Raw genomic sequence first — 139,475 nt, forward strand, 5'->3', positions numbered from 1 at the left:
CTGTGGAACTCCCTCCCTAGGGAACTCCGTCATGCCCCCTCTTTAATGAGCTTCCGTCATGCATTAAAAACGTGGTTGTTCAGGCAGGCATTTGGGGTGGGTTAGGGTATTTTAGAAAATGTTTTTATTGTAGAATTTTATTGTTTTAAACTGTTTTATTGTATGCTGTACATTGCCCAGAGTGGCTGGGTGACCAGCCAGATGGGCAATTAATAAATTTAATAATAAATGTTATAAGCGCCAAGTGATGGAATTCTCTTTTCTCTAAACATAGATAAAGAAGTTTCCTCCATGGGCTACATAAAAATTTGCACTGCCTGTTTGGCTGTTCCTCCATCCCATGCTGAACCTGTGGAACTCCCTGCCTTTGGAAGTCAGGCAGGTGCCAACATTGTGTTGCTTTTGGCGCCTCCTAAAGATATTATTTCAAGAGGCCTTCCTTGAGTGACCAGCTGCGGTTTATTAAATTCAGAATTTGTTTCTTTTAAAATGCTGTAATTGTTTTAATATGGTGTTTTATTCTTTTATCTTTGTTGTTCACCGCTCTGAAATCTTTTGTTACAGAATGGTATATGTTGTAAATAAAATAAATAAAATAAACATGTTTATTCATAAATATACACATATCACAACCAACCCTACCCCCCACCTCCTATCAGTCTCCAGTACACTCTCCTCAAAAGGAAAATGGCCAGCAGTCTCCTAGAAATACAAGGAAATGGGAAATATAAATTGCATGCATATGTACGTGCCTGTCTACTGGTGGCACCAGAAAAGATATGGAGGGGGGGCAGAGAAGGGGCAAAGTGATTTTCTGGGGTGCAAGCTTTGTCTCATATGACAGGAAAACAATAGTGGGTTGGATCTAGGATCTGCCTTCTGTGAGAGAAAGGGCTCCATTCGCAGAATGTGAATGTATATCATGATAGGAAAGGACCTTCCGCCTGAGGAGGGGCTGTGTTCATGGAAGGTTCCTCAACCCAATTTTGGAGGGATCCCCTTCCCCCCCTCACCACAGCTCACCCTACTCAGCGGGATCTCCTGGCTCTCTGGGTAGCATTTTCAGGTGGCTGGGGGGGCTGCCATGGGAAGAAGGGGTCAGGGGAGTCCTCTTAATAATAAATCTGGACCCAGGCCAGTATTTTTCACAATAATGTGCCCCTCCTGAACATATTCCCACCATGTGGCACGCATCTTTCTTTCTTTAAATTCGGGGTGGGGAGTCTCTGACCCAAAAGCTCTCTGCAGCCCTCAGTCCAGAGGAGCCCCATATTCTCCCCAGGCATGGTTCAAGGAGCAGTGACAGCTCCAGGTTTTGGTGAGTCCTTGGGCGAGACACCCTCAATGCCCCCCCTCCCTCAGCGAGTCTACCTTCTCATCTCAATGATGAGAGAGAGCTTCTCATCCTCTCTCTCATCATTGCTACAACCTGCTTCCTTGCCAGGCAGAGTGCCAGGGAGCAAGTCGGCAAGGAGACCAGCATCACTGTCTGGGCCAGAGCAAGAGGCAGGTGAACAAACAGGCTGTGTTGGTGAAGAGGAGGAGCAACTCCAGGGGGCTCTTGTCAGTGGGCCCCTGCTGGGGTGTGGGCCCTCGGCAGGTGGCCAACCATGCCGATCCTTGTGGGTGGCTCTGTCCCTAGGCCACGCCCCTTCCCCAGCCCCATTCTGGGTTATCAATATTATTAGTGTTGTGCCAAAAATTTCTCCTACATTTTTTGTACCCTTCTCATTCAATTTGATTAAACAAGAAATTGCTTTAAAAATGTTTGAAGGAGAATATTGTGGTGAATTTTTCATAGGTGGGGTGTGAGGTTCTTGTGCTTACTTTAGTTATGAGCTGGCCATGGGGGGGCGGGGGGTTGAGGGCCCAGTATTTCATTGTACAATCTCCAGTGACTGCAGCCTTCCCGGCTTCCCACAGTTTAATTAAAACCCAGGGAAAGATCTCATGAGGTAAATAATTCCCGAGGCTTTTTCAGATGAGGAAGCACAGGCAGACGCAGTGGCTGCAGAGAGATGGAGATATATGTACTAGAAAGACTGAAAAAAATACAGACAGCACCCTCTGCGCCCTTGAAATGAAAAGGTAACTCAAAAACACCACCAAGAGAAATTCTAAAGAAATTCTTAAGCGCTCTGAGAATGAGGCAGAAAAACAGAAGCCTCTTTCACAGGGGAAAAAGCCCTTTGGGAAATTGGAGGACAGATTTTTGGCACAGCACTAACTCCACCTTTTTCCATGAGCTGAACAACACTGCCCCCCTCACACCCTTGCAGGGAAGGAATGGTATTATAAGCATCTTCATTAGACACATATTCATAATCACCCCGCAGAAATATAAAATCTGAAGCCTGAAGAATGGCAGCTAAGGCTGAACCAAAATTTCTCAGAAGACATTTTTCTGAGAAAAGTGCTGAGATTTTTCTTTTTCTTACCACCTAGAAGTAGAAGGCCACTTTGCAGAATATTCTCCACCATTCTTTTGATAGCGTCCTTACACACACACACACACTCCACCAGAATGTCACTAGGTATGGGGCATTGTGGAGGATGTAAAATGGCGGTCAGGCTGCCAATATAATTGCTGCTGTTGCCACTTGCAGTAGCAGTGCAAAAAGGAAAAACCTTTATGAAAAAAGAAAGAAGCTCTGCTACAGCCACCGCTAAAGATGAGCCCCACTTCCAAGAAACTGTTGGAGAATTTCTCCTTGCTTTGGAGAAATTTGGTGAAATTATTTCCCTCACCACCACCAATTTCTCTGCCCACAAATAGGGTGAATAACTTCAAGAGACTATTTGTGCACAGCTATAGATATTGCGGCTGTTCACACAACACACTAACCTACACTTAGTGGTTGAGTGTCAGCTGTCATTGAACCGTGGATTAGCGTGTTGTCTGAACCCAGGACATTTTCCACAGAGTAGCTTATTAACCATGCAGTGTGGCTTGTTAACCACCCTGAACAACCCAACAACAAACATAGGTTCTCAAGGTGGCTATTTTGAGAAAAATAACCACACTGCATGGTTAACAAGCCATCCTGTGGAAAATGTCCTGTGTTCAGATAACATGCTAACTCACAGTTCAACAACCCATGGTTCAACAACAACCCACACTCAACCAGTGAATGTGGGTTAGCATGTTGTGTGAACCCCGTCATTATCTACTCCATTCTGTTCTGTCCCACAAGAACAAAGTCAATGAATGGAACTTTGCACAAGTTGGGGAAGGAGAAATTCTTCCCCTCCCCGCCGTTGCTGCCGCCCCAGTTACATACTGAATGAAGGTTAGAGCAACATCTGTAACACCAACCACTTTGAGCTCTGGCCACATCCACTGCTGAATGCAAAACCCAACTGCTTTTGACCAAGTTCACCTGACCCTCCATAGGAACATTTTTGCCACCCCTGATTTAAATATTTCTTCTCCATGTTTCCAAAAATTGCTCAAGGCAACTAAGAAAAGTCTTTTTAAAAAAAAAATCAGTATCTCAAAATACAAGAGATCATTCCTTAATAAAACTTCCAAGAAGCCAATCTAAAATAAATAAATTTATAACAAGGTGCCCCACATCTCAGCAGTACCACTGCCCCATCTTCTGCACACACTTACTCACAGGCTGGGTTGGCAACTACTGCACTGTGACATGCCAGGACACCTCCCTTGGCATTTACCAAGCCCCCCTTCCCCTCCTGAATAAATTAACTCCATATATACCTTGGGCAACGCTGGAAAGCAAAGCCCTAACAGAAGGCTGCGTTACTGGTAAGAGCTTCAAGCTATGATATACCAATATCCTTGTAATTTTTTGTATTGCTGGCCCTGCCCATTTTGTCTTCGGCCACACACCCTTTGCCGTAGGCCCCGCCCACCGCTGGAATGCGGCCCCAAAAGCTTCTCTGAAATTTCATTCAGCCCCCGAGCTGAAAGAGGCTCCCCACCCCTGGCCAATGGTGTGGGTGCTGTGTGTGACATAGAAATGCCTGGGTCAACTGGGAACTGAAACTCCCAGGGGCAGAATTTAGAGTACGTGTGTTCATGCTTGTTTTTACAGAGAATGCCCCAGTCTGCTGCTGGGGCACGGGGCACCGTAGAGCCTGGTTTAATAGCTATTCCCTTTCCTCTTGAGAACTCATCATGGCGATCACTCATGACCGAGTAAGATTGTCTTCCAAAGGTAGAGCCTATATAGATAACTCTTTAAAAGGATTAGCCAGATTCATAGAAGATAGGTCAATCGACACATTAATCTCTAGCAGTGGGTCTGTAGGTGGCTGTAAAGGCCGATTCTGGATCTACACAGCCTGCCACACGTCAGGACATAGGTTTCCAGGTGGAAGGTGGTCACGGTGAGGGCTTGCTTGACATAGTTCTTGAGAACTATGACTGGGCTAGCAAATCTCTAAACCAAGAATTCTCAGCATTATCCCCAAATTACCCAGAATTATTTGCAGGGAAATTACGGCAGTAAAATTTAAAAGTGTGGTGAAGACAGAACGTGTGTATCAGTGTCTGGACATACACACACCTCACTTGATTCTCATTCCACAAAAGCTATCAGTTGCCATCGCTAAGGCACTTATGCAGCAGAAAAAGTCAGGTGTTGTAGCTTCTTTTGCTCAAGAAAGACACAGCAAATAAGATTAAAATCACACACGTAAGTTCTCTCTCCCCCCCCCCCCCCGGTCCTCCTTCTCATCCTAATTGTTTTCCTGGAACTCCTTTACACAGCCTGTTTCTTCCTTTCCCTTTCTTCTCCAGCGGCTCCTCCCTTTCTGCATCAAAGCATCCTGGGAAATGTAGTCATCAGAGTCAGAGTACAGAAACGCTTAAGGGACAAACTTCCAAACACAAACAAGGGAATCTGGAATGAAGGGGTACGGGAAGCATGAACTGACAGGCACTGGGGCTGCAGCGAGGGGGATCATTTTTGCAGAGTCCCAGATATTTAGATGCAGGCTTTTTTGGTATATTATTGTTGGTCATTACCATAAAAACGTATGGTTCCAGGTTCTGCAGTACTTCACGCCCTCTCATTATTGTAGTCTTTTCTTGCAGTATAAGACTTGCACCAATCCTTTTCAGAGATGTTGTTAAAGTATGCCCCAGCAACATTTTAGCCTTTTCAAGATGGCCCCACATTGCGGGGTGGGGGGATGACAATGCCTTGATATACAATCCATAGCTAATGGATTAGAGGGAGAGGAGCTTTTTCTTCGATACCTTATATGATCTTGGGCCAGTGACCTTATACCTGAACCTCAGGTCCCAGTCTGTGAAATTGACAAGTAGTAACCGACTCCACAGGATTGTTGTGAAGGTGAAACACACACCGAAAAACTTTGTAAATAAAAAAGTGATAAAGAGGAATTTTAGATTGACCATAGGTGTGTGCGTTTCAAAGCTGTGCACGTTTCTACAGCGTTGAATTTGGCTGCAAAAGAAGAAGCCATTTATAAAACAGGTTGTTTATAAGGATTATGATTTGGAGGAAAAAGTAAGGCTATATGGGAAAACTTAATGGAGATATATGCATTATATTTTAAAATAGAAAGTCAGATCATGATGAGCCATCAAGTGTATACCAAGTTCCTTTTTCCCCTGTGTAGATATGAGTGTTTGATAGAATAGGAACCATTATTTCCAGAATTGAACAACATCTTATACATTTGTTTTATTATTTTATTTAAAATATTTCTTGGCCACCTTTCAGGACAGAAGTCCTCCCAAGGTAGCTTTCAGGCAGCCGTTGGCATGATCACATCACTCCGGTGCTGAAGGAGTTGCACTGGTTACCAGTTGTTTTCCGGGCCAAATTCAAGGTGTTGGGTTTGACCTTTAAAACCCTATATGGTTCCGGCCCAGCATATCTCAAGGAGCACCTCCAGCAACACCAGACAGGCCGCTTAACAAGATCAGCCTTGGATGGCCTTCTCTCTTTCCCGTCAGCCAGGACAGCTAGACTGGTGAGGACAAGGGAGAAGGCCTTCTCTGTGGTGGCCCCCACTCTGTGGAACTCCCTCCCTAGGGAACTCCACCATGCCCCCTCTTAATGAGCTTCTGCCACGCATCAAAAATGTGGTTGTTCCGGCAGGCATTTGGGGTGGGTTAGGGTATTTTTAGAAATATGATGTTTTTAAATGTAGAATGTTATTGTTTTAAATTGTTTTTATTATTGTACATCCCCCAGAGTGGCTGAGTGACCAGCCAGATGGGTGATTAATAAATTTAATTAATTAATTAATTAATACAGCAATAAAATACATAAAAACAGTTAAAATATTAAAAGCGATAAAAATATAAACACAGTAAAATAGCAATAAAAACAACAGTAAAGGCAAACAATAAAGCCAGCAGCAACATCACACATATCAAGAGAAGGCCACTGTAAAATAGTATGTTCTTTGTCACTTGTATTATAAGAATATATATTTAAGGGTTGATGCAAGTTTAATGAAGAATGTACATAAACATGGACAATTGTGCACACTTGCATGAAGCTATAGAAAATGTACACATATTCACAGGAAAAAGAGGGGATTTCACACATTCCCCAGTTAATATTGAGAATTGTCAACTGATGGCAGACATTGGGAAGATCACAGATTTTTCGTATGGTGTATAGCCAGTATGCATAGTACCCAAGCAGGGAATACATACAATGACTAGACAATGTAAACACTACCCAACTTATGTTGTTCACTAGTGCACATTCTCCAGCATCAGTTGGAAACTGTGCATGTTGATCAGAAAATGTGCAAAATCATCTACTCATGCTGTCCGTGTTTGTGCACATTCTCCGTTGAACTCTCATCAGTTACTCTGTGTGTGAGTGTGTGTGTGTGTGTGTGTAAATATTAGAGTGCTAATGGGGGCAGGAATATATCATGAAACAACAAACTGAAGGATGAATTTGTATTTACCCCAAGGAATATTTTCTGAACTTTCTCTGTTTACAAAAGAATCAATAAAATATAATTTTAAAATTGTTTATCATCAACTATGCACAAGATGTGCTGTGAGTAATTCAATGGGTTTCCTAATGTGCGATTACCAATTAAGCCTTCTGATAGTGTGAGGATAGGACAGAGATAGAGGGTGGGTGAAATACTGAGAGACAGACAGACAGACAGACAGACCAAGAAAGGTATAAAAGCTATTATTTTTAATAGATTTTAAATACGAGGAAGGACTGTAGATCAGCGGTAAAGCACCTGCTCGGCATGCAGAAGGTCCTGGCTTCAATCTCTGCATCTCCAAGTAGTTCTGAGAAAGACCTCTGCCTGAAAACCTAGAGACCCATCGCCTTTCACTGCAGACAGTATTCAACTTGGTGGACCAGTGGGTCTAACTTCGTATAAGGCAGCTTCTGGTGTTCCTATGGTTTTGTACCCACTTACCTGGGAGTAAGCCCATTTGAGCTCCATGCAACTTACTTCTGAGCAGACATGTAGAGGCTTGCACTGTACATCTGCATACATTTGCCTATGAAGGAACCAATACTACTGGTACTTGCTTTATTAATGTTGTAAGCTCTGTGCTCCTTGTGGAAGAACGGTAGGGTCTAAGAATTTTTTAAAAATATAAATAAATAAATGTTGCAGCCTGTGTGTGTGTGTGTATTACTGAATCCCTTCTTAACTCACCCTGAATGAAACCATGCCATTTCTTTTATCTTGACCCACAGCTCTCCCAAATAAGAAGCCTGTGATAATAGAAAGGCCTTTCCTAGGCCCGACCTGAAGGTGCTGACCTTTGCTTCCCTGTGCCCTGGGAGGAAGAGGGTGGGGGGGATGCAGGCTGCCTATAGATAAAGGCAACTCATTAGATCACATGAGAGATGCACCGTTGAGAGTGCAGCAAGACACATCCAGGATTTCCTAACACCAGCCTCTTCAAGGCAGAGCCCATTTGTATCCAGTGACAGTGGGGCCATCTCATAGAAAAGGTCAAACACAAGCAGGGCTCCCAAATGACCAGCAGCAGCAGCAGACATGGTGGGGAAACCTGCCTCTTGGGCCCATAAATGCAGAACATCGCAGGTGAATCTTTTTCACAGCATTGAGATAAGAATGGTCACCTATTAAAGTTCACCTCTCAAGCTGCTGTTGACGTCACAACGACAGTAGCGAGTAGCAAAGTTGGCAGTCCTTGAGTCTGATAGGACAGGGATGGGAGGTGGGGAAGAGGGAATGCACCACTTTGGCATTCCATAAAATGCACCATATTTAGAATGTGCTACACTAGCATGCCATAAAAATGTACGTGTGGATTAGAGCCAGCATGGTGTAGCGGCTAGAGTGCTGGACTGGGAGTCGGGAGATCCGGGTTCTAGTCCCCACTCGGCCATGGAAGCTCACTGGGTGACTTTGGGCCAGTCACAGACTCTCAGCCCAACCTACCTCACAGGGTTGTTGTTGTGAGGCTAAAATGGAGGAGGAGGAGGAGGATTATGTACGCCACCTTGAGTTCCTTGGAGGAAAAAAGGCGGGATATAAATGTAATAAATAAAATAAATAAATATACAAGATTATCATGATGTGCAGCTTTTGATGTGCAATTTCTTCCACTCCAGCATGAAGGATGTAGGAAAACTAATGTGGATCTGTCATCATTTCCTTCCCAAACCAGCTCCAGGAATTTATATGGAGGAGATCAGGAAAGTGTCTTTGCAAAAAGTGCTCTTTTCAGTACTTGAATGGATGTGCATGCGTGCGTGTGTGCATGTGTGTGTGTCTGATGGAAGGCTAGCTTGGTGTGTTTGGTTCATTAAGGGCACAATCCTATGCATGTTAAGACAGGGGAAAAAAAGTCCTACAACCCCCAGCATTCCCCAGCCAGCCATGGGAAATTGTAGGACTTTTTTCTGTCTAAACATGCAAAGGATTGTGCCTTAAGTTGATAGAAAAGAAACTGGATGTACAAAAAGAGGTGTTGGATAAATGGCAACAACATTCAGCATACATAACCACTTTTCAGCATACACAAAGCACATTTCAGTTGTTCAAATATTCCGCATATATTATTTTGGTAAACCTTACAACAGGCCTGTGAGGTGGGTCAGTATTGTAGGGATGTGCAGATTATGTTTAATCTGGTCCAGCTGTGTTTTGCTGTTTGCCAGGCATTGTCCACTGTGTCATTGCTCATTAACAGATTCAGATCCCCCCCACCACCACCCCCAACTTCAGGAAGGTACACACAAAAATTCACCACAATTTATGGAACTTTTGCTAGTACACAACATTTGGAGTATTTCTTCAGTTCACCATAAAATCAATGAGCAGAGCACACACAGAAATGATTGCTACAAAGCAAAGGCTGGAGATTCATCAGAGATGTATAAAACATTGTGGCTTTTTATTTTTAAAAAATGGCATATACATTAGTGTATTTTACAGCCACTTTCATATTCCCAACAGTTTTTTTTAAATGGTCCACAAGTCTGTGGAATCTGCATGACTTGGATAAGCCAGAATTCTACAGGTCAGATTCATAGAAATCCAATGTCATTTTGATCCGTTGTGGATTTCTCTGACATCCCTACAGTATTGTTGTCCAGATATTGCAGAGGAGGCCAAAGCTGAGATTTCTGACTGAGATTGTATATTGTGATGACCTGGTGTTATAACAGTAAAGTTGGATTGATTAATTCATTCCTTCATTCACTGGCAGGGACAATAGTTGAGGCAAGATCTTCCTGGTTCTCATAGCTCAAGCTCTTCACTACTATGACAGAGACAAACTGACTGTTTTGGAACATCATTTTTAGCCAAGGATCATGCCATATCTTAACAACAACAATAACAACAGCAACAATAACAATAACAATAACAATAACAACAACAACACCTTATCTAGTCAACAACTTAGTCCTGGTTTAGTCAAGGTCTTTTAATTTAAGAGTCAATTTTATATTTCTTATTTTCTTTCAACACACCAGTTACACATTTGCAACATATAACTAAAGGAAGAAAAAAAAAACAAAAAACCTTTTCACGGAGGTCAAGGTGAGCCCAAACCATTATCCACAGACTTTCCACGGAGGTCAAGGTGAGCCCAAACCATTATCCATTATCCACATTATCAAATGCAATGTTTTGGAGAACCCCAATAACTTGACTGCAGTCCAGTAAGCATTGGGATGTCTCTATGTATCTCCCTTTAACTCAGTTTATCTATATATTCAACACCTAATCTAGTTATGGTGCAATCCTATGCATGTTCAGACAGGAAAAAAGTCCTACAGCTCCCAGTATGGCCCAGCAAGCCATGCTGGGGCATGCTGGAGTTGTGGGACTTTTTTCTGTCTAAACATGCATAGGATTGGGCCCTTATATAACCTACACTGATAGACAAAGGGCGTAGAGATAGGGATATCTATAAAGCACTAATAAATATGTACACTGCAATCCTGCCACATTGAAGGGGGGAGATTGCACCCCGATCCTCTGCCTATTTACTTGGAAGGAAGTCCCTTTGACTTCAATGGAACTCACGCTGGTGAGTGCATCGGGATTGCAGATACGAGGCCTAATCCTAGTCGAGTTTACTCAGAAGTAAGTTCCAGTGAGCTCAGTTGGGCTTACTCCCGAGCACAGGATATCCGTACACAGGATAGCAGGGTTAATTATGGGGCGTGGGGGGCGGGCACTCCATTTTATTGTTAATCCACAACCTCCTACAGGGCCTGATCCTATTTCCAGAGACAATTAGCGTGATCTGGGAGGGTGGTCATTCCGCTTACCTTCCCAGGATTGGCCCAAGACTTTTTACGGCCTAAGGCACAGCAGCAAATGCCGCAGAACCACCCCCAAGTCAAGGTGGACAGCACTACCTAAAGCCAGCCAGAGACTGGTGCCGGAGACAGAAAATCCCACAAGCTCCTCTCTCCCCCCTTATTTATTCTGGCAATAAAAAATACACCAATAATAAATTCAGTAGCCATTTCCTGCCCCTTCCTGATATCCAAAATCATCTACCTGTCTCACTCCGTCTAATGGTAGAAGGCTCTGGACCTTCTAAACTACCTGCTGGATTATTTCTCCTTTCCCTGCTTCCCTTTAAAAGCTACTTTCTATTTCACGTTGCTTGTTCCAGCAGCAGACGATCGCTTCAGGAGGCACGCGTGGAAACTTCCCCTTTCCTCCGACAAGCAAAGACTTTAGCAATGGGGGGGGGGGGGTAGAGGGGATGCTCTCCATCCTTTCCATCTGGATGATTCCGTGCATCACAGTCTGTATTTTTAGCATTGCATCTAGGTGGGAGGTGAGGAACAGCCACAGAACCACAGCTCCCAGTTAACTGCTTCTTTTATTGACCCCCCCTTCTTTTCCCTTCCCCCCACTGCGCTCCGCTCCCTCCTGGTTTGTTTACTTTTTTTCAAATCTGAATTTTAGGACCCAGGTGGTGTCTCCTAAAACCATATTCAGGAAATGTTGGATCAGCCCTGTATCTTTTTGGCTACTCTTTTTTAAAAAAATAAGAAATTAAATTTAAAACGACATAGGAATAGGATATGTGCGTGGGCGTGTAGATATAAGTAGAAAAAAATACAGGCATGCAAATGTATATAGAATTTTTTTTCATATTCAAAGTATACACATGTACACACACAATATTGTTTATATTGTATTTTAATGTATTGTACACCTCCCAGAGAACTTGGGTGATTTGGGGGTTCAAAAGTATAATTAATAAATTTTATATATATAGTACTGCAACACAGCTTGACAGATTCAAATATATACATTATAATGCATGACGCCCACTACAAACTGTTCTTTTCTCAGTGTCTTTCTGCCCGCATATCCATATAAATTTCAGTTAGGTGTATCTTCAGATCTACCCATCTGAGGTCAGGGATAAACACCGTAATTTTAAATCTGAGCGCTAATCGCATCTAAAAATGTGGCTTCTTCCCCTCCCCCTCCCCCTCCCCGGCCTTCTATTTCCACATTGGTGTCAGATCAGCTGAACAGGTTTCAGTGGCTTGGATTTAGATGGAGCTGAGACCCGGTTTAAAATCCGCTCATGTGGTTTGTGGTTGGAGCTGAAAGAAGGTTCACTCCGAACCGTTTCAAAGGAAGAAGTCAGTCAGTCAGTCTCCCTCCCTCTCTCCTTCTCTCTCTCTCACACACACACACACACACACTCACCAGTCCGTTTCCAAACGCTTTGATTTGCCCGGTTAATTGGACTTTACTGGTTTCAACAAAAGTTAGTAGCACCAAGTAGTTGAGTGTGCTTTCGGATCTGGAGTGGGAGGAACAGAGACGTGGAAGCGGAGACCACGAAGAAATGTTGACGTTAGGAAAAGACATCTTTAATCAAGCCCTGGATTGGGCCCCCCAATACATATACATAGATAGATGTATATGTGTGTATATATACATCTACATTCACACCGATCACAGGATCTAACACCGGAGTATTTATTTCCATACCACCGAGAAAAATCTTTCTAAAGGTGATTAGAAATGAAGCACCTTCCACGGGAAAAGAGAGAGAGAGAGAGAGAATGGAGGAGGGAAGAAAATAATCTAATTTTTCATGTTAGTCTAAACAAAGTTTTGAAAGGTGTCAGACCAAAGCCGCCTTTCAGCGGCTCAGACCCAGGGAGAGGAAAACTTCTCTTTTTCACTCACTGTATTTCCAACAAGTGCAAAAACTTTTCCCTAAAGGAGTCAAGAAAGAATTGTTTGCGGCCCAATTTCTCGGGTTCCATCTTTAAAAAATGAAAAAGAAAAGAAAAAAGAGTTTAACATCCTTATTAGACCAGGGCCGTAAAACAGGGGAACCGGTTAAATTTCTGAACTTTTCAAAGCAGGCCAATGGGATATATTTCCTCTGCAAAGGAGTCTCCTCAAAGTGGCGATAAATTCAAAGCGAGGCCTGAGTTTCTCCTCTAAGGCCAACTTGCAAACACTTCCGCTTTCGGGGAGTTAAATTTGTCCCTTTCACAATCAACAGCAACTTTTGCCTCCCTTTTGAAAGGACAACAAAAAGATTTCACGCCTAACTTGACCGGAACAAAGAAGACCTCGCGCCTGTTTGCGTCACTCGCCCCACCGCCCCCATGTTGAACTGAGGGTGGATCGGACGAGATCAGAGAACTCAATTTTATACACACTTTTTTGGACGGGGTGGGGACTTTATTGAAATCAGAGGACATTACGGGGAGAAAATGTAGAGAACAAAATCTCTAGAAATGACATAAACCTCTGCGCTGTATAGAAGGAGATCATATAAAAGGAAGAAAGAAACAGAAAGAACTTGAATATGGGGTGCAAAATATATAAAGTAAGACATGTAGATAGATTAAAGTATGACAGTATAATTAAATTAATGTTCAAAAATAAAAATAAAATGCGGGCAATAGTATAGTCTCACAAAGAAGGCATGCATGTACTAAAATATTTATGATATATTTATGAAAAGTGCTGCATAAGTTATAAGACTACAACGGAGGTGATATACCTTGGATTAGGGTGGTCTATAAATTAAAATAACTAAAACGCCCAGGTACTGCATTTGGGTTGTAATGTAATGAAACCTGTCACCAACCTGTCTGCGTACGTGGATGTTGCATGGGAGTATCTAATGTGTTTTTGTCTGTGGATACATACATTGACATCAGCACACAGACACACCTGGCATAAGTAACATACACGCTCGCTATAGTGGAATCCATATCCCATTTAAGCCAAATGCCTTGGCTTTTAGGTGACATGAGTGCTGTTGAAGTCGCTTGGAAATATAAATTGGACCGAAATCTAATCAACAGGTCAAATATGACGATGCGATGCCACTTCGCCTAAATCCCAGGATGTCATCGGTTTAATGGAATGAGGAGCGGGGGGACTAAATATCTTCCTACTCTTTCTTTCTTCTTTCCTTCAAATTGGGAAGTTATTAAACATCGGCTGCTATGTTTCATATAGGGAAACTACTTTTTCCAAACGCTTTTCACTCCTGTTGCAAATTGCAGTCGCGTGAGCCCTTGACCGGCCAGTAGTGTAAAATCGCGTTGTCCGCTTTCAAAGTATATTTTCTTCTCTCCTCCACCGTAAAAGAAACCTGTGGCTTTGGGCACACACAAAAACAACATAGTGTAATTGAGCTATCTGATGCAGGGATGGAGGGCTGGATTTTTTCACTCTTTCTTTCTGTGAATGTGTGTGCCACCACCACCCACCACCCACCCGCATTAAGAATTTGAAAGTCTCCCTGGTGTCATCCTCGGTGGGTTAGAATAGAAACAGGATTAACTTTCTCTGACCTTAAGAGAAGGTGACATTTTCATCTAGCGATTCCCAGCAACAGCGGTAGCAACAAACAGATTCCTGGAAGGGGGGTCGGGGTGCTGGGGGGGGGGGACGAGTTGAAAAGATGGGGAGGAGAGCAGTTTTAACAAAACAAAAGATGGCCATCAGGCTGCAGAAGATAAGATTGCCCAACAAACAAGGACTGGGGAGTGGGGGAGAAAGAGAGTGGGACTTCTTTCAAAGTTGTTGCTTTAGAACTGGGAGGGGGAAATAAGAAAACCTCCCCCCTCCCCCCAATGCCTTTTTAAATTTGGGGTGAAAAGTTTAGTAAATTCGAGCTGGGTAGTTGGGTTAGTTAGTTTAATGCCACTAATGGTAATAATATAATCACCATCGTGCTCAGGTTGATTGTGGACTAGATCGTCAGAAGTCGTAGGCTCGCGTCCACGAAAGCCTGTTAAGTCTTTAAAGCGCCACAAGACTTTCGGCTGAGTTTGCTAAATTTGAATCCCGCCCCCACCGTTTGCCACCCTGCCTGGAAGGGACGGAAACGGAACCAGCCGCCTGAGACGAGATCCGACTTCGAAGCCTTCTCGCCTCTCGCTGTGTCCCCTCTTTTCCACTGCACCCCCTTGTTCCTTCCTTCCTTCCTTCCCCTCCCCTTCGCCATATCCACTCTCCCCAAGCTTTGGGGGAAAGACAGGGGGGAGGGAGGGAGGGGGAGATTATCGTATCCCCCCAAATCCTGACAGGTGGCCAGTTTTAGATCCACCCTTTTCAGAGCCACTCTTGCCTCGATCAGAGATGTGGCCAGTTTTGGAAACCTATTCCGCCCCCGCACACCCACCCTAATTCCTTTCAAATCGCCTTCCATAGAAGCGGCATTGCTCCCTTGTCCAACCGCCTTTTCTTTTTTCCTTTTTTGCTCTGGCATTTACAGCTACTGTTCTCGGCGGATCACACATAAATCTTGCGTTTCACGTTCAACCTCCCCTCCCCTCCCCTCGAGAAATGGTGGCACTGGGTAAAAACCCCACTAGCCAAAATCCTCCTTCCTCCAGGAAATGATTCAGGTTTGGGGTCCTTCCTTACCGATCATCTCCTAACTATGACCAACAGGAAATTAGGCCTGTTTTATTTTTGCTTTATTTTTGTACGCACAACCTCAACGCCTCTTTAATGAGAGTTGTTGTTTTGTTGCTGTTGTTGTTGTTTCCTAATTGTGCACGTTCATTCAGCCCTTGACGCCTGGCCTTATTTTCCTTTCCCGTTAACACTCCAGGCAATTTGAAATCACCGGACTTTCACTGGGATGCATGAGAGAAAAATATACACACGCATGCCCACACACACACACACACACACACACGAAGCACCTCCAGATGTTGGCTATAAGAAAGCTTCAGCGAGGCTCCTTTGCCCTACATTTGCTGTCTGATGAATCCCGAGTCTAGGCCTTTCAGCACATTCATTTCTCTGCCCTGATTGCTAGTATTACTGTTTTAATGGCCATTCCACAGAAACAGAGCACTTCCCACGTATACAAGCACGTTTCTCCCCCTCCCTCCCCCAGCACTTCCTAGCCACACAGCCGCCCCCCACCCCCAAGTTAATAAAAGAAAAAAAGAGTGACTTACCCTTCAGTGGAGGTTGAAGTTGGGGCAAAGGGGGACTTTAGGCAGGATAAGAGGTCTGTTTGGGAGCTCTACAGGGCAGACAGATGCATTTGATGGCCAGCAACGCTATAGATTAGCATGGGGTCACCACCACACACGGATTTGATCAATACCCCCGCACTCACGTGCCAGATGGTTTTAGGAGAGAGGAAAGGGTGGGTGGGAGAAACCTTCCCAAACTAAAAAGAGTTCGGATCCGCTCACCCCCGCCTTCCTGGTCTTCCACAGACCTGTGGAAGGGTTAAAATGGAGGTTTCACCTGCAAAAACAAAACAGAACCCCGGCTGGTGACACGTTTCTTTTCGCTCTGTTGCATCCTAGTAAATGACGACTTCTGCCCCCTGGGATTAAACTCTGTCGTGTATTTCTCTGACCTACGTATATTTGCACCCACACTCACACGACAGATGAGAGTACATATTTAAACACGTGTACAGCGAGTGCTGATTTTATATGAGGCGCTAAAGGGTTAAAACGTGGGGCTGGAAGCATCTTCAGAGATCGTAATCAAGCACGAGGCGCGCACCTCACCGGCAGGAGTACAGGCGGACTTGCAGGTGTCGCACTCCAGAGTAAAGCCACCTCCGGTGAGCCCAGGTTTATTGAAATGTTCACACGTATGTGTGTGTTTGTGTGTGTGCGCGCGAGAGCCCGTTCAGCCTGCAATCTTTTCATACATTTAACTCATCAGCCAACCCCCCCCCCAAAAAAAGGGCGGTTACTAGATATCTATCAAATCTATAATACCTGCTTACACGTTTATTAGATCTCAATAAATTAAACACCAAATGTTTAAATTATGTTTTAAGAACGTTTTCTCGCATAAAACGTATATGCCCCGTGTTTCCCAATATAGACAAAAGCAGATAGATAGCACACCTACAAAGAAGAGAGATTGAGGGGGGGGGGGGTCCATTTAGAAGTCTCCAATAGTTTAGTAGGACTTGGAGCCTGGTAAGGATATTTACTTGGAAGTAAGCCCCAGTGAGTTCAATGGAGCAAATGTGACGCTTGAATACATTCACCTAACGGTCTGCCCCATACAAACCATATACTTAAATATATTTTGGAATCCCATTAATTCAAATGGGGGAAGGGGATGAGCTTAAATCTCTCCCACTGAAATCAATGGAACTTCGAAGTGTTTACGTTAGTCTGATTCTATTGGGACTTGAATATTATATTTGTGCCATAATGTAACTTCTCTCTTCTTCAATCCCATATACAAAGACTACGTGTCTAACCTTATAGTAAATATAATATTAATAAGAATATGTTAATAACTAATATCCTATATATAGATACATAAATGCAGGCGCTTACAAGCCCAGTAATCGTTTGTATGTGTGTGTGTGTGTGTGTGTGTCTGTGTATCAAATATTACTGGGGGGGAGGAGAGATACAGACAACCTCTTCTCAACTTAATGGTCACACTTTTAAAAAATACATCGTATGGCAAAGAAGTACAGATCAGAGAGCAATGGTCTCTCCCCCCTCCCCAATAATGAAATATGAAGATCAATCTGACAGTGTTTATATAGCAGAGATTAACATTCCCCGTTTATCCCCTTGAAGAAGACGTTTGGGGTTCACACTGTAACGCATTGAGTAAGATGATCTAATTCAGAATCCTCTCGACGCGCGCCTCCTTTTTACAAAAGGGACACTGAAGATTTTAACACCCACACGCCCACGAAGACGCCCCCTCGTAGGCTCTGTCTTCGAGGCACCCAACGCGAAAACCTGCCGGAATTCAGAGCGCAGCCGCCTCACTCCTGATACACAAAGAGGCAGCCTGTCTGATGCCACAGAGAAACGGACTATCGATCAGGAGGTGGGAGCAGGCGACACCTCACCTTTAAACTCTCGCCCACGTGATCACGGAGCTCAGCAGACAGAAAACAGGTTTATTTTCCAACGCAACTCTCCCCCCCCCCCCCCCGCGCGCGCGCCGGCCCCAGCCGAAAATCCCCTTCCCTCGATCAAATTTAGAGGGTAAGAAACCAGCGTCCCTCTTTCTGTCGTTTTCTTACCCCAAACGTACGTGAGCAAAAGGCCAGCGAAGCTCCAAATCACGCAGCGTTTAGGGTCGCTGGATAATGCGTTTTGTTTCTGTTATGAACTCCAAAGAGGTCTTTCAAGCCGTCGTCTTCAAAACCGGGCGGATTCGGATTTGAAGAGATTCGGAGTTGTATCGCGCGAGGGTCCGTGAAACTGCCAACCCGATCCACAAACAACCGGTGGGCCAAACTGATAGGAAGGACTTCATCTGCTTTAATGTGGCACCTCCGTGCGTGGATACCCCTTTTCTTGGAAGTAAGTCCTACTGAGATCAGTTGGAGTTACTTTCCAGTAAACGGGTTTAGGATCCCAGATCCTCGCTAATCCTAGTTAATCGTTTGCAGTGTGGTGTGGCCCCCTGGTCCTAAGCCGAATCAATAGTCAGACTGCATTTCAGGCACGAATCGGTTTCACACCCATGAATGGCAACCGGCTCCTAATTCCCACTGCCACGTCCGTGCCTTTGCCGTCTCCTACCGCACAGGAGTTTTGTCAAAGGTCGAACCTGAGCATTTTCCAAAAAAGTTGGAAAATCTTGGGTGGAGGGTAGTTTTTGGTTCCCAGGATCATGCTTTTAATATGAAGGAGGTTTTGAATTTAATTTTAATGGATGTTAACGTGTTCTAAAAATTACAAGGCAATGGAATTTTTTCTGTATGGGTTTGGACAGAAATGTGAATGTTAATGTGGGACCATAATCGAAGGCACTCCTAACCTAAATATGTTTAGGCACTACTTAATTATCACATTTCTATTCTGCCCTTCTTCCAACAAGCTCGTAACAGGTGCATGCGGCTCTCCACCCCCCATATGAGATATCCTCATAACAACCCTGTGAGGTAGCATAGAGCTGAGAGACGATGACCCACCATAAGGTAATAAATGGAACGACGTGGCTGGGTGGGGACTTGAACTCACGTCCCCCTGATCCAAGTCAAACGGTCCACACATTGCTTCTCCAAGTGACTTTCGCCCATCTTAGCCGCAGGTGGTTGTTGTTGTTTTCCTCTTTAAGGAAAATGTAGAGGAGGAGATTATTATTCTCATTAGTATTAATTAGGATTATTAATAATAATTTATATCGAGGGGTAATTCTGATCGCATTTGATAATTTAATGCAACATAAGAAAAGGCGTATTGAGCTAGTCTAGGAACACTGTAGCTGTATATGACAGCCAAAACACTTGACTGGAAACTAAGTCCATTGATGTCTAAGCAACTTTATTCCAAGTAAAGTCTCTCCATCCTGAAAGCAGCTGAACAGTTATTCTGGAGATCCCCCACTAGACTCAGGAAGACTACTTGAAAAGTAAATGCTTGGAGGACTAAGCCACCTCTTAGCTACCATTAGGACCCCAAAGCTTAAATTGTGAATTTAAGGCTGCGATCTTTCCAGCCTGATCTTATATGCAGGTTTACTTAGAAGCAAATCTCATTGAGTTTGAGTGGGGGCTTACTCCCAAGTAATTGTGCGCAGGATTACAACCCAAGGCTTCCATATTTACTAGGAAGAAAGTCCCTTTCCACGCAACGGAATTTAATTCCCAGTAAATAGGATCGGGCCATGATTTTTCTTGAAAGTAAGCTCCCTTGAAATAGACTGCCTTTACTTCCGAGTAAGCCCCCTTCTCCCCCCACAAAGCCACAAGGCTTTCTTAGAAACAAGTCTCATTCAACTTGAAGTCTCATTCAAGCTAAACATATACTTCCCTGGAAGCAAGACCCATAGAATTCCACGGTAGTTACTTCCGAGTAAAGACGTCTGGACTTTGCACCGTGGGTTTCCAAGCCCTGTCTTTAAGAAGATGAATACGATGCATGTCATACATGGAGAAAACAGGTCTAAGTTGTGGGTCCTCGCAAGATTTATTTTGCAACCTTTTCTCTCCTCTCTCCCTTTCTAGTCCAAAAGCGGAGGCTTCTCCCCTCCCCAAACATTGTTTTCTGAGCCAAGTTTTCTCTAACAGCTGGAAGTGGTTGGAAAGGGGCTGTCTTAAGGAGACCCCCCGCTCTTCCTTTGACAGCTGATCAAAAGAAAATAGGTCACGCTTTTCAAACTTATGTCCCCCCTGCCCTTAATTACTGTCTCTTTAAACAAAGGCAACATCTGCGCAACCTCAGCCGGTTTCAGACCTTCAGCGAGCAACCTGCTCTCGTCCCCCCGCTCGGAGAAGTTGGGACTTCTGGAAGGGGCTGCGATCTGTTCGCCGCAGCGGAGCCCAGCTACTTATGGGGGGGAGGACGGTCCCTTCTTCAGCGGGGCTCGCAGAGAGTACGAGATCCGTGGCTCAGCTAGGAAAGGTTAAAGTCTGGGCATAAGGGCCTTTCGATTGTAATTGTGTGTGACTTCTCTACCTTCAAAATGTGGTTAGAGAGCGGAGGGGGGAGACCTCCGTTCATTCTGTGGACTGGGGTCCCGGACATCTGCCCCATATGCCTGCCCTGACGGCACCACTGCAGGAGAGAAGGGGGGGGGGGTGCTAAGTATCAGTGGAGGCTGGTAGCTCCGATTGCCGTGGGGCTGTGAATCCATTCTGGATTTCAGTCAGGACCAGCCAGGACTCTAAGGGACCGTCCCAGGGTGCTGAACCCTATCCCCCAAATAGGTTCAGCACCCTGGATAGCCCCTTTTGAGTTCTGGCTCGTTCTGGCTGAAACCCAGAATGGATTCACAGCCCCACTGAAATCGGAACCACCAGCCTCCACTGCAAGGAATATATTGGAGGGGCAGGGGAAAGAAGCTGGGAGCCCCCAGCCCCTCAAGGCTGTAATCTCATGCCCCTTGAGTGGGGCATAAGCCCCCTTTGCACTCAGTGGGGCGGCTTAGTTATTAATTTTTTTATTTACAGCATTTATATCCCAGACCACGTCTACACAGATTTGACTTCCGAGTACAACGGCAAAGGATCCGGCTTGTAAACCCACTTTCTAAAGAGCAAGCCTAACTGAGGCCAGTGAGGCTTAATTCGGAAGAAATGTGGTTTCAGCTGGATCCTAGGCACTTTTCCTATAGAAGTAAGCCTCCTTGTAATCAGCGTGGCTTTCTTCTGAGTAAATATGTTCACGATTGCGCGGTTAAATCCCCCACTGGCCCTCCAAGCTTGGTTAACAGTGCGATCCTGTCCATGTCTACTCAGGAGCAAGTCTCATGGTTATCAATAGAGCGCCCCGCCCCGCCCCCATTCCAGGCAAATGCGAAAAAGGATTAAGGCCTAAAGAACCAGGCAGACGTCAACTGAAAATGTGCAGCCTGATCCCAGATGTGTTTTAGTCTGAGGCAACGCCCCACCGAACTCAATGCGGCTTACTCCCAAGTAAGTGGGAAAGGATCGCACACTGAAAGGTGAAGCGGCCCAAAGGTGATTTCCGCTGCAGTCCTAGGCCAAGTGACTAGGGAGTAAGATTTGTCGAAACGCAAATGAATTTACTTCTGAGTAAACATACTGAGGTGGGGGGGTCAGTTTCTTGGAAATGGTGTGGGAGGCAAGGAAATTAGTTTCTGTACCCCACCGACCCACATCAAATGGGATGAATCCTCTGGAGTACTCGTATTACTGGTTATCAAGAGCTATTTCAAGGTAATCACGAAAATGCTTTTTAAAAGCACCGTTTTCTTAAATAATGTGTGTTCTATTGATGGTTGTTTGCGATTTAAAAGTGAAGATATTCAAAAGCCGCCGGCCTTTGACTTCTTCTGGGAATTCTCCTCTTCCAAGTCATCTTCAGCACTCTGGATAGCTCCTCTAGAGTTCTGACTGGTTCTGACTGAAACCCAGAGTGGATTCACCACCCCACTGACATCGGAGCCACCAGCCTCCACTGTCTAAAATTGCGCACCACCGCTTGGGAGACGTTGTTGATACAGCCCCATCCCCAAGCCAGTTAAGCGGAAGTTCTTCATAGTGAACCCAATGGATTGCACTAGGATTTCCGTCCACATACAGGCCATGGTGACTCTAGCCTGGATGAAGTTACATAAGATTTACTTCCGAGTAAATGTGCTTAGAAGCAGGGTGTTTATCAGCCTGCGATCCTACCGTACTTTCCCGAGGAGTGAATGCCACCAAAATTCAGGGGCTTCCTCCCAAGCACGTCTAAACATATTGGCCACGATCCAGCCGAAATTAATTATTTTAAAATTCAGTTGAGAGAACTGAGCACCTACTGAACTCCCCGCCGAAATGGGAATCTAAGTGGCACGTACCCACGGACGTCGGAAATTGGACCCCTGGACTTCCTCGCGAAGAGCTTCGAAGTAAGTGCGCTGAGGATAGCAGTTCAAATGTGTTTGGAATCTGGAAGGTGGGTATAGGTTTGCGATCCTCATACACACATAACCTGGAAGTAAATTCTTTTTTGCTTTGCTGATTCCCCGGGGCAGAGATCTCTCTTCGCTCTTCCTACTTAGGTTATTCTGTTTAAGCTCCATGCGCACCGATTGCTATTGTTATCATCACCTCGTTCATAATAATAGTGCCCATTGGGGGCTGATTTCCAAGGAAACCTATTTTTAAGAGGGGGGCGACGGAGGGAGGGAGCTGGTTGAAATCCTAATTCAGACCAGCCCCAAGGCGTCCACTCGTAACTGTCGTTCTGCTGGTTTGCAACTCACGTCTTCATAAAGGGACCTCCCCGCCCCGCCCCGCGCTCCATAAACAGCACATACATTATGCATATTCACCCCTAGTTGTTTGTTTGTTTGTTTGTTTGTTTGTTTGTAGCAGGCAAGCGCCGCCGTCTGCCAAGCAGGGCCCTGCAGGCTCGCGCGCTGCCTCTCAGCGGCGATTATAAACACCGCCGCTAATGAGCGCGGCTGCTGCAAAATGAGGCGAAGTTTTGCTAAGTTCGGTGGCGCGTCCGAAGGAGGGGGGGGCGCGCTGGAGGGGGCGGGGGGCTGGAATTTTATTTTATTTTTTTTTGTATTCGAGCGGGATCGGCAAGGCACTACTTCACAGCCTGCTCTACCACACACACACACACACACGTACGTCTCATTCCCCAAGAGGCGGTGGATTTACACTTTTATTTTTAAAAGCAGTTTGGGCGCAAAGGAAAAAGCTGCCCAAGATCTATCCAGGGGCGTCTGTCAGAACCAGAGCGTCGACTTCGACGGACTTTGATCCGCCGTAGGGGGGCGAGGCCTGTGTGTCCCTACGGCCCCGATCCCACGCGTTTGCTCGGACGTAAGCCCGCAGCGTTCCAAGGGGCTTCCTCCCAGGCAAGTGCCCATGGGGTTTGCAGCCTTAGAAGCCTACGGGGTAGGCTTCCAAGGGAGGCTTGCGGGGTACAGATTCCCCAGATCGAAGGTTCGGGCGGGGGGGACGCTACCTGTTCACCCCTTCCCCCAACCCTGGCTAGTGCGCGCGCGCGGGCGTGTGTGATGGGGACACAGAAGGCCACGCTTTCCACGTCTTGCGCCTAAAACGCCGGGGAGAATGGGCATTTTCCGCTTCCCCGTCGCCACCCACGAAGGTCTCATCTTGGTGCCCGGCGGAGTTCTGCTCCGGCTTCCCCTGCTTCTCCAAAAACAGGAGGCTCCCGGGAGCCGTTCGACTCCCCTCTTCACACAGGCCCCTTCTCCCGCGTTCCCTTCGCGCGCGGCGTGCGCTCCCGCTTGCGCCTGGGCGCGGGCGGGCTGCAGCTGCCCAAGAGCGGCAGGGCGCTGCACCTTTCCATTCGGCGCGGGTGCGCGCCCGCGCCCGCGCCCGCGCCTTCCCCGTCCCTCTCCTCGGCGCGCGATTCCAGCGCCTGGGCATCTGCAGGCGAGCTGGAAGCCGCCGAGGCGGGCTCCTCCCCCCGGCCTCTCCATTGGCCGAGCCCCCGCAAGGCCCGAGCCGGCCGGCCGCAGGGCGGCGCGTGAGTGGCCGCGCGGCCCGTCGCTCGCGCCGGCGCCGCCCCCCCCCGGCCCCCTGCTTTCTCTCCCGGCGTTTTCCCTCCGCCGGGGCCGGGCCAGGTCGATGGGGAGGCGCGGCGCGGCGCGGCGCGGGCGCTGACTCTGGACCGCTCCGGCAGCCGAGCAGAAGGCGCGAGAGCAGGCGCGGCGCGGGCATGGCGAGGAGGCTGCCGCGGCGCTGGCCGGGCTGACGGGAGCGGCTGGCGGCTCCCCGCCCCCGCCGCCCCTCCCGCCCGCGCACGCCGCGCACTCGGCCCCGCACGCACGCGACCGAGGGCCTTGCCGCGGCGCCCCGCGCCCCCAGAGCGCCAGCGAGCCGCGGCGGCGGCAGCAGCAGCAGCAGCACCGGCGCAGGAGCGGCGCAGCAGCCGCCGCCGCCGCCGCAGCCGCCTCTGGCAGCAGCTTCGCCCGCCGAGGAAGCAGCCTCCATCGCGTCGGCGCCCGGGAAGCCCAGCCTCGGAAGGAGCCTCGCCGCCGCCGCCCCATGGCCTGAATGAAGACCGCCTGCACCTCCTATCGATGCCTCGCCAAAGAGCTGGACAGCTGCGCCATGAACCCGGAGCTGAGCCTGGAGACGCTGGGCCCCTTGCACGGCGGGCCCTCGAGCCATGAGCAGGAGCTGATGGGCAGCCCCAGCCCGCACCACCACCCCTCGAGCCGGAGCGCCGGGGCGCTGCGGGTCCACCCGCCGCCGCCGCCGGGCCCGCCGCCGCCGCACCAGGAGCTGGCGCCCGCCGCGTCGCGCTCGGCCATGGTGAGCAGCATGGCCTCGCTGCTGGACGGGGCGGGGGACTACCGGCCCGAGCTGTCCATCCCGCTGCACCACGCCATGAGCATGCCCTGCGACTCGTCGCCGCCCGGCATGGGCATGAGCAGCACCTACACCACGCTGACGCCGCTCCAGCCGCTGCCGCCCATCTCCACCGTCTCGGACAAGTTCCACCACCCGCACGCCCACCACCACCACCACCACCACCACCCGCACGCCCACCCGCACCACCAGCGCCTCCCCGGCAACGTCAGCGGCAGCTTCACCCTCATGCGCGACGAGCGCGGGCTGCCGGCCATGAACAACCTCTACGGGCCCTACAAGGAGATGCCCGGCATGGGGCAGAGCCTCTCCCCGCTGGCCGGCAGCCCGCTGGGCAACGGCCTGGGCTCGCTCCACAACAGCCAGCAGGGCCTCCACGGCTACGGCCCCGCCGGCCACGACAAGATGCTGAGCCCCGGCTTCGACGCCCACGCTGCCATGCTGGCCCGCGGGGACCAGCACCTCTCCCGGGGGCTGGGCACCCCTCCCGCGCCCATGATGGCCCACCTCAACGGAATGCACCACCCCAGCCACCCCGGCGGCGGGGGCGGCGGGGGCGGCGGGCACCCCCCGCCCCACGGGCCCGTCCTGGCCTCGGGCCGGGAGCGGCCGCCGTCCTCTTCCTCGGGGCCCCCGGTCAACAGCTCGGGCCAGCTGGAAGAGATCAACACCAAAGAAGTGGCGCAGAGAATCACCGCAGAGCTGAAGCGATACAGCATCCCGCAGGCCATCTTCGCCCAGAGGGTGCTGTGCCGCTCTCAGGGGACCCTTTCAGACCTTCTAAGGAACCCTAAACCTTGGAGTAAACTGAAATCGGGCAGGGAGACCTTCAGGAGGATGTGGAAATGGCTGCAGGAACCCGAGTTCCAAAGGATGTCAGCCCTGAGACTCGCTGGTGAGTTTCTCTCCCAGTCTTGACTGCAAGGGGAGGTCGCGGTGGGGCACCCAACACTCCCTACCCCAGCGCGGCAGCGCGTGGTCCTGTTTGTTCCCGGGGGAGTCGGGGGGGGCAGTTGGTTGGCTGGGCTCCTGTGTGTGAATTAGACGACCTGGGCGCTTCCCTTCGGGTATGCCACACAAGGCTTTTGAACTTGGCTGTGTTGTCCACAGGACCAACAGCCTCGCTTTTCTGGCGGCGGCGGCGGCGATGCTAGCAAGACAATGCCTGAGTCAGGTTTTTCTCTCCCCTCTCCTGTGCGTGCGTGCGTGCGCGCGCTTTATACAAACCTGCCTCTGATCTCGGTTTGGATCTGTGCATCTGGTGTTTCTCGATGGCAACTCACACCTTCCCCCCCCCCACCCCGCAAAAAATAAAAACAAAAACTTCCTTGTGATTGAACCTCCGAACAGGAATGATCAAAATGAAAACACTTCTGGCGAAGCTTGTCTTGGTGATAGGTTATGGCGTGTGGAGAGGTTGTACTCATTTCCTCTCAGTAAACTTCCCTGGAGGAGGGGAGAGGTTTGCCCTTTTCAGTTTTTAGGGTATGGCTGGGGGGCGCTTTGTGCATGTGTGCCTGTGCTTTGGAAGGAAATTTCCCAGCTGTGATTCTCTACTCTTGGTGATGTGCTTTCACTATTGATGATGATTTTTTGAACATTTGCAATGTAACATAAAACCGCAGCTTTCATCTTTGCTCCGAAATCACGTGCTTTGCAAGATGAATCGAAAACGTTTGCGGGTGTGTGAAGGTGGAAATCCGAATTTCTTCCACCCCCTTTGTCCCAGCTATGTCTGTATCGTTTCAAAGTCGACATCGGTGGCAACAAGAAAATTAAAACCCGCATCTGGGCTGTGAAAAATGCGGAGATGAGAATTTAAGCTACCAGATGAATGCATCAGAAAGCTTCGAGGTTCTTTTGGAAAGGACGGAGGGAGGTGGGGGGAAACGGGCGCTATTTTCTGCAGAACAGATTGGATGTATTTGAAGCGAGGGAGGAGGGAGAGGGAAGAATCACTTTTTTTTTTTTTTTTTGTATATTGTTCTTTTGATGTGTGCCGAGTTGTTTGCGGGCGCCCTCTAGTGGCAGCAAGGGGAAGTCTCCTATCCTTCTATTGTTCTAAGGCTGGCAAGACATTTCGTCCATTAAGGTTTGCTGTGTGTAATGAAAAATATTACAGTACGGACTGTTGACAAATGAACTGTCTTGAGAAAAACAGACACGGGAAATATGTGTACTAGGTGATCGGCAATCTTGTTAGCATAATTATGCTGAACGGTCTCCAAAAGCTTGGAAACTCCGGAAGGGAATTATGTCTGTGTTGTTGCTGTTGTTAAACAGATCTATTTTATATGTATACATTACAAGGGGGAACATCATTAACTCGACAGCTGCTTGGCGATATACCTCATATGAAAAAGTGTGGATAAGACCGATGCGTCTATCATTCTTTCATCGCCACCCATCACAATGTAGTAGTAGATACCTATGGCTGTCAGACGGAGCGTGTTGGCTTCTGGTATAGGGCGATCTTTTGTTTCATACGTGTTCCGAGCTAGACATGTTTAGGCAGAGACTTCCATTCACACGCGCATAATAATGTCATCGTAGAATGTTTACAAATGCATTTAAGGAAAGGAATCCCGCCTCTTTCTGACAATTGCCTCATTCACCTGTAGTTTGATTGATTCTGTTCTGTAGCAATTAAGCGTTGTCTGGTATTGATTAGCAGAGGGGGAAACTACATAGGAATACCTTTCGAAGATATTACTTTTAGTTTCCAAATCCTATCCCCGCCGCCCCCATTAACCTTCCCTTTGAATATACATATACCAAGAATTGCTCTTTTCTGGCTATTTCAAATCCCCTGGGAGCGGGGGGGGGGGGAGAAGGGGTGCTTTATCTGCATGTCTAGGCTGATTTATTATTAATTAGCATCCCTGCTCGCTTAATTATGAGTCAGTCCACTCGCTCATGAAAAACTAACATAGGGAATAGATGGATAAATAGATCGTGTTTCCCTATGTTCTGGCGCTAGTGTTACTGTGTCTGTGGCTACCTATCCTTTGTGTGTGTGTGTGTGTGTGTGTGTAATTGCACTTGTCACCCTTTTCCTAACAAGACAGTTTGGAAACACCGTGTAGCTAAAGATGATCTCCACCCTCCACTCCCCCTTTCTCGTTCGGTCTTAGTGATGATAATTAACGTGAGAAACGTCTGATTTGGTCTATCGACCAGACTTTTGCATGGTGTTCCCCTTTTTAATAGCAAGATTGTTTGCACTAATAAAACAAAGCGTTGGGGACGTAAGGAGATTCTTCGGCTAGGGTTTTGTGTTTTCTTCTTGGTTTGACACATTGTAATTATCACGGTGGGGGAAACCAGATTCTTGCCTGATTTCTGAGAAAGAATGTAAACAGAGTAGTGGAAATTTCGGAATAGGGAGGGAAATATATACACGCACGCACACGTCTAGTATTCTTTTTCTACTCCTCGACACCATTACTTGGAAGTGAATCCCATTGATTCCAATAGGAATAGCCTCACATATTGTGTGTAGAAACCAGTATTTCGAAACTTTTTAAAACAATTCCGCTGATCTTCAAAGATGCCTCATCCTCAGGTCAAGGTGATGTCATAAACATTTATGTGGGTTGCAGTCTTATGTACCTGGGGGTAAGCCCCGTTGAACATAGGTTACACTTACTTCTGAGCAAACATGTATAAGGCTGCGCTCTTACCTTGCTGTCTTGCATCTCTCACCTAAATCCATTACACGAAAGTAGGACTATTGACATTCATGAGGTTTCCTTCTAGTAAATGCCTTAAAGGTTGGGCCACCGGCCAGTTAAGCCGAAAAAACGTGTTTATTTGAGCAACTGTCTGATTTAGCCATGGAGCCCTTATAATTTCTCCGCTACTTTCAGAGACGTGCGCTTTGCACCTTTTAAAACCCGCATAGAAGGTGGTGCGCCCTAACAGGGTTGAATAGATCCAAGTACTTCGGCTCGATTTGGGTTGCGGGTCCAGATCCGGTGCTGCATGCGAATTAGCCCTGGCACACTTGTTGCAAACCAGCCTAGGGCGTTCTCCTTGCTACACACAGACAATACGACCAAATTCACCACTGCAGTTCGTGTAGTGAAACTGTTCGGCTTCAGTAGGATCCTATTTAATAGCGCGGGTTTCATACAGTGGCTGCAATGACCAGCCAAAGAGGTGTGTGGGAGTTGCGGGGGGGGGGGGGACAGAGAACAAAAGCCCTCTTTTATGAATTATTAAAAGAAATATCGGTAGTTATGGAGAGATGGGGGTGCGGGAAATGGGGAATCATTAAGGCAGGGATTGTGTCAAGCAAACACACTTCTTGGATCGGCACAGACGAAGAGCTTGGCAGATAAGAGAAAATGGGGGGGGTACTTGATTAAATGTATCCTTGTGGCGTCTGCCTATTTCAAGATTTCAGTCCACCTTTTGGTTTAGTCAATTTCACGGCAGAGAGCTACGTTGAAAGGCTGTAGTGAGATGGTCTGGTCAATTTCAAGAGTCGCGTTTAGGTGATGAGAATGGTGGCTCGGTTTTTCTTTTTCTTCCCGCCGCCGCCGCCGCCGCCGCCCTCTCTCGGAGCTATTAAAAATTCATGTTCAACCCCCACAGGGCGAGATGGGCCGCTGTGCTGTGCTGATTTCTTTACATATTTAATGTCTATTTAAGCTGTGTGCTCGAGCAGAAACCCGTCTTTAATAATAATTAATTAATTAATAATAAGCAGAGAGCGTCGGTAGATGTCATTTTAAAGGTTTAAAAAAAATTAAAAGGGGGGAGGGAAAAAGCCCCGGCATAGACGCGAACACACACTCCTCTCTGCCTTTCTTTCTGGACTGTCCATGCTCAGGTCGCCCTGTTCTCGCTGGGGGAACACGCCAGTTAATTGCTTTCACCTTTGCGATAAATATCACTTATGCAAAATGAGCCCCTCTCCCCGCCACTCTCCCTCTCTCCCCGGTTCCTTTCTGCGCCCAACCCTAAATGGAACGATTTTCAATTAGAGGGAGAAACATCACAAGAGGAAAGAGGAGAGAGGAGGGGGGAGGGCCAGATAATCACTGTAACACATGCACAGATTACACATATATGCACAGAGAGTGAGATCACCAACAGGACAACAGAAGATATTCTGAAGGAAGCCCTTCATCTGCTCCATACATAATATAGTCCTTCCACTGCTGTGTGAGGCTGATTGTGAAGGAGTGGCAACATTTTCCCTGCAGTTTTCTATCATGGCTAATATTAGTGCTATTAGGAAGCTGTGGTTTCGATTAACACCCGGTGTTCCTTAATTACCACCCCCTCATTTTCTCCTCTGCGACTCCCCCAGGGAGGTTGGGTGGGGAGAGATCTCCAGCACAGGCTGACATTTCCTTCTTTTCTTCTGGTTAGCTCTGAATGTGCAATGGCCCTTGCGCAATTCCAGAGCATCCGATGTGCTGCTAATTGGCACAGGAGCACATGGCCAGGTTCCCACTTAGATCATGCAATTGCATCTCATTCACAAAGACGAGTCCCATCTCATCCCTGTCTCTCTTCCAGGCCTGCAAAAGAACATACACACCTCTTTTACACAATCTTTTTCTTTCCGTGTTTATTATATCATCTTTCTTTTTTGTTAGCAAGTGTTTGCCCCTTAATCCTAAAAGGACCCTTATGGAGTTGCTTGGGGGGTTACACTGTCGAGCTCAGATAGAGAGCACACTTGCGGGCAAGTGCCTTTTCTTAGAAAGAATGGGATTCTGACTCCTGCCTAAATTAGTCAAGGATCCATCCAGATGTTTAAAGTCACCCTAATGCCAAAGGCACAGAAAGATCAGGCAGAAGAATACTTAATTATGGAATGTACAGATCAGGCCTTGTAATAATATATGGCACAATTATAGCCACAATTAAGCACCTCTAAGCCCCATTGATTTCAATGGGAGGATTTAAAGATATGCTTCAGTCTCTCCTGTTGGAATCAATAGGTCTTGAAAGTGTTTAAACAGTGGCTGAATCTTGCCTGTATTTGTTTATAGTATTTGTTTCATTGAATAAATGCCCCCTCTTTGATGAGCGTCTGCCAAGCTTTGAAAACCTGGCTGTTCAGGGGGGCATTTTTGGTGGGTTAGGGTGTGTGTGTGTGTGGGGGGGGAGCAGTGGTGTTTTGTTCAGTTGATTGTGTGAATGTGTTGTATTTCATGTTATTTGTATTGTACGCCACCTCTAGTGGCTGGGTAGCCAGCCAGATGGGCAGCTTATAATTCTAATAAATAAATAAATAATCCCCCCCCCCTGTAATGGTCATGGGACTCATCCTTAACTATGGTTGCACACCTATGTACACTTACTTGGGAGCAAGCCCTATTTAACTCATTAGTACTTATTTCTTAGTAATCTTAATAGTGCCTAAACCTCTGTGTCAAGGGACACAATCCAGCAGTATGTTGCACATTCTTGAAATCAGTGGGCTGAAGGGTACTTAACGCCTACAGCTCAACCATGTGTCTAGAAGCAAAGTTCTACTATAGTTACTGAAAGAGAGAGAGAGAATAAATAAAATAGCAACAATAACCATCCAAGAATAATGGCAACATTTATAATATTGTTAATAGGATAACACTCATTTGGAGTAATATTTTAACATTGTATTTATTTTTAATAATATATTTGCATCTACACATGCACATGGTGTCATGATTTAACAAGAGTAATGCCCATATGGAAATAGGCATCTGTTTATGGATATGATCCTACGCATTAAAAAGTGAGCAGTGCAGAAGTGTGTGTGTGTGGGGGGGGGGATCTATCTAGAATTAAGCCAAAATGTCATTGCGAAATGGACAATCAGTGTACTCAACATGCTGATTCCCAGTTGCACCGGGGAATGGATTCCAGCGTTTGCCTAGATTTGTATATACATCAGCCTCTGCCTATTATTCATTACTTAACCTGAAATTGAAACATACAAATAATAAATACTGAAAATATTATGAGATAGATAACTCTTGGAGCACCTATTTATATTTCAGAGCCAGTGTGGCATAGTAGCTAGAGTGTTGGACCAGGAGTCAGAAGATCTGGGTTCTAGTCTCCACTCAGCTATGGAAGCTCACTGAGTGACTTTGGGCCAGTCACAGACTCTCAGCCCAGCCTACCTCACAGGGTTGTTGTTGAGAGGATAAAATGGAGAGGCGCATTATGTACACTGCTTTGGGTTCCATAAGGAGGAGAAAAGGCAGGATGTGATAAATAAATAAAATATTAAAGTCTACCTGTGCCCTTATAACAACATCATACATAACGTCTTTGGAATATTATACTCACACAGAGAGAGACAGCTCCCCCCGCCCTCTAACAAACCATCTTGCTATACCATAGCATTCAATAATATAGTATGTATTTTGGAGGTGTCAAATTCTCCTGATTATGTAGGTTGCTACACATAATGTATCAGAGATTAGCACTAGAACATGAAACTAAGAGATTGGATGGTTGGTTCAAATCAAGAGTGAAATTTCAAAAGCTGGGCAGGGACTGTAAACATTCTGACAGCTTAGCTCACACCACCTCAGCCAATCCATGTCCAGAAGATTCATTTCCACGTGCAATGTAATATTGATACTTGTAATGGGTACATAGTCTCTGCTGTTTTTCCATATATTCCAGTGAGAATAGAATTTTAGCTTATGAATCATCTGCTTTTTACCCATTTGATTCAATACATGTATTAGTTTGACTATTTCCAAAAAAACCTCAATTTATGGTTCTTCTGGAGACTTGGAGACCTTGAAATAATGTACAAGTTAATAAACAGAAGCTAAGGCCTATTTTTAAGAAGGAAGGGCAGGCCCAAGACATTGTGTTGCCGAAGCACAGTGACTCCCATGCCATTTACAGAAGCCAGCTGGACTGTTAGCTGAATCTTCAGTGCTGGTGAAAGAACAGCATCCTCCACCAGCTGAGGGCAGCAGGCTAGCTTGGGGATGCTGGGCAGGTTACATCTCACACATGCACACACAGCTCTGTCCTCCAATGCAGAGGTGGCTCTCTATCTGGGGCGATTGAGGGGACGGCGCTCTGCCTCTCCCCCACAAGCAGGTACATTTGCTCCAATGCACGGCATGCAGCTGCCGATCACCCTGTGTGATCTTCTGTTGTCCTCCTTTGACAATCTCGGTAGAATATTGAGCATCAGCCCTGCCCCCTGCCCCACCAGCCCCAATGAGCACCAGCCGCCACTGTGTATATCAGCCTTCCATATATTCCTGAATCAGGGCATGCTCTGACACAGTGGAGGCTGGGCTGTGAATCTATTCCAGGTTTTAGGCAGAACCAGGCAGAACTTTGAAGGAGCTATCCAAAGTGCTGAACCTATTTGGGGCTAGGATTCAGCACCTTGGATAGCCCCTTAGAGTTCTGGCTGGTTCTGGCTGAAACCCGGAATGGATTCACAGCCCCACCAGCCTCCACTGCTCTGGCATATTGTAAAATGTGCAAGTACTGCCATTGGGGGGGGGGGCATAGGTCAGTGGTAGAAAGCAATGAATGTCTGCTTTCATTCATTCCTTAGAATGAAAGAAATCTGAGGCACAAACCTCAGCATCTTAAATTGGATGATCTCTGGTAGCAGACTGCAGAATACTTCTGCCTGAGACTCTGCAGAGGCACAGGGTAGCCAGGGTAGACAAGAGTGAGCTTAGAGCAGGGATGCAGAACCAATTTCAGCCTGAGGAATTCCATTTTGGAGAAGATCTTGGGGGCTTGAAGTTTAGCCTGAAGTTCCTACTGACAATAACTAAGCCTTTGGAGAGGCAATTCAACCTTTTAGAATGGGGAAAAAACTGCACAGAAGCCAAGAAACCACCCAATGATTGGTGGCGTGGGGAAAGGGGATGGGGCCAAGGAAAGGGTGTGGCCTTCTGGGAATCCCAGAGGGCCAGATTTGGCCCCCTGGCCTGAAGTTCTGTACCCCTGACTTAGAAGAACAGTGGTCTAATTTGGTATATGGAAGCTTTGGATGTTACATCATAAGCCATGACACTTTGCCCCCTCATACTATGTACTTTACAAATAAAGCCACTGTAAACACAAGAGAGTCTAGACAAATCATACTTCAGGAGTGGATAAGTTGTTGTCTTGAATTACCCATCTGTAAAATGGGAATAGTACTGATCTACTTAAGAAGAGTGTTGTGTAGACCAAGAAAGGTTTTTTTTAGGGGGGGGGGGTTAATTTCACATTTCTTTCAATTAAACAAAGTTTTTCATCTTCTTCTAAATACATGCACTTATGGGATTATGATTCAGGCATGTGGAGCTTGATAGAGCCAAATTTAAGCACATTGATGCTTCCATTGTTTTAAATAAGAGAGATTTAAGCACAATGCATCCTACATGAGCACACAGAGCAACTAACACACATGTAATATCATCACAGGCATTGTTACTTACATGCAGAAGTATGCTTCGTACATGGAAGTATGAAATGGTCCTAACACCACAATTCCGTGGAAGGGCCATTGAACTCACTGGAGCTTCCTTCAGAGTCAATACGTGTACAATATGATTAGACTGCCCATGTATTTAATAGTTAGTCAAAAGAGTCTAAAGTACTTTCCATATTGGTCATTGATCCTGAAGTGAGAGACTGGAAAGCACATTACATTGATGCCAACTGAACTGGTTTCTAATAGGGCACAATCCTATGCATGTTTAGAAGGAAAAAAGGCCTACAATTGGCTGGGGCATGCTGGGAGTTGTAGGCCTTTTTTTCATCTAAACATGCATAGGATTGTGCCCTAACTGTGTGTGTACTTAGGATCAGAGTCTTAAAAAAAAAAAAAAAAAAAGTAGTATGTGCATAATTTTGAATAACAGTGCAAACACACTCAGGAGGTTCTCAGATCAATTCATTCCTGCTTTGACTGTAATGACTGCAGGGACAGCTGATTTGAACATAATTTTAAAGCTATCCCATGGCTTATGTTCTATGGGGAATGGTGGTAGCTCAGTGGCAGAGGACAAGTTTTGTCTGCAAAAAGTTCCAGATTCAGTCCCCAGGATCTCCAGGTAGAGCTAGAAAACATTCCTATCTGGAACCCTGGAAAGTTGCAGCCTGTCAGTGTAGAAGACAATACTGAGCTAAGTGGACCAATGGTCTGAGTCAGTATGACGCAGCAGTTTCTTATGTTCTCTGGTTTTCAGCGTGTGTTCCTGGTCCTGTTCTTTTGAATTTGCATCTATCGAATCTTTACTTGAGATCATTGCCAGAGCATATAAAATAGCATGGGGCTGGAATTCCATTTTTAGGCACTTTTACTTTCCTTTTTTTTCTGGGAAGGAAGTTGATTATTGGACTTACTTATGTCAGGGCATCCTTATTCCACAGAAAAGACATTTCCCTCAAGGTGTGAAGGGGCAGATAGTCGAATTCAGCCTTTCCCAGCCTGGCGCCCTCCCGTATGTGTTGGACTACGACTCCCATAATCCCCAAATCAGCACGTCTTGCTGGCTGGGGTTGGTGGGAGCTGCAGTCCAACACATCCGGGAGGGCCCCAGGTTTGCGAAGGCCAGTCTAATTCCTATGAACTAGGTGGAGGGAAGCGAGCCAAGACTTCACCACCGTTCTCCCAAGTAGGTTGCTGCAAGTCCCGTGGTCACAACCACAGCCCCCTCCATATATGTTCCTTGTCTCCGAGTTGGAAATTTGAGAGCCCGATAATAGCTCTTTGGTGTGGTGCTGATTTGGCCCAAAGGCTTCCAGTGCTGGTCCTTGTGCTATAAACGTGCACTTGCAGCTCTCACAGCATCGCTGCATTTCATTTTCATGGAAAATTCATACCCCTCTTTCAAGATTTCTCTGATTCACTGAGCCTATGCCCTCTATATAAATGTGCTGGGTTGAGACATCTGTCTACAATACTAAATTGCACTAAAAACAGTATCTAAAACAAATGATTAAAAAAAAAAAAACATTCCCCCAATCAGTTTCATTCTTGGCCTAATTGCCATTTCCATTCCCACAGTCTGAGTGGGTCTTGTAGGGGTGGGGACCCATGTGGATTGGCCCCCACAGCCATTCTAGCAGAGGGGGATGAGATGGGAAGCAGGACCATACGCCCAGTCCTGCTGAAAGGCCAGCTGCTTTATTTCCTCTTCCCACCCCATCCCTTTTTCCTTTTGTGTCATGTCTTTTTAGACTGTAAGCCTGAGGGCAGGGGCTGTCTTCTTTTATTGATTGTATGTAAGCTACACCAGGTTCCTTTTGGGGTGAGGAATGCTTTAAATAAACAAACAAACAAACAAAAGTGGAAACTGGAAAATGTGGCCCCAGTGAATTGCTGAATACATCTTTCTAGGGAAAGCCATTGTTTGAAGGAGGATCACACGTCAGTGTAGGGATGCTGGGGAAATCTGCTGTGGACTCCACTGAGGCCAGATTCCCAAGAATCTGACCTGTGGAGTTTGCAGTGGACCATCCCACCTTACCTGCAAGTCCTCCAGATTTACAAAAGCTGCCATTAGCCTATCATGGGAAAATTATGGCCATACTTGGCGTATTTTACGCCATTTGCAGCCATAAAGCATTTACTTTATGGCTGCAATTCAGGTAAAAGTAAGTACTTTACAGCTGCAAATGGCGTAAAATACACCAAGTACGGCTGTAATTTTCCCATGATTGGCTAACAGCAGCCACCAATAGCCTATCTCGCCTTTTATAAAGCCAGAGAGCTGCCATGCAAAATCCGGTGGATGCACCAGGGCTCCGGGGAAATCCATGGGGGCCCAAGCTGTCTGGATTTCCCTGCAGTGGACCAGACATCGAGCGGGGGGGGGGGGGTGTTCACCCATCCCTGGGTCAGTGGCATGGCATGTGCGTATGCAGAATGTCACTGGTACACACCTCCAAGGACCTTGGGAGCAATAGCATGGCTCGAAGAAGCCTCCCCTTGAGACCTTTCAGAGCTGCTGACACTTGGAGCAGACCAGGGGTGGGAAACCCCTTTTGGCCTGAGCCTGAATTCAAATTTAGAAAAGCGGGGAGAGGAGACATTCCAGTAGTGGGCAGGGCCAAAAGCAAAACGGGGGGGACCAAAAAATGCCAGCATCTTGTAACTGAAAGCTTTTCCTGCCAGTAACCACGCCTCAGGAGAGGCATTTCAGCCTTTTAGGGCACAATCCTATGCATGTTTAAACAGAGAAAAGGCCTACAACTCCCAGCATTCCCCAGCCAGCCATTCTGGCTGGGGAATCCTGGGAGTTGTAGGCCTTTTCTCTGTCTAAACATGCATAGAATTGCACCCTTAGAATGGGGTCAAAACTGTTCAAAAGCTGGGACACCACCACCACCACATTATAGGTGGTTGGCAGACAAGGGGGGTGAAGCAAGGTGTGTGGCCATCTGGGCAGCTGGATTTGGGCCCAAAGGGCTGGAGGTTCCACACCTCTGTGGAGTAGACAGTACTGGGCAAAAAGGAACAATGGTCTAAGGCAGCTGCCTTTGAATACAAATATTCTGTATTTGTGATAATTATATGTTTTTAACAATATGTTTTTCATCATTTACATGAAAATGAAAATTATTACCCTAACAGCAAATGTCTTACTTGAAGCACATCCAGCTGATTTCAATGGGAGTTTCCCTGATCCCGCAAGGGGAGTATGTTTTGGCGTCTTTGCTTGGATGTGGGGTGGTTGTTTTTCTGAATGAAGGTTACATGCCCAAATCACCTGCAATTCTGTGAACCAGCCAGTGTGGTGTAGTGGTTACAGTGTTGGACTGGGACTCAGAAGTTCTGGGTTCTAGTCCCCACTTGGCCATGAAACTCACTGGGTGACTTAACTGACTCTCAGTCCAACCTACCTCACAGGATTGTTTTGAGGATAAAATGGAGAGGAGGACCACGTAAGCCACCTTGGGTTCTTTGCAAGAGGACAAAAGGTGGGATATAAATATTACAATAAAAAAATAAATAAAAACACTAGCTGGACTTAGCCAAGTTAATATTTCTTAGTCTCACCCTGTCCCCACATCGTCGTCGTCGTCGCTTACCTTACAGAGTTCAGGGAAGAATGAATAGGAGGACCTTGGTGAAGTGCTCTGGGTACTCCATGAAAATGGTATAGAGGTGCTAAAGTTTACTGATGCCCTCCAAATGTTTGGACTTCATCTCCCAACAGCCAGGAATGCTGGGAGTTGTGGTCCAAACATCTAGAGGGCAGCAAGTTGGGAAAGGCTAATTTAGGTTGTTATTGGCCTTTAGACAGCTGGCAAAAACTATGCATTGAATGTCAGTCCTACTTGGAGATGACCCATTGAAGTGAATGGGACTTAAATTAGACTAACGTTGGATAGAATCCTGTATTGTTCCACCAAACTGTTACTGATTAATGCTGCTCTTTGATTTTAGAAGCCCCCTCCCCCCGTTTCATTGCAATATATGTACTTAATCTGTTATGTATTAGTTTTAGTTTGGAATTGTCGCATTTTTTTATGTTTTTATTGTAAATCATTCAGTGGAGGAGCGATTCAGGAATATATTCAATACATAAAGGCTGGAGTTAGCCAGAGTGAAGGACTTTTTGAAGCAGTAACCCTGTATCCAGGCATTTGCTAATAATTAAAAATAAGTAAACATGCCCAGGACTGGGTTGCATTTTTTATCTGTTTCACTGGCACATGCTTCACTCCCCATTTTTAGCTCTAGATTGCTTACAGGGCTTTAGATTGCTTAACTTTGGCTAATACATTGTGCCCCTTGTATTATTATGCATAACCTTGCCAAAGGTGAGGACACTAAAGCTGAAAACAAGCCTATATACACTTATGTGTGTATAGTTATGTGCCAGATCAGGCTGTACATCCCATTGCTTTTCACTGGGAGAGGTTTCTGAATGCATGTTATTAACAATCTCCTTAAAAGAAAGAAAACAGAGAGAGACTGAAATATGCTTGACTACGGTTGCATTGTGCCCATAATTTATTATGATTCTCCCACAGTGCTCCAGAATCCATAGATTGTGGGCCTGGCTAGCATTGTTGCAGAGAGATCATAGGTCTGTGGTAGAGCACATGCTTTGCAGGCAAAAAGTCTCTGCCCTTTCCAGTTGGAGAAAAAGGATCAGGTAGCAGGCAATGTGGAAGACTTCTGTCTGAGACCTTGGAGAGTCATCCACTGGGGGTCCTCCGCTTTTTGTGTGCCAGGCTTGGGTGATTTTGGGCTTTTATTCGAATACTGAGGCCCACTAAGTCAACCCAAGTGCACAATAGGAGCGGGGCGGGGGGGGGGGGAGTCCATTACCTGCTGTACTTCATGAGCCATACACAGTGGTTTGCACAATTGCTGCAGTCTGCTATGGCCTATGTAAGACACAGTGGGTTGTGGCACTTGCTGGCCGCCCTTTGAAATACTCAACCTGTGGCAGGCAGTCACCATGGCTTGCGAGAGTGGCTTATGCAAAGGTTAAACAACACTCACATAACCCTAAAATAGCCCATGGGTTACGTGAGGGTTGTTTAACCTTGCATAAGCCACCCTCACTGGTTTTGCATGACACAATAAGCCACAGCAACCACCCGCTTGAAAACTCAGAAGCATGGCCGGCACACACCACAACCCCCATTAAATAAGCCATGGTGGCTGTGGTGCTTGTGCAAACCCAGTCATTAAGTCTAAGTTACTATAGCCCAGGGATTTTAACACAAGCCTCTCGATGTGCCCAGTAGAGCCACACAAAGGCAACCAATTAATACTCGTATTTGTCAGACAAGGCTCAGAGAGATGCAATTATCACAAGGGCAGTCACAGCAGAGTTTTTTGGCTGGCTGGTTTTTTTTTAATCTTCCATTTTACTAGCAACTGTTTATTTATCATTACATTTATATCCTGCCTTTTCTTCTCTTGCAAGGAACCCAAGGTAGCTTACTTGGTTCTCCTTCTCTCCATTTTATGCTCACAACAACCCTGTGAGGTAGCTTAGGCTGAGAGTCAGTGAATGGCCCAAAGTCACACAGTGAGCTTCATGACCCAGTGGGGATTAGAACCCGGATCTCCTGAGTCCTGGTCCAGCACTCTAACCACTACACCACACTAGTATTTAACCATTGTTAAACAATTGGGAGTCAGGAACCCTTGCTGATCTCCTGCAAAGCACCCAGAGAGCTACTGATAGGTCAGGGACTATCTTCTGTCCATCCCTGGAGTGGACAATCCTGGGACTGGCTAGTTAAACAAATAGTTTGAACCTGCCTTCCCTGACCCAGGGCTCTCCAGATGTTTTGACTACAACTCCCATGATCCCTGGCCATGCTGGCTGAGACTGATGGGAGCTATAGTCCAAACCATCTGGAGGTCACCATGTTGGAGACAGCTGGTCTGCCCTGGTCTAAGGCAATATCCTAAGGTCCTATGCTTGGCCTCTGACAGCTGGGAGTTGTGGTCCAAAACATCTGGGGCTTTTTGTTTCCTCCTAGCCTGAGGAAGAGTTCTGGAGAACTCAGAAGCTTGCACATTTGGTCCTAATAAGAGGCCCAGTTATGGATTTTGGTTTTTTTCCCCTCGTGAACCAGCTCGGCTACCGTTGGCGAGGGGTGTTGCTTTTGGGTTTTTAAAAAATATGCAGGGAAACCGGCATTAGGAAGGCGCCGATTTGGCCCCGCTCCCTGGGGAGGCCCGTTCGCCCCCGCCCGCTCCCTTCTCGGCCTCCTCCTCCCGCTCGGCTGTTTGTTTCTATTTATTCCCGTCTGCTTCGGCGCCCCTGCGGTTGTGTCACTTTCTCAAGCCGATGTGTATGTGGAGGCGGATCGATGCTGATAATGTTGCGAAGATTAAAAGCGCATTAATGCTGGCAACAACAGAGAAACGCGCGCGCCCGAGCCCGCATTGATCGGCCAGCGGAACCCGAGAGCCGGCGCCTTCCAGGAAGAGCGAGCGGGGGGGTCGCCTTTCCCAGCAGCCAAGCCCCCCCGCGCCAAGCCCCCGCGCAGCACCTCGGGGAGCTCCGCGAGAGTTCCGGCTGGCCCGGGCGGAGGCCCCGCGCGGGTTCGCCGGCCCGCCGGCCTCGGAGCCGCCCGCCTCCACTGGCGATCCCCAGCCGGGGTGGGCTCTGGCCTGGCTGGCGTCGCAGCCCCGCGCTCTTCTCTCCTGGGGCGCCGGAGACTCTGTCCCCGAAGTCCCGGCTGAAGCCACTTGAGGCGACGGCTCGAGGGCTGAACGAGAGCGCGCGCGATACCCTCAGGCGCGGGGTCGCGTCCGCACCGGCGAAGCGCCCGGCCAGGATTCCAGCTGAGTGACCCTCCCGCACACACTCAGTTTAAAGCTCCGATCCCAGCCTAACCGGCTCACCTGGAAGGAAGTTCCGCCGAAAACCATGAGGCGCGTTTAGCGCCATTTAGGGCACAATCCTATGCATGTTTAGACGGGGAAGGTCCTACAACGCCCGGCATTCCCCAGCCAGAACGTTGCAGGACTTTTTTTCCCGTCTAAGCATGGATAGGCCTGTGCCTTTACTCAGAAGGAAGCCCCACTGAATTCAAGACTCTCTATTAAGTGTGCCCAGGATCTCGCCGTTAGTGTTTCCCAAGCTGGTGTGTTTAGGAGGCTTCAGTCGCACCTCCTTTCCTTTTTGACGGTCAGTTAAGCTAAGCCGCTAGTCCACCGGAAGCCGCGGGGATTTAAACTTCGCCTTAATTTGTTTTGGAAGTAAATGCCATTGTAATCGATGGAACTGATCTATGCGAGCGGTGCTGGGCTGTTTTAAAAATCTAACGCCTACATCCGAAACGCATTTCCTTGGAAGTAAGTCTCACTGATTTCAATGCAACTTATTTCCAACTTCATATGTCCCTCCCCCAGCGACAATTGGCTTAACTGCGTTCTGGATCACTCTGTAATGCAGAACAACTGAAATCTAACCTTTAAGGCTGCAATCCTATATACACCCTTACTTCCGAGTAAACATGCATAAGATCGGGCTGCTGGTGGTTTGTGAATAGTTAGGCCAACCAACATCGGCAACGAATGCGTTATATATTTCTGCACTCTGCTGTTTATCCCCCGTCCCGAACAGTGAAGTGAAGAAATATATGACAGCTGCAGTTCTGTTTTCTCCAAGCCATGCCTGTAAAGTGGGAGGCATACAATGCCGTTGTTTTGCACCCGTAATATGTGCTCAGCCTGATCCTACGCAGGTGTGTCTCGGAAGGAGGGCTCCAACGTTTCTTCGAATAATCGGATGCATTAATTAAAACCTCTTGGTCGATTAAAACAGTTGCTGACCACTTAATCGGCCAGATTTTTTTTTCTTTAAAATATTTTAAATTATTTTAAATAGTACTTATAAAAATGGCATATGACAAACACAGTCTTGTCTTTGAGGAGGCATACTCCCTCATTGGGGGAATCGGGCGGTCTCTAAAATGGAACTTGCTGTGATATAATGTATATGTGCATGACATTAACCCTGCTCTTTCCAGGGAGTAAGCCAACGTCAGTGAAGCTGTGAATCCGCTCTGGGTTTCAGTCAGAGCTCTAAAGGAGTTATCCAAAGTGCTGCGGCACCTTGGATGGCTCCTGTAGAGCTCTGACTGAAAGCCAAAGTGGATTCACAGCCCCACTGACTTCCCAGTTGAACTTGATGGAACTTACTTCTGAGCAGACATGTATAGGATCTTACCCTGTTGATCGACTGTGGCTGCGTCCAGTGCACACTAACCCAGGAGTAAGCTCTACTGAACTTCGTGAGACTCACTTCTGAGTAGACATGCCTAAGATCGATGGCTCTACTCAGATGTAAGTCCCACTAGATCACTAGGACTTACTTCCACAGAAAGACGCACAGCGCTGCAGTCTTTTCTGGAAATTAACTTAGGCTGCAATCCTCTATGCACTTACTTGGGAGTAAGTCCCATTGAACTCAATGGTATTTACTTCTGAGTAGACATGTATAGGATTGCACTGCAAATTGATTTAAGGCAAATACTGAGACACACCTCAACACACCTACGAGGGTGTAACGGGTTCCTTTCAGTCCGGAGGGCAAATTCCAAATCCACCAGCTGAACAGGTGGTTTACACTAGTAAGGCAGTCATCCGGCGGACACCTTTGTGGGTGGAAGCCCCGCTGAACTTCCGAGTAGGGCCGACACCCGCTTAACGAAAACGTGCAGCCCCAACAACGGCATGTCAAAAGAAGACTAGGTGAGGATGCTTAGACGTAGGAGTCGTTTCAGTTTAAGATAACACTCAATTCATGAGCCGCAGCTTTAATTAAACAAACTCCGAGGCGGCAATCTTATATTGGGAGCAGACTTAACTGAACTCAACTTACTTCCGAGTAGACACTGAACTATAAAAGAACAGAAGATTTCACCATCAAAAGCCCGAACTGGGATGCCGCGAGATTCGAGGGTTGCCCCGGGCGAGGCCTGCGGACGATTCGGGTTGTGGGCTACTTAAAGATTGGGCTTCCTAGAAACCATTCGTGTGTCACCCCCATTTAGCAGCAAGTCCCCGCCTCCGACTAATCTAAGGCTTCATTTATGCAGCGGGGCTCAGACAGCTAACTTTCTTCCGACGCCTTAGCATTACCCGGGACTTCCGCTCTTCTTATCCGTAGGCTGCCTGGAAGGGAGAGTGTCTCGGGGCACGTACAGAGCGTATTTCACAAGCCTGCGTTACCACAACCCCCCATAGCAAGCATTAAGGGACATGGTCTCCAGATGGATTTAATTTGGTCTCATTTTACTAAATAAGCGTAGCCGCTAGACAGAGTCCATCCTTTCTCCACTTTTGTACAAGGGATAAAAGAGGGGAATAGAGAAAGGCCCTTGCCACGTGCTTCCTACTCAAATATTCCGACAAAAAATTCCCCCGCTAAATTAATTCAAACCTCGTATGTCAATTGTTGAGAATTTAGGTGCGCTGCTTTACGCAGGAGGACGGTAGCAAACCGCCCCCACCCACCCTCCTTTTAGAAGGTCAAATAGGTTGAGAAAGAGCAGCAGAAGGAACGAGAGAGCTTTTGTAAATTTCAGCCTGCCCTTAGCAATTGATTTCTTTGCATCATGTGGTGTGACCCAATCCAGTTAAGCCAACGGCAGCCCGAACTACCCTTTCCTTTTTCTTTCTGCAGCCCGTATCCACAACCAAGTTAAATGGATGGGCTTTGGTTTAAAATCAGACCAGTTTCTAAGGCTGCAATCCTGGGTATATTTACCTGGGAGTAAGTGCCATTGAACACAGAGGAAATTACTTCTGAGTAAACATGCATAGGATGTAGACATTTGGGTAGAAATGCCTATCAAGAAACCTGTGTGTTCTCCTAATCAGTGGAGACAGATCTGGGGAAGAGCTGCATTTTATATTATTGAAAATGTGGTATTGTTTGTTTCTTCAACCCAGGACAGTCCTAGGTGCAACCAGAAACCATTACAGCACCTAGCAAAGCCTATTTGAATGTCTGCTACGAACTCCTGTCACTTTCTATCTTGTGACTAATGAGGGTGCAATGCTGTGTATGTTTGGACAGAAAAAAGTCCTACAACCCCCAGCATTCCCGAGCCAGCATTGCTCCAGAATGCTGGGAGTTCTAGGTCAACCCTTCCCCCTTTTAGGAGGGGGTTTTGTTTGCCCTCTAGCCTGCTGAAGAGTTCTGGAGAACTCAAAAGCTTGCACACACTTTCGTGAACTTTGAGCTGGCCTAATAAATACATTGGCCTAACATGAATTTTGGAATTCTTCTTATGTCCACCTTTCCTTTTTTTATAAAAGCAAGGAGAAACAGTCTAGCCCAACTATTTTCCTGCTGGCTAGTTTTCTGCTTGCAGCATGTGCATGGGGGGGGGGAGGGGGGTTAAACCTATAATTCAATACCCACTGCATAGACACTGAGCTGGGAGTAAGCCTCAATGAACGTAATGGGACTTGAGTCAACATCTATAGGATCACACTGTAGGTTGGGGAGCATTCAGGTGTCCCATTCTTCCACCTCAGGATTTCATGTGCAGCTGAACTGGATATCATCTTGGTTTCATCCAAGTTTAGGCATCAGTTCTAAATAGTCTCACTGGAAAGGCAATTTTCCTTTGAAAGCCAATCGAATTTATTTCTGAATAAACATTGTCAGGATTGAGGTGCCATTTAACTAAAAAAGGTGCAAGAGGAAAAGCCGATAAGGGGCAATTATTACTTAAAAGGTAATTCCTGATGCACATCAGCTATCTTCATCAGGGGGATTTATTCAGCATGATGGTCATGTTTAGAGAAACTGCTTTCTCTCTTGCATATGTTATGTGAGAAGGGTAGGCAGCTTTGTGTCTTCATAACTAGCTGCTGAATAAATTCCCCAGATGAAGACAGCAGAAACGCGTCGGGAATTAACCCTTCATTAATAATGGTGCTTTATCAGCTTTGCTGCCTGAATCTTCCTGTTATTGGTGCCCCTTCCCCTTTTTCTCTTTTCCTTTACCGCCAGCTCAACTGAGCAATGGATGGAGCTGGAGGTATTTGGGCTGAATGGATGGTGAATCCCAGGGGTAATGCCAGCTGCAGGTTTTGGAGGGCCCGTGGGCAAGACACCCTCAATGGCTCCCCTTCCTGGGGAGATCTACCTCACTGCCATTGTCACCAGCTGCCGCCGCTCCTCTTCCTCATCATTACCACCCCTTGCTTGCTTGACAGGCAGAGAGCAGGGAGCAAGCAGGCAGGGGCATCTCCTGCTCCTCCTCACCACCACCACCCTCATCTGGGCCAGAGCGAGAGGCAGCTGAACAAGCTGGTTGCAGTGCTGAAGAGGAGAAGCAACTCTGAAGGGCCCTGGTCAGTGGGCCCCTGCTTGGGTGTGGGACCTTGGCAGGTGCCCAACCTACCCTTGATGCCAGGCCTGGGCCCAGCTGTCCAAGAATTGTCACCCAGCATCCCCTTGCTAGGGCTCAGAGGATACTGGAGCACAAAGCTTGGGTGGTGCATACCAGGGCCAGCTCCAGTTGTGACCCACCCCTGGGAAAAGTGCCCTCAGAAGCTCCCCTCACATTGGTTATCCTCCCCCAAAAGAACCCTTACTCATGGGCAGCAGTGCCACAATCTCCAGGGGGTGGCTCTAAGCCCCCTCCATCATACCCCACAATCTCTGACAGCGCATCTCTCTAGGGCACTGTGAGCAATTAAAAATGGTAGCTCCCAAGCCTCCTGTCACTGCTTCTGTTTGGCAAGTCCAGCCCCTGGGGAGAAAGGGCCCCCCAGGACTGGGGGTGGACTTCGTTAAATCCGTTCTGTCTGTGTTTTGTGTGGTTACGTGTCTTTCGTTCCATCACAGTGGGTGGGGGATGTTACCAGAATTTCGTTCTACTTGTGCTAATGTGCACTAGTCCTGATGTGCACTTGTGTTAAAGTGCATTAGCTAATGTGAATTAGCACTAATACATATTAGCATTAATGCAAATAAGTGCAAATTCTCCCCACAACTGAAGAACCGGCCCACAAATCCACGGAATCCCCTGACTCAGAACAAGGCAGTCCACTGCAAAAACCACTGGTTGGATCCATTGAAATCCAAACCTATTTGAATCCATTGCAGATTTTTCCTACATCCTTACCCAGAAGGATGGTAAGGATCAGCCCCAGTGAGCCTTGCTGGGGCCTTAGTCTCCTGGCAGATGCCTAAGCCTGCTAGGTGCTGTTACTGGGCCTGGTGCACATATCGAATCTGAGAGGCACATCCCATCATGCCCTATGACATTGCAAAAGGTGGGGTGCAACTCTTGGTGTCCATCAACATATTAGAAAAAGAAGAGGCAACCGCTTCTGTTGCTTATGTACTCAAGCCAGTCTTTTAAATCAGGAGTGGGGAACCCGTGGCACTATAGATGTTGTTGGACTACAACTTCCCGACCATTGGCCATGCTAGCTGGAGCTGATGGGACTTGGATTCCAGTGACATCTGGAGGGCCAGAGGTTCCTTAATCCTGTTTTAAAAGCTGCAGTCTTCTTAAGTACATTTACTAGCGAGTTAAGTCCAAATGAACTCAGTAGGATTTTGTCTGAGTAAGGGTGCAATCCTATGGTGATGCCCATAAGTCCCCGAACTCGGAGACATGCGGGGATCCTATGCAGAGCAAGAGGCACACTGGAAGAAAACTTCCCCTCCCCACTACTCTTACTCTGTATTTTTCACTAGATGAGCTTTTTCACCCATCTAGCCAGGGCTCTGCAGAGCAGGACGGAAGGATATGTTGTATGGGATATGTTATATCCCAGCCTCCCCAGTCCTTCCCCCCCCCTGCCCACCAGCATGCCCCATTTACCCCCTCCCCAAGGTCGCCAGCATGGGTCTCTCTGTGCCAGCGGGGAGGGGCGGAGAGCATGAATTTCTGGATCCACAGTCGGAGCACTGTCTCCAACCTCGGATCCAGGATATCTGAATTATTCTATGGCAACTGAGGCCCTGTCTAGGGACCATAGGATTGCTCCCTAAAATTGCTTACCTTTGGGCTGTGCAAACTCTCTTTGAATGCTGTTATGAACGGCTGAAGCTGAAGGAATGAAAATCCCACAAGCAATGATATAAAATCTGTTTATTTCACCTATCTGAGTAGCATTTTGTTTCCACAAAACTATATGCAAAGTTTTCCATTTCTAATGGTCCTATAAGAAGCTCCCACAGTTACACTAGGGCTGGGACGTCAAAACTCTTTCAGCACAGGGCCAAATTCACTTTTGGAGAAGCCCTCAGGAGCTGCTTTCCAGTGGTGGGTGGGGCCATAGACAAAAACATTTTTGGGTGGAGCCAATGGCAAAAGGGGTGGGGCCAAAACTACCAGCAAATTGTAGCTTAAAGCTCTTAGTGCAGTAACTAACAGGGCTGTGCACGGACACCCCCCTTTGCTTTGGATGCTGCTTTGGACCCTCTGAATCAGCCTCGCTTTGACTCAGACTGATTCAGACCCCCTCCACTTCAACTCGGATCCCATCCAAAGCAAGATTTGGGTATCTGGATCGCTCAGTTTGGGTGTTTTCCCATTGACTTTCATGGGAAAACACAAATGGCCATACTTTTTTCAGCTTTCATGATAAATACATGAAACAAGGGGACCTCTCTGCCTCCATGGAGGGAATCCCACCTGCCAAATTTCAGAGTGTTTGGCCCAATGCTTTTTGTGCTGGGTGCAGCTGAATTTTGATTTTTTCTACAAAAACTCTCAGAGCAAAGAGCTATACCTCTTCGCCCCGTGCCTCCTCCTCCGCTTGCCTTCTTGGCTGTCAAGGAGCTTTAGCTGTCTCCTGCTCATGAGGAGAAGACAGCTAACTAGCAGCTGGGGAGTGCGTCTCACTGCTGATCAGCTGTCCTTGACAGCCGACCAGGTAGGAGGAGGAGAAAGCAAGGCGCACGCCCCCATCGCCAGCCGTCTACTGCTCACGAGGACGAGACAGCTAGCGGCTGGAGCGTGCGCCCCTCCTCCTCCTCCTCCTGCTTGGGCGATCCACAGCACTTTTTGCACATAAGTCTATGTGCACACATAGACTTATATGCAACAAGGGCTGTGAATCGCCCATATACTCAAGGTTCACAGTGCTTTTTGCATATAAGTCTATGCAAAACCAGTCAACGTGGGTTCTCACATCCCTCAGTAACACCACCAGAATGATCTCTGTCTCCGAAATGCAGCTGTTTTCCTCCCATTTTTCAGTCTCCCTCTCCTCCCCCACCACTGTCACTGATTGGAGATTGCTGGGTTATGTTCAGCCCTGATTTGGCGACTAGAGTTTCCATTCACCAAAGCTCCCTCCCTCCTCCTCCTCCTCCCTCCTTCCCCCTCCCTCCCCCTCAACCCCTCGCTGAACTTCCTCAAGTTGATACTTTTGGCACCAGGCTGTCTGGGCTGCTCAGAAGCCACTTCCCTTGGGGGCGCCTCGTTGCTGTTATGCTCCATCTCGCACCATGCGGAGGCACCTCTGAAGCAGCCCACTTCAACTCATTATTTGTAGGGATGTCAGAGAATTCCGCCATGGACTCCAGTGAGGCCGGATTCTTTAGAATCCACCCCCCCCTGGAATCCATGGCGGAATGGCCTCCCCCCCTGCCACCCCACGGAATCCCCCCAGGACAGAGCTTACCTGGCGGCGGATGCGGCAGCTCCGGCAGCTCCTGCGGCTCCGGCTGGTCTCCCCGCCGCTGCCGGGCTGCTGCAGCTGCAAATGGTGGCCATCGTAGCAGCTGCCATTTGTGTGCCTGGCTTTGTTCATGATAGGCTACATAAATACTTAGGTAGCCTATCACGGCAAAGAGCAGGGGCACAAATGGCAGCCGCCATGCCATCTGCGCCCCTGCTCTTTGCCGTGATAGGCTACGTAAGTATTTACGTAGCCTATCACGGCAAAAGGCAGCCACACAAATGGCGTAGCGGCCGCCATTTGCATCCCTGCCTTTTGCCGTGATAGGGTACATAAATACTTACGTACCCTATCACGGCTTACTGCAAGGACGCAAATGGCGGCTGCTATAACATCCACCATTTGCGGCCACAGCAGCCCGGCCGCAGCCAGAACTCTGGCTGCGGCCAGCCCCGGCTGGTGGCTCTGCGGAGCTGCCGCAGAGCGGAGCCAGCCGGGGATGATTCCAGGGGGAGGGACGGAGCACCTCCCCCCACCGCGGATTGCCCGGCACAGAGCCAGGTAAGGCTTTCGTACATCCCTAACTATTCGGGCTTCGGACTGAAAGAGCACACAGCCCTAGTAACTAAGACTTAGGAGAGGCAGTTCAACAATCTGCTCCAGTTAAGTGCCAAAGCCCCATTGGTTTTAATGAGGAGGTTCATCATGTGCTTAACTATAAATATATTTTGAAGCCCTGATGAAGGATGATGGAAGCTGCATCCAGCAACATGAGGTGGGCTACATGTTCCCTATCCCTATTCTAATCAGTGGTGCAGCTAGAGCTGGACCTTTGGGCCAAGGTCTGGGGCCCCATAGCCCAAGGGGACCCAAATGACCACCCAGAGAGTGGCAGACGAGGGGGGGCAGTGGCAAACAGGCCCAGCAACAGCACCTGGACCAGGCCTAGTGGGGCTGACACTGGTTGCTGGAGCATCCTTTCTTCTTCTTCTTAAAAACATTTTGTAGCCAGGGGGTAGCTAGCCAGGCAGGCGTGTGGGGAGGGATTGTGGCTCAGAGGTAGAGCACCTGCTTTGCGCACAGAAGGTCCTAGGTTCAATCCCCAGCTTCTCCAGGTAGGCCTAGGAAGGAATCCTGCCTGAAAACTCTGGAGAGTCATTGCTGCCAGTCAGTGTCGACAAGAAGAACAGAAGAAGAACTGTGCTGGATCAGACCAAGGGTCCATCTGGTCCAAGGGTCCATTCTGTTCACACGGTAGTCGACCAGCTGCCCATGGGAAATGCACAAGCAGGACTTGAGTGCAACAGCACCCTCCTGCCCATGTTCCCCAGCATATTGCCTCTGATACTTGAGGAAGCATACAGCCATCAGGACTAGTAGCCTTGATAGCCTTCTCCTGCATGAATTTGTGCAATCCCCTTTTAAAGCCATCCAAAATGGTGGCTATCAGCACATCTTGTGGAAGTGAATTCTATAGTTTATGTGCTGTGTAAATAAGTCCTTCCTTTTATCTGTCCTGAATCTCCCACTGATGAGCTTCATGGCATGACCCCTTTAGGTCCTAGAATTAGGAGAAAGGGACAAAAATTTCTTTTTTCCCTTTCCACTTTCTCCACACCATGCATAATTTTGCACACCTTTATCACGTCTCCTCTTACTCGCCTTTTCTTGAAGCTAAACAATCCCAGCTCTTGAGACAATACTGGGCTAGATGGACCAAAGGTCTGACTCAATATAAGACCGCTTCCTCTGTTCGTATGTACATAGTTACAGATGCTTGGTGTATTATTATTTCTTTACTTTTGAAACATACTATCTTTCTCGACAGCAAAATTGTGCTTATTCCCAAGACAATGTGTTTAGCATCGGGACAGCAAAAGCAAAGTCCATTTTATTCCCGTAGTCATGACGGTGCTATGATTTCAGTGAGTTTAAAATGCAAAAGTGCACATGCTTTTCTATATCAGGGTTGGCAAACAGTTTTTGATGCTTTTGCTTTCTTTGCTTGAACATGTCAGGAATGTAGAAGCAGTTGTAAAGCATGGAATAATGGTGGTGGTGAGAAGTGAAATTTTAGTTGTGTACTTCACAGGTAAAGTTTTGCACTTGGCTATCTAAAGCCCCACCCCCATAAGTCCAGGGTCTACAATTAACTAGCTGCATCACTGGTCCTAATGGAAGCCCAGCAAAATCTCTGATGCTTTATAAAATACAGCACACACAATCTGAGCCAAGTCCTACTGTATTCAGTAGTAGTGATTTCCCCAGGCACTGGAGACACAGGCCAAAATATTAACATGGGGAAAAATATTAGCATTCATGCCTTGGTGCACTATATCATTTTTAAGATGAATTATTCTCATGGAAACAGGCAGGCTTTGTCGGGGTTATAAGTATACCTCGACCATAATTTAATCACATTTGGACTTTGGCTCCAGTAATCGAATATACATACACATTCTCCTTCAGGAAGAGAATAATTTAAATGTATATAGCCAGTATTGACTTTGGAGCATGTCGTAAGCACTAATCATATGAAATCAGGATGGAGCAAAGTTACATTAAGAGGAAAGAATAATTGAAGACATTTTGTAGAGGACACACGGGCTTTGTTTAATAAGGCAGAAGTGGGCATTTCTTGGCACATCTCCTCCAAACAACCTGCACCGCAATCTCTGGCAGGCTTTGTTTTCTAGGGTTCAAAAATGAAAAGGACTGTACCTGACACCAACCACCTTTAATTGCAGTTTATTTTCCTTGGTTCAGCCAAGTCTCTGCTTCCCACTTGCAGCATATTCCCCCTCAGCATATTCTACAGCTAAAATAAGGTCTTGTAAGCAATGGAGGCCAGGGGCTCCGATCTCAGTGTGGCAGTGAAGCTGCTCCAGGTTTCTGTCAGAACCAGTCAGAACTCTAAAGGGGCTCTCTGGGGTGCTTTGCCACCCGACTGACATCAGACCCACCGGCCTCTACTGCTTGTAAGTTGCTGGGGGGAGGGGTTCTTCTGGTTCTGTGAGTAGAGCTATCTGTGTGGGTTGCCCTGAGGCAGCCTTCCCCATCCTGGTGCTTTCCAAATGTTTTGGACTACAACTCCCAGGATTCCTGACCATTGGCCATGCTAGCTGAGGCTGATGAGAACTGAAGTCCAAAACTTCTGGATGGCACCAGATCAAGAAAGGCTACCCTGAAGTAATACCTCTTAACACCCAGGGCATAGTCTGAAGGCACACGAGAGACAGCCGCCTTGCTGAAGCTAAGCAGGTCTGGGTCTGGCCAGTGCTTGGAGGGGAGACCACCTGGGAACCGTATGTAGCCACCTTGAGTTCTACAATGGAAGAAAGGTGGGATATAAATAATAATAATAATAATAATAATAATAATAATAATACTTGACAAAAGACTGTTGATAGCCCATAATATTCAGATGATGTGTCTCAGTAGGAGCTAAAATGGGCCAAGAAGGCATAGGTGATGGGTGGTGATCTCTCATCATTATTCCCCACACTAGGCAGATGAAGGGGCAAGCCAGTTTAGCTGGTCAATTTTGGCAGTGGAGGCTGGTGGCTCCTGTTTCAGTGGGGCAGTAAATCCACTCTGGGTTTCTGTCAGAACTCTAGGGTGCTGGATCCATTTTGGGGGCAAGGTTCAGCACCTTGGATAGCTTCTTTAGAGTTCTGACTGAAACCCAGAGTGGATTTACCGCCCCACTGAATTAGGAGCCACCAGCCTCCACTGAATTTTGGAGTGAGACTGGAAGAGACTCACAGAGAGCTGAGTCACTCTCTGCAAGAATCGTATGGCATTGGTGGTTCTCCTAGAAATCTGATTAGGTAGCAGTGTCTGTTGGAGTGGTTTAAGCTGTGAATCTCCACCTTGTTGTTGTTCAGTCGTTCAGTCGTGTCCGACTCTTCGTGACCCCATGGACCATAGCACGCCAGGCAAGGCAGTGATCCATGAAGGGGGAATCTCCACCTATGTTCAACCTATTTTTTGTAAATAAACCAAATATTACAAAATGCCAGTAACTCTCCAGTTACCTCCTTCAAAGGAAACAAAAACATTGAGTAGTCACATACATACCTGGAGTTCTCAGCGCTCAGAGAATTGAGGCATGAGGGCATAATAAGATGTACTGCTGCATTGTGGGAAATATCCCATGATGCACCAACATTGTATGCTGTTTAGTTTGCTGAGAAGCTCAGGAGAGATGTTCTTCTGGGAAGGAAATCAAACCAGGGAATGAACTCCTAGGCATGCCTTGGCAAAGTGCATGTTTATTTACCAAATAATTCCTTAATGGGTTTTCATGATGGCATATTCTTCTTTTAAGAAGACTTGGAAGATGTATGTACATATGTTTGAAACAAGTGCCAATTTCCATTTGCAGTACACTCTTAAGCATGAGATGCAGAAAGAATAAGGTCAAATCTCTGGTAATGAATAAGGGCAGAATCGCACAGTTGGGGACGGGAACAATGCATAGGAATGGGAAATGCAGCAAGGGGCAAAATAAAATGTAACAAAGAGCATTGATCTGCACACCACCTACAGTGAAACTAGGGATGTCAGAGGATTCCGCCACAGATCTCAGTGAGGCCGAATGCCAGTGCATTTGGCCCCCCGAAATCCATGGTGGAACAAAGCCCCCCCGCCCCACCACCCCGCAAAAGGCGCGCGAAACGGAGCACTTACCCGGTGACGTTCGCGCTGCCTTGCGAATGGCAGCCGTGTCTGCAGCTGCCATTCACTTCCCCATTTTTGCTGTGATAGGCTACGTAAATACTTACATAGCCTATCACAGCTAATGCAGGGACGCCATTTGTGTCCCTGCAGAGGCCGTGATAGGCTACGTAATTATTTATGTAGCCTATCACGGCAAAAAAAGGGAACGCAAATGGCGGCCGCCATAGCCGCCATTTGCGCCCCTGTTTTTTTGCCGTGATAGGTTACGTAAATATTTATGTAGCCTATCACGGCAAAAAAGCAGGACCGCAAATGGCAGCTGCTGTAGCTGCCGCCATTTGCATCCACAGGTTCCGCACGCCTGCGAATGCACCCGGCTGGCAGCTCCACAGAGTTGCCGCGGAGCAGAGCCAGCCGGGTTAGGATTTCGGGGGTGCAGAGCACCTCCCCCCCCCACGAATCACCCCTTCGAAAAGGTAAGTGACTTTTGCACATCCCTAAGTGAAACCCCCTCTCTGGCTGGGCCACAGGGAATCCTGCCCGACTAAACACACTAGGAGAAGATCTGCTTAATCGTTAAGGACCCATCTGTGTTGGGGAGCTCTTCCTGTAAAGCTGACTGGCGTGTGATCATGGACAGCCAAGGTGCTAGCTGCCCCTGATGGCTTGCATCCCCTCAGCTTCATTCTCTTTCTGTCGAGTTGGATTTTCTAGGCTTCAAAAGTCGGATGGCCACAACCAGATTAAGGGTGCAATCCTATGCATGTTTAGAGAGGAAAAAGTCCTACAACTCCCAGTATGCTGGCTGGGAATGCTGGGAGTTGTAGGACAGTTTTTTCTGTCTAAACATGCATAGGATTGTGTCCTAAACCTGGAACGGGGATCCTGGACCTTCACTGATGGAGGCCATACCACATTTGCCATAGGGATGCCACTAAAAAGTCCTCTCCATGACAGCGGATTCACTCAGCTGAAACGGCAAGGACAATGACTAGAGCACTGATGGCAGAAAACTCAACTTGAATCTGACAAGACATGTCATACGGATCATTTGAGGTGGCAATACGCACAACGAAGAGAGCTTTCTACTCTGCACATATTGCATCCGCAAACTCACACCCAGCTGAGCTGTTGGGTGTGGTTAGGGAACTGAGTCAGCCCCTCCCCCCAAATCCGAGCCAACTTGGATGCTGTCATGGGGACAGAAATCAACAGTGGGGTGTCCAGCAACTCTGCTTGCATGATTAAACTGAATCATTTTCAGCCTGTGACTCCTGATGATGTGGACAAGCTGCTTTGGTCAAAAAGACAACTGGCCCTCTTGATCCCTGCCCATCCTGGCTTGTAGTCCGGGGAGGGGAGATGGCCAAGCAACTTTTGCTGAATATTATTAATGCCTCCCTAAAGAGCAAGTTCATAGCTTGGGGGTGCTTCTTGACCCAACCCTGCTCCTGGCACCCCAGGTGGAGGCAAAGGAGGCCTGTTATTAACTTCGCCTGATACGCCCACTATGCCCATCCCTGGAACATGTGGACCTGATAATGGTGGTGCACACACTGGTAACCTCTAGGACTGATTTCTGTAATGCGCTGTACTTGTGGCTGCCTTTATATTTAGTTCGGAAACTTCAACTGGTACAAAATATGGCAGCCAGGTTGTTCTCTGGGACATCCCATGGAGACCATGTTGTGTTGTTGTTCAGTCGTTCAGTTGTGTCCGACTCTTCGTGACCCCATGGACCATAGCACGCCAGGCCTTCCTGTCCTGCGCTCTCTCCCGGAGTGTGCTCAAGTCCATATTCATTGCATCAGTGATGCTATCTAGCCATCTCATCCTCTGCCGTCCCCTTCTCCTTTTGCCTTCAGTCTTTCCCAGCATCAGGGTCTTTTCCAGGGAGTTTTCTCTTCGCATTAGGTGGCCAAAATATTTGAGCTTCAGCTTCAGTATCTGTCCTTCCAATGAGCAGTCAGGGTTGATTTCCTTTAGGATGGACTGATTTGACCTCCTTGCAGTCCAGGGGACTCGTAAGAGTCTTCTCCAGCACCACAGTTCGAAAGCATCGATTATTCGGCGCTCAGCCTTCCTTATAGTCCAGCTCTGACAGCCATACATTACTACTGGGAAAGGAGACCATATTACACAGGTTTTAAAATCTTTACACTGGCTGCCAATCTGTTTCCGAGCAAAATACAAAGTGCTGGTTCTTACCTTTAAAGCCTTGCATGGTCCAGGTCCAAGGTACCTTTGGGAGCGCCTTCTCCCGTGCGTCCCAGTCCTCCACCTAAGGTCCTCTGAGGGCTCTCTGCTGCAGCTACCTAATGTGAGACTGGCAGCCACACGCAAGGGGACCTTTTTCCTTTGCCACCCCGCAATTGTGGAATGATCTGCCAGTTGAAATGAACCTGCTGACCTCGCTGAAGGTTTTTAAGCAGGCATTAAAGATGCTATTATTTTGGCAGTCCTTCCATTTTTAGAACTCTTGTTCCTTTTGCTAACTTTTGTATACTGTTTTTAAGAGTGTTGTTTTAAGCTGTGTTTTATGGTTGGGTTTTTAAAAAATAGTTTTGGGTTCAAAGTCGTTTTTAGTTATATGTCGTTTGTTTTTATGTGAACGGGCTTTACACTTTTTATATTGTATTTTAATGTTTTAACTTTTGTAAACTGCCCAGAGAGCTTCAGCTATGGGGCAGTATAGAAATGTAATAAATAATAATAAATAATACTAATATAGCTACCTAGACCAGCATGGATTCCTAGGCTCTCGTGGTAGACTTATGAGAATACATGGGCAAGCGTTTCACCTCTACCCCCATCTTGGCTTGTTGTTCTGGGTTGAAAACTGGGCAGTCCTAGTGAGATGCAAAGTGGATTTATTGAAAGCAGTGGAATTAGAAAGCAATAAGAGATTAGCATGTGTTGTGCTATACGTCTATTTGGAAATTCAGTATTTCCTCCTATGTACTGATTGCACCTTGTTGGCAAACTACCAGTTCTATCCAAGAAGTGAAAGATGGTGTTTATCACTTATAAATGCTAATTTTCGAGTGGTGGTTTATTGGGAGATATTTTCTGTGAGTGCAAAGCCAAGGAAGATATGTGCCTGATCTTGTCTGATCTTGGCAGCTAAGCGGGGTCAGCCCTGGTTAGAACTTGGATGGGAGACCGCCTGGGAATCAGGCATCCTGCATTGAGCAGGGGGTTGGACTCGATGGTCTTGCAGGCCCCTTCCAACTATGATTCTATGGTTCTAAGAGTCTGGAGAGGGGAACACATATGTAAGGTGATAGGGCTCCATCCCTGACACTGGCTGTGTGGCTCAACGGTACAGCACCTGCATTGCATGCGGAAGGTCCTGGGTTTAATCCCTGGCATCTCCAATTAGGGCTAGGAAACCCTGAAGAACCACTGCCAGTCAGTGTTGATGGTACTGGGCTCGATGAACTGATAGTCTGATTCACTATAAGGCAGAGTTCTATGTTCCTATGATGGGTCATGTGGATGGAATAATGTGCCTGGTTTTCTTCTTCTTCTTACACTGCTGTGTAAAGTGTTGCATGTACATTGATGGCACTGTGTAAATTGTTGTTGTTGTTGTTGTTGTTTTTAATCTGGTTCAACCCCACTGCCTACCAAAGGCTTTGGAGATGGATTGGGAGGCCAGTGGAGCCTTTCGCTTCCATTCTTCCTTCTGAATCCCTAGAGCCCACTTCCATGTTAAACACTAGGACAGCACCCATGCTTTCCATTTTATGTAAATTGGCTGTGACCCAAAGACTTCTGGCAGATGCCCAGCACAATGGTCTTTGTTGGGTTTTCTTTCTTTCTTTCTTTCTCTTGTTCCAAGCTTTGGCTTAAGTGATGGCATTCTCCAAGTTGAGTCTGTTAGGGGGATCTCTTGTAAACACACATCCATTGATTTGCATTTGTTGGAGAGAGAAGTTAAACCAGCCTCTGTCTCTGTTTTTTATGCAGAGCTAGGGAAACCTTTTCTATTGATCCTATTGATCCAATCTTTCCCTTTAAGGAAACCGCATAGTTAAAAGGCACCCTTCCCCCATCACACACAAACATATACACACTCAATAGATTTATCCTTGATGCCTGCAATATTCTTTTAAGTGGTTTCATCTAGGTAACAACCGATGGTATTTAAAGAAGCAAACCAAGCTGAAAGCAAGCGCTACTTCCTCCAAGAGGTCTTGGAATTCATCAAAACAGCAACAAGGGTGTTAGGAAAGGAATGGAAAATAATCCCATTAAGAAGAGTATAATGCCTTTTAATATGGCTCTACGCCTTTTGCCTCAAGCTGCCTTGTAGCAGCCCAGTTTGGACATATTGCTAAATTAGCCTTCTCCAACTAGGTGCCCTCTATGTGTTTTCAACTACAACCCCCATCAGTCCCAACCAGCGTGCCCAATGGTAGATGTGATGGAAGTTGTAGTCTAAACCATCTGGAGAGCACCACCTTGGGGAATCCTGTGCTAAACCAGAGGTTAGTGCTACATGAACAGGCCTCAGGCTCACACGCGGCTTCCTGTTTTTAACTAACCACAGTTTATCATCACATGGAAAAAGGACAACATGTGGTTAGTTTAAACCTATGCCTTGCTGCTGTCCCCCACCATCTGCCACCTGAGGCGATTGTCTCACTCTGCCTAATGGTAGGGCTGGCCCTGGAAAAGTGCAGAACTCTAGCACTGTCACATTGCCACAGGCATCCAGTTGTTTGGATGTCTATGGCCATGGTGCCACTAATGCTACTCACCTTAAGTCAATCTGTGACCAGTTGTGGATCCTGACCGAGCAATTGCAAAACCAGTTAGTTAGACCAGCCTTCCCCAACCTGGTGCCCGCCAAACATTTTGGACTACAACTCCCATCAGTCCCAGCCAGCATGGCCAATGGCCAGAAATGCTAGGAGTTGTAGTCCAAAGCACCTGGAGGGCACCAGGTTGGAGAAGGCTGAGTTAAATGATAGCAAGGGTGATCAACTTGTGGCCCTCCAGCTGTTTCAGCCTACAACCCCCATGATCCCTCACCATCGGCTATGTTGGCTAGGGCTGTTGGGAGGTGTAGGCCACAATCTCTGGAAGGCCACAAGTTGCCCACCCCTGGAATATAGGAAGACTGTAGCTACTAAGGCTGCCAATTTTTGAACTGTCCCCTGTAGCTGGGCCTTTGACAGCCATTTGACCAGCAGTGATTAGCTTGTAAAGAACAGCAACAATAATAATAATTTATCACCATGCTGTGAAAATGCTTCACCTACTTACTCCTGCATGCCAAGTCACAAGATCAGGCCAGGCCATTTGTCATCTTGCCCACCCATACCTCGCGGCCTGACAATTGGCAACCGTACAAAAACTACTTCAGATCAACAGAGTGTTTTATTCCCATCCTCATTTCTTGCTGCCTGTATTTATTTACCTGAGAACATTATGCAGCATCAGAACAGCTAAATGAGGAAGAGAGGGGAATAAACTGGAAGCCCACTCCTAGATCTAAAGCTAGAAGCAAAAGATAAGGGAGCTGAACATTACACAGGACTTGTGCCTGGCTAATTTATATTAGGAATCTCTTCCAGAGAGCATGGTCAAACTGCATAGTGCATGGGCTAGGGCCAAGCCAGACATGACATTGGTCAGGGCTGGCCTCAAGGGTAGGCATGGTTGGCCACCTGCCGAGGGCCCACACCCCAGCAGGGGCCCACTGATAAGAGCCCCCTGGAGTAGCTCCTCCTCTTCAGCATTGCAGTCTGTTTGTTCACCTGCCTCTCACTCTGGCCCAGAGAACAGGGATGGTGAGAAGGAAGTGCAGTGGATGTCCCTGCCTGTTTGCTCACTGGCTCTCTGCCTGCCAAGCAAGCAAGGGGAAGCAATGATGAAACAGAAGATGAAGAGTAATAGCAGCTCGTGACAATGGCGGCGAGAAGGTCAACTCCCTGACGGAGGGGACCATTGAGGGTGCCTTGCCCAAGGGCCCTCAAAAGCCTGGAGCCGGCACAGACAGGGTTAGCCCCAGCCAGAGGTGTCAGAGAAATCCACAACAGAACCAAATGAGTTCAGATTTTCATGAATTTGACCTGCAGATTCTGCAGCAGACCAGCTTTTCCCCTATCAGGTGGATTCTGCAGACTTGTGGACCAATTGTCTCACCTTCAGGAATTTTCCGCAAATTTTGTCATAGAAAAATACACATTAAAAAAAAAAGGTTGAAAATGCACATTTTCCCCATAGACTAAAGCATGAACATGCACATTTGGGGGGTGGGGATTCACGCATTTGGTGGGAATGTATGCATTTTTGCACATGTGAATTTGCGCAAATTTGGAAACAAAGCAAAAATCCAATTCTGTTGACTGGTGGATGACAGAACAAAAGGTGCCTGGCAGCCCATGAAACACAGACAGAATGGATTTTATACAATCTGTACATCCCTAGCCCCAGCTTTTTAACCATGAAACTGTCCCATCATATGTAAAGCAAAAGCTCTGTGTGTGTTTGGGTGTGTGTGAGAGAGAGAGAGAGAGAGAGAGAGCACTAAACTATACACTACATTATGTGTGTAGCATGTAGCTGATCCTAATTTTTTTTGCCTCATTAAGTTTTTGTTAATAAGTTACCTTTACTATGATGCTTTAAAAAAATGCCTCATTAAAGATGCAATCCTATCCAAGTTGAGACAGAAAAAGGCCTACAATGCTCAGTATAGCTGACTGGGGCATCATGGGAGTTGTAGGCCTTTTGATGATCAAGGGACTGGAATCAAAGCCCTATGAGGAGAGACTGAAAGAACTGGGCATGTTTAGCCTTGAGAAGAGAAGACTGAGGGGAGATATGATAGCACTCTTCAAGTACTTGAAAGGTTGTCATAGAAAGGAAAGCCAGGATCTCTTCTCCATCATCCCAGAGTGCAGGACACGGAATAACGGGCTCAAGTTACAGGAAGCCAGATTCTGGCTGAACATCAGGACAAACTTCCTGACTGTTAGAGCAATACGACAACGGAACCAATGACCTAGGGAGGTGGTGGGCTCTCCCACACTGGAGGCATTCAAGACGAGGCTGGACATCCATCTGCCAGGGATGCTTTGACTTGGATTCCTGCATTGAGCAGGGGGTTGGACTCGATGGTCTTATAGGCCCCTTCCAACCCTACTATTCTATGATTCTGTATGTCTAAACTTGCATAGGATTGCGACCGAAGGCAATTTGCTAGGCTGACCATTCTTCAGGGCTCAACCCCTCCCCTAGTCTCTAACAATTAAGGGTGCAATCCTAACTAGATAGGTGGCCGCCTCTGACCGCAGAGGCAACCGCCTATCCAAAGCAAGGCAGGAGAGGAACAGGGGGATTGCCCCCTCCGCACCTCTCCTGCATTGCTCTTTTTTGCTAGACAACCGTTTTCAGCTGTCTAGCGGCGGCGGGGGGGGGGGGGCAACTGGGAGAGGAAGTTGCCATATGACACATAGGATGTGTCGTACGCGCAGCTCTGCTCTCGCTGCCCTGTAATGCCCCTTTTTCAGCATGGACGAGGGGGGAGGTGAGATTTCCAGGAAACCCACGCACCTGGAAAGCAGCATATCCTATGGCCCTCTAGACAGTGTCTAGTGGCCATAGGATTTCTCCCTTAATCTCCAGTTGGGAGGCAGGTACATCTTGCCTCTAATGCACATGAGCAATAAGGCACCATCTAGTGCACAGCTTGCCATGTTACGTCGCACCCTCTAATAGTGAACTCTAGTGCCAACAGAAATGCACCCAGAACAGTGCCACTGAGACACAAGACAAGCTATCGGCATACTAGGGGGAACCCCAAGGTTTTCAGAAGTACAAAAATTAAACAAACACACACATCTAAGGGGGCACACACAGCCCAATGAGGCTTGAGCATGCTCGATAGCCATGGAATATCGAGTGTCTGTTAGAAAAGTAACCCAGAAGAGCAGGGGGGGGGGTGGATAGGATGCCCTGCTTGGAGGGAATGGCTGCCTGGAACCCTGAACAGGAGTATTTCTGTGAAGGGGTGAGTATACACTGCAGCCTTTTGTTGCAGGAGCCACTTATACCATTATATAAATCCAGGGACCTTTGGCTTTTAAATCAGTGGACAGGCTGCTGGAGAGTAAATGAATATAGCAGAAGATGGAGTAGAGCCATTAGCAGTGTACGTGATGGTGGCGGTATGAAAATAGGAGTGGTACAAGTGCATCTCTGTTTTCATCTGAGTTGGAGAGCATGGCCTTAGCTGACTGATTTCTCCGCCTTCTCATTTCTATCCTTCTCATTTAGACTTTTCAACATTTATCTATTTAATATTGAGATTTTTGTCCCACCCTTCTCATGCCTGGGCAATAATACTCAGGGTGGTTTACGGCAATTTAAAATTGCAATGTCATAAAATACATTAAAAATGCAATAATGGCAGAAATCAGTCTTTTATGTAAAAGTTGTATTTTATCTGTGGTCTCTGCCTTTGGCTGTGAAGACACTTACCAGGCAAAAGCCCACCAAGATACAACTGTCTTTACCAATCAGCAAAAGACAAGTCGGAGACGGGGCCATCCACAAGTCATGAAGAAACAATATTGGTGCAGCCACTGAGAAGGCCCTGTCTCTCATCACCAGCAACCATGCCTCCAGTCTAGGTGGGTCACAGAGAAGGGCCACTGCTCATTGATCTTAGGGAATGAGCAGGATGGTATGGAAGGAGGTGATCCCCCAGGTATCCCGGACCCTAGCCATTTAGGGCAAGAGCACAAAAAGTGTAACCCTACTCCCTAGCCCTGTCTGGCAGTTCCAAGACCCTCAGCATCTGCCACCAGTGGAAAAAAGAAGAAGGAAAGAGCTCTCTAAGGACATGCTCTAAGCTTCCTGCCATAGAAGTCTTGTTCCAGAGCCAGCCCTCTCATGAGGCAGGGTGAATCCTTTGCCTCAGGCAGTAAAGCAGCAAAGTGCACACTCCCCCAGCCCCAAGCCAGGAGGACCTGCTGCCACCATGCTCCCTCCCTTTGTCATCGCCACCACCATGTCTCCCACCCCCCTACCTACCTATGCACCCTGTTGCCACCACCTGCTCTGTGGATCCTCTCAGAGGGAGCTGGCAGGTGGCCAGACTCTCTGAAGAGCTGTGTCCGCTGGAAAAGTGGCTGGTGTAGCTCTTCAGAGAGGTGGCCACGTCCAATGCCCGGCTCTGAGGGATCCTTCTTTAGAGCCAGGCATTGTGGGAGGAGGGATGTCCCTGGAGATCACCCGTAGACAGACATGGCAGGCAGACAGAGGGGTGGAGAAGGAGGAGGGCAGGTGGGGGGAGACAGAGGCAGAGGGAGGAGGGAAACGGACTCGGTGGGTGGGGGGAATGTAGACAGATGTGGGGAGGGGAGGCGGCGGCGGCAATGGCAGCTGGGGGTGGCACACACGTGTTCCTGCCTCAGGCAGCAGGAGAGTTTGCAGCAGCGCTGTTTTGTTCCTAGATTGCCCTAGGATGAAGGGCTTGAAGGTTCCTGCCTGCTTCCTAGGACACTCCAGGGGTGCTCTAGGAATGATGTTTCTATGGCAGGAATTGTACAGCCCATCCCTAGAGTGTTTTCCTCTTCTTTCTTGGGTGCTTTTAATGCCTTCACGGTCTTACTGGGCCTCTGATTGCACAGTTCCGTTGCCACTCACAGCAACGAAGCGGTTAAATTTAAAAGGAATATGGGGGAGAAGCCAGCGCTGCTGCTCGTCATAAGCCAGCCTTCCTGAAAATTTCTAGAATTTCCCCCATGTTCCTAGAACAGCTGAAATGTCACCCCATTTTTACATGCCAAGAATATGCCCATAGCAGTTGGGCAGTGTTTTCAGCTCGGCACTAAGTGGATCTTTCTGCAATGTAGCCAGCCCAAACTTATGCTCACCACGGGCCCTCTCAGTGGGGAGGCTGACGGCCTGGATTGTGATACAAGTTGCATGTCAATATGCATGTTTCTGCATACATGTGTGCATGCACACGTATGACCCTCCACCCCAGAAGATACCCGATGTGCTCCGCAGGGCCAAAAAAGTTGTCCATTCCTGATTTAGGGCTTTAAATGTACTCACTACTCACTGGCCACTTGCGAATCACCACAAAAGGGGATATGCATCACTAAAAAAAAAAAAGGACACCGATTTGCATAAAATTTGCATGTGCTAATTTACATGTATAGATGCAAATTCAAAAATGATGAGTATAATTTAACGGAACATCTCACCATAGAGTGGAAGGCTGTGGCCAGGTGACCTGTTTGCCTCGTTCCATCTGCTGTCCAGGTGCTGTTGATGGGCGACTTCAGAGCCCAGCTCTCCTTTCTGATGGTTCTTTATATTTAAAACTGGACTTGAACTGGATAGCCCTTTAAAGCAAGGACACCTTCAAATAGATGATGGTCCTTTGACAGCCCTTCAAATTGAGGACTGTCTTCTCTACAAGAGAACACATGGCCACCCTGCCACCACCATTTTTAATTGTGCCCTAAAACAAACTGGGAACTGGTGCAGACATTGCAAAATAGGTGCAACATGGTCCCATGGTTGTGTGCCCACCAACTAGGGGTGCATGGACTTTGTAAAATCCATTCCATCTACTTTTCATGGATTGTCAGATGCCTTTCATTCCATCATCCACTCATTGATGGAATCAGATTTTTTCCATCTCCCAAATTTGCGCAAATTCACATTTGTGCAAATTCACACTTGCGGAAATGTGCAAATCCCCCCAAATGTGCAAATCCTCCCAAAATGTGCATTTTCATGCTTTAGCCTGTGTGGAAATGTGCATTTTTGGCCGGTATTTTTTATTTTACGTATTTCTCTACAACTAAATCTGCGTAAAATTCCAGGAAGAAAAACTAAAAACCCCAGTTTGCGAGTCCATGGAATCTGTATGACTCGGGAAAAGCTGTTCTGCTGCGGAATTTGCAGGTTATTCATACATTCATTCTATTTATATCCCACCTTTCTTTCATCATGGAACTCAAGGTGGCTACATGTGGTTCCCAGGTGGTCCCCCATCCAAGCACTGACCAGACCCAGAGCTGTTTAGCTTCAGCAAGGCAGCTGCCTCAAGTGCCTTCAGACCATGCCCTGGGTCAGATTCATAGAAATCCAAACTCATTTGATTCTGTTGCAGAATTCTCCAACATCCCTACCACAAACATCCTTGCTGGTTCATTCTGGACCAGCTGCAGTTTCCAAGGACTCTTCAAAAGTAGCCTCACGCAGAGCGCATTGCAGTACTACAATCTTGATATAACTAAGGCATGCGTTATTGTAGTCAGGTCTGACTTCCTTATGTCCCTCTCTAGGACTGAGCAGTCCAGCCAATGACAAACAGAAACCCTTCTGAACAGAGCTGCTCAGCCAATGGCAGTCATTTCCAAATGCCCGGACTCTGTGACAGGCAGACAAATGAGCCAGCCATGGTCAGAGGATCTTGGATTCCTGCCACCACCTGTTTATGTATCTTTCCTATAAGATCTACCTGGAATTTTAGTTCTAAGTTGATGTAATGTTTTCTGGGAAGCATTCCAGGAGAATTTCCACAGAGGAAAACATTTAAGTAGGCTCCATCCTCAGCTTTGTAGAGGCCTCTATGTCTGGCTGAGTCAAAGATCTTTTAGTTTCCTAAGAAACAAACAAGGAGGTGAGTGGTTCTGATTTCTCTGGCAGGAGGGAGACAAAGGTTTTATTTTCCCCAGGATGTTGATGGTATATGATGACTCAGTCAGGAAATGGTGTCTGCACTCATTTCATGGTCATTTCTGATAAACAGAATTTGCAGGGTTTTGTTTCGTAAGCCAGTAAACCTGCTTGTGCCTGGATAAAGGATACTTACCCTTGGTGATGTCTTTAGGGCGCAATCCTATGCATGTTTAGACAGTGTTCCCACCACAAAATGCCTAGTTAGTAGATCACCGCTTTGGCATCTACCTGCTGTCGCACCTATGGATCTTAGGCTGCGTCTAATTCAGCAAAAACACTTGTTTCATATTGGACACTACAACATCTCCTTGATAAGGGATTGTCTATTTCGGCTAATTGCTGGTGGTGCAATGCAGCTAATGCTTCTTTTAAACATATGTTTTGGCAATGTCCAGTAGTTGCTTGAGGAGGTCATTCCGTAGATACTTTTTGTACTGGAACAGTCTTGAATATTCACTGATGTACACGCACTTTTAAATGACTTACTTGCTTCATGGAAATTAAGAAATGGTCAGTGTAAATTGATTCTCTGTGTCCTTTTGACAGCTAAAAGACTGAGATCACAACATTGGAAGGATAAACACTCACCCCCTATACTGCAATGGATTGAGGATCTTTACAAGGCTTTCAATATTTGAACAGCTGACATACAGATGCCACCTCCAAATGAATACTTGGATATTTGGTCCACTTTTGTTGAATCCTACGGATAATTGCTAGAACGTTATATGTATTTCATATGTATTCATTGCTACGGGTATATACAAATCCATGAACATTTATTTTTAAAAATGGGTAAAGATTTTTTTAAAGTTTTGTGGGTGCCTGCGGGTGCCATTGGAGGTGCCCGCAGATGCCATGGTGCCCATGGGTGCCGCATTGGGAACCCCTGCTCTATTTGTAAGGCTGTCCTGTCCAATACCAGTTAAAGATAATGAACCATAAGAATTGTTGCCCATCCACACTTAGTATGTGGACAGCAGACTAAACAGGTAGGCAAAGAGGTCACAAGTCTTCCAGACTGTGGTTAGACAAACTGTATTTCTATTTAAATCATAAAAATGATTTCCAAATTTGCATCTATACTTATAAATCAGCATATGTATGTGTTATGCAAATCACTGTCCTCTTCTCTCTTCTTTTTTGGTGTTGCATCTGCTCTTTGGGGGCAATTCACTTAGTTGCAGATGTGGCATCGCTCCAGGTCACCCTGGGAAATTGAAACGGTGGCTCCCCGTGGGGCTCTGGAATCCGCTGTTTCAATTGCTCACAATGTCATTGTGACATTGTGTAAGGGGTATTGTGACAAATTCAATAAGCACTTGGTTTGAGCTGCTGCTTGCCTTTGCAGCCACCAAGGAAGCCCACAGCACCAAGATGGCCCTTATGTAAGAAGGGTGCACTGGACAGCACTTTGGGGCCCTTCCTCAGACCTGCGATCTGGCTTGCCTCTATCATACCACTTTCAACTATTTTTTTCCCTGGAGGTAGGCTATAGTTTTCAAGGGAGCTGAAATAGGTTGAAGAGAGACCTTGCTTCCCGCTGTGTGTCACCTCTGGTCAAACAGGTGTTTCAGGGTTTTGAAGCTATACAAACCCCTGCAAAACCTATTTTATGAATGGGATGCGTGCTGCACTACAAGCAGGGAATCATCTTTCAGGCTTCCCCCTAGCTCTCTGCAAAAGCAATTGTCTGTCTCCATCTTTTGTTTGATGTGGACTACTTTGCTGGGGGGGGGGGAGTGTTTTGGTCATCTGTGAATGGACAAAATATGGATACTCTCTGCATTGGTTAATGGATTGACGATATCTGTCTGAAGAGTTCAGAGGCCAGGGTTCAACTGGGGTTCAGGTTAATTACAGAAGAAGCCACATTCTAAGGTCTTTGCGCTGTTCCTGCAAAGCATAAAGCAATTTTTGGTTAGAGGCTGTGCACCGAATCCTGACAGAGTAAACAGTTCCGCATTGGGCAACACTATGAGGAATTCTATTTACAATGAATTGCATTGTGAAATTGGTAAGTCAGTCTTGTTCTGCTTGGTTATAAAATGCACGTTTTGTTTGTTAAATACTTTTTGTTTTCGGAATCCCCTTTGAATAAGAGAACAGGATTTTATTGTCCACTGGATAATTGCTTTACTGGTACCACTGACCTGTAGGGCAAAAGCAGAAATTGGAGTGGAAAAAAAGAAATCACAGATGAATAAAAGTGGTCTTGAAATGGAGTGATCCTTTTGTTTGCACAATGAGGGGTTCCAGCCAGTGCAGTTTGTCCAGTCTTCTTTTGCTGGTCACTTGCAGAAGCCAAAGGTCAAGGGGTAAAGTAAGCCTACTGTACAAACAACGATAGTCCATTGGAACAACCAAAGACGGAGAGATCTAGTTCTGCAATCTACAAACACTGTCATCTTTCGGATTTTTTTTTTTTGGTTCAGGGTTGATGAGCAAAATGCTTGCATAAGTTGTTTACATATCCTGATTGCTGAATTATGCTTCGATGTCCATAAGTGCCAACTCGTGCAGCATAGTACCCAAGAACGTGAGCCAAGAGACACCATTCCAAATTTTAGTAATGGGTTAGGAGCAAAGAGCTGTTGTAGTTACTGCTGTGTTGTCAGTGGTAGTAAGATCTGGCATGGTCCAGATCCTGATCTTGGAGACATTAAAGGTTCAACTGCAGGAAAACAGGGTGTCTTTGTGTGTCTGCTGTGCATGTCTGTATATGTCACAGTAACCATAGCAGTGTTATATATTTATTACATAGATCTGTATCCTGCTTTCCAGTGGGCTATTAAAGCTGTTTACAGAAATGATAAAAATATAAAATAGAACAATAAAAACACAGTAAAACAATCACAAGTTAACTATCACCACACTGACTGGGGCACCCTTCACAGAAAGCCTGCTTGAAGAGGTGGGTAGAAAGGGCTGTTGCTTTTTGTTTGGGGGTTGTCGTTTTTTTGTTTTTTTTAATATAGATAGATAATGGTTTTGTGCTTTCACATGCAGGCCAAGTATAGACTGGCTGATTTGTTTAGGTTACTCACTTGGTGGCAGCATCCCGACATAATGCCAAACCATACTTCATAAAGCCAAACCATCTAGAGCAATTCCACACAAACCAGTTTCAGGGAGCAAAGGGATCTTTATTAGGGAAGCAAGGTTCTAATCCATACCATGTAGGACCTTAATATAAGAAGAACATAAGAAGCACCATGCTGGATTGGATAAGGGTCCATCTAGTCCAGCATTCTGTTCACAGAGTGGCCAACCAGCTGCCTGTGGGAAACACACAAGTAGGACATGAGTGCAACAGCACCCTTCCGCCCATGTTCCCCGGCAACTGGTGTACATAGGCATACTGCCTCTGGTCCTGGAGGTAACATAGAGCCATCAGGACTGATAGCCACTGATAGCCTTCTCCTCCATGAATTTATCTAATCCCCTTTTAAAGCCATCCAAACTGGTGGCCATCACTACATGGAATATGCTGTGACTGCAAGTTGCGGGGAGTGAATGGGGTAATGTGAAAGACTTTGGAGTGGGGAAAACTCACTTCCTCTTGCTTCCCCTTGGTATCATCCCTGCACACCATGGTTTATTTTTCTATCTGAACCTATCCCCAGTAAACTCTGGTTAGTGAGGGGCTGCCAATACATGATATCAAAGCACAGTGTAAACCTAGTTTGTAAACCACGTTTTATAGTAAGTGTGTTTTGTAAGTATAGTAAGTGTGAGAAACAGCCCTTTCTCGTGTACTTGCCCATCTAACTGGCCTCAAAGGTGGCCAAGTGAGAAGGGCCTCTCTTGCTGATCTTATAGTACAGGCAGGCTGCGATGGTGAAGGCAGCCCTTCAAGTAATTTGGTCCCAACGTGTCTAAGGCTGCCTCAGGCAGCAAAATGTCTTGGGCTGGCTGGCAAAAAATTATCAGTGCAAATGTACCACATCAGTGGAAACCAGGGTCACCCAGGGGAATGCAACATCTTTTGTACAGAGACTATAAGAACATAAAAAGAGCCATGCTGGATCAGGCCAAAGGCCAATCCAGGGGGGTTCTCCATAACAATGGAAGGAGAAGCGAATGGAGGATTACCCAGATTTTTTCAAGGGATTGGCTTCAGTGCACTTGTGTCTGCGCAGGGCTCCGTGAGCAAGTGCATTGCACTAGTATAAGTCACTTCACAGAATATACTTCCGGTGGGGGGGGGGTGGAGTGAATGTCATCTGACTGGCAGGGGCTGCTCAACTAATAAGAGAGGCTTTCACCCATCCAGGCTCTCTCCCCCTTTCTCCTTCAATTAAATCCTGAGGTTTCCTCCTGTGTCTTGACAAAAATCACTCTCCTTCTCTCTCTCTCTCTCTCTCTCTCCCTCCACCCAGCATTACTTCCTTCCATAAAGCAACAATCATCACAGGAACACAGTGTTCCCCCTGCCTTAAAGCTGCCCAGCCTGTGAACAATCTCCTTCTCTTCCCCCTCCACCCACATTACTTACTTATTAAACAAACAATCATTACAGGAACACAGGTTCTCACTGCTCTGCTGCAATCAATCGAAGCTTTAAAGCTTTGACATTAAGGGTCTCTAAATGTGTTACTTCGATTCATGGGAATCCCAGTAACTTCAGGAGCATGCATTTCAGAAACAAGCCTCGTTGTCCACAATAGGAGTTACTTCTGAGTAGACCATAATTGGTTTGTGTTGGGAAACACAGGGACAGGAAACACCCCTTGACCAGGGTCACCATGCAAAGCACACCCCTGGGCAGGGCTAGCATACCTGAGGTAACAACTATACCATGGAGAACCTGACGTAAGGAAAAGAACTGGACTTCAAGCAGTCTCAGGAAATCCGGTTTTTCCATGATAAGCTCCGGGGTGGCTGCTGGATGGCCACAACATCATGTATTCCTAACGACCTCCAAATGCAGCTGGCTCAGAGTAAATCACTCATGGAGACACCCCCTAGTCTCGCATTCTGTCCACACAGTGGCCAACCAGATGCCCCAATCATGGGAAGCCCGGCACCCTCTCACTTGTGTTCCCCAGCATCTTATGTTCTGACCGGCATACTGCCTCTGATACTGGAAGTAATAATTAGCCATCATAACTAGAGGAGACTGCAAGGGAAGGGAAAAGGAGGATGAAAGAAGACCACCAGTCCCAGCACTTGCAAAAGTCATGACAGCTAGTTCCTGAGGTGAATAAATACTTTCTCTCTGTACATCAGTGATGTGGGGTGGAATATTTGCCAAACCAGATATTTTTCCAGAATGTTTTCTAGTGTTTTATTTTTCTGTGCAACATTTTCCATTTTGGAAATGTATTAATAAAAATGAATGGATGCCCATTGCAAATACAATATTTGGCAAGGCTTGGCAGTTTCAAAGTTGTAATTAACGTTTTTCTGGTGATTATCATTAGCAAGTATGTGAGAGAATACTCCAACTAGCCAGCCATGGTTTTAATGGCATAATTTGATTTTAAAGATTTTAATTCTATATTTGGTTCCTTTTTATTGTTCACCATTTGGGAATTTTATTGGATATACAGCAGTATATAAATATTGTACATCAATAATTAAATGTCATTGAAGTACATATATGTCTCAAGAATGAAATGTGGCAGTGAACGTGAAAGTGCCCCAACAATCTTAGTGGAAGAGAGTTGTATTCTGTTGAAACAGATGGGTGGTTATCATAGAATCATAGAATCATAAAAAAGTAAGGTTGGAAGGGGCCTATAAGACCATCAAGTCCAACCCCGTGCTCAACACAGGAATCCAAGTCAAAGCATCCCTGACAGATGGCGGTCCAGCCTCGTCTTGAATGCCTCCGGTGTGGGAGAGCCCACCACCTCCCTAGGCAATTGGTTCCATTGTCGTATTGCTCTAACAGTCAGGAAGTTTTTCCTGATGTTCAGCCAGAATCTGGATTCCTGTAACTTGAGCCCATTATTCCGTGTCCTGCACTCTGGGAAGATCGAAAAGATATCCTGGTTGCTGGCGGTGACAGTTGAGGGAGGAGCCCTTAGAACCATAGAATCATAGAATAGTAGGGTTGGAAGGGGTCTATAAGACCATCAAGTCCAACCCCCGCTCAGTGCAGGAATTCATGTCAAAGCATCAGCATATCATGCACAGTTCTTTGCATTGCTAAAATTAATTACTGTGTTAACAGTTTTCAGTAACTTCTGTTTTATTTAAATAACATAAGGGAAGTACATGCTATCGTCTTTAATTTTTTTACAAATATTCCAATAAAAATGTCTGTATAATATAACATTTAAATCATGATCTTGGAGGCTTCTGAGAATACTGTGCCCTGCTGGGCTGCTGCCAACAAGACAGGTGGAGCAACGGAAGTTATTTTTGCCTCTCCATACTTCTTTTTTATTTTATCCTCTAGATGGGTCTCTGAGCTACTGAAATCCTGCTGGACTCAGTGTTCCCATATTGTGGATCTCCAGGCCAAAGCTAGATCACCTTTTCACTGGGAAGTCTTGCCCTGATATAAGGGAGTGTCATTCAACTTATGTCCTGAGAACAGAGCAGGCTTGCGTACTGAAGTGAAGGATCCTTTGTATAAGCCTGCTCCTGTCAGTTTTTTCCCCTCATTGATTTCTAGTTGAGATTTGCATGTGAAGAGTGTCTGGGATTGCTCCGGTAATAAGGCAAAATATTCAATAGTCAACCAGACTTCCATTGATTTCAACTGCAAGAAAAACGGTGGCCATTTGGTTGCTATCGAGCGAGAGATATGGAACCAAGCTGCTAGGTTGTGAAAATGTGGGACTGCCAACGCATCAGGTCAGTTGTGATGTGCAGGTTGAAGGAACAAAGCCAGCCCTTATTTGGCAACCCAGATTGCTTCATAGCCACACAGGGCACATTGGGACTGTGCCCTTAAGGACTTCCCAAAAAGGAGATGGAAGAGGAAGCACAACCCACATGAGCCTCCTCTCCTTCCATGTCTTTAGAGTAAGGGTGGGCGACTTGTGGCCCCATAGATATTTTGCCCTACAACTCCCATCAGCCCTAGGCAGCATAGCCAATAGTGAGGGATCATGGGGGTTGTAGGCCAAAACATCTGGAGGGCCACAGGTTGCCCTCCTGCTTTAGAAGCATGTTCAGAGCAGTGGCAGACAGCTCTCATCACAGGGATTGTGACCGTTGTTTCGTCATTCAGGACCATAGCACACGCATTGCAGGCAGAAGGTCCCAGATTCAATCTCCGGCATCTCCAGGTAGGGCTGGGAAGGTCCCTTGTCTGAAACCCTGGACAGCCACTGCCAGGCAATGTAGACACTACTGAGCTAGATGGGCCAATGGTCTGACTTAACAGAAGGAGGCCTCCTTTCCACTTATTCCCCGTAGACTAGAGCTGCAGAAGATTTCACCCATGCAACAAGCCCACACAGGTGATAAGGGAGACCAGCAGGTGATAAGAGGAAGCTTACACTTGAGATGTATGGATTTTGTTAAAGGTGCTTCAAACAGAGGGCTGTCCAACTGCAGTTTAAAAATAAAGGTGCTTCAAATGGAGGACTGTGCAAATCCAGTTTAAAAATAAAGGTGCTTCAAATGGAGGACTGTGCAAATCCAGTTTAAAAATAAAGGTGCTTCAAATGGAGGACTGTGCAAATCCAGTTTAAAAATAAAGGTGCTTCAAATAGAGGACTGTCCAAATCCAGTTTAAAAATAAAGGTGCTTCAAATAGAGGACTGTGCAAATCCAGTTTAAAAATAAAGGTGCTTCAAATGGAGGACTGTGCAAATCCAGTTTAAAAATAAAGGTGCTTCAAATAGAGGACTGTCCAAATCCAGTTTAAAAATAAAGGTGCTTCAAATGGAGGACTGTGCAAATCCAGTTTAAAAATAAAGGTGCTTCAAATGGAGGACTGTGCAAATCCAGTTTAAAAATAAAGGTGCTTCAAATGGAGGACTGTGCAAATCCAGTTTAAAAATAAAGGTGCTTCAAATGGAGGACTGTGCAAATCCAGTTTAAAAATAAAGGTGCTTCAAATGGAGGACTGTGCAAATCCAGTTTAAAAATAAAGGTGCTTCAAATAGAGGACTGTGCAAATCCAGTTTAAAAATAAAGGTGCTTCAAATAGAGGACTGTCCAAATCCAGTTTAAAAATAAAGGTGCTTCAAATAGAGGACTGTCCTCTGACAGCTCTTCAAGCAGAGGACTGTCTTCTGTATAGTAGGACACCTGGCCACCAAAAGTAATGCAGGAAGAGGGCTATTGCATCCCCTTAACACTTTGTTGTTGTTTATTCCCTGAAAAGTTCAGGAAGTTCTCTTTCAAGAGTTCTCTTCATAGATGGTTATCTTTGCAGAAGTTGAATGCGTGGGACAGTCCGCATTTCCCGTCTTCCATGCCTTGTGCATCACTGCTCCAATCATGTCTTTTTTAGAATGACATTAGTTTGAGTTGCTTGAGTCTTTGGTTTGTTCTACCATGCTTCCACCCTGCCCCTTCCAGGGCATATGCATCGCTCAACAATTAAAATAGTTGCATTCCTCACCAAAAACAAAAAGAACCTTCCCATTTCCACCACCACCACCACCACACACATATTAACGCGACAATATTAAAAATGGAAATGGGCTCAGCAGATTCAAAAAATTCTAAATGAGGGCTCATCACATAAAACAGCCTCCCCCAACCTGGGGCGTCTCTACATTAAAGAAAAAACCCGGCAGTCCTCCCGTTGTGGAGCCTTTCCGTGTTTACTGCAGGCTCCCAGACAGCGACCACATGATTGCTGAGAGGGGAAGCTTTTAATTGTCAATGTTCCATAGATCTTAATGAAACAGCGCCTTCTAGTGGCTGTTTAATAGCGCAACAATTAATTTACACAGTGGGGAAAATCCGGGATATATTTAAATACCTCATTATATCCAGATCTCTTTAACATGGAGTAACCAGGAAATAACATGGAGGTTGACGACGTCGTGAAAAGGGCTCACAAACTTCCATGAGTGACCCACCACGAGTGCACAATAAAAGCCTCGTGTGACAGTGCCCCTGGTGCCTTCCAGATATGTTGGACTACTACCCATCCTGCTGGGCCAGTGATCTTTTAAGTCAGCTTTCCCCAACCTACAACACATCTGGAGGACACCCGGCTGGGGAAGGCTGACATAAAAGGTCATTGACTTGGCAAGAAAAATGCTTGCCAGATTTCTTTTTAAAAGACGTTTCAACAATAAGAGAAACTTCATGGGGGAAGGTGTTCTCGTGCCCTTCTCCTCATGCTAACCCAACACACCTCAGCCATGGGCACGTTGGTATGGCCCAGGGAGTCTCCCTCAGGTATCCTGGGCCCAAGTCTTTTAGAGCTGTAAAGGTCATGACCACCAGCACTTTGATTATGCCCAGAAATAACTTGGCAAACAACTTGGCAATGCAGCCATTGCAGAATAGCTGTGACACCACCCCATAGGCAAGTGCCCGCTAATGCCCTTATGGATGCATTTGTGCCACCCCATCCAGAACTGGCTGAATCCCTCTTCTAGAGTCTGTGTGAATTAAACTTGCGTCATGCTTTGGGAATTAGCTCCCTCCTCAGGCTCTCTAGAAGTTCCATTTCTGAAAGGTGACATGGGTGCATCTTGTCTGTAGGACACGTACAAGAACAGTAACCGACTGTGCAGTGCCGAGAGTTTGTGCTGTGTCATGGCTAAGAGACTGAGCTGCGAATCAGGAAGTCCCTGGTTCAAATCTTAACTCTACCATGAACTTTCTAGCCTTAGACTCTGACTCTCTCTCTCTCTCTCTCTCTCTCTCTCTCTCAGCCTCTGTCTCCCCCATCTGCAATAAGGGGGATAAGAATACTAACTTACCTTACAGGGCTGTTGTAAGTAGATAATGCATGTGAAGGTTTTTAAACAATTGGAAGTGCTATGCAAATGTTGCTGCTGCTGCTGCTGGCACAGCCTGCCAATTCACACTCACTGCATTTTGTTTTATTTAAAGCCTTTTTTTACCCTGCTCTTCAGCCAAAAAGGCTCCCAGAGCAGCTTAGACCCAATCAATAAAACAAGCCAGCTTCTACCCGCAGGCTTACCATCTAAAAGGCAGCGGTATAACAAATTGTGGGCAGAAAAGGGCCCTCTTCAGTGTATAATAGGATGGGAGGCGATTCTTGGTATTAGTCTATGGGTGTCGCAAATGTGTGCCTATTTTCATCTGTGAAGTACCCCCACACACGCGCATGTGCACGCGCACACTATGTAGGTCATTCGGATCATGTGGATATTTTCCGCACCTAAAGAGATTCAGCTGTCCCAGCCCCAGCCCCATTGCCTTGTTTAAAGCAGGCACTGAAAACTGTATTATTTCGATGGGCATTTAATGTCCCTCTGGTGGTTTGTTTGGCTCTTCTGTTTCTGCTCTTTTTATTGTTGCTGGTTTATTATTCAGTGATACTTTCTCTTGTCTGGTTTTCTTGTTTTAATATAATCTACAATAAGTGAGACCTGCAAAAAATGTTGCAGTGTACGCTCCCCTCCTAGTAGGAGTGCTTTTGTCGCCAGGCACCCATGCCCTTCTCTATCAGACCATTCTACCCATCCACCACCCTGTTTTCCATGTTTCTTTTCCAGTTGACACTCAACATTCCATGGCTACTGAGCTTGCTCAGTCCACATTGGGCTGGGGGCCGGGGGGGGGGGGAGAAGGGTTGCCCCTTTAGGTTTGTTTCGTTCGTTTGTTTTTGGTACTCCTCCGTGTTCCTCCAAGCATGGGGATATACCTCCCTTTTGTTTCTCATTTGTCCCATTTTGTTTTTATTTTTATCAACACTCACCACCTCAGTTTGCTATTAGAGGGAGTTACTATAAGTATAAGGTGTCCTGAGTGGGCCCTTTGTCTAGAAAGGTGGGATGTACATTTTTATATGAATGAACGAATGAATGAATGAATGAATGAATGAATGAATTGCTCATGCCCACCCCCCACTGGGGCTACTAGTGCTGGTATATGAAACACCCATGTGATCTATGTGACTTATATAATGGGAAAATTCTGTTATTACCAATACAACCAGAATTGACCTTGGGACCACACCAGAAAGGCAATGTTTGAGCTGGGCCTACTGCTGGCATCTTCCAGTGGCTACTTAATCAGATTGAACACCCGGCTTCTACAAGGGATGGGAAAATCCTACACCGATAGGAGAAGGACTTCTAGCTTGAACAGGAGCCTTTGAACGCGTATTTTACAGTGATATGTGAAGTGCCTTTCAAGGGTATTCCTACGGTTAAAAATAACAGACATGGTTAATGCACACTTAGCTGACAGAAATAAGCAGATAAATATGTTCACCATCCTAACCTCCCTCTTACGCTATGTTTATTTGTGTCTTCATTCCAATTGTTTCTTGTTACATAATGGTTTTGTACACAGCGGAGTACTTAACCTAATTTATATCGATCTCAATTGCTCTCATTTGTGCATACTTAATTCAGAGAGGTAATCAAATTGATTTCTGGGGCCTACTTTTTAAGAGATTGTACTAACACAGATATACAAGAGGTTGCTGTAACTAAATTAGAGGAAAAAGGAAAACATTTTAAACCTTTGGAAGCCCTTTTTTTGACAGTCATTTCATTGCGCTCAGCATTACTGACGTAATTGAATTTCCCTTCACATTGAGGTCTGTTTGAAATCAAATTGAGAAACTGTTTTTGTTTTGTTTTTTAGTTCCATTGGGCAGATAACTCAGCTGAGCTCGATTCATTCAGCACACATATAAAACAACATATAATAAATCAATATGCAAGCTTTTCCCTTGCAAAAATGTAGAGTGAGTTAAGAATGAATTGGCTATATGATCCAGTCAAAGTTCAATGAGAAATTTAAGTATATGGGTAAGGCTGCTCTCCTAAAGCATACTTACTAGGGAGTAATAATGCAAACCTATGTTTGTCTACTCAGAAGTAAGTTCCAGTGAGTTCAATGGGGCTTACTGCCAGGTAAGTGGGTATAGCCCAGGGTGGCAACCTTGGCTTAATTTCATGCAGCCCTTGGCCATAGGGAGTGACCCTGGAGCACGTGCTTAGCATGCCAAATGTCCCAGATTCAATCCTTGGCATCTTCAGGTTTCCTCAAACCCTGGAGAGCTGCCACCAGTCAGTGTTGACAACAGTGGGCTGGATGGACCGACGGTCTGACTCGGTATAAGGCAGCTTCCGATGTCCCTATATCCTAATTTCAAAAGCCCTCTGCAAGCAATCAGTCCAGAACTCTTGCAAGAGTGCTATGTCCTTCCCCCAGCAGCCTGTGGGGTTGGAAAGAAGAGGACAGGAGAGAGGGGGGGGGGATGGGTGTCAGAAAGACACACACACACACACACACAGGGCTGGCCCTGTCCACTTTTGGCTTCAGCTCTGCCCCCAAAAGATTACCCCAACAGAGTGCAGCCCTCGACAGAAAAAAAATTCCCCTGTCCAGGTATAGCCAAAGTCCCATTGAACTTTGTGAGTAAACATGCCTAGACAGGCTGTATCTCCAATGGTGTAGTTAGGTGATTTTGAGCTCTGGACTGAATGGTCTTATGGGGGCCCTTCTAGATGGTAATGGCATTACTTCCCTTCAGAATGCAGTAAACGTAGCCAGGCCTACTCCCCTTGGGAGCCCATCTGCTCATTCCGGTGATTGGAGCCCTGGATTTCTGCCCCCAATGTCCTGCCCCTGACAGCATCACCACGTATCTCTCCCGTTCATGTTAGTGAGGCTTGCAAATGCTTAATTTTGGATAGAATGTGCCCTGTGGTGTGTTTTTCCCTATTGGGTTTTTCCTCTCCCTCTTTCCCACAGATATGCGTAGTTAAACTATAGAACTTGCTGCCACAGGATGTAGTGATGGCCACTAGTTTGGATGGCTTTAAAAGGGGGGTGGATAAATTCCTGGAGGAAAAGGCTCTCGATGGCTACTGGTCTTGATGGCTATGTGCTCCCTCCAGTACCAGAGGCAGTGAGCCTATGTACACCAGTTGCTGGGGAAACGGACAGGACAGTGCCGTCTTGTGGGTTTCCTGTGGGCAGCTCGTTGGCCACTCTTTGAACAGAAAGTTAGACAAGATGGACCCTCGGTCGGATGCAGAACGGTCTTCTTATGTTCTTATAATACAGCTCGCCTTACTTTGTGTGCTAATTACATCTCCCCAAACGTATTTATTTATTCATTTTAAAATGTGTACACCGCTCTTCCCCTCCAGATGGAGAGGTCCAAAGCAGCTAATATCAATTAAGAAGCAAAACAGCCAGTAAACAACAACATGAATAGTATTAAAAGAGAAAGATCAAAGCAGCAGCTAAAAAAATTATTTTAAAAGCTAGCAACAATCAAAAAGAAATCTAAGCTGCAGAAAAATCAACAAGCTTGTTGGAAGAAAAAAAGTTTTCAAGTGTTGACAGATCTCTTTAACCCAGTCTTCGTTTACCAAACAAACAAACAAAACCCAAACACCTTTTTTTTTGGTGTGCCCTTGTTTTAATGTCTCTTTCTTCTTATGGTTCTTTATCTTTAAACCAGACTTGGACTGAATTGCCCTTCAACTAGAGGAAGCCTTCAAAACAGAGGAGAGTCCTCTGGCAGTGGCAATGGAACAGCGTCCTCTGCCACCCAGAAGGCAGCAGACTTGCTTCGAGGGCTCAGGAAGGATAGGCCTCATGGCACACACTGCTCTGGCCTGCAACCCCTCACTGCTCCTCCCCTCTCCCAATATCTGCTGCCTGAGGCAGATTCCTCATTCTGCCTAATGGTAGGGCCAGCCCTGGTGACTGGACGTTTCACTCAGCTGGTCCACTGAATCCAGACATCCCCTAATGCCCCAGAAATAACCTGCTGCCACCACCTACTGATATACAGCAGCTTATTTGGGGGAATTTTAGGGGAAGTCTGGCCTCTCCTTTTTATATACCTGGATATGTAATTCAAAACCAGCACATGGGGACAGAATATACTAACCTCCGAATCCACCCAGACCAGAACACAGGTAGTCAGATTGGTAAACATAACAATTTGTCATTTGACAAAGAATAAAATGACTGTCCTCACCATCAGCCTTTTACCCTTGCCAGCCTTCCGCAACCTACTGTCCTCTAGACAGGTTGGACTACAACTCCCACTATTCCCAGCCAGCTTGGTCACTGGCTGGGAATGGTGGGAGTTGTGGTCTAACCCAGCTGGAGGGCACCAAGTTGGGGAAGATTGTCTGATGTCTATGCCTTCTCTCTCTTTCTGATCCCACTGACTCATTCCTCTGTCTTCAACTCCCTCCTCTAAGTGTCTTTCTGAGCTGACTCTAACTCCCTGTCACTCACTCTTGATTCCACACACCATTCTATCACACTCCCCTCCTGTCCATCACTCTGCTCAGTTCTCTGTTACAAGCATGTCTGTTTTGTGTGATTCCTGCAGCACTGATTTTTAAACTGTGGTGTCTTTTAAGAGCACTTACTACGGTTGCTTTTTTAATGTTTCATAAGAATGGTTTGAGCAGTTGTCAACCTATGTCCATCCATCACCCCCCCACCTTATTTATTTACTTACTTATTCATAAGATTTCTAACCCACCTTTTGGGTAAACCCTCCCAAGGTGCTGCACCATGAAACTTTTAAAAGCCACAAAATATAATAAAACAATGGTAAAAACAGAAGATCAAAAGGAACAGTTTAAACCAGACAGCAACATACATATGTCAGGTTTCAATTCAATGATAGGCCAAGTGGAGCAGGTGAGCCTTTAGGGTCCAGTTGAGGGCCTGTAATGAAGGGACCAGGTAGACTTCAGTTGGAACAGATTTCCTCAAGCTGGGGTGGTGGAGGGGGGGTGGGGACTAAACCAAGGAATGTGTCTCTTTTTCCTGCATGGGCCCATTTAAACTGTCTGTAGCCAGAATCACTTCATGGACCGAGCCAGTCAATCTGCCAGAAATATAGGTATTGCTGAAGAATAATCACATGTAATCTGAAACATGGGAGAGAGAAGACACTCCTCCCCCACCTCCCGCCCCAGCCGGCATCCTCCTTAAATGGTACCCCGGCTTCCAGGCAGAGATTGCATTTTACTGGACTGGGGGAACTGTGTGTGCAAGCACAGAGACTTCAGACAGCTCAGAAAGATAGCTTAAGGAGGCATGAACTTCCTTGCCCTCTATTAATCTCACAACAGGATCAACTAATATGCTAGCACTTTTTATGTCAGCATTAAGTGCGCATTTTTTAGTATTCTGCAATGGCCGGGCTTACAAGCTTGTTTCATTAAAGATCTCACACTAATTGAACTAGCTTTCCAGTTCATACATATAGAGTGATTCATTAATCACTCGTCCTCATTACACATCTGATCACTTCTCCATAATGCATCCAAAGGGACATTATGATGCTTTGCCCGGAGTTAAGGGATGGATTGTACAATTAGTTGAACACTGTCACTCTGATGGTTGCAAAGAGATATGCACCTGCTTCCCATTGTGTATCTGACGGACCTGCTGCCATGCTTCTCAATCAACCTGAGTTCCATTGACTCTGGGCTTCTTGTCACATGCATGTACATCCTTAACTGCAGCATCAAGTGGTGGTTTGCATGCATGAAGGGGCCATTACAGATACAGTACTACAGGTAGTACATTCATTCCACCTAGAACAAAACATTTTGCAGTGCCTATCAGTCATGAGCCCAGTAACCTAGTATATTGCAAATGGGTTGGATCCCAATAAGTGCTCATGGAAGAGTTGTAGTGGCGACGCAGTTCCGCAAAAACATTGTGCGAGTGGTACCATAACATGCACAGGTTGAAAATCGGCCTTGAAGTAAGAGTGTTGCACAACATTGCACAAGTGCCTAGCACTCACAAACCTTATGCTGGATTGGGATCCTAGCATTCGTGGAATAACATAGCAGAGTGGAGAAAAGGCTGTTGAACCTTCATAGCATGCCCTCCATTCACGTTGTACGGAATCTGGATCCAACCCATCAAGTGATACGTAGGCATGTGTGAACCAACTGGTGATGAACAGTGGCTGGGTCTGTGAACTGAAGCAATTAAAAAAGTTATAGTTTGAATGGAGTTTGAAATGATGTGAGGTAATCTTCAGATTCTCTCTGTGGTGTTGTTTCTGCAACACCCAGTTCACAGGCAAGTCATCATTTGATGCTGCCATCTTCAAGTGACATACAGACATGTGTGAACCAGTTCCTGCTGACTGGCACTTGAATTGTGACCAGACTTGATTGAAAAAACATTGTGGATGAGCTGAGATGAAGGCTGTATGGGGAGGTGTTATATTTTTGATGGCCCCTTCATATGTGTTACAGTCATCAAGAGAGGAGTACGCATGTGTGAGCCAGACATTTTTGAGGCCAGAACTGAACCATGCAAAGAGCACCAGACAACTGACTAGGGACTAAGGCTTTTGCTTGGAACCTTGGGTAAAGCCTAAATCTGCCCCCCAAAGGCCTGAGAGCTACATTTCAGGTTAAAGCAGGTTGCAATAGTCATAAGAAGAGCCATCCTGGATCAGACCAAGGGTCCATCTAGTCCAGCATTGTGCTCACACAGTGGCCAATAGGGATGTCGGAGAAATCCACAACAGATTCAAATGAGTTTGGATTTCTATGAATCCAACCTGTGGATTCTGCAGTGGGCCAGCTTTTCCTGAGTCATGCAGGCTTGCAGACTGTTTTTTACTTTTGGAGGGGATTTGCATGGATCCGCACTTGCGTGAGTGGAACTAAATTCTTGCACATTCCCCCCCAAATCAGATTCTGTCAATCAGTGGATGATGGAACAAAAGAAGCTTGACATTCTGCAAAACACAGACAGAATGGATTTAACAACATCCATACATCCCTAGGGGCCAACTGGCTGCCTGTGGGAAACCCACAAGTAGAACATGAGTACAACAGCACCCCCCCAATCATTTTATTTATTTATTTATTTATTACATTTATATCCCGCCTTTTTTCCTCTTTCAGGAACCCAAGGCAGCATACATAATCCTTCCATTTTAGCCTCACAACAACAACCCTGTGAGGTAGGTTGGGCTGAGAGTCTGTGACTGGCCCAAAGTCACCCAGTGAGCTTCCATGGCTGAGTGGGGACTAGAACCCAGATCTCCCGGCTCCCAGCCCAACACTCTAGCCACTACACCACACTGGCTCTCCAGCAACTGCTGTACATAGGTATATTGCCCCTGATAGTGGAGGTAGCATGTAGCCATCATGACTAGTAGACACTGATAGCCTTATCCTCCATGAATTTGTCATGGGGATAGAGCATCCCCATTTGTCGATGGGATCAAGAATTCAACCTGCCTATAACTTTATTTTGGAATGAAAAATGGGCCCTCTATGCTCCATGTTTGTACAATCAAGTTGTTTGTATGGATGCATGATGATAGATTTCATGTAAAAGAAAAAGCATCAAATATCTAGTCTTCATTATTAAATATTATGATAGAAAATTTCCATAATGTACTCCTCCAGGCTTTTTCTCACTTGTCCAGTTTCCCTTTAGATTGTCAGCCTGCGGGCAGAGCTTGTCCTTTCAATCCTTGTATGGCCCATGCTTACTTACACATGCTCAGCTGTATCAGGATAAGATCTTACTCTTATTAAGAGTATAATAAGGATAAGATCTTACTCTTATTCTAGGGTCTAGATGAGGTTTCCAGGACTGAAAGAAATGGATCCTCTTCCACACCGCTATACTTCTAACTGATTATCATTACACACCAATCCTTCTCCCTACTTTTAATTTTTTAAAAAATTAATATATAGGAGGGATGTTGGAGGATTCCGTTTGGGGGGGTAAAGGTCGATAGATTTGCCCCAATGAATCTGAAACTGCCAGACAAGAGAAGGCTTATACCTTTTTACATCTCCTGAAACACTTGGACTTGTACATACTTAGGCATCATTAAGGGCTGCTTCAGATGTTACATTTTTCCTACATGAAAAGCACTTCAATGTCAGAAGAAATGTGAATATTGTATGCAGGCCCTGGTCATGTCACAATTGTGCATGCACCTTTCACTGCATGTGCACAAGCTTGGGAAGAGAACTTCGACTACTGGATGGTATAGAAATGTAATAAATAATAATAATAAATAAATAATGTAATAATGTAATAGATTCATTGCTCTGCAGATTTCATTCCGTTTTGCCCCGCTGACACCAACTCATTCAATAGTGAATTGAGCCAATATGCGGATTCCGTTTTTTGTTAATGGTGCACCTTTTTTCTTCTGGGTTCCATCATTTGCGCAAATTGTGATTCGTGCAAATTGTGATTTGGGTGACAGGTCAGGAAAAGGGGTCCAGATCACCCACTTAGCAAACTGATCCTCAGGGTCTGAAGTGTTGAACAGACTTTTGTGGCTCCCCTCCTTCTAGTCCCCACTTTCCCAAGTCTCATGCAAGTGTTTTTAACATAGACCTAGCCTCCCCCACTTTCACAGCTCCCATTTCATGGTTCTCAAAACGGGTTGGTATGTCTCCCTCTCTCCCTCTATCAATCTCTCTCTCTCTCTCTCTCACACACACACAAACACACACAGACATACACACACACACACACACACACACACAGTAGAGGCTGGTGGCTCCGATGTCAGTGGGGCAGTGAATCTGCTATGGGTTTCAGTCAGAACCAGTCAGCAAAGCACCTTGGATAGCCCCTTTAGGGTTCTGACTGAAACCTGGAGCAGATTTACTGCCCCACTGACATCGGAGCCACCAGCCTCCACTGCTCGTTCGCTCTCTCACACACATGCACACACTCAAGTTATGCAGGATAATGAGGTATGCAGACTTTATGGCGATCTTCTGTAAATCAGGGGTGCAGAACCTTGGGCCCACCTGTGATCCCAGTCCAGCCCTTCAGGGTTCCCTGGATGGCAATTCCCCTGACCACCAATCCCCTTGCCCATGACCACCAATCATGTGGTGGTTTTCCAGCCTTTGTGTAGTTTCCCCCCCCCTCCAATCTAAACAGTAGACATGCCTCTGCTAGGGCTTAATTTATGGCAGTAAATTCCTTAAGCTAAAAGATGCTGGTATTTTTTACCGCACCCCTTCTGCCGTTGGCCCCGCCCACCACTGAAATGTGGCATCCAAGAGCTTCTCTGAAGTGGAATTCGGCCCTTGGGCCAAAAGAGCTTGTCCGAAATGGAATTTGGCCTTTGGGCTGAGACACCCCTGGAGTACATGGGTCAATTTGCAGACTGCAGAGTGGATTACTGCAATGTGCTCTGTGTGGAACTTCCCTTGAGACTGGTCCAGAAACTGCTGCTAGCGCAGAAATTGACAGCTAGGTTGCTGAATGGGGTAGTCTATCACGAGCACGTCACACCTTGGCTCAAAGAACTGCACTGGCTGCCAATACGTTACTGGGCCAAGTTCAAGGCAATGTTACTAACATACAAGTCCCTAAACAACTTGGGCTCACTTTTACTTGAGGGAGCATCTTCTCCCATATCAAGCTGCCATTCATTTGAGATCTACAGATCAGGACTTCCTGGTTCTTCTATAGCCTTGACGGCAACCAAGGGGAAGGGCCTTTTCAGTTGTGGCACCCTACCTTTGGAATCCTCTCCTCTCTGCACCACAACAGGCACCCACCCTGATGGTGTTTTGGTGCCCGTTAAAAACATATTTGTTTAACCAAGCACTGGCTGATTTTAATGCCTAGCTTAATGAGACTTCTTGTTGTGTTGTGGATTGTTGTTTTAACAATGGATGTGCCTGATCTCATCTGATCTTGGAAGCTAAGCAGGGTCAGCCCTGGATAGTACTTGGATGGGAGACTGCCTGAGCAGGGGGTTGGACTCGATGGTCTTGTAGGCCCCTTCCAATCCTCCGATTCTATTCTATTCTGTTCTGTGCTAAATTGTGTGCACCACCCTGGAATTTGTTAATGAAGGTGTGAACATTTGAGGCCTACAGAGGCAAAAAGAAAAATGGTCACTTTTAGAGGCCTGGAGTTTTCTGTTGGGAGAGGGTAACCCTGAGAGGAGTAGTTTCATTTCTCCAGTTAAGTGTAAGTTTCATTTCTCCACTTAAATTTCATTTCTTCAAGCGTGAAGCAGTACTTTCAGTTTTGAGAGAGAGGAGGGTATGTAAAGAGAAGGAGAGAGCCAGGAGTAGTCAGAAAAACCAAGCTGCAGCCAAAGCAAGAACAAGACAGAGACAGCCAGAGCCTGAAGTGAGAGCAGAGTCTGAAGAGTGAGCGGGAAGAGGCAGTCTAGAAAAGTCTAAGTACAGTTAGGGTAAAGGAAGTTGCATTTTGCAACTTTTATTTTCTTTTAATGCCTTTGTATCACTCTGCTCTATTAAACTAAACCTTTAGTTTAATCTGTTTGCTTTAAATCTACTAGTAAACTATTGTGGCTAAACCCTGTGTTGTGGTTAAACCCTGTGTCTAGAGTGTCAGTCACTTCACGTCTACAGCCTAAACCCCATGTTACTGGGAATGGGAAGTTTAAAAGAAGGAAGGTGGAACTCTTAAGGAAGCAAGAGATCCTTAAGGAGTTGCTCAGTGGGTCCAGGTCATAAGTGGAACCTTGACAGAAGGGCAGCATATTAATATTGAAAATAAAATAATTAATACATGTGAATTTTCTTGTTGAATGTTTGGGGGACTTTTCATAAAATGATGCAATCTTGATTCTCTTGACTGTCTCTGTATCATCATTCATATTTGCAGCCAGCCTCTTGTCCTCTAGTTACCAGGGTCTGTGTTGTTAAATGTCTGGTAAGAACTAAAAATGTTCTTGTTTGACATGTCTTCTCTTTTTTTCATCTCTCGAGGCTTTTGCTTCTGAGAAATAACCTGATGCTCTGGCAGTTTTCTTCTCTGGCAGTGAATGCTAATGATTTTGCAAAGTGTCTCACCAGAGCTTTCACTCAAGCCTTTCAGACTTCTAATTCCTTCTGTTCCCCTCTATTTCCGATCATTCCCTCTATTTCCGAACTTCAGGCTGTGAGTGCTGTTGCATATGTAACTCAACATGGCACCACCCACACACAAGAGGGAAGCAACAGCAGGTTTGGGGCAACCCCAAGATTTGCAGAAATACAGCCAACCTTTAGACACTCGCCTAAGGCAAGGAACCTAAAAACAGCACAGTGAGGAGTGGGGGGCGGGGCAGAAAACCATGGGGGGGGGAATGTAATGAAGTGGCTGGAATCCTAAATAAGGAGCACCTCACCCTGTCATGTTTTGTTGCAGCCCCCATTTATATTTTCTCAATAGTGTTTCCAAACTTTACCAGCCCACTGTTATCATTTCCCTATTCCCTCCCAGTGAGAGTCAAGACAGTCCATCCCAGAGATAGCCCAACTCAGCACTGACAGCCCCAAACATTTTGCTGCCTGAACTGGAGCATCAAAAGGTACTATTCAAGGACCAACTCACCACAACATTCAGTCATCAATGCCTGCCTTCATCAGTCTCCTTCATTTGGAGGGCAGTGGCCTCCATGCGATAGGGTTCTAAAAAGGGTGGCTGCCCTGTGAGAATGCTGCCCCTGAAATGTACTCAAAGTCTGCTGCCTGAAGCAGCCTACTCACCTTGCTGCATGGTAGGGCCGGCCCTGCAACTCAGAAAATCCAAATGGAACCCTCCATGCACCCTGCGCACAAGCTGCTTAAAACAGAATAATCAACTCAGTAATAAACAATTGGCTACCCTTTAATGGTGCCTGAAAGCCTGCTCCATCCCCCGCCTGTTAATGGTACGGTGGTGAGACTTAAAAAGGACTGGAAAATATAGGGACTTTTTATTGCAATGTTTCCATTAATCACAAATAAGGGGGGGATGGTAAAACCTATAGGAATAAAATAATATTTACAAAAAAGGGGGAATGGTACAAGAAAGGGACAGTGGAGAGGAGACTGTGATGTTTCAGTGGAGATGTATGAGAAATTTGTTTCAGTTTGTTTTTGATCAGAATTTACCCAGTTTGCACCTTCCAGACTGAACATGGACTCAGATGCAATTCTACGGTTGAAGTCCGTACATTCCAAGCTTGCAATGTGGTTTGAGGACCAAAAAAATTGCATTCAACAGCATGCGTATATTAGAAAAATGTGCATGAAAGAATGCGTACTTTTGAAAATGCGCATTAATTTCATTTTAATCCATAGGAGAAGAATGTGTACATTTCAAAAATGCATAAAATTGATGTGTGCATTTGGAAGAGCCTCAAGTCTGCTCACCCCTGATGTAGGGAAATCAAATACAATAGGAAATTGTCTAAGGAGTTTAAGTGGGAATTTTTCTCAGGGACACTGAAAGGATAACAAACCATAATTCAAACAACATAGTTACCCATTATAATTAGACAGGCCATATTTTTAAAACCCTTATAAAATACAGAACATGCCTTAGTAAAACTAACCCTTAACCTGTACTAATCATAGTTAGGGATGGATGAACCCGTCCCTGTCCAGTATCAGTGGGCACCCGCTGAAGTGCTGCCTGTGCTCAAGCCGCCGCCACCTCAGACCCGTGCTCAAGCCCTCACGAGCTCGCTGAGCCACTCACACTCACCCTGAATCCCATCAACGAGCACCCGCCATTTTGCCGAGCTTATTTCATGAAAAAGGAGGTCATTAAAAGTGCATGTATTTAAACATGCACAAATTTGGGCTGGGAAAGCTTGATATATGCAACACTAGAGGCATATTTCATATATCAAGCTTTCTAATATTGCATTTCCTAGCCTAAATTTGCATATTTGCAAATATGCGCATTTTTAATTACCTCCTTTTTTCTGTAAAAATAAGCTCAGCAAAATGGTGGGTGCTCGTGGATGGGTCCAGGTAAGTGCGGGGAACATCCAGGAGGGCTTCAGCAGGGGCAAGGAAGGCCAGAGGCTCGGTGGGCAAGATCCAAGGACGTGGGTGGGGGGAGCCCAATGGACTCTTGGACCTAGTCGGGCATCCACACCATCCCTCATCAGAGTATTAATAATTAAGAATGGGAAAATCTGTCAGTTTTACTTTTTCCTACATTCGAATTTGTTATGTCTCAAGCTCTTTCTTTCCCAAATACAAAGAACTTTGTGAATTTTGGTAAATTCTTATAATTATTTATTTGTTTTTAGTTCTATATCAGCCAATAGCCAGAGCTCTCTGGAAGTTCACAGAAATTAAAATCACAGAGTGCAGCATAAAAACAATATAAAATATGAAAGCTTTAAAACCACAATATAGCAGTACAACCATAATAAAACCTAGCAGCAATGCAGAGATTTAAAATGCAGATTTAAAACACCAGAGCTAAAAGATTAGGAATCTAAAATGCTAAAATACTGGGAAAATAAAAAGGTATTCACCTGGTGCTGGAAGGAGAACAACATAGGCGCCAGGTGAACCTCACTAGGGAGCTCATTCCACAGCCGGGGGGCCACAGCAGAAAAGGCCCTCTTCCTGGTAGCCACCCGCCTCACTTCCTTTGGTGGGTGCTCCCAGACAAGGACACCTGAGGATGAACTTAGGGATCATTATAAACAAGTAACTGAATGGAAATGCTCACACATCTGCACCAGCCAAATTCAATATGTACAGCTCTTGCATGCTGATGCTGTACCTGCCTGCTGTGGCTGGCTGTTCTAATCTGAGGCTTTTATAAGAGGGTTCGATAGCATACAGAGGGATTTCTAATTATAACATTGATGGTTTTGCAGTGAGCAATTATGTGAGCTTTAGAATGCAATCCTATTCCCATTTACCTAGGAGTAAGCATCAGTGAGCTTTAGGATTAAGTGAGCTTTAGGATGCAATCCTATTCCCATTTACCTAGGAGTAAACATCAGTGAACTCAGTGGGGCTTGCTTGTGAATAGACCTGTGTTCGCCAGGAACCCTCATTACTATATTTTAAATGCCTGACAAAGTCTGTTTTGTTTTCTCAGGCTTTAAATGGCATTTAATTGCTTTTATGGTTTGGTTTGATTTTTCTCCTATGTCAATTATTCTTGGCTACTTTGATTCTTGCTTTCATCTGCTGTTTTTTTTTTGGGGGGGGGTAGAGTGTTTGTTTTTATGTACTATTCTTAGGCATTTTAAGGTTTCAGCACTAAGACAGGATTATAAATTTTAAAAAATAGGTAGGCTTGGATCCTACCATGAACAGAAAGGTCCCAATCCAGTAGAGGATCCCACAGGTGGAAGTGGGGTAGGGTGGAGGTGATGTTCTGCTGATTCCCCCACAGCTCCTAGCACCCCTCCCCTGTTGTTCTGAACGGTCTGCCAACTCCCCATGTCAACTTTTCATAGAGCACAGAGGGGCTGCAGTGGGGAAGGGGAATCAGTGAAAATCACCTCCCTTGGGCTGAAAGAGGTTTGACATCCCTGCTGTACAGAGTAGTATAAACTGGAAGCAGGCAAGGGCTGAAAATCTGTGTGGCAACAATTGTGCCTCATCACCTACTAGGCATAATCCAACATATTCTTAATGAGCTCATAGAAATTGATGGGTTCTAGAGCCCTAACTCTCTTGGATTGTGGGCAGAACTTGGTTTCTTTGACCCTCAGCTTGTTGTCCTGACCCTGGCCTAAAACCCTGATGACTCAGAGGGTGGAGAAGACTGGAAGAAGGAGACCTGGAAGGGGCCATGGCTCAGTGGTAGAGCACTTGCTTTGCATGCAGGTCCAGGTCCAGATTTCATCCCCAGCATCTACAGGTAGGGCAGAAAAATTCCCTCCTGAAACCCTGGAGAGCCACTGCCAGTCAGTGTTGACAATACTGGGCTAGACGAACCAATGGCCTGACTCCGTATAAGGCAGCTTTCTGTGTTCCTATGAAAGATGTCCAGAGAGAGTCCATAAAGACCAGCCTTTCTGGAGAACCCCAAGAGAAGAAAGCCTCAGGAGTTAGGACTGCCAGCACCTGCTTTACCTGAGGAGATACCATTCTGGTGCTAATGACACTTCCTCCCCAGAAGCCTCCATGCTGCAGGAAGAAACATTAAAGCTAGTGCCCAACAGCCAGAGGCAGCAGGAAGCTCCCCAGCCCTGCCAGATCCAATGCCTGAGAAATAAAGCATGGCCCCTTTAAGCCACAAACCACTTCCCTCAGCAGGGGCACAGCTAGGAAGAAGTTCGTGGCTGTGGGACAATTACAACCCACAGTTGGCTGCAGACAGCTGCTGGAGCAACAGCTTGCTTGGATCCATCTCCTGACAGCTGCTTCACAGGGAGCTGACCAGGGTCCTGATATCCTTCAACTAGGTCTGTCTTCTTGCCAGAACTCCCAGCCTGCAACAGGATACATAAAAGTAAAGTTCTAACCCAGATGATTGTGTATAAAAACTCAACACCTAACACAATCAGCACATGCTGTAAACACCCTCAGAACTTAGAGGGGATCCATAATGTTCAGAGGGTGAGATGTCTTGTCCTCCAAACACTTTTCCATGCTTCCTATTGGCCCCAGGTTCTACTTCATTGCCCTACTAATCATTAGTCCCCCTACTCCGAGCCCAAACAGACAACCAGGCGTGAGCAAATGAACCCCAGGGCAGCTTGGCCATCTGAATCACCCTGTCCTGTAGTAAAGAGAATTTGTATGACCTTCCACAGTGTAGCTCACATCCATCTACTCAGGGCAGAGCTACAGATTATGAGGTCCCCAACCCCATACCCCAGGGCTTGCCTCATACCACTAAGATAGGGATAGGGGATATTTGCAAGGGAGAATGAGCAGAGAGGAGGAGGGGTTTAACCCTTCCCTTACTGACTCATTTCTTTCACAGCCCCTCCCTCTGGCCTTTTCTGGCCTGTTTTCCCCACATGAGACCTGTCTGGTGTGAAAAGGCCTGGATTGCAGGAGAATTGGCCCATGTAGAGGAGTTAAGCACCTGACTTCTGTTCCCCAGCTTTCCCCTGCACATACCCCCCAAAGTGATTCGAGAAACATATTGGCTGAAATAACAGGTAGGGATGTACGAAAGGTACTTACCTTTCCACGGATTATGCTGATGCTGCGGGGGAGGCATTCCGTCCCTCCCCCCGGAATCCTGGCCGGGGGGGGCGCTCCATTCCTCCCCCCCCCCGGAATCCTGGCCAGCTGGCTCCGCTCCGCAGGGATTCTGTGGAGCCGCCGGCTGGCTCTGCCAGCAGCCGGACATCCAGCCGCTGGCTAGCAGGGACGCAAACGGCGGCGGCCATAGCCACCGCCGTTTGTGTCCCTGCAGTCAGCCGTGATGGGCTACGTAAATGTTTACGTAGCCTATCATGGCTGATTTTAAAAAAGACATGCGTACACAAATGGCAGCGCCCATTGGCGCCGCCATTTGCGTTCCTTATTTTGGCACGTAGACACGTTCCTTATTTTGGCACGTAGACGCTACGCTATTTGCGTTCCCCTTATTTTCACCGTCTTAGTCTAAGTAAATGCTTACGTAGACTAAGACATGCCAAAATAAGGAATGCAAATGGCGGCGCCCATGGGTGCCGCCATTTGCATACGCGCATTTGTTTGTTTTTTAAATCAGCCGTGATAGGCTATGTAAACATTTACGTAGCCTATCACAGTGTTTTTTTAAAATCTAGCCGTGATAGGCTACGTAAATCTTTATGTAGCCTATCACTTTTTTTGTTTTTGGTTTTTTTTACATGGAAATGGCGGCGGCGGCAGCCGGTCGGAAGACCCGCCGCCGCACCACCGCTGCAGCCGCCGCCGCCGCCAAGAAGATCTGCCTAAGGTAAGTCCTGTCCTGGGGGGGCGGGGGGCCGTTCCGCCACCGATTTCGGTGAGATCCATGGCAGAACTTTCATACGTCCCTAATAACAGGTAGCTTAGGCAACCAGCTCACCTAGTGGTTCTGTGTACATTGCAGTAAATTACCACCTGGTATATGGTCATCTGTACCCCAACCCCACCCCACCCCTATTAAGTACAAAGGTATGACAAAATTCTCCTCACTGTTTTGTAGGCGATGACCAGCTTACAGAGTGTTTATGTGCATACTGTGGTAAGTCAGAAAGATTGAGGAATTCAGTTGTTTTGAATTCTGATGCCAAGTGACCTTATCCTCACCTTCCGGACCAATGGATGGATTGGAACATAATTATCCTTTGGATTTAGCTCTACTCTGAACTTTGCAGTGCAGTTTTCAGCTCAAAAAGCATACCAAAACACATTTAAACATGGGCATTTTAGGATAAAATACATTTAGAAAGTGTCCTTTGAGATATAATATGTTAGAAATGTATATGTTGAGAAAAAAATGTATTCAACAGAGGATGGAATGAACACATGGTAGGTAAACCAACATGGGTCATGGAAAGTTGGTACTTGAGAAATGGTGGTTGACATTTTTCCTTTATTGTTGTTCTCTCAGTCCCTGCAAGTTCCGCACTATGTCCCGAAAGAAGCTCTCGAGACCACTTGTGCAAATTTCACACATTTGTATGGAAGCATTTTTCATGGCATTCATTTGTTTGCAGCCATGAGTTTGAAGATCTGATCATTCTTGGATGCAAGTTAAGTGCTGAGAAGTGGGAAGAGAGGAGTGGGCCAGAAAATCAAGTCTACTGTCAAGAGGGATCTCCCCCCCCACACACACACACACCTTTCCTCTCTCATTAAAGATCTCACTGTGGAGAATGCTTTCCATTTTTCCCTTTTAGAGAGATGCATATCTGAGGTAGGGCTGGGGGGAATAAGACCTCTACCATTTCTTTTCCAGCGCAAACTTAACAGTTGGAGGAAAGTATTTACCGAATTGCACTGAGAAAGCATGCAGTCTCTGCATTATTTATTATTAGCTACTGATAAGTATAAGATGCAGGATGCCTCAGGCCATGAATTAGTGATGTTATAAAATAACCTCCCAAAACCCTTTTAGGAACTACACTGAATAGGTAAGAGCTCCTGATCATATTCCATAACTTCTCTCAGCTTATCGCAGAACTGGATTGGAGACAAGCATCATAAATAAATAACCTAAATGAAGCAAGGAGAGTGGGGAAGGGAATCTCATATGACCCAGTTAAACCTGCAATAATTCCACAGACACCCAGTAATAAAAGGGCAAGAAATTTACTGGAACCCAAGCAAAGGGCCTCTCTTCCAGCTCTCGCCTCATCAAAACCGCAACTACTGACAACAATACTGGAAAGTGCAAGTGACTAAAAGCAACTACTTTGACATGTAGGTGTTGTCTCACAAGCCTTACAAAATTCACTGGGGAACATCACCAAATTCCCAGTTGACCGCAAGAGATACTCCCCATGATATAATACAGGGGTGAGGAACCTCAGGCCCCAGAGCAAATCTGGCCCATCTCATGTTCCAAACTGATCCTCTGGGGCTCTTTAGATGACCATGCCCCCCTCCCTGGCCCCACCCTCTTTCTCCAGCTACCAATCATTTGGTGGTTTCCTAGCTTTGTACAGTTATACAGTTATTTTGTACAGTCATTTCCTCATTCTAAAAGGTTGAAATGCCTCTCCTAAGGCATAGGGAGCAATCCTATGGTCCCTAGACAGTGTCTGGGGGGCCATAGGATATTTCAGATTTCTGAATCCAAGTTTGGAGACAGTGCACCAACCTCAGGTCTGGGAATCCACGCTCCCCACCCCCTCCCCCTTGCAGCTGGCATGGAGAGAACTGCACTGGCTGCTTTTTTGACCTCAGAGAGGAGGTAAAGGTGCATTTCTGTGTGCAGCGTCTAGAAAGGCCAGCTTACAAAGTATCCCCAGGCCTCTCCAGCCTCCTTTGCTCCCCATCCATATCGACCCAGCTAGACTGGTGAAAAAGCCCATCTAATGAAAATGCCCGTAAGTCTCCCAGCTCAGACACTTGAGAGCAGCGGGATAGGATTGTGCCCTTCGTTACTGACAGCAAGAGCTTTAAGCTAAAATATGCTGGTAGTTTTGGTATTTTGGCCCTGCCTGTTTTGCCATTGGCCCTTTGCCCCTGAGAGCTTTTCCACCATTGAATTTGGCCCTTGGGCTGAAAGAGGTTCCCCACCCCTGATGTAACATCAGCCAGGACCTCTGGCACCTAACAGTGGAAAACCAGCTAGTTGATTTTGTATTAAGCCCTAACACCCAAGGGCTTCTTAGTGTGTGGTACATCCCAGTTATGGGTACATTCCCTTGGGCACAGAGCCCATTGGACTTCAATGGAACTTACATCCAGGAAAGTGTGTTTGCTGTTTGCTGCTGTAGTTGGCAATCCAGATGACACTTTCAGGGCAGCTACCGGTGGAGGTCTGGCAAGGTTAGGGGGCTGAATGCTAAGTGGTAATGGAAGGAGGGTGTTCCTGCCATTTCTGGAGGGCAACACAGCACTGCATCGTAGAGCACATGTGTTTCATGCAGAAGGTCCCGGGTTCAATCCCTGGACTCTCCAGTTAAAAAGGATCTCAGATAGCAGGTGAGACCTGTCATAAGGCAGTTCCAGTGTGGCATGGGTGACTGAGCTAGGACTGCTGGGTGAAGGCAGAGCAGCTGGAGAGTAGTTAGCTGCACCCTACAGGGGCAGTAATGTTAGTGTCAAGCAAAAGAGTCAGGCATTCCATTTGAGGTAAAGTGCTTGAGAGCATAGTGGTGACCCAGCTCCAATAATTCCTGGATGAAATTGATTGTCTGGGCCTATTTCAGTCCGATTTTTGGATGGAAACTGCTTTGGTTGCCTTAGTAGATTATCTTTGGCAGGAGCTAGTCAGGCCAGGGGTAAGTGCATCCCTGTTGGTTCCACTGGACCTCTCATCAATCATGGTATCCTTCTGGGCCACCTTGCTGGGATGGGATGCAGGGGGGATGGACTGTTTGTGCTGTTTCAGTCCTTCCTTGCAGGTCGGTCTCAGAAGGAGATGCTGAGGGGCTCATGCTTGACCACTTGGCCTTTGGGGGGGTTGATTTTGGCCCACAGGGTTTGATTTTGGCCCTTGTGATTTTCAACACCTACATGAAACCACTGGGAGAGATCATCTAAGGATGCAGAGTAGTTTGTCATCAGTATGCTGATGATGCTCAGCAATATATTTCCTTTCCATCATATTCTGGCGGAGGCTGCAGAGCTTCTGAATTGATGTTTGGAGTCAGTGATGGACTGGATGAGGGTAAACAAACTGAAATTAAATTATTTGTTTGTTTGTTTCTTTATTTATTCCATTTCTAAATCCAAAGAAGACAGAGCTGCCATTGATTAGGAAGCCTACCGGTCCAGGGATAGAATGTCAGCCTGTTCTGGGTGGGGTTGCACTCCCCTTAAAAGATCCTAGATATGCTGGAGAAATTCGAGACAGACTAAAATGAGTTTGGATTTCTAAAAATCTGACCTGCAGAATCCACCACAGACCAGCCTCCTCTGGCCGAGCAGAGTCCATGGACTTTTGGAACTTTTAGTTTCCCAAAATTTACGCAAATTTATTCATAGGAAAATGTGCAGGTTTCTACTGAAAGTGGTAAATATACATGGGGAGAAGTTGAATGGAATTGGGGACAATATGCAAAATGTTACGTACTAAAAGATCCCCCTTAAAAGATCAGGTTCATAGCTTGGGAGTACTCCAGACCCTAGACCTGTGGTTAGATGCTCAGGCTGTGGCCAGGGTGCTTTTGCCCAGCTTCGGCTGATGCACCAGCTGTGTCTGTTCCTAGCACAATCAGACCTGGCCTACATGCATTAGTTACATCTTGACTGGACTACTGTAACATGTTCTATGTGGGGCCGCCCCTGAAAACCACTTGGGAACTTCCACTCATTTACAATGCTGGTGTTAGAATTTTGACTAGGCAGAAGTGTTGAGCTCATGTGACCCCTTTATTGTATCAGCTGCACTGGCTGCCAGTTCATTTCTGAGTGCAATTCAAGGTACTGGTTATTACCTTTAAAGCCCTAAACAGCTTGGACCTGACTACTCCCATGTGAACTTCCTCATCCTTTAAGATCAGCTGTTGTGTCTCTTTTGCATGTGCTGTTGCCTTCAGATGCACAGTTGGTGGCAATGCACAAGAGGGCTTTCTTGGTGGTGGTGCCCCATATGCTAAACTCCCCAATGGAGGCTGGTGGCTCAATGTTAGTGGTGCAGTGAATCTTTCCACATCTTGGATAACTCCTTTAGAGTTCTGACAGGTTCTGACTGAAACCCACTGACATTGGAGCCACCAGCCTCCACTGGAACTCCATGACGCAAGAGGTTAGGTCATCATCCTCTTTATCTACTCCGCCAGCATTTGACGACATTACTCTTTAAACAAGCATTTGACTTAGTTGTTGTTTAACTGTATTTATCAATGGTTAGCTCTTTGTGTTTTTGTCTTTGCTCTGTTTTGGACTGTTATCCTCTTCCTCATCATCCATATTTATATACCACATTTCATTTGAATAAATCCCAAAGTGGTTCTAATTTGTTGTAAATGTTGTTGGTTTTGGTTATTGTTTTATTCTTTGTATATTTTGTAAGCCACATTGATCAACTCCTTTTTTAGTGGGGAAAAGTGGGATATAAATTCCTTAAATAATAAATAGAGAATGCCTTGAGGCCTTCTTTCCATTAAAACACCACCCAGGGGCAGCAGAGAAGCAATGCATTCCATGAGCACGCACACTGCTGCTGGCATTACCTGCCCAAGATATTTTGAAACTTTCATTTCAAACTAGTTTTCCCTCAGATTCCAGAAATCACATTTGTATTTTTGCTGGAACCAGTTCGCATGTTTTAGAAGATTTTGCACACAGCATCTCACTCTTCCAACCAAAATGTTCCGATTTTTAAAATTCAGCACAGCACTATGAGTTGTGATGAATTAAGTCATTCATTTATTCATTCATCACAACTGTATCCCACCTGTCACAATAGCAGATCACCCAATGAAGCTGATCTGTCAAAGACTCAAGATAGACGAAATGCAGTACTTCTTCACACAATGCATAATTCACTTAAGGAAGTCAAAGTCACAGGATATTGGGATAGCCAGCAGCTTAGATGCTTTTGCATCAACAGCTATTAGAGCTTCCATGTTCAGAAGCAGTATGCCTGTGAATTCCAGATGCTGGAAACAAACAACTGGAGAAGGCCATTACCATCATACCCTACTTCTTTTCTTCCTGGAGACCTCAGCAGGCTGGACTAAATGAATCTGTTGTTGTTCAGTCGTTAAGTCATGCCCGACTCTTCGTGACCCCCTGGACACACCAGGCCTTCCTGTCCTCCGCTCTCTCCCAGAGTGTGCTCAAGTTCATATTCATTGCATCGGTGATGCTATCTAGCCATCTCATCCTCTGCCGTCCCCTTCTCCTTTTGCCTTCCATCTTTCCCAGCATCAAGTTACATTCTTATGACCTTAGGGAAAGACAGCATATATATGGGGTTCCCCCCGCCATTTTATCCTCCCAACAACTCTAAGTAGTTTAGACTGAGAAACAGCCATTTGTCCCAGACCATCCAATTAGCATAATGGCTGAGCAGTTATTTGTACCCATTGATGTTATAACCTCAATTGAGTAGGTACTATTGCGCCATACAGACTAGTTATAGCCAGCATACAAACTTCCATGTTTGGTACAAATTGAGTCGCACTGTCTACATAGTGGAAAAGTTAGGCATTGTGTCTGCGCCTGTTATGTCTAGCAGGCTCGCTTGGATGGTACACTAACCGTTCATTTTGCAGTCTGATCCACCGTAAATCCCCAATCTATCACCAAATGCCAGCCCAGATATTTAAAAAAATGTTCCCATGATTTGGAAAGATCCCCAGGCTATGGTATATCTTCAGGGAAAAGGATTTCCATAGCTATGGGGCAATCACCAAGGAATCCTCTCTATGGGTGCATCACACTCCAACAAATGGTATTATTAAGGGGGTGGCCTTTATAAGTTTGAGAGATCTTTATGAAACATAAAAGACAAGGTGGTCTCTTATAACCTTCTCATTGTACTTAAAATTAACTGGATGGCTCAATGAGAAATTTGGTGTGGTGACTAGCAGTGTATGAACAATTCATTTCAGTTCATTTTTTTATTAAGATATACCAAGTTCGCACCTTCTGGACCGAACATGGACTCAAATGCAAACTGCGATCAAAGTCCATACATTTCCAAGCTTGCAATATGATTCATGGACCTAAAAAATGCATTTGACAGCAGGCATACATTTGAGAAACTGTGCATGAAACAAATGCGTAATTTTGAAAAATGTGCACAAACATGCTTTAATCAATGGGAGAAGAATGCATACATTTCAATGACGTGCACAGTTGTTATGTACATTTGGGAAAATACGCATGAACATACACATGAGTTTTCATGCAAAAAGAAAAAAACAAAACTCGCAATCTGACAGATTTGAGTCCAACGAGTTTCAAGATAGAATTCAGAGAACTTTGGCGAGCTCAAGTTTGGTGAATTTGCACATCCCTAGTGGTGACGAAGTAGGGGAAGATGACTTCTCAGTTTGGAAGGTGGTCATTTTCTCAGAGATGGCATTGTAGTTCTGAAAACATGGCCCCTTCTGTATTGAAAATATCATAAACTATATGCTGATACCAAACTGCCTAGGTTGTGTGAAGATGCAACATTATTTTACTCTGCATTCTATAGATAAGAAACTTGCCCACAAAGATACAAAGATCCCCACAGAATTGTCAAATTACTATAGGAGAGATCTGAAGCTGCCCACCTGAAGCAAAACTTGAGAGTTCCAAGGTGAGGGTTAGGACAAAGAGCAAAACAGGGTCTTCTATGAGGCAGGGTGAATCCCCTGCTCATGCAACAGATCGGGAGGGGTGGTAGATTGGTACTGCTGCCACCACACCAGCCCATGCTCACCCACTGCATCAAATACCACACTGGGAGAGCATCAAGGAGAGCTCCTTGGAGGGGCACCCCCTCCCCCATCTGAGCCCTCTCCCAGAGTGAGAGATCAGGCAAGCAGGTTCTCCGGAGAACCCACCCGCCCGAACTCACGCTTTGGGAAAGTTCCCCAAACAAGAGATCAGGCAGGCGGCCTTTCCGGAAAGCCACCCAGGCCTGAATGCTGTGCTTTGAGGGGTCCTCTCCAGGGCCACCCTACAATGCCTCACTTTGAGGAAGGACCCCTCAAAGCACAGCATTTAGGCCTGGGCGGCTCCCCAGAGAGGCCACCCGCCCGATGTCTCATTCTGGAGGGGAGAATAGTGGGGAGCAGGTGGGTGGCAGAAGCGGCAGCATGGGCAGCTTCAGGCAACAGGACATCTTGTGCTGCCAGTGTTAAGAGAGGTAGGATCCAAGCTGAAAACAGAGCAACAGTATGCCAGCCCAGATGAGAGTGAAGGACACGAAGGCTTGAAAACACAACAACCCCCTACATTATCTTAAAAAGAGGCGCTACCTGCTGAAGGGAACTTCCTGCCCCTTTAAGCTAATCCCGCAAACCTTGGGTCAGGCTTGAATGCAGGGAAGGAAACAACCCCCCTTCCAAGCTTTCTGAGGCCACACAGTGTTCCTTTAAATATTTTTCTCTCTTAATAAGAAAGTGTTATCTTAGTTCCTCTCCCTACTGTTGACATTTTCTGGCTTCTGTGAGGCCACCCAGTTCACTCGACTTTGAACTCTCTCTGTCCACTGTTCAAACATTCTGGCTGCGTTTTGGGGACACTCTGAGATCACAGGAGTCCATGAACATTCAAAGTGGCTATGGTGCAAAGCACAGAAATGTTTTCAATACTCTTTGTTTTACCTGTAAACAATATTGCGACATGACACATCAGTTGGCCAGTTGTGAATCCCCCCAAAAGTGGACAAAAGAGGACACTAATTTGTATAAAATTCACAACTGCTAATTTATAGGTATAGATGCAAATTCAGAAATAATTATTATAACGTAAATAGAAATGCAGAGCACCTCACCCTAGTGTGGAAGACTGACCATGTGATCTGTGTGCTTTGCTTGGTCTGCTGCCCAGGTGCTGCTGATGGGAAACTTCAGGGCCCAGATCCTCCTTCTGAAGGTTCTTTATCTTTACAGCAGACTTGGGCTGGACAGTCCTTCAAATAGAGGACTGTCCTCTGTAAAAGAGGACACATGGCCACCCTACCATGGGGATATGTGGCAGACGCTAGCCCGTGCCTTCCCTCTCCCCTCCCCATGCATCTCCTTAGGAATGTGCCATTGAAAATAACTGGGAAGTGACATCAAGTCAGAGCCAGTGTGGTGTAGTGGCTAGAGTTCTGGACTGGGAGTCGGATGATCTGGGTTCTAGTTCCCACTCAGCCATGGAAGCTCACTGGGTGACTTTTTATTATTATTATTATTATTATTATTAAATTTATTAATCGCCCATCTGGCCGGTCACCCAGCCACTCTGGGCGATATACAACAATAAAAACAGTTCATACAATAAAATTCAACATTAAAAACATCACATTTCTAAAATTACCCTAGCCCATCCCGATTCCCAAATGCCTGCCTGAACAACCATGTTTTTGATGCATGGCGGAAGCTCATTAAAGAGAGAGCATGGCGGAGTTCCCGAGGGAGGGAGTTCCACAGAGTGGGGGCCACCACAGAGAAGGCCCTCTCCCTCGTCCTCACCAGCCTAGCTGTCCTGGCTGATGGGACAGAATTTGGGCCAGTCACAGACTCTCAGCCCAACCCACCTCACAGGGTTGTTGTTGTGGAGGAGGAGGAGGAGGATTGTGTATGCCGCCTTGGGTTCCTTAAGGAGGAAAAAAGGTGGGATATAAATATAATAATAAATAAAATCAACACACTCCTGTGCTCTCACCCCACTCTGCCTGATGGGCTGCCACTTAGGGTGGCCATGTGTCCTACTTTACAGAGGACAGCCCTTTCTTCGAAGGCATCTTCTATTGCACGGATGGAGAACCTGTGGCCCTCAAGATGTTGTTGGATTCCAGCTCCCATCAGCCCTAGCCTCCATGACCAATGGCCAAGGATTATGTGAGTTGTAGTCCAATAACATCTAAAGGGCGGGCCACAATTTCCCCATCCCTGCTCTGTTTGAAGAGCTTCCCAGTCTAAGCCTGGCTTAAACATAAAGAACCATCAGTCTGCAGAGCAGACAGGGGCCTTGAAGGTGTCCCTCGGCAGTGGGCTCTTGGGCAGCAGGCTGAGCAAGGCACACAGATCGCCTCCTCACGGTCTTCCCCGTTGTGGTGAGATGTACTTTATTTCTATTTAAATTATAGGCATTATTTCCAAATGTGCAGTTCTGCATGTAAATCAGCACATGCCGATTTTATGTAAATCCATGTCCTCTCTTTTGGTGATGCATACGTGGCCACCTTACGGCCACGAGAAGGGGACAGGGAGATGCTGATATGATCGTGTAGAAGACATCAGACTTCTTTTCAGTTCCATGTTACCAGGGGGGTGCATGCAGGTCGACGGTGCACACATGTCTTCACACAATGTGTAATCTGGGTTTGAATTAGAGGTTGATATATAAATGTATTTCTTCGCTCTTAAAAAGTTGCTCTTCCTAGCTTCCATCTGGGTTTCTAAATGCACAGTACTGTGTAATACTTTGTACACAGTGATTAATTTTTAAAATCAGAGACTCAGGGAAAATCAAGCCCAGCCTTCCGCAACCTGTTGCCCTCCAGATATTTTGAACTACAACTCCCAGGATCCCCAGCCAGCTGAGGGTTGTAGCCCAACACAACTAGAGGACAACAGGTTGGAGAAGCCTGATCAGGGATGTTTGGAAATTATGCCCTGGAAGTTACTACCTTTCCCCTCGGACTTATACTCACTAGCGAAGGGAATGTGCTCTTTGTGTGCTCAGAGGTACTCTTGCCTTCACAGGTTTGAGGGCTTGTTGCTGACAGCAACAATAGGTTCCAGACAGGTAAGGCCTGATATGCTTATGTGGGAACAATAATAGTAATGGCCTACTTTACAGGGTTGTTGTATGAGTTACTGAGATTGTTTATGTGGTATGCTTTGGGCACTCTGAAGCAATATAGTAGTAGCAACAGTAGTAATACATCCACGGATATGTGGGAATGTATCCTGAAATGTGGCCGTACAAGTGAGCTGTAGCTTGATGAGCAAACTCTGGCTGATGCTTCCATTCATTCTTGACCATTTGCTGCTGGGCCTGTTAAATTTTTGCCCTGCCCCTCCGGTTGCCTTTTCCCTTTCATGAGGTAAAAAGCAGCTTGTTCTGTGATGAGGACGAAGACTTCTGCGATGGCTGCTGATGTCATAAGGACCCTGACAGTTCCCAAAAGTAGTAATTTCCCCTGCCCTATGGAGTGTCCCATAGATGATGGAGCAAATTTGTTTACTGTTGTCCCAGAGGGTAGGACCCGAACCAAGAGGTCCAAATGGCAAGAAAGGGGATTTCGGCTAAACATTGAGAAGAGCTTCCTGATGGTACATATCAGGGATGCAGTGGCAGCAGATTTCCTGCACCAGCAGGGGCTGGACTGGCTGACATTTGAGGATCCTTCCACTTCTATGATTCTATGACTTTTTTTTGGAGGCTCCCAGGGGAAAGGTTGCACACTTCCAGAGAAGGTGGGCAGAAATTCTCTCCATTGTGGAACTTTTAGTATTTAAGATCTATTATTTTAGTCCCTGTGATGTGGCCTTCACGCTTGTACCTGATGGTGGTTTTCATTTTTGTACCTGTATTAAATTTATACTGTGTTGGTATATGTCTATTGATTTTCTATTATGTTGGATTGTATTGTTTTATTGTGATTTTGTAGTATTTTTATTACATTCTTATTTTTAAAATGGAACAGTACAATGCCTAGAAAATTCTGTTTTATGAGGTGATTGTTAAACAACAACAACAACAATAATAATAATAGTTGTTGTTGTTGTTGTTAGAATACCCTCTATGATGAACCTATGCTGGACATAATAGGTAATTTTAATGAGGGCAACAAGACATAAAAAACTGAGAACGGGAAATTAAAAACGATGCAGAATTTGCCTGGTTGCACATGGCACATAAAATATCGGTCCACTGTTGCAAGTCTTCCTAGATTTCCACTGACATAAAATGTTCAGCATTTAAGGGTTTGTTTGTTCGTTTAATGAATCGCACATGCTCAGTTATCAAGTGTGATTTCATTGGATAGTTTCATATGCCAGCACCGAACAACTCAGTTAGATGTGAAGAACATTATTAAGGGGGCTGGGGCATGCTGGGAGTTGTAGGCCTTTTTTCTGTCCAAACATATATAGGACTGTGCTTTAAGTGAACCATCAGGGTTCATCTAAAGCAGCCTTCCCCAACCTGGTGCCCTCTAGATGTGTTGAATTGCAACTTCCATTATTGCTGCTAGCTGGGAACAATGGGAATTGCAGTCCAACAGGACATCAGGTTGGGGAAGGCTGATCTAAGGGGTGGGGGGATGTCCCAGGCTGGCTAACTACAGGATTGATTGATTGATTGATTGATTGATTACATTTCTATACCGCCCAATAGCTGAAGCTCTCTGGGCAGTTCACAGAAATTAAGGATCGACCCTCGGCAACCCCAAATGTCTTCTGCTTCTCTTATTTATGAACTTATGTATTATTACATTTATATCCTCCGTTTTTTCCTCTTGCAAGGGACCCAAGGCTGCTTTACATGGTCCTCCTCTCCATTTTATCCTCTCAACAACCCTGTGAGGTAAGTTAGGCCGAGAGCCAGTGACTGGCCCAAAGTCTCCCAGTGAGGTTCATTGCCAAGGGGGGACTAGAATCCAGATCTCCTGAGGCCCAGTCCAACACCCTAGCCACTGCACCACATCAGCTCTCTTGCCTTGATTCTCCTCATGCTCAGAACTCTTCCCTGGAGAAATGACTATACAGTGCTGCCTCTCTTTCTCTCAGGTTCATCACATGGAGCTTTTTTTCTGCTACTGAGATGGCTCTCTCTCAGAAGTTTTCAGGCTCTTTAGATGATGCCGTTACCCTCCAGGGTGTCTCCCGCCATTTCCTCCAGCCTTTTCTGTGTATTCCCCAAATGCAAAAAAATGTGGTATCTCTTCCAGCCCACGGAGCAGGAGCGCCATGACCTCCCCATGAAATTCTCCAAAAGTGGGAGAAACCGCTCTGTCTGCCTACTGTGGGCATTTGTTTTCAGTTGCTGGGGGCACGCACAGTCAGGATGAGGAAGGCATTGGGGATGGGAGCAGGGCATGCAGGAGCAGATTTGACAGGCATAAGGGCAAGAATCGCCCACCAATTGCAACTCTTGCCTCTGCTCAAATCTTGCTGAGGAAGGACTTTCCTTGATTCCCAGGTGTCTGCCATGCAAATGCTGGAGCACATTTCTCAGTTGGAGGGAGAAAAGGGTAAATGCCTCCCTGCAACAAAGGGAGACAGATATGATCCCCCACCCCAGCAAGCTCAGAAGCAACATCCTCTGCTGATTCAGAGCACCCCATTAAGTTCAATGGGGCTTACTCCCAAGTAAGTGTGCCAAGGGTTGCAGACGTACAGGGTGATCATATGTCTACTCAGAAGTAACTCCCATTGAGTTCAATGGGGTCTACTCCTACATAAGTGTGCCGAGGGTTGCAGACTTACGGCACAATCCTACATTTTATGTTTACTCAGAAGTAAGTCAGAGGTTTCCTGGGGGCTGCGAGAAAAGAGTACCGCAGAAGTTAAGCTACAAAAATAAGAACATCCCCCCCACACACACACACACACTCCTTTGCACTCCTTCAGTTCAAACCAGGTGTCTGTGTGTAAAGGTGCCCTTCCTAATCCTGCAAAGAAGCCAAAAGTGGGAAGCTCCAGAAAGGATGTGGATTTTTGCAGGGGGTTTGCTTAATGTAGAAACACCCCCCCTCTCTCCTTTCAGATCTTTCCTTTATCTTTACCCCTTGGTTCTCATTCTTCTGTTAAAAATGGAGCCTAAGAACTTCTAATTGCATTTGCTCAGATTCAGCTCATCGCCCTCTGTTCTTCATTCACGTCAACACTGAGAATGTCAGCCTCTCAGAGCAGGGACTTTTCTTTCTCTTTCCTTTGTTCTTCTGCTACCCTGCACAGCCCTTTGTGCCTTGGTGGTGCTATCTAGACTGGTTGGACTGCAGCTCTCAGCACCGCTAGCCAGCGTAGCCAATTGTGAGGGATGATGGGAATTGTAATCCAACAACATCTAGGGAGCCACATGTCCCCCATCCCTTCTCTAGATGGTGCTATATAGATTAGAATTAAATCACCATGCCTCATATATGGGAAGATTCTATTCTTCAACATTTCTGGCTATTCTGTTCACTGGGTGGAATACTAGGGATGTACGAAAGTCACTTACCTTTTCGAAGGGTGACATTCGCAGTGGGGGGGAGGTGCTCCGTCCCTCCCCCCCGAAATTCTGGCTGGGGGGGGCGCTCCGTCCCTCCCCCCCGAAATTCTGGCCGGGGGGAGGCGCTCCGTCCCTCCCCCCCAAAATCCTGGCCGGCCGGCTCCGCAAATGGCAGCGGCCATAGCTGCCGCCATTTGCGTCCCTGCAGTCAGCCGTGATAGCCTACGTAAATGTTTACGTAGCCTACCACGGCTGATTTAAAAGAAAAAAACCCACGCGTATGCAAATGGCGGCGCCCATGGGCGTCGCCATTTGCGTTCCTTCTTTTGGCACGTCTTAGTCTACGTAAACATGTACGTAGACTAAGACGGCAAAAATAAGGGGAATGCCAATAGCGTAGCGTCTACGCTATTTGTGTTCCCCTTATTTTCGTCGTCTTAGTCTACGTAAATGTTTACGTAGACTAAGACGTGCCAAAATAAGGAACGCAAATGGCGACGCCCATGGGCGCCGCCATTTGCGTACGCGCGGTTTTTTTTTCTTTTAAATCAGCCGTGATAGGCTACGTAAACATTTACGTAGCCTATCATGGTGTTTTTTAAAAATCTAGCCGTGATAGGCTATGTAAATCTTTACGTAGCCTATCATGTTTTGTTTTGTTTTTAAACTGGAAATGGCACGGCGGCAACCGGTCGGAAGACCGGCCGCCGCCGCACCGCCTCCGGAGCCGCCGCCACCAGGAAGATTCGCCAAAGGTAAGTCCCGTCCCGGGGGGGACACGGGGGGCAGACCGTTTCGCCACCGATTTCGGGGGGCCGAATGCGCTGGCATTCGGCCTCCCCGAGATTCGTGGCGAAATTCTCTGACATCCCTAGAATATACTTGAATCTTTGGTGGTGTTTCCACCACAACAGAAGGAGAAGCTAATGGAGGAGTACTGGATTTTTTTAAAAAGGAATCAGCTTTGCTGTGAGCAGAGTTCCATGAGCAGATTCTCCATACCAGTAACAATCACTTCACAGAATATACTTCCTGGTGGGGATAGGGGTTGGAGTGAACGTCATCTGACTGGCAGGGGCTGCTCAACCAATAAGAGAGGGTTCCCTCCCATTACACCCCTTTCCCCTGAAAGTCCAGATGCATCAGCATTTCAGGAGCAAGCCTCACTGAGCACAGTGGGAGTTATTTCCAACTTACTTCTGAGTAGACACACATATGCTTGTGCTGGGAAAGGGGAGGGGAGAACACTAAGACAGAAACCAGCCCCATTTTAACTCACAGGATCTCTATAAGGGAGCTGTGAAGTAGCTACTTACTAAGGCGATGATTGGAGCGCTTTAACACATGCTGTGTCCATTGAGGGGGATCTCTGTTATTTCTGTGGGCATTCAGACGGCATGCCTCATTCAGCACAATGGGAGGAAACATCCCATCTGGGGTCACAGTGAAAGACACAGCCCTGGGCAGGGCTAGCATACCCAAGCTAAATGCTGGTGTTGGGGGCACACAGATACTATACTGGGGAGAACCCACCTTAAGGAAAAGAACAGGACTTTAAGCAGTCTCAGGAAATCCAATTTTTCCCTGATAAGTTCGGGGATGGCTGCTGGATGGCCACGATTGTCCCTAACATCATCTGTCCCTAACAACCTCAACACGCAGCTGGCTCCGAGTAAATCGGTGGTAGAAACACCCCCTTTGTCATGTAATCAGTAGCAAAGACGGCATCTCTGCTCCTCATTCCCTCTTATGCCTGCATCGTTATCTATTTTATCTATTTTAAAGTTGTGTGTTCTGCCTTGTCCATCCAGCCATGTGTAGTTGTTTTGTTTTTAAGTGGCAAACACCAGGAAACCAACATAGGAAATTGCCTTGTACCATTAGTCCTTCTAGCTCAGTTTTTGTCTACTACAGCTCCCCGGGGTTTCAGAGCAGGGCCTTTCTCAGCCTGACCTGGAGATGCCAGGAATTGAACTGGAGACCTTTTGCATGCAAAGCACGTCCTCTACTGCTCCCGGCTCCACTGTTTTGGGAGCATCATGTTCATTTCTGTTTAATATTTTAACGTTATTTGGAGGCAATGTGCTGCTCCTTTTGCATGCTGGAATGTACGTCTTGCCAGACTATTATTTTAAAAGGGGGTGGTGGGAGAGACAACCCAGCAAATCTGTTCCCAACCGTCCAGTGGAGGCTGGTGGCTCTGATTGGGGGGGGGGGGCTGTGAATGCTCTCTGCGTTTTAGCCAGAACCAGCCAGAACTCTAAAGGAGCTATCCATGGTGCTTAAACCCTTCCATGGACTAGGTTCAGCACCTTGGATAAGTCCTTTAGAATTCTGGCTGGAACCCAGAGTGGATTTACAACCCCACCAAAATGAGAGTCACTAGCCTCCACTGCAACCACCCATTTACTCCAGTCCCACTGGGAGGGAACACACACACACAGAAACACACTGCCTTGTGCCTACCCCTGTCTGGATGGATAATTGCACATTTCAACAGCTGTCACAGACATGATTCCTCTGCCTGATTAAACATCTGGGGTTGCACATACATAGTCCCAGCTAGATACTCTAAATGCCAAGTGTGTGTGTGTGTGTGTGTGTGTGTGAGAGAGAGAGAGAGAGAGAGAGAGAAAACTTGCCACAGAAATCTATTCCAGTTTGCTCAGAAGTAAATCCCACCGATCAATGGAGCTGACACACTAGTAAGTGTGTTTACAATGGCAGCATTACTCCTATAGTCTTCTCCCTGTTGAATAGTTGTCCTGTAGCCTTTCCTGGTTGAATAGGTGATTTGCAACGTTCACAGGGCAAGTGAGGCTATGCACTTACAAGTCCAGCTTCTGTGCACAGGTGAACATGGATCCATGATGTGCAGAGGAACTACTACACGGCTATCAGGGTAAAGAAACTTGCATTATGCAAAGGGTGTGGTGGAGTTCCTGGGGGGTGGGGCAGTGGAGGGTCATGCTCTGAGAGGTTGTGTGAAAAGACCCTTATAAATAGGGATGGGAGAACCAGGGATGTTTGAGCTCACAGCATTCTCCAAACTTCAAAACATGGTTCAACTTGCTCCCGTTTCCATTTGCAACCTGTTTTTCAGTTCACTCAAACAGGGAAACACAGAACACAGAAATGTGCATTTCTGTGCACATTTTTCAAAACTGCACACACATACACACCATTGATTTAAGTTTGAAAACACATATTTATTTTTAGAAATGCACAATTCAAAGTGTGCATTTTTCAAAAAAATTCGTATCTTTTTAACGTGATCACAGGTTCAGGAAAATGGAAACATTTAAAAAAAAAAGTGCTCCCATTCACATTCAGGGTTGTGAACAGGGCAAGTTTGGATGATTTTGAACTGAGATGAAATTCTTGTACCACCCTACTTATAATACCATAGCTAGAAACAGACATTCTCTGCGTCTTTGGCTTTCTGGACTGTGCGTGGTTTATAGGAGCTTTTTATGTACTCAGATCTTTACTTCTTTGTCTGAAATGCTTTGAACCTACTTGCCTAGATATCATTCTGCTAGAAAAGCAATGGTCAATGAGTGATCTAAGGGACAGAATCCAGCCCCCTGAACTGATTTTTCAAGGCCCCTGCAAGAAGCCAGAAAATAAGTGGAAGAACTGGAGTCATCTGCAAGTGACCTCAAATATCACTCATGCTCCTGAGATTAAGGGTTGTGAGCAGGCTGGCAGAACTACTTGCTGTTTCCTTCATGCAATTGCATAGGGTCCACTAAGAGTCTGAACCAAACCTCAGTTACAGCAGTTTCTGGTCTTTTCATAGATAATGGTCTTTTGTTTTATTGGATGCAGATAACAGGCTTGTAAAATGTTGATGTTCCACATTGGCATGTGTTTCAGTCCAGGGAACCTCAGAATTGTAAATGTGTATTTGGCAAGGCCTTTGTATTCTCAGAACAAGGAGTGGGAGGGGGGGAGAATTATGTTGGCTCAGCTTTGTCTCCAACCATGTGCATTAATTTAGCAGATTAATGTTGCATTTACTCAGCATAGTCCAGCAGAGCAGGAAATGTAGCACTGTAGAGTTCACAGGAGTAGATATAAAATATCAGGTCAAGATTGTCTGACCCACTATGCTAAAAGAGTTATCTGTTCTGAATTAATTTTAGAGTTGTTTTAATTGGGATTCACTTGCTTCACAGATTGACCTACTGGCCATGGACTAAATCGGGGATGGGGAACCTGTGGTCCTCCAAATGTACTTGGACTAGGAAGGTCGGAGAAATCCGCAAGAGAACCAAAGGAGTTCGGATTTTCATGAATCTGACCCATGGATTCTGCAGCGGACCGGCTTTCCCCCTGACGAGTGGATTCCGTGGACTTTCAGATCGGTTTTCTAACTTTCCCCAATTTTGCTCAAATTTCATTGTAGAAAAATACACAAAATAAAAACGGGCAAAATGCACATTTCCCCCCTAGAAGGAATTTGCGCATTTTCACAAACAAAAAAATCTAATTCTGTCAATGGGCAGACAACAGAACAAAACAATGACAATCTATGAAACACAGACGGAACGGATTTTACACAATCCATACATCCCTAAATGGGACTGTAACTCCTATCATCCCTCACCATTGGCTATTCTGGCTACAGCTCATGGGAGCTGCAGCCAATCAACATCTGGAGGGCTACGTGTTCTCCACCCCTGGTCTGAATGTTTATTGGTTGAGGCAGGGCCCTTTCACATTTTTAGGGGGTCCTTGGCAAAATATCTTCTGGTAGGCCTCTGCTATTATAGTAGGAAGGCCAGGTGTCCCCTTTTACAGAGGAGAGTCCTCTGTTTGAAGGGCTGTCCTGTCCAATTCCAGATAAAAGATCATGAACCATAAGAACTGTTGCCCATCCGGAATGAGCACCTGGGCAGCAGACAACAGGTGGGCACAGAGGTCACCTGGTCACAGTCTTCTACACTGTGGTGAGATATACTGTATTTCTATTGAAATTATAAACATAATGTCCAAATTTGTATCTGTGCATATAAATTAGCGTATACAAATGTCATGAAAATCACTGCCCCCTTTTTGGGCGATTCATAACTGGCCATCGTGTTGGATGCAGCAGTGGACCTCCTGCTGTGAGCTTACCTGGTGATCACCATTTTAAATTTTCCACAACATCTTGGAGGTAGCATCGCTCAGAGGCATCACAGGAAATTTAAAATGGTGGTTTGCAGAGCCAGCTGGTTGGCACAGTATCTCCTGGGCAGGCATCATGATGGTGGGCCCTGTCAGGGCCCTTGGACCCCAGCAACTGTCCAAGGGTGCTGGGTGCTGATGCTGGGCCTGGATGTCATGTACTTGCATGTCCTTCATTTTTCCTCTCATCACTTGATGACTCACAGCTGACTGTGTGCTCTGCTTCCATTGAAAAGTTTTGGGTATGATAGACTATGAATGCTCTACTTGGGATGTTTCATTGGTGATGGCAAGTCATCGCTTGAGGTGTGAGTCATCAAGCAATAAACCTGTATGTGTGGACAGGACCTTGGTCAGTATAACAACAACTGTTGTTGTAAAGAAAGTGCCTCACTGCAGTGCAATACAATAATTACATTGACAGGAATAGACACTGCTCACAGGCTTATGGCGCAATCCTATGCAATGTTTAGAAACAAAAAAAAAGTCCTACAGCTCCCAGCATTCCCCAGCCAGCCATGCTGGTTGGGGAGTGCTGGGATTTGTAGGACTTTTTCCTGTCTAAACATTGCATGGGATTGCAACCTTACAGTCTTAAAAGGCAACACCATTTTAAAATGGGGAAAGAATAGCACTCAGTTTGTTATCATCTGAAAGCATCAGAACAAAAATTCATATTAATTAAAGGGCCAAATTAGATATGATAATAAATGTGGGGGTGGTGCTGAAAATGGCAGCTATTCATCTAGTCTCTTGCCCTGCCCCACCCTGGCAATATAAGACAGAACTTTCCTCATGTTGTGACATCATGAGCCTCTTTGCTGGCCCAGTAATGTCACTGGACAAGTTTGATGTCCTAGAGCAGAGATGGGAAGAAGGTAGATCTCCAGATGTTTTGGACTTCCTACAAAAAGCTCCTGCCAGCATGGCCAATGGTCAGAAATGTTGGAGTTGAAGTCTAAAACATCTAAAGGTCTACTTTCTGCCCACTCCTGTCCTGGAGGCATTCATGCATCTTGCACCATTCCCAGCATGGATTGTCTCTTCCCACTAGTGCTACTTATCAGCGTCAGTAAGATGAGCATACAATGGAGGTTCACAGCATTAGTGCACTCCAAGAGACACTGTTCTCCCATTCTACAGGAACCCACTAATGTCATAGTATCTTCACAGAGATGATCTCAGACCTTCAGACTGACTTCCAGAACTCGCTTCTCCTTTGCCTCCCACTTACACACAAACCTGTCTTGTCTCCTCACCTTGTCTAGTGTGGGGAAGAAAGATGAGTCATCTCTGCCCATCATCTATGCCTTCTTGGGTCACCTTAGCTGCCTTTGAAACACATCACCAGAATGTTACCAGCTATCAATGGTGTTTTGCCAGGTCTCAAGCAGTATAACCTCAAGGTACTCACACTGAGAGAACATCACACCACAAATCTAAATAGGTCAATCCCTCTTCCCAGGGAACTGTGGGATTGTAGTTCTATGGGTGCAAGTAGAAATCTCTTAACAATTATTAACAATTCTCAGCATCCTACAATTCCCAGGATTCTTTGGGGGGAAATCAGAAGAGGTTAAATCAGTATAAAATTGGTATAAATGTACAGTGTGGATAAGGCGTGATAGCAAGAATTACAGAGTCTGAAGGGATCCTGAGGGGTTATCTTAACCAACCCCCATCCCATAACATTTTTATGGCTGAGTAGAATGTTTCTTGAAGAGACACTATAGGAGTACACACAGAGAGAGGGGGGGGGAGAGAGAGAAGTGCCTCTGTTTTGGGGCACCTCCTATTATGGGCATATTTTCTGATACCTGGTTCTCTTAATGGGGGGGGGGAACCAAAATGAATACAGTTATAGCTTTTGAAAATCCAATAGTTTAACTGTGTTTGAGATTATTGTCCTTCCCAGAAGCTTAACATAATCCAATTAAATACCTGTTTTTCACAGTTCATTTTACACATAATTTTCTCAGAGTTCTTTGTATGAATTTCTGAAAGTGTCAGACTTGGTCCTTCTTTAACTGAGAATTGTGAGTAGTATGTAAACCTGTCCTTGGAGAGGACACAGCCACATGGCTGCCAGTTCATGTTCATTTGGCTGTGAATGTTCAACCCTGTGCTTTCACACCTTGGATACCTCCTTTAGAGTTCTGACTGGTTCTGTCTGAAATCCAGAGCGGATTCACCATCCCAGTGACATCGGAGCCATCAGCCTCCACTGAAAGAGGGGCATTCACTATTCGATCCCTCATGACAACCCTGCTTGGGAGGCTCAGAGTAGCTGAGCCAGAGGAGCAAAGGTCAGCGACAGATACATTCCAGGGGATAAGAGTAGAAATAGTGGGCAAGCCCATGAGGGGCCAGGATGCATTTGTGTTGAATGCAGAAGGTGATGGAGGCTAGGGGCAGTATATCCATTGGGTTGCTCACACCCCCGCCGATTCTGTGGTGCTGTAGGGATTGGGCCCAGCACTTACACCCCAAGAAGACATGGGAACTGATTCTGAGTCAGATGGGAGGGGGAAGGAGTTGCCAAGGTGTTAAGGTTGCAGGAGTGGGGGCCGGTGAGAACACCCGGTGACAAAGAGGGCGAAGCCCAGCTGCAGTCTAATCAGTTGGATGACAGCCAGGCCAGGCCCTCCCCTGAACACTTGGGAATGCAGACTCCTAATGAAGAGGAGGAGGGGGTGGGAATAAGAAACCCAAGGGTTAGACCTCAGATGAAAAGGGAGGAGCAAGACAGGGACATGAGGTGCTCCAGGAAACTTGCAGCAAAGGAGGTGACCCTGTGGAAAGGCCCATCTTGAAGGCAGGACATGGTAGGCCACTCAGTCTAAGAAGGGTGGGGTGCATAGTAGCCAGTAGCTGTTTAGTAGCAACTCTCATTCATGGTATGTTAACCCAGGTAGTTACCTGAAGCATACTGTATTATGCAAAGCCTGCCAAGAAAGCTTGTTAATTGCTGCATAAGGATACTGTCTGTCACCTGAAGCAAGACCTGTTTGTTTGGAGTTTGCATAATAAAAGTAATTGACTGGAAACATGGCTTGATAGTTTGACTACAAAGGAAGCCAGGGGCCAGGCACCTGAGAGGTGCCCCGTTGATTCCTTTCTGCAAGCTGCACGCACCACTTGCGAAAAAGATTTAGCGTTTCCAGGGACAATTGAAAATTAACGAAAATGCTCATTTCTGGAACAGGGTAGGTCAGTACAGCTCACATAAGGGAGCTCTGCCACCCTGTCCCAATCCAGAAATGAGCGATCCAGAAATGAGTGCTCATTTTGGGGCTTCCTCTAGGAAGTGTTAAATTTCTATTGCACTAGCTTGTGCAACGGAATCGGAAGGACCCACCTCTTGTGCAACAGAATCGGCGGTGGCATAAGCAGCCCATTGGATACTGCCCTACGGAAGGAACTGAAGAGGAGGGTTACACGATCAAAATGGCAAGATCCAATGTGTCCTGACTAGGTGTAAGGACCAGGGGAGGGGGACTGTAACATGGCACTCATTGTCTGTTCTGGATCATGTCAGGCAAGGCGGGAAACACATCAGGACCTTGGATAGCACCCTGCAGGAAGTGCTGGCTGGACTATTCTCGCCTAAAGAGCTGTTGTCCCAGCAAAGGACTACAGTTGACAGAGGCATTTAGAAGACAGGCAAAGACTGGTCTTTCAGCAGCTCCTCCCCTGCTAGGTGCAGACTGTAGTTCTTAAAGGACCAGAGTGTGTTTCCGCAGTCTCATGTGCCCGCATGACTGAGGGACAGGGGAAGCTGTCTCGATGGCTCCTTAGTAGGGCTGTGCATGGACCCCCCGATCTGACTCGGAAGTTGCTTCAGGGCTTCTGAGGCACACCTGATTCTGCTTGGGCTGATTCAGGGGGCCCCAACCCACCACAGTCTATGAAGCTGAAGCGGGATTCGGACATCCGAATCCCACTTCGCCCACACACACATGCCACCCAGCCCCCAGCTCCTTACCTGGGCCCTTGTTCGGGGGGTGGAGGGGGCACTGCTGCCAGGGGAACCACCACTGCCACTGCTGCTGGTGTCACTAGGAAAGCTGCTGCTGGTGCTGCCGGGGAAGCCGCCACTGGAGAAAATGCTGCCCATTGCAACCCACCAACTGCTGACAGGCACGAGGGCAGGAATCACCCTCTAACTGCACTCCTCCCTTCCTTGGAAGTGGGGAGGGCACCCAGTTGGAGGATGACTCCTGCCTCTGCTCAAGCCTTCACAGGCTTCTTGCTTGCAAGGAGCCCATGAAGGCTTGAGTCAGGCGGCAGAAGCAGGAGTCGCCCCCCAACTGTGCTGTCTCCCTTCCTTGGACGGAGGGGAGGGCACCCAGTTGGATGCCGACTCCTGCCAATCAGAGTGGGCTGCCGCCACTGCTGCCATCACCTCCTAAGCCCTCTGGATGCACACCAGCAGTCGTCTTGTTCCAGGGATGGGAGGAGCCATTTTCCCCTGGTTTTGCACCGTGGCTGTGCTCACAAGTGGCAGATCCATGATTTTTCTGGTTCAGTCCATGGAGGCAGATGTTCTCTGTGCTATGTTGGTGGTCTGGAGGATTTGCTCTGCAAAAATCATATGAAATCAAGAAGATCCCTGGAAAGGATCCATGTTTTTGTGCCCAGGCTATGCCCATGAGTGGCAGATCCATGATTTTTCTCATTCAATCCAATCACAGAGATGTGCTCTGTGACTGGATGGTGGTTTTATGGGTCTCCCCTTTAAAAATCATATGAAGATCTCTGATTTAATGGATCCTCATTTTACCCAGTCCCCATAGCACGTGCTTTCTTCTTGGCTTCGTTCTGCCAAATGAGAGTGGGAAGGGTTAAGGCTTCCTCTGTCATTCCTGGTAGAGACTGGGGCAGTTGCTCCAGTGGCTAGGACTGGAGTGGAGAGAGAAATGCCATGGAGCTTCCCTCTCAGCTCCCGTCCCATCCAGCTGCCGCCGCCGCCACCACCACCACCATCATTGCACACAATGGCAGCTTGTCAGGGCCACAGGAGGCTGCTCAATTATCAGGAAGCTCATGCACCCCAATAGATAGTCTTGCGCACCCCCTGGGGTGATGCATCCCACTTTGGAGACACTGCTCTAGCCAAATAATGTTCAGACAGTCCTCTCCTCTCTGGTAACACCACCTCTCTCACAATGAGCAAATGGAGGCTGACTCACAGCAAAACTCACTCCCACCTCCTCCTCCTCCTCCCTCTCCTCTCCCCTTCCCCTGCCTCTCCCGAGGGCCGGATCTCTTTCAAATTGATACATCTGGCACATCCATGTCCTCTTCCCTTTTCCCCCTCCCTCCTCCTCCTTCTGCCCCTCCATGTGATCTTTCAGAAGTTGATACATTTTGGAGACAGCCTGTCTAGGCTGCTCAGAAGGCATAAGAGAGCTCCGAATATACGAGGCAGATGAGGCACTTTGTGGAGGAGCCACTTCACTTCAGGGTGCCTTGGTGCTGGTCTGATCTGCTTCGTATCATGACGAGGCACCTCCAAAACAGCCCGCTTCACCTCATTATTCGGGCTTCGCACTGAGGCAGTGCACAGCCCTACTTTTTAGCAGATAAGGTGCTATATACATATTTTGTTGTTCAGTCGTTCAGTCGTGTCCGACTCTTCATGACCCCATGGATCATAGCACGCCAGGCCTTCCTGTCCTGCGCTCTCTCCTGGAGTGTGCTCAAGTTCATATGCATTGCATCGGTGATGCTATCTAGCCATCTCATCCTCTGCTGTCCCCTTCTCCTTTTGCCTTCAGTCTTTCCCAGCATCAGGGTCTTTTCCAGAGAGTTTTCTCTTCGCATTAGGTGGCCAAAATATTTCAGCTTCAGCTTCAGTATCTGTCCTTCCAATGAGCACTCAGGGTTGATTTCCTTTAGGATGGACTGATTTGACCTCCTTGCAGTCCAGGGGACTCGTAAGAGTCTTCTCCAGCACCACAGTTCGAAAGCATCAATTCTTCGGCGCTCAGCCTTCCTTATAGTCCAGCTCTCACAGCCATACATTACTACTGGGAAAACAATTGCTTTGATTAGACAGACCTTTGTCGGCAAGGTGATGTCTCTGCTTCTTACTATGCTGTCTAGGTTTGCAATAGCTTTCCTCCCAAGGAGCAAGCATCTTTTAATTTCATGGCTACAGTCACCATCTGCGGTGATCTTGGAGCCCAAGAAAGTAAAATCTGTCACTGCTTCCATTTCTTCCCCTTCTATATGCCAGGAAGTGATGGGGCCAGATGCCATGATCTTAGTTTTTTTAATGTTGAGTTTCAAACCAGCTTTTGCACTCTCCTCTTTCACCCTCAACAAGAGGCTCTTGAGATCCTCTTCGCTTTCTGCCATTAGGGTGGTATCGTCTGCATATCGGAGGTTGTTGATAATTCTCCCGGCAATCTTAATTCCGACCTGTGATTCATCCATCCATTTCTCATGATGTACTCTGCATATAAGTTAAATAAGCAGGGTGACAATATGCAGCCTTGTCGTACTCCTTTCCCAATTTTGAACCACTCGGTTGTTTCATGTCTGGTTCTTACTGTTGCTTCTTGACCCTCGTACAGGTTTCTCAGGAGACAGGTAAGGTGGTCTGGTACTCCCATCACTTTAAGAATTTGCCACAGTTTGTTGTGATCCACACAATCAAAGGCTTTAGCATAGTCAATGAAGCAGAAATAGACATTTTTCTGGAATTCTCTTGCTTTCTCCATGATGCAGCGAACGTTGGCGATTTGATCTCTAGTTCCTCTGCCTCTTCGAAACCCCGCTTGTACTTCCGGTAGTTCTCGGTTCGCATACTGCTGAAGCCTAGCTTGTAGGATTTTAGTAATAAATAATTATAAAATAATAAATAAGCTGCAGGGGAGTCATCCTCAGAGTTAGATGATTGGTAAGCTATGTCCTCAGATCAAGACAGTATAGAAGTGAGTGCGAAGGGCTCCCCCTGAAATGGGAAGGGGGGCCTGTGACCCATCTGAATCTGAGTAATGTGGAGCCTCAGGCATAATGTGAAGCTTCAGGACCAGGAGACATGAGAAATAGCATATTTAGGCAATGTTGCATTGAATATGACACATTCTGGTCAGTTCTGGAGAGCTTGTACAACCCCCTAAACTAATTATTCTTAATGTTTCCCTCAGCTCTGCACACTGGTGCAGCAGCTCAAAGCATATTATATAGTATTGTCTGGCACAGCTTTATGAAGGGGCTTTTGCCACCTTAGGTTGGGATGGAGATGGCAGGGCATCATTACACAAATGGAGGGTGTGCCTCAGGATCCTCGGCATTCTCTAGTAGGGTTCCAGCATGCCAGCCACACCTTGAATTGTACCATTCCAGGCAGCTGCCTCATCCGCCTGTATAATAATAGTAACCCTGTTAATTACACACTGTGTATTAACTCAAATGGTTTCATTGGACTATGCACACAGCCTACATTAGTCACTTGCAGTCAGAGGAGATGGGCCTGAGCAGCTTAAATATTGACATTTCTGCAATTTGCACAATAAAGTTTAACAGTTTACATCTACTCTACCGCTCCATCAATGTTTTCAATGTATCACCTGCTCACTTGATTAGTACTTATGCATGCATTGATTCTTTTTCTCTCTCTCTCTCTTTTCTTTCTCCCTCTCTCTCTCTCTTTCCCAAGCATGCAAACGCAAAGAACAAGAACCAAACAAAGATAGGAACAACTCCCAGAAGAAATCTCGTCTGGTTTTCACTGATCTCCAACGCAGAACACTTTTTGCCATCTTCAAAGAGAACAAACGTCCATCCAAAGAAATGCAGATCACCATCTCTCAACAGCTGGGCTTGGAACTTACCACGGTCAGTAACTTCTTCATGAATGCTAGGAGGCGGAGTCTTGAGAAATGGCAGGATGATTTGAGCACCGGGGGAGCCTCCTCAACCTCCAGCACTTGTACCAAAGCATGATCGAAGAATAGAATCTAAATTGGGCACAACTCAACTAATATATATTAAAAGGAATGGATTCTTAATGGGGCCCTTCACTGGTGATTTGAGAGCACAATCCTCTTAAACAATAATACTAATTTACAGCATGGGACATTTAATTGAATTTAAGTGACTATTAGGTTTTGGGGGGGTGTTTTTTTTAATGTGCAGGTCAAAAATACATTTAAAGGCAGGCTAAGCATGTCTGAAACAGAAGCAGGTCATTCATGACCCAAATTAATCCAGGGCCAATATGACAGAGCCAATCAAAGCTTAAAATATTCATTTGCTTTGAGGTCAACAAGCTCAGCCAACAAAATTGCACCCAACTTAGCAGATTGCTAACCAAAAGAAATCCAAACATGTCTGACCTAATTTTGTTTTCTGAATGCTTAGATTATCTGCACTACTATACCAAAGCTCACAAACATTGAAACACAGAAGTACTGAGCACAAACTTTAACTAGACCTAAGAACATTGGGTTTTTATTTTAGAAACTCAGGCATTGTTACATTAAATATTTTCAGAATGATCCGACTTAATGCATTTGGCTTTTTTTTTTAACAAAAAAAGTTGTCTATGAACATATTGGTCTTGGATCAGTACGATTCAGTTCCCTTGAACCCAAACTATCAAGCACAAAGACAATAGATGTAGAAAACAGGAACTGCTCTGGACTCTGCCTGTTCTTACAAGACGTGCTCAGAGTTAGGGGATGTTAGTGAACATGTTGGTTTCAAGCACACTTTTGCAGGTCTTCACAATTTCTATTTGTACATAGTACAGACACACACTCAGGAAGCCAGTCTAGACACTACCACACATAGAGCAAATGCAACACTTCAACAGCTCTAGATTATTATTTTTTTTTAAAAAAAACCAATCATTAATAAGTTTGTTTTTTAATTCCAAGGCATCTCATTTCATCACGTCATTGTTGTCCAAGTACACTAAGGATACTGGGGGTTTTTTTACTGCATGAATTCTGTATTCAAGTTAGCTGGTGTTTTCAGGCAGGAAAATAAAGCAAATGCCTTCGCAATGTCACTGATCACTGGGGCACTTATTTAACTATGATCTCCAAGTCTGTTCCATGGATTAAACCATCTCCACCTACCACTTCATGTAAGAATGCAACACACCAAAGATGCAGGATACTGCAAGCCAAAGACCATTATAACTTGCCATTTTCTAACATCATTGTTGTCAGTGTTGTCACCTTCATCCTCAATGTAGTCAGATTTTGAATATGTTCGAAATCAACGTCAGTACAGCTCTCTTTCAGCTCCCCCTTCCAGCGAGCTGAAAGAGATGATGTTCTCAAGTGAAGTAACAACACTCACTTTTAACTGCGCTACAGTGTTCACCTAATGTTCACTCACACCATCTTGCTCATCAGAATTGTTCTGGTCAGACAATGTGCATATTTACCAGTGAATAGCCCCCTTTGCTTGGAACACCACTTGAGTGTTCAATAGCAAGCCAAATGCTGTAATGATCCTTTAAAGACACTTGAGACTCTTTTATGTACTACTTAATCGAAACCAAAGAAACTTTTTCTGCACCTACTTCTTCTGCAACAAACTGTTCCATTAAGGGAGAAAAAAAGAAAGAAATGAATAATAATTAAAAAAAAACCAAAACAAGGAAGCACGTCAGGAAACAAACCAATGCTAACACACTGTGTTTTGACAGACATCTTGGGACATTTTTAGGAAGCAGAGTTCAAAGAAAGGGTTGACAAGAAAGGAAATGAATGGAAAAGCCAATGGGATTGCTGCTTCATTTGACAACTCAGTAATCTTAAAGTTGAAGATTGTCTTTAATTTGTGCCTATGCAGTTTTTTCAAAAGAACAAGGAACAGAGCAACCGAGACCTCAACAGCTACAATACCAAAGAATGAGGATTTCTCACAACTTTTAGTTCAGTTCATTATCTCCCCTTGCACAGCTAATATGCTTACAGCACCATTGATCTGTGTAAAGGTAAATTGATTCTGTTTCTTTTGAGCAACAACAAACAAACACGCAAAAAGGATTGTTTTTTTTCTTTTCTTTTTTTCCAGTTTCTGCTCCCACATGGAATCTTCTAAAAGATTCCATGGGCTCCAAGTGTAAGATGTTGGGATACTAAGCTAACCAAATCTTCTCTAAACAGAGCTGGTGTGTGAGGAACCATCTTACTAGTTAAATGCTAAATTTGATTCAATGCCATTGTGTATGTTTCATGCTTTTAAAATGATCATCTAAGCAACAGGGGTTGAAGGAAAAGTTTTGTGAATGCAAACAAAATGACCACTGGAGCACTTCGTTGTTTGATACTGGAATAATCTCATACGAATACTAATTACTTCTTCATCAAATCTTCAGGCAGTTTGACTTTGTTATTTGCTATGACTCACATGGCCATTGAGTTGTGACCACCCAAGTCCAGATCTTTCTATTAGATCAGTGTTTATCAAACTAGGAAATCATGCCACCTTTCTAAACCTACTAGATCTTCTGCCATCCCTCCCCATAGCACGGCCCAAACCTCTATGCCACTTCACCCCATCTGCTTAGCTCATACCGCATCATACCACAGCACTTCTTCCCTCTGGCTCCTATAGACCCTTTCTCCCTGGGATACCACCTCTGTGACTTCAGGAACTATACCTACAGCAGTCAGAAATGTAAGGCTCTACTCCTCTCTATCATTGATACTAGTGGAACAGTAACCCTTGCATTGGGAGACCTAGAACCTTGGCTGCTCATTGGCCTATTCCCAATGAATAATAATATACCACCATCCTGTGATGTTACTTGTTTCTAATTCTTTTATAATGGGGCCCCATCAATGGAATTCTGCCTTAATTCTGCTCTAAGAGTAAGAAATGAAATTTGCTTAACCACTATATTCAAAATCCACCTCTAGTCACCACCTACACCGTGAACCACCTCCAAGGCATTTGCAACCCTCCTGTAGGGTATTGATTTGCCATTTGGGAATTAATGACCTAAACTTGATAGGTAGCTGAAGACATTGACATGCTGATATAATCTGGTTCCATTAAAATCAATGTGATTATTGCTATCAAATACAAAGATTTCAGTGGCAAACCTCCCATTGGTTTGAATGGTGCTAGACTACACTCTCAGTACAAACCCATCACTACCTGAGGTTATGGTTTTTTCCCTTTTGGGCTGCTAAATTTAAAACAATTAAAGCAAAAAGCAAAGTCTCTTTTTTAAAAAGGAAAGGGTCGGTATGGTTATTTTCTTTTTTAAAATGAATCTGGAACTCTAGTGCCAATACAGCAAACATTATTCCTCCATAAAAAAAGAGGAGTTCAAAAAGAAGCTTAGTTGAAAGATCTTGCCTGGAGATGCAAAACAAAAGCCTCTGAAATTCAGAGGTGCTTTGGTGTGAAAGGTGGATTTTGCTTCGTATCAAAAGAGGCAAAATATATTACTGAAAAATCTACATTTCCCCTTCTAACAATCTGATCCTAAAGATTGCCAAGGCAGTAATTCCATGCTGGGACTGAGGTCTACCCATTGCTGCAGTGACCCATCATACAACGTCAAGCTGCAGGAGCTTTGCAAAGACTGCACAGCAGCCTTGCAGATAGATTGTCTTGTGCAAATGAATACAATCACAATGTTAACATAAGGTGTTGTGAGGTCCAGCTATCTCCACAGCTGCAGATGTGGCCCATCTCTACACATCTGTTTTATTATATCTTGGGTCATTTTTGTAGTCTATAATGTTCACTTAATGCAATGCTGTTGACCTTTTTTCCCTTATATGCGTCTCATGTTTTTTGACAATCCCTTATTGGGATGAACATGTTAACAGAATGCTATTTCTTACCTGTTCAAAGATTACCCTATGTTTCTCCTTTGCTTGTATTGTCTGTTGAACCATCCATGCTAGAGTCAGTGATCATGTGTCTATAGAACAGCCTTCCCCAACCCAGTGCCTCCAAATGTGTTGAACTGCAATTCCCAGAATTCCCAGCCATAATGCTGGCTGAGAATTATGGGAGTTGTACTCCAACATGTCTAGAGGGCCCCAGGGTTGGGAAAGTCTGCTGTAGGACAATCTGACATTTAATATGGTTTCTTCTTTCCACATGTCCTCACCTGCTGAACAACTCCAGAGCCTCCATCCTTGAACCCTCAAGGTCCATGCTCAGTTCAAGCAGCAGACTGGCCAAGTTTTCCAGGTTTCACTGTTGCACTGCACAAACTGAGAGTGTGCTCCATACCACACCCAACTCCTCTCCTGTGGCTGAACATGGCAGGAAAACATTAGCAGTGATAAGCCTGCTGTCTTTTCTTGTCTGCCATGACCGATCTTATTTTATCAGAGCTCCCTGGAAAGCTGATTGATCTAGAATCTGTTTTTATCCTTTTCTCACCATTGTTAATGTGGGGTACATTTTAATATTCAGATGCTCACTCTGTAGATGGCCCTCCACTGTCAGATGCATTCCTGCTGATTGCAGGAGGAGATGTTGCTGGATTATTTATTATATGACATAGACAGCACCTTATTCTGTCAACTGGCACCATGTCAATTACATGTCAATTACCAAGATTTTGCATCCATTTAAAAAGCTGCCAGGAGAACATGAGGAAGTTACTGCATTGAAGAATTCCTCCCTTATCTGGGGCCAAGAGACTCTTGCACTGGTAAAGAATCAAGCAAAGTTTGGAGCTTCATACAAGCTCCCCCCACCCTCATATGACAATTAACACTCACATCACCCTGGTAAGGGGAACCCCATGCGATTCTGAGGCCAGGATAACAAAAGTGTTCCCCTATACTGTCAGCCAGAATCACCAGATTGAAACAGTATCAGAACAAGACCCTTGGCCCTCTGGGACCCCTCCAGCATAATTTATTGCCGAAGATCTGGACAAGGTTTAGTTATAACCATACCATACAGACACACACCAAAAAAATGTGCAACATGCACTCAGCTGTCTATGGAAAGACCAGAAGAAACTAGACACTTTGGGTCTAAGCTTCCTATCCAAAGAGGATTTTAGTGTCTGTGAACCACAAAAGATGCAACAAATGAACATTTTCAGTTCTGTGGTCTGCAGGCAGGTAGCCTATAGCTGACAACAATCTAATTTAAAGAAAGAATTGTGGAGGAGACACACAAAGTTAGGACATCAAGGGAGACAATTCAGTTTTATCCAAGCACTTGAATGTGCTGGATGCACCACATAACTGCCTTCATTATTTTTTAAAGGGGCTCCATAAAAACCATACATCATGCAAGATCATTGCGTTTTGATTGGCCAGCCACTGATTTTGTTCTTATTAACTAAGGCCTCATACAGGGATAAAACTTGCATGGGTGATTTTACCTGGCAAAAAGCTTAGAGCAGTAAGTATAATGGCATATCTGCATTACAAACATATAGTGCTCTTCCCCCAAGAAACTGATGAATTGTAGTTTGGTGGAAGTGTTGAGAAATCTCCATTAGAGATCCTTAGCCCCTTCACAGAACGACAGTTCCAGGGTTCCCTGGGGGAAACTACTTTAAGTTATGACATTAGAATCCTATGATCGGATTAATATTTTTTCATTCATTCTTTCCCAATGATTTTTTAAAAAACAGTTCTAAACGGGTGCAATTTTGTGACAAAATGTATTTATTGTCACATAATAGGCCTTTCATTTCCTCTTTTACTCTAGTTTTATATAGTGCATAGTTCAGAGAAGTGGAGAGTACATACATCTCACTGGGATTTGTCACCTAGTGTAAGACAAGCACAGGGTGTCCTTTGATCATCAAAAGTGGAGGCATAGCACCATCAGTGGCACAAAACTATATCCTTGGAGTCAGCAATGACATTACACGCTCACATAAAAAAGGACAATGAACCCAGGAGGGGAATGCACCAGTGCAGGATTCCCTAGGAATGGGGAGAAAGGGCTACGGAGAGCAGAATCATTGCACAATTCTCTGTATTACAGCAAGAGGGCAATGAAGGCTAGTAGAGCCCTGGAATTACTATAGCTTCAGGTCCCTTGGTTACTACAGCGTTGGCTAGGATTGGAGTCCCCAAGTGTTTACAGAATATGCTGCGTGCACAAATATATATTTCCATGGATATATGTGTTCCTGTTCTGATGGATGTATACAGATACGGATGTGCAGATCCATAGATTTACCAGAGGTCCCTAACCTAAACTCCGATATACTCTCTCAACTTTCATATTGAAGAAAAGGGATAATCCCAAATTGTGCCTGGTCAAATCCTGACATCTGGTAGGTCTAGTAAGGCATGAGAAGCGTATTCTGTTTTAATGATATGCATACAAACAAAAACATTAACTGTAGACATCCCACTGTACTTTCACCAAACTACAAAGGGCTCCCAATAGATTAGCCAGTTATTTCTAATCAATGTATAACATACAGCCCCACTCCTGAGGTCCCAAGTTATCCAACCTCTCTGTCCCCATTATAGACAACTCCAAACACCCTCTTCTCTGATGTTTCTCTTGTCCCAACCAGCTTTCCTTTGTTGCTGCTGCACTGCTAGTAAACAGTATGTGACGGTAGCTTTCCCATCAGCCACTCAGCCAATGGCAAGCTGCAGTTGGGTTTATAGGAGGCCAGAAGCCATTTTAAACATGATTTATGTATGCATTGATGTAAACGTGTGTCTATTTGCATTGAATACCGTCCATTCTATGTGTTCCGCTCCACAAAGAAATTATAGCAGAATAGTATCCCAACATCTTTCTTACCTTTATACTTGGAGTTATTTTTCATGGGCACATCCAAGATGAATTCAACTTTCAAGAAACCTTGGATATTGTTTAATCATCTGTGGAGGAACAAAGAATGTGCTTGATTACTTCGGTTGAATAGCTTTATTCTGGATCTCTCTTAACTAAAGCTAAATCCAAAGACCTACGAAGGACAAAAACCAGCAAAACGTAAAGCTCAGACCGACTTATGGGAATAGCGACCTCCTTTTTTTTTACCCAAAAAAACAAACAAAACAAAAAAAAAGAGGAGATGTGGCAATGACATAGCTATGGGGGAACAAAAAATTCTGATGTTTTTCTTGCTTGTCATCATATTTAACTATTTTGTGATCTTTGTTGATTATGCTTGGCTTACTCTATATTTATTATGGAAAATATTTCTCTTTGTTATTGTTTTAAAGTTATGCCAGTCATCTTCAAAGCTTTTATTTCTTTCCTGGTATGTTTGGGCTATAACCCACTATACTGGTTATCAATCATGAGATTTATTCTAATTAGAACAAGACCCAAGCCCAAAGTCTTAGCCCTAGTTAAATATTGATTCCAAACAGAGCTTCTGTTCGTTTCAGTAGAGCTGGTGTACCATCTTGAGCTCTGAACACAAGTCTAGCTGGAGCTAAAACTGCAGGGTCAGGCTTCTATTGATTATCTTTTGTGATTATTTTGATGACATTCCTGACGATTTTGGTTGCAATCCACCTGGATTTGCTCCCAAGCACATCCCATTGAAATGAATGGAAGTTGTGCAAGAACACAGATGTATGCTACTGTCATGGATTTCAATGGGGTGGGCACAAGAGCATCTCCCATTGGGTTGTTTTCTAGAATTTAATTTTGTTTTCTAGAATTTAATTTTGCTTATTTATCAATCCTAGAATTGTAGTGCATCCTAGATGCAGCTCTGAGATTAGCACGTAAATTTAATGTTGGGAAGGGGGGGAGAATTGGTAGTTTCCAGACTCTGTTACAGACCCAAGTAGGGGAAAAGACAGGTTACCAAAAATAATAACGATTCCCCCACCCCCTCCCTGAACTGAGGTATGTTTTATATATTATGATCGCTTTCAATGGTTTATAAAATGATCAACCCTTAAGTTATTTAAGTTAATTCCCCCTTCTCACCTCACTCAAAAAAAAAAAAAAAAACAAACCCCAGTGAGGCATACCTTTTTAATTTTTATTATGGCACATAAAAACCCTTCATAATATAACTTATTTATTTAACTTATTCAGCATCTACTAAAGGTGCCCTTGTATAGTTTATATTTTTATTTTTTTTATAAATCAACTTAAAGCACTACAATTTATTTGCTGTCAGAACAACAAAGTGATGATTTTTTATTTTATTTTTTGGACAAGCAAGGAATCTTTTGTCTAAAACCATGCATTCAGGAACAACAGGGGATTTAATTAAAAAAAAACAAAAAAAAAACAAGACACTGCAACACTTTGCCTGAACTTTGTGGCTTTTTAAAAACCTAAGCTGGGGGGGGAAATATAAAATAACAACAAGCAAAAAAATAAATAAATAAATTTTAAAAGAGAGAAACCCTTAAAGTAGCTGCTTCCAAGAATGAACTTTGTGTGTGTGTAAAAAAAATAATAAAAAAAGATTTAAAAAAAAAACAGGAAAAAAAGGAAAAAAACTTTCTATTTCTAGTGAGAACCAAAGAGGCTACCTCACTGACTTTTTCCATTTGTAATTTTAATCGTGTTGATGATACCAAAGATACCAAAGATTTCTTTCTCTGTGCGGTCTGCATTTTGCTTGTGCTCTTTATAGTTTTTAACTGTTTCCTCTTTTACATCCAGTATGTACAGCTGCAACTCAGAAACCCTTACCCACCCCAAAGAAACACCGTTAGAGGGAACTGCTAATTCTGATGTCATTTTCTGTGTTTATCTTTCTGCCACCACCCCTCCCTTCCCCTGCCTCTAAAAAGGGTATCTCTGACAGCTTGACCTTAAGCACATCTGTCCTGATACAGCAAAGGAGATCCATGTACAGAAGGAAGCTTGTGCCTGTGTAGCTGATGGGGATGCACATTAACATCTGCATCGTGCTGCTCATCCAAGCCACACTGAACTGGATGGGGCGAGGATGCACATCCTGTTCTGGAATGCTCTAAACCGGATGGATGGGGATACGCATTCCTCTCTCCACTGGCCTGAACTGATTGGACAGGGATGTACATCCCTTTCTGGAACTGCTCTTGATATGTGAGACTAGTTTCCCATGGCTATAACTGGATGGGAGCCATTAGCCGGGATCCAAAGAACTAACAAGGAAGGGCAATTGCTCAGTGGTAATAGGGTGCATGCTTCACATGCAGAAGGGCTGAGGTTTAATCTCTAGTTTAAAGGACCTCATGCACAGGGCTAGGAAAGGCCCCAGCCTCCAACTATGGAGAACTGCAGCCAATCAGAGTAAATAATGGGCTAGATGGACCAATGGTCCAACTTCAGTTGTTTGTCATATAGCAAGATCCTGGACTTGTTTATCTTGAAGAGCTAACTCCAAACCTGCACAACAAGCCAGTTGTGAAACATGGTTTCAAAAGCAGCTTGTGATAAACAACACAAGGGGAAGATCTGCTGTGCAAAGAGTGGTGCAGGGGGACTGCAACTTCTTACAGGGCATGCCTAAAAGAGATTTTTGGATCCCAGCCATCAGCCCCATCCAGCAAAAAAGGAAGCACACGCACAACTGAGACCTCCCCATGCGCTCATTGGGCCTTGGCCATTGCATGGCAGTGCATGAACCAATTTCAATGGGACTTACCGCCACTTGAGAGGAGCAATCCAGAGAAACCTAGCTGCGCTTAAAGCCGTGATCCAAAGTTCAAATACTTGGATGTAATGCAACCAATGCAATTTCTGTGTTTAGGAACAGGGTCAAAGAAATGAATGAATGAATGGGCCAGAAATGTTTAACCATGTCCTTCAGCATGCTTAGGACTGCATCAGTGGGACTTAATCCAGAGCAACAATGGCTGGATAATACATTGCATTGGCTACAATTTGCCCTAGGTACACTTCTGTTTTCCTGGATTGTGCCCATCTGGAGCTGGAGCTCCAGCTGGGTTACTGCTGTGCACACACAAAGCTCTGGCATGAGCTGGTTTGCTCTTTCACTTCGGTGGAAAGGAACACTCCACAAGGCACCCTTTTAAACACATGGAACAGTCCACTGCATTGAAGTGAACAGGGAACCTCTTGCACACATGAGAGCTGTTGTGTGCATATACATGTGTATGCAAGGAACACTGCAAATTCTGTACAAGGAACCACTGGATCAGAATATATGTGTTTGAGATCATGGTGTGGGGCCTAGAAACGAAAGAAGGCAATTGTGTTGAACATAAGTTCTATTTTATTACCTTTTTATTTTATTTTGTTTCTGGAAAATTATCTTGACAGGTTTTTCTGCCTGCTGCTAAATACTTATTGGAAATTTCTGGGAGATTTGACACAAGATTTATGGGGAAAAAAAATTCAATCCTGGTATTGATGTTATCTCCTAACAGTTAAATATGAAAAAGAGATATGGTCTACTCTCCCTGAGACAGCCATGTTCATGCCACCAAGCACCAGTTGCGAAGGCCTGGCGTGCTATGGTCCATGGGGTCACAAAGAGTTGGACACGACTTAACGACTGAACAACAACAACAAACAGCTTGGGAGGGCTATTTCCTTCTTGTTGTTTGTGGGCTTCCAAGAGCCATCTCATCTGCTTAGCCACAGCAGGAAGCTGGATTAGATAGACCCGTCTTTCCCAATCTGGTGCCCTCCAGATGTATTGGACTGCAGTCCCATCATTCCATACAGAGGTTGGGAGTTGCAGTCCAACAGATCTGAAGGGCACCAGATTGGGAAAGGCTGAGATAGACCTTCACTCTGATCCAACAGAACTTCCCTGTTCTTATGACCACACTGCAGAAAACGAAGCCAACACAGATCAAGCCTAGTACTGACATCTTGGGATTAATACATAAAGGTTTGTTATTTGTGAACAAACAAACAAAAATTAGGACATTTAAGTCTGAGACTGAAGTCTCTTTTTCTCTCTTCAGTAATTTCTTTGTAAACTTATGGCATTTGGCTTTTAACCAGGCCCTTAAGGTGGCTTATGATCAGAATATTTATAAAAAATACAGCATTGAAATGATAAATATAATTAAAATATACTAAATGTACACAAACAAATTCCACAAAACCAATAATGGGCATCTTTTAAAAAACAGGCAGACTAAACTATAGTCAGCTAATTATTCAAAAGGCCTTGTGCAGTGATTCCAACAACTTTGGATGGCCTTAAAAGGGGATTATCATAGTCATGGAGGAAAAGGCTATCAATGGCTACTCTTGATGATTATATGCTACCTCCAATATCAAGGGCAGTATGCCTCTGTATGCCAGTGGTTGGGAAGTCAAGCAGGAGGGTGCTGTTATACTCATGTCCTGCTTCTGGGCCTTCCACTGGGGCATCCAGTTGACCATTGTGCAAACACAATACTAGACTAGATCGGCTTTGGGTTTGATCTGATCCAACTTGACTCTTCTTCTGCCCTTGTAAACTGGCACTTACCAGCTCACACTTCTTTGGTAAACTCACATCAGTTTCTAGATCAGCTCTTAAACTCTAGTCTAGGATGATCTACTGCTCCCAAATCTAGTGTCAATAAGACCTGCAGCTTTTTCCTCTTGTGTTACTTCAGATTCCAGAGTTACTTGGACAAAAAGCAAAATAATGGCAGTTTCCTCATTTTTAAGGAAGATATAAAATCTAATACTTACTTGGTTCTATCTTTTTTCCTTCTTTGTCCCAGTAGCCCACGAAGATCCTGAAATTTGTCCAATACCTCCTGAAATTAATCTGATTACATCTACATAACTCCTCCTGCATGCCATTTTAAGACTGTTCAGGCCAAACTAGATGTAACTGTAAATGTGTTACTTTCTACGGCATTGTTGGGTTTTGAAACTATTCATAGAGGGAGGGGGGAGCATTCAGTGGATGCTTCCTCCCAGCGCTAACTAGCAGCCATGAGGAGGGGTGATTTTTGTTGGGACCGCAGCAAGGAAGGAAAGAGTAACCCCATCCCCACCTCTGTATCTGGTGTTTTTTTTTTTTTAATGCAGCAGCAAGTGACACATTTTAGCACTATGCCTACTTTGGCTCTTACACATTTCAGGCTTTGAGCCAACAACATCATGCCCAGTTTTTTCTAAACCCGCCCCCCCGTCCCCCAGCACACACACAGCTTTGCTCAAAATCTGGATGAAGAGTGCTGCTCACCGTGACTTTCTAACATTTTGGCTAGTTCCAATTTAGGATGTACAAGAATTATGTTTCTGTTCACAGATCATGCAAACGTGTCACTTTTGCAATCCCAAACGCAAACTCAAGCAGGAACACTTTTGTTCAAGAAATGTTTGCAAATTCCTGAATTTGTGATTGCGTTTAAAAAATTGTGTGCTTTTTTTTAAAAAATGAGCACTTTGAAATGCGCATTTTTTTTAAAAAAATGCATTTTTACGCTTAAGTCAAGGGGCGGAGGGTGCAATTCTGAAAAACACTAACTGTTAGAAATGCACACTTCTACATTCTAACAAGCTGAAAAATGCACAAGAAAACTAAAATAGGAGTGAGCCAAAATGAGCTTTGAAGTGATTTTTGGAGAATTTAGGCAAGTTCGAAAATTTCTAGTTCTCTCATCCCTAGTCCCAATACCAAAATAGCTATTTCTTAAGCAATGTTCTTAAGCAACCATTCTGTGACTTCGGGATGATTATTTTTTCCAAAATGGCTCTCTAAAATGTTAATGCTGGGGGGCAGGGGGGAGAGAGAATTCAGGACAGCAAACTACTGGAAGTTTATTGGCCAACCAAGCTATTTCCTAGAGTAGTAATCTCCCAATTTTTTCAATAAGGTTTTAGCAGTTCAGCATTATTTCCTTTACAGTAAACTGTGCCCTCCATCAGTTCAACACAACAACACCCCACACCTTAAAATATTCTTCCTCCTGCCCCCCACTCCCTCTAAGCAGCAGCAAGGGTTTTTTCCTCCTTCCTTGGATCCTATTGTGTAAGTTTTATGGCTATATGCCTTCAGCATAGAGCTATAATGATTCTCAGGATGCCTTCCACATGTGGAAGATAATGACAGATCCTTTGTGTTAACTGTTAACCCTTCCCATCCAGGCCCTCCGGACACTTCCTGCCCTGCAAGGGAATGTCAGAGAGTGCCAAAAACCTGAACACAGAAAACAATCAAAATTGGCAGGACCCTTTGACGGCAATTGCATTTTTTATCAGACTCATGCTTCACGTGCAAAGTGTGAATTTACCACAGGACGAGTGCCTTGCTTGAACCAAAGCAACGATTTTGCCAGTCTAGACCTTTCTGTGCTTTTTTTTTTAAATTCTTCCTGTGAATACCTCAGCGTCAACTGGGCCGCCATATTGTAACTGGTGGGCTTATTGTACTGTGGTGCTTTGCAATGCAACCCTGCAAAGAACACAATTTGTAATAATAATACCAAAGGTCCTTTCCCTCTTTTTCTCTTCCTCTTCTCTCCTCTCTCCTCTCCTCTCCTTTCTATTTCTTCATGGTTCCAAAGCTTTAAAATATAAACCTGGGCATGTTGGCAACGCAGACCGCTCAATTCCTTACCGAATTTTCTCAGATATACCTCATAGATAATAGTGTTTAGAGTAATGTTATTATAGCGTATGTAATAAATTATTCACTTGTTTCATTTTGGTAACTGTGATTTAAAAGAAATTTAAAAGGCTTTATACGTTTTAGGTTGTGCTTTTGTAATAGACAGGAAAAAAAGGTGCGCTTAAAGATGTATGTCCGTCTTTCTTCCCTTTGGATTTTTATTTATTCTGGATTGGGGAAAGTTGCAGAATTGAGCCCAAAGTTTACAGTTTTCATATTTTGCTGAAGAAACAATCTGTGTTAATTTGCTCTGTTGAAAAAAAAAGTATGATTATTTTCTACATTTGTGCTACTTGGTCTGAACAATTAATTGTTCTGTGTTAACAGTGTAGTATTATAATTAGCAACTGCTATAATTTCAGTGCTATCATTTTGATGCATGAGGCAAAAGAAGAAAAAAACTTAGCGGTGTAATGCATTGTGGTTCTTAATAGCAACTTTTTTTCATTTGGAAATAGATGTTTCCCTTTCATTCAATGACATTTATTTATGCATGGAAGCCTGTTATCCGTTAGCGGTTGTGGAACAGTTTGTGTATACATGCATTTAGACTGTGAAAATGTGCACAGTTCTGTCTCATAAAGTTGAAATATCAGTTTGCAAAGAGAAGGTATTTCCATTCTAATATGCATTTAGATCAGTGCACATTTAAAAAAGGAAAATACACCCAATCCAAATTGGATTCTAATTATAATATTTAAAATGAATATTAAAAACAAAGATTGGCCAATTGATAGTTCCCCGTTTCTAAAACAAATGTCATTTATGTGTGGGTATTTTGGAAAAGACACCTCTTATTGGAAATACGAGTCAGCTGTGCATTTTTTCCAATCCAAAAGGAGTTCCTTTGGCTTTATGGTTAAAAAGAAATGCAAACAGCAATACATGTAATATTAATGCAAATTTATATTGCCATTCTGAGAAGCAGCAGCATTTCACCAGCTTGCTAGAAATAAATGACCATATTGATGTTTGGGGTTTTTGTTCCTTTTGGGGTGCGTTGTAACAAGGCGGTCAGCATTTGGCAGGAACGAACCCCTACTGGAATCAACAGGGTCTGTTTCAATCTTGTTGTCTGCTGTGATTGACAAAAGGCTGCTTTGGCAGTTCAGTCTAAAACAACAACAACCTCAACACAGTTATAACCGCTACTCATCTACCTTGCCTATGCAACTGTATTTCAATTCTCAAGCGCATTTGAAGGGTGTTTGTTTCGTTTTGTATCTCACCAAAAAAATGTACTCAGTCTTTTTTGGGCCTTCACAGGACAAAGTAAGGTGTCACGGCCTATAAGTTAATATTTATGAAGCTATATTTTGGAGACAGGTCAAGAATGCTAACTGTAAGTGTTTTCAAAAGCATTTTGCTCATCAGTCTCAGCAATAGAATTGTGTTTGTTTGGAGTACCTTTGTTGATTTCAGCTCCTAACACAAAAGTGGAAATCCACACAATACCAATGATCTCATCCACCATTTTGGAATCAAAGCACAAGGCTGGCTCAACTATATAGGCAGTGTAGGCAACTGCTTGGGGCCTTTTCTATCAGATGTAAATGAGTCCATGCTCTTGCACTATGTCTGGCACAGCTAACTCCTCATGCAAACTGAGAGTGTGCCACAGAATCATTGTGATTTAACCAGCAGTTCTGTGGTGCACTCATGGTTTACAAGGGAAAGCCTTTGGCCTATCTCTGCACCACATCGTCCTACCAAGGATAGCAAAGAATACTTGAACCAGCCTTGACAAAGAATATATTATGTAGCAGAATTGCTTGGCGCTCACACATCAATTATCTTTTATATTTGGATTCATAATTGATCCCATTTGCAAATGACCTGCCCAAACAAATATATCCAGTCACACCATAAAGCCAAATAAACTGCTAAGTACACTTTACTTTGTTTAGGAGAGTGCAACTTAGAAATAGGGGTGTGTGGAAAATGGCAGTCTGCTATACAAGACGACGTCCAACATGAACATCAGTAGCGTGTTTATATGTCTTTTGTCATTAAGAATATACTGGACGTGTGCTTAACATTAGTGCAAAGGAACATATTTTTATTTGGCCTTATAATAGTAGATTGTGATAAATGAAACCTTTGTACTATAGTATGTTTATTTTTTCCTATTTATCTGCCAAAGATGGTAATGGATACAAGGATTTTAAATAGGTTTTTTTTTTCTTTTTGGTAAGACAGTTAATGATTGTAATAGTGTTAAAACTTCCCAAAAGCTTTATATGTTCTTCCGCAATAAGCCAAACCAAATATTTGTTTCAAGTAAACTGCAGTCATGTGAACAGATTCACAAACCATACTTAAACAAAATGCGGTTGTTGTAATGTTTGCATAAATGTTCAAATGCATTTTTTTCTTTCAATCCAAAGGAAATAAGGGGTACATGAGAGAATGGGAATGCCGCCTCCTGTTTAAACAAACAGTGGGTAGTCCAGCTTATGAAGTTTTGCCAAGAATACTTGTAATTTAAGGTATATTTTATAATGCCATTCTATGTCTTGGGTTTTGTTTTGTTTTTGTTTTTATTTTGTGAAGGTGATATGTTAAATCGAGTGTTCCAGACAAATAAAGTAGCTACAGAATGAATGTTATTTTATTATTAAATGGTTTTTACTCAATTATTTGTGCCAACAGATATCCTTTACCTTAATAACAAATTACTGTATATGTGTCAAAAGTCTTAATTTATAGTTCTTGATGTGAAAATAAAGAAAAAAACACATATGGTTTGTCAAAGTTGAATAAATGAAGAAAAAGCCTACATTTCTGTGTCCTTGCACAATGAAGAGTGCTCTCATGCGAGCAGAGACATACCATGGGCCACCAATGGAAAGAGGGGCATTGATAGTACAGGATCAGAATCTATGTGTCTCAATCCAGAGACTTCTGTACAAATATTGGGGCTCTAACACACACACACACACACACACACCCAAATGCACAGGGGTTTCTCCATTCTGATTACATTCCTTGTGCAGAACATTCCCTGAAGGAAAGGGAATTCAGAAAACTCTGCATAAGCACTAGTGTCCTGCAGAAATCATAAATATTTTGTAGAAAGCTATCACGTTTTGTAGAGAGCAAACAACATAAGGAGTTGGGGACAAAAAGTGTTAAGACTCTACTCCTACAAAATGGAGGGCTGCACACAAAATCTACCCTGACGCTGAGTACCATCATTGTGTTATTACTAGTATCAGAGTTATTACAAAAGGGATCACCTCACTCCCCCAAGCGATGGAAAGCTCCAGGGAGGACACCTACACTATCTGCTTCTCTGCAATGAGAGAGCACTGGAGACTGATGGTTGTGTCTGTAATTTTGATTTATTTATAAAATATACCAGCAGAGTATATTGGAAGCAAGGAGATTCTAAAATCGAGCAGCACAACCAGAAACCTTGCATCAGATCACCCCAAAGCATAAACACCACCATCCCTCCAAAGCATAAACACCACCATCCCTCCATGGACTCCTAGGGCTGCTGCCATTTTAGCTCCATCTAAAATCCCAGCTTTCTCTGGCTCTCTAACTCCTCCCAATTTCAACTTGCAATAGTCTTGCCCTGTCCTTTCCCCGGGCTGAAGGATGTCACATTCTGAAGCAAGGGTGCTGAACCTCAGGCCCGTGGGCCAAAGCTTGCCCACCTGGGGCCCCAATCAGGCCCTCCGGGGTTCCCAAAGGCCATGTCCCTTCTCCTAGTCCTGCCCCTTTTCCCTGATTATTTGGTGGTTTCTTGGCATTTGCATGTTTTTTCCCTACCCCAAGAGCTTCTCCAAAGTTGAATTTGGCCCTTGGGCTGAAAGAGGTTCGGCACCCCTGTTCCAAAAGCAGGAGAGAGATTTCTATCTATTAAGGAACATTATGCTCTTTGTCATTAATTAATTAATTCATTCATTCATTCATAGCATTCCAGGTTATGCAGAACCACCAAGATAGACCCATTCACAATAATCAAGACAGCCAATAACAATGTTCAACATATATAAAGAGCTTTTCTCACATGACACAGTGGCATACAGTAGAGCCGTCTTCTGCAACCTAGCATCCCCCTGGATGTGTTGGGCTCCAACTCCCAGCAAACCCAGCCAACCTCCCCTGATGGACGTATCGGCTGGGAATGATGAGAGTTGTAGTCCAACACACTGGGAGAATGCCAGGTTGTAGGAAAGCTGTAGTAGAGAGATGAAGGATCCCACAAGATGACGGTGCTCATTTCCCCATGTGTTGAATGAGATCCTCACTCCTCAGATCTTTGCCATCATCGTGCCAGCCCCTGCATACATGGACAAACTTCATTCCATTATGAATACATTTTCCAGACTCTTTTCAAAGGTATACCCATGAACAATATATTGTGATAGTCCAAATGGGAAATTACCAGAGAGAACTGAAGTGAAGCTCTCCCTGTCGAGGTAGGGTTATAGTTGGTGTACCAGCCTGAGCTAATAAAAGATGCTCTGAGCCATGGAGGCCACCTGGGCCTCCAGTGACAAAGATGGATTGATGGCGCCCCCGAACAACTAACCTGATCCTTGTGGGGGGGAGTGCAATTTCTTCCAGAACAGCTGAATGCCACTTAACTGGGCAGGCAAACCACCAACAAAAAGTATCTCTGTCTTGTTGGTATAGTTTATTGGCCCTCATCCAACTGTTACTGTTTCCAGACACTGATTTAGCTCTTCCACCACCCCACCTGCATTAGATGAAAAGGAGAAGCAGAGCTGGGTGTCATCCACGTATTGATGACGCTGCACTCCAAATCTCCTGATGACCTCACGCAGTGGTGTCATGTAGATGCTAAAAAGCATGGGGGATAACATAAAACCCGTGCAACCATAAAACATGAATGCCAAGAATCCAAGCACAAATCCCCCAGCACCACCTTCTGTAATTGGCCATCCAGATAGGCACAGAATCACCAAAAACTATTTCCTCCAACTTGGATAGCCTCTTCAGAAGGATAGCATGGTTGAATCAACCGTGGCAAATCCAGGAGAAGTCCAGGAAAATCAAAAGGAACACATTCCCTGTCTTTCTCTTTGCAAAGATTATCCTATATGGCGATGAAGGCAGTTTCACTGCCAAACCAGGCCTGAACGATTGAAATGGATCCAAAAAATCAGTTTCATCCAAGAGTGGTCATCCAAGCCTTGGTCAGCAACCACTTGCTCAAGCAACTTGCCCAAGAAAAGAATGTTAGCTATCAGCATATACGTTGTTCACATCCTTGGGGTCCAAGGTAGGTTTGTTCAGGAGTGGTCTTACCAGAGCCTCCTTTAAGGTAGCTGAGACCACCACCCCTCTCTCAAAGAGGCATTTACTACTTAGCCAGACACTCCCTCCCTGCAAGATGTAATAAGCCAAGAGTGTCAATGGTTGAGCAAACAGGTGGTTGGCTGGACTTGGACAAACATGTTGTTCATATCATCATGCCTTAATAACTGAAAGTCATCCAACAAAATTGGACCACATGGTGTCCTGGACACCCCTTTGTCTAAACTGCATTAACAATGGGATCCAGGTAACAGCAGATGTGAGTGATTTTAACTTAAAAATACCTAGCAAACACGTTGCAGGGTGGAGTATAGAGGACTACCTTTTAAAAAAAAAGTTAATGTTCAGACAAAACATCTGAGAAATTTCAAGTAATGCTTAAAGAATGTTGGTAAGAGTCGCAGTGTTTCTCCAGGAGGGGTGATGGTGGTCAGAGTGTTTATGGAATGATCAGAGAAGCCCACGAAGCGGCAGGAAGAGATAACAAAAGGGGGGGCTTACTGTGAGGAAGAGAATCAAGTTACTATTACAAAATGGCTGCTGGTCCTTCCTTCCCACTGGCGTGGTAATAAGGACTAAAAGCATCTCTACACCAGCCTAAAATCCTGCATTAAAAAATGGGGCTTTCTGCTTCCATTTTAAATGCAGGATCATGATGAACTCCCTTTACACGCGTCCCCCCCCCTTCCCCCTTATCTGAGTCTTCCATCTGTTTCATTGCTCTAGCTCCTCTTATTGCAGGTTTTCCTCCTTTCACGAGGGAGCTCAAGCGCTGTAATCTGATAGCTCATTATCTCTGAACTTTTAAACATGGAATAAAGGTCATTTAGTGTGGGAGATGTCATCTAAAGGACCCACAGACTTCCGTGAGTAACCAATCTCAACAGCAGGACAAAAGCTCTGTGTGAAGAAGTTGTCAGTTTGTCTGAAATACAGGAAATGCCTGACTCACTCTGCTTGCTCTGTTCTTTTAACAACCTCAAACAAATAAATAGATGATACAGGCTATACACCACAGATGGGGAACCTCCAACCGAGTTCAGCCCACCAGGCCTCCCACCCACTCTTCTCCCCCTTCATCTTTCCCCAATCAGGAAGGGAGAAGGGGGAGAGAAGCCAGCACCGGACTGAGGAGCTGCCTCAAAGGGCCACTCCTTGAGGCGCCGCCGAGGCGGGCTTCACCACCTGTGCAAAGCTAACATTTGGTCTGAGCTCTACACAAAGGTTATATTCCTTGTACACCACTTTAAAACTGCCATGGCTGCCCACAAAGAATTCTGGGATGCTGGGATGGCCAAGTGTCCTAGTTTACAGAGGACAGTCCTCTGTTTGAAGGGCTGTCCAGTCCAAGTCCAGCTTAAAGAGAAAGGACAATAAGAGTCAGTGTGGTGTAGTGGCTAGAGTGCTGGACTGGGAGTCGGGAGATCCGGGTTCTAGTCCCCATTCGGCCATGGAAGCTCACTGGGTGACTTTGGGCCCATCATAGACTCTCAGCCCAACCCACTTCGCAGGGTTGTTGTTGTGAGGATAAAATGGAGGAGGAGGAGGAATATGTATGCCGCCTTGGGTTCCTTAAGGAGGAAAAATGGCAAGATATAAATTTAATTAATTAATTAATTAATTACGAAAGAAAGAAAGAAAGAAAGAAAGAAAGAGAAAGAAGCGAGAGCAGGCACCTTGAAGTTGCCCAACTCAGCAGGCACACAGGCCACCTGGTCATGGTCTTCCCCACTATGGTGACATGCACAGTATTGCTACTTGAAACTATAGTTATCATTTCTAAATGTGCCTCTATACATATGAATTAGCATATGCCAACGTTTTGCAAATTGCTGCCCTCTTTTGCCCTCTTTTGTGGCAGTGCTGAATGGCCAATCTGCCTAGGCCTCCGTGACAAAGTGCTCTTCCACGAATTTCTAGAAAGGTCTGTTAAACCAGTCAGGCCAGCGTATCTGAAAGGTGCATTGACTTTGGAGTGGCCAGATACTAGAGGAATAGGCATCTTTTAACAGCTGAGTGAAGCCATCCAGTGTAGGCCGTGGTCTGAAAAAAAAAAAAAATGCATTATAG

At 45.5% G+C, this 139,475-nt stretch overlaps 1 protein-coding gene and 1 long non-coding RNA gene across 2 annotated transcripts; one reads left to right on the forward strand and one right to left on the reverse strand.

Annotated features, from left to right (window-relative positions):
* Positions 1 to 11,642: 11,642 nt before the first annotated feature.
* Positions 11,643 to 14,746, reverse strand: LOC146351976 (uncharacterized). Its single transcript, XR_014787513.1, has 3 exons — positions 14,663 to 14,746; positions 14,286 to 14,369; positions 11,643 to 14,089 (listed from the first exon to the last, which is right to left on the reverse strand). It is a non-coding gene; the product is annotated as an uncharacterized LOC146351976 (long non-coding RNA).
* Positions 14,747 to 24,394: 9,648 nt separating this feature from the next.
* On the forward strand, positions 24,395 to 120,202 carry ONECUT2 (one cut homeobox 2). The gene is made up of 2 exons (XM_084832965.1): positions 24,395 to 25,607; positions 118,293 to 120,202. The coding sequence occupies exons 1-2, from the start codon at positions 24,395 to 24,397 to the stop codon at positions 118,577 to 118,579; spliced, it is 1,500 nt and encodes a 499-aa protein (XP_084689091.1). The 3' UTR covers positions 118,580 to 120,202.
* Positions 120,203 to 139,475: the final 19,273 nt, after the last annotated feature.

The sequence above is a fragment of the Heloderma suspectum genome, chromosome 2 (assembly GCF_057233095.1).
Source record: "Heloderma suspectum isolate Gila_16-S chromosome 2, 16-S_ref, whole genome shotgun sequence".
Lineage (NCBI taxonomy): Eukaryota > Metazoa > Chordata > Lepidosauria > Squamata > Helodermatidae > Heloderma > Heloderma suspectum.

Excerpts from the sequence above, each read along its gene's own strand:
- ONECUT2 (XM_084832965.1), top strand. The coding sequence starts at position 24,395 with ATGAAGACCGCCTGCACCTCCTATCGATGCCTCGCCAAAGAGCTGGAC. Across the intron at positions 25,608-118,292 it reads GTCAGCCCTGAGACTCGCTG|CATGCAAACGCAAAGAACAA; the intron begins GTGAGTTTCTCT and ends CTCTTTCCCAAG.